This window comes from Dermacentor variabilis, chromosome 10 (assembly GCF_050947875.1).
Source record: "Dermacentor variabilis isolate Ectoservices chromosome 10, ASM5094787v1, whole genome shotgun sequence".
Classification (NCBI taxonomy): domain Eukaryota; kingdom Metazoa; phylum Arthropoda; class Arachnida; order Ixodida; family Ixodidae; genus Dermacentor; species Dermacentor variabilis.
This window is the reverse complement of record NC_134577.1, coordinates 11,882,152-11,985,171: the sequence shown is the minus strand read 5'-3', so window position 1 is coordinate 11,985,171 and position 103,020 is coordinate 11,882,152. Positions and strand designations below refer to the sequence as shown.

At 47.6% G+C, this 103,020-nt stretch overlaps 3 protein-coding genes across 4 annotated transcripts; 2 read left to right on the top strand and 1 right to left on the bottom strand.

The window, feature by feature from the left end:
* The first annotated feature begins 13,897 nt into the window (after positions 1-13,897).
* LOC142559885 (excitatory amino acid transporter 1-like) lies at positions 13,898-18,531 on the top strand. The gene is made up of 3 exons (XM_075671571.1): positions 13,898-14,071; positions 17,063-17,197; positions 18,217-18,531. Exons 1-3 carry the CDS (start codon positions 13,898-13,900, stop codon positions 18,529-18,531), a joined length of 624 nt encoding a protein of 207 aa, XP_075527686.1.
* Positions 18,532-27,188: 8,657 nt separating this feature from the next.
* LOC142559881 (excitatory amino acid transporter 2-like) lies at positions 27,189-33,846 on the top strand. The gene is made up of 3 exons (XM_075671568.1): positions 27,189-27,609; positions 29,806-30,130; positions 31,630-33,846. The coding sequence occupies exons 1-3, from the start codon at positions 27,337-27,339 to the stop codon at positions 31,947-31,949; spliced, it is 918 nt and encodes a 305-aa protein (XP_075527683.1). The 5' UTR covers positions 27,189-27,336; the 3' UTR covers positions 31,950-33,846.
* A 5,109-nt stretch (positions 33,847-38,955) lies between these two features.
* On the bottom strand, positions 38,956-101,605 carry LOC142559880 (osmotic avoidance abnormal protein 3-like). 2 transcript variants are annotated; one of them, XM_075671567.1, is made up of 16 exons: positions 101,298-101,605; positions 61,915-61,996; positions 59,105-59,260; positions 56,769-57,054; positions 54,622-54,849; positions 52,898-53,311; positions 51,770-51,813; positions 51,538-51,696; positions 50,912-51,033; positions 50,523-50,567; positions 47,904-48,019; positions 47,641-47,750; positions 46,913-47,177; positions 46,031-46,119; positions 45,204-45,273; positions 38,956-44,236 (listed from the first exon to the last, which is right to left on the bottom strand). In XM_075671567.1, the coding sequence occupies exons 2-16, from the start codon at positions 61,987-61,989 to the stop codon at positions 43,929-43,931; spliced, it is 2,487 nt and encodes an 828-aa protein (XP_075527682.1). In that variant the 5' UTR covers positions 61,990-61,996; positions 101,298-101,605; the 3' UTR covers positions 38,956-43,928. The 2 variants fall into 2 exon arrangements, with proteins under 2 accessions (XP_075527682.1, XP_075527681.1); XM_075671566.1 differs by lacking the exon at positions 101,298-101,605 and adding an exon at positions 83,553-83,818.
* Between the last annotated feature and the right edge of the window lie 1,415 nt (positions 101,606-103,020).

Here is a 103,020-nt window from a genome sequence, read left to right as displayed (position 1 = left end):
GGAACATCCTATCAGCTTCAAGTCAATAGTATACAAGCAGTAATGACAGCTTTACAAGAACATAAGCATCTGAATGTTTACTTCCACACACTATACACCTAAGCAAAAAAGATGAAACTATGCAAATGACGAAACCATAAAGACAGCTAGTACATACACCAAAGTCGAAATTATTAAACCGAAACAATATAAACTATATAAACTTAGAAGTGTATGTGTGCGCGCGTGCGCGCGTGTTTGTGTTGTAAAAGCTTTGCACAGGTATCCATTTCTTTAATAATCTCGCCGGAGGGTTGAACACGACGGTCAGGGCCGATTCATGGGGTGCACCTGCGAAAGTAGCGAGGGCAGGCGCATGCGCGCGGAGCATCCTCCTGTCCCAGAATCGTCTGCTGTGCTATTCCATCAAGCTCGACAAGGCCCCTACTACTTATACGCTTACAACGGAAGGAGAAATGCGCACATGCGCCTTTAAGCACGCTCCATGGAACTCCCACCTGTTGCGGTTGACCATCGTCTCCCGTGGCTCATGTCGGCACACAATTGTTAACTCGGCGGTCGCAATAGACAGACGAACTGATACACAGCATGGGGGTTATGTCTGGCTGAATGGAGTACCATATCAGTACCTGGCAGACGATGTTCGGACAGGAGGACGCTCAGCGCGCGTACACGTACCCTCGTTGCTTTCGCAGCTGCGCTTCGTGCAATGACGCTGACACGGCACTGACTGTTGTGTCTGTCAACGCTTCCGTGAGCTGTATATGGTTGCTGCCATGTAAAGGAGCAACTATGCCGCCGATCTCGCTCTGATCTCAGCACCATTTTGAGGAGGAGGATGGTGCTAGCTAAGGACGCATCCACGGGTCAGCATATTCACTCACAAGTACCCCGACTCATAGTTGCTCCACAGTGATTTCACAAAGCTAGGATAGAGTGCGAGTGAGTGACAAAAGGTCTGAGTGGACGCGGACGGGATCAAAGTACCGATGAATCTGAGTGGACGTGCAGTCTGAAGAGTCAGTGCCGGTTAGCGGCGACTTTCAACCAACGTAAGTGTCACTGGTCAGTGTGAGTGGATATGAGCAAAAATCTGCTCTACTGCAGTCAACGGACTGGAACGCGATTCCAGTCCACAAGTCTGGCGATGACAGACTTATTAGTTTTCTGAAGTCTAATAGCCCACAGAAGCATGCTTTTCGTAAACATTATTCTTGTGAGACTCGAACCTAACTTTTACTATTGATGTTTCACCCGATTTAGTTCGATCTTCAGTGACTGAATGCATCTTCCTTGACTTAGCGAAAGCTTTTGACACCGCCTCACATCGACTACTATTATTGAAACTGAATGCACTCAATCTTGATTGTAGCTTGCTTAAATGGTTTGAATCTTTCTTACAGAATAGGACGCTGCATGCGTCTGTTAATTATCATGACTCTAAATCATGTTGTGTAACATCGAGTGTTCCTCAGGGGTCAGTCCTTGGGCGTCTTCTTTTTCTTATATACACGAATGGCCTGCCTGATTCTAGGCTCTTAACAGACGACTGCGTTCTGTACCGGGTAATTTCTAATCTGTATGGCATCTCCTTCCTTCAATCTGACCTCAATAAAACTTCCTTTTAGTGGGATATATGGTTTATAAAACTAAACATTAACAAATGTAAAACAATGCGGGTGTCTCGGAAAACTGACCAGTTAACACCTCAGGGCTATGATCTAAACGGTTGCCCTCTTCAATTCGTCGACAGTATCTAGGCGTCCATATCACTAACCTGTGGTGCCAGAAGTATGTACGTCATGTTATTAACAAGTATTTGACTGTGATTGTATGTCTATGCTCCTTTCTTTCTTTATCTCCACTCTGCTACCACTTCAGCTCCTCCTCCCCCCGCTCCCCAGCGTAGGATAGCAAACCGGATCTATCCATCTGGTTAACCTCCCTGCATTTCCCTTCTTCTGTCTCTCTCTCTCTCTCTCTCTAACAGTACCCTTGGTTTTCTTCGCCAGAATTTCCGTCTTGGTTCCCTTCCATTCTGCTATACAAAACACTCTCACCTTCTGAATTCGAGTACGCTTCAGCCATATTGGACCCGTGTACTGGCTCGATGACATAGTCCTTAGAATCACTTCAAAACCAATCCGCTAAATTTATCCTAACTACTAGCGAGCGTTTCTCGCAGGAAGCAAAAACTTGACGTGCCGATCCTTTATACCAGACATCGTATTTTCCGCTTATGCCTGTTTCGTCAAATATATTACACTAATAATGAGCTGAGAGTGACATCTTTTTTTTTCGCCTCCAAGTCACTCGTCATCCCGCGTTTATCATCGTATGAAAGTTGGGGTACAGGGTACTACTTGGGGTAGCTGGGTGCAAGAGCAACTTCGAAGCCTTCATTCCGAAAGCTAAGACTGGCATCGCCTTCCCACCTCCATCGTCACCAAGACGTGTTCAAGTAGGCTCTCTGTGATCATGTATTGTCTCATTAGCCATTTTTATTAATTATTATTGCCACTCTTCCCTGTGGTGTCTGTACGGCCCCGAAAGTAAATAAATGAAATTAAATGAAGGAGTGAGTGCCCAGAAGTGCGAATGAAAGTGAGTATGAGCGCGAGTGAGCGTTGGCGAGTATGCGTGGGCGCGAGTACGTGTGTCGATGTGTAGACGCGCATACAGCCCGAAATAGGTATTGGCTGATGTTTGAGCGTCCACTTGTGCCGACCCAGGGGCGGATATAACCTTGAAAAGATATGCCGTCATCTTGTGGCTGCTCCTTCTTCGCCCCGAGAGAACGAACTCTACAATTTTATGGGAAAATTCTCACTATTGAATCCCTAATCGTCGCCTTTTCTCTCAAATATACCCCATTTCCAAATGAAGTCGCTCCTTCTTGAACAGTTCCTTCCACTTTGCTACGGTCACCAACTTCGTCCTCGATATCGCCTTCTATTAGCTTCTTAGGCTGAACTCATTTCCTTTCTCTAACAGTGAGTCGGAAGTTCATTTACAATTATGAGCAATAAAAAAATGATATCGCAAAATAAACGTAAATTGTTTGAGTTGAGCGAGTTGGAAAGTATTCGTAATGATCAGCGCGCAGGAAGGTCTTCTATTTTCAGTTTTTATTTCCTTGCTTTCATCTTCCTTCTTCCTGATCTTCATCAAGCAAGATATTTATCGACGTTGGGAAATCGTTCTTTCAACTCAAAAGAGCTTGTGAACCTGGACTCGCCCAAAAAAAGGCTCAAAACTCAAACCGCGGAAGAACCAAAGGGAGCATCGGCGTTCGCAGATCGACCGAAGGCGCGGTAAAAGAATTGTCAGCACTGTGAAACATTATGCGCAAGAAGGGTAATGGTGACCACCTAAACGCATGAGACAGGAACAGTGCTAGCGTCCATAGCAGCTGTACACGGCTATTACATCCGCGAGACAAACACTCAAGCGGCAGAAAAAAACATGTTAATTAATTTATTTATTCAAGTACCTACATATCGCCCTGGTGGGCATTACAGAAGGGTAGACGAGGCAAAGTAAAGGAACACTTGACAGCACCAAAGTTGCCAATTAAATAAATACAGGCTTAAAATACAGCGTCCTGATTGGCATTGCAGTAAAGGGTGTGGTGAGGTAGAAAAACACTTCATTTTACCAAAGTAATAAATAAACACAAGCAACAAACACGGCCAATCAATCACTGGACAAAAAAAATGAACAAGCTACACATAGTGACTAAGCATATCGGAAAACCATGCACGATCAGCAGCAGTTTCAATAATGTCAGGACGCAGCCGGTTCTACGCACTGATGGTGCGCGGAAAAAACGAGTTCTTATAAACAGCCGTGTGGGCAAAACTTTCTTTAATCTGTAAACTGTAATCTCGTCGTTCAGGCATGTAACTCGGTGCCTGTAAATCTCTACTTTTAACTAACGGTGTTTCATTGTACAGTACGTCCCGCAAAAATACGAGGCGGAATCGTTCACGGCGCAAGGAAAGGTCCACCCAGTTAATTGGACGTTTATTATTGGAGATGCTGCTGGGAAATTGATAACAACTAGTTACAAAGCGAACGGCGCGGTTCTGGATAGCTTCTAAGCTATTCATGAGAAGCTGCGTGCGAGGGTCCCACACAACGCAGGCATATTCAAGGATAGGTCCGATATTGGTTACACATAGTGTTTCCCTAACAGTTTGCGGGACATGCTTGAAATTTATTTTAATGAAGTTAAGAACGCGACCTGCCTTCTGAGTTATACCAGGACTCTGGTTATACATTGAACGTGGCGATTCCATGACAAACTTGAAGAAAAGGTAACTACTAGGTATTTTTAAATTTAGCTTCGTTAACTGTGGCGAGGGGCTGACCATTAATGTGATAATTTGATTGCATGGGGTTACGCTTTCTGGTGAAACGGATAAAGCAGCACTTGGATACATTTAAACACATAAGCCAGTTTTGACACCAACGGGATATACTATGGAGATCTGTCTGCAAAGCTAATCGGTCTGAATCATTTTTAATTTCCTTGTATAAAACACAGTTATCAGTGTACAGCCGGATTTTTTATGTTATTCCAGCACCAATATCATTAACATAAATTAGAAAAATAAAGAGGCCCTAGAACAGAGCCCTGTGGTACTCCGGATGACACAGGAGGGGTATTAGATTCAGCTTCATTTATAATTATTTTCTGTGAACGGTCAGTTAGATAATTTTGCAGCAATAGAAGAATATCTCGGGGTAAACCGAGAGCGGACAGTTTATGAGAGAGAAGAGCGTGACAAACTTTGTCAAATGCCTTCTGAAAATCAAGAAGAATGCAGTCAGTTTGAAAACCATTATCGAATGAGGTAAATATGTCTTCGGAAAAATTAATTTAGGCGTGTAACACAAGACCTCCCTTATATAAACCCATGCTGATAATCTACAAAGAAATTATTATTACTAAGATGGGAACAAATGTTCGTGTAAATTACGTGTTCAAGTGTCTTACAAGGAACGCTGTCCCTCCGTCCTTTCTTATGAATAGGCACTACATTTCCTATTTTCCATTCGGTATTCGGTATTCCGTCAGGGCCAGGAGCAGAATTACGTTTTAGACTACGAAGAAGATTAAGAATACCAGACCTAGTGATTGTAATGTCAGACATGACCTCAGAAGTGGCACCCACGGTAACTGGGGTAAGCCGTGGTGCCGAGTCCGAAAAAACAGAGGCGATATATTGGTTAAAGCAGGTTGCCTTGTCTTCATCACTGATAAGGATGTTACCTTCATCTGTTATCGGTGAGATCCTGACCTCATCTTTATTATTAGCCTTAACTAATTTCCACAATTTTTTTGGATTACTTGCGATTCGTGGTGCAAGTAATAGTTTTAACACTATTAACATGCAAAACGAACTAGCCCACCAGTCTGTTTTGTTGAACAAAAAAAGAACACTTCATTGTTGTAAGTGCGCGACGAGACAAATCTCGATGATGATGAGGATTATTATTTCTAATGGTATCCCCTTTGGAACGGGGTGGCGACATGTAGTCACCTAGACTGCATGGGTTAATCAGGTTTTACTACATCTATTGCAGTCTAGCACGTTGCCTGTATCTACTTTACCTCGCACTGCTTCTATTCCTGTCACAAGCACCGCCCCGTCTCTTCCCCGTATTTTTTCCCGCCAATACTCTAAACGCCCCTTGCTTGACCAGCTCGCTGACCAGGTGACAATGACATCAGCTTTGAACCAAAACGCATAGTGGTACGTGTGCCCGCGGTTTTGGCTGGGTGAGTATTGTTACTTCAAGAAAACACATATAGTCTAATTATATACAGGGTGCATTTACACTGAGATGCAAGGCTCTAACCAAATTAGCGGACAGCTCGCATACAGGGTGACATCGTCCTCTTCGTCGTCTTTTTCCAGCGACGGCTCTTTCCTTTCGCTTTCAGTATAGACGCGTAGCAATATTAGTGCGAAAGCATTGTACTCGTACGTCCCATGAGGCAGAAAAACCAGCGTTGCCCGCAACAAGTGGTACCAAAAATCAGTGTGACGCCATCAGCGTCTTGTATGACGTCAGTAGCGATACAGAAGATAGTAAATGGTATAAAAACGTTAATTGCTAGTAATTATGGGTAATTAATGGCAATTAAGGTGAATAGAGAGCAGTGAATTAAAGTTAAAAGAAGAAGCTAGAGAAGGGGACTTAAGATGGAGTAAAGTGAATTATGGTGAAGTCATCGAAGGTGAAAGAAAGTGGATTAAAATGGATTAAGGAGGACTGAGGTGATTAAAGTTGACTGAGGTGGATTAAGGTTGGTACAAATTAGAGCAAAGTGGATTAAGATAGAGTTGTGAAGGACACGTGACAATGTATGACGTCACGTATCATGAACTAACCAGTTAATTAAGAAGTCGCAATGGTTTTGCATTCAAATAACGTAAGGATACTTCGGCGATTCAATTTTTGGGAGATTCCATTACAATGTGCCGAGTCGTCTCTTGACTTTTGCTGCAGCAGCCGACAGTCCTGTTGAGAATATTTGCTCGGCCCAATACTTTCGCAGCGCGCGTCGCCAAGCAGCAGGATACAACAACACATCAAGAACCGAAATCATCACTCACTCGCAGTTCTGCTGGTGTGGTAAACCTGAGCTGCGTCGCCGCTGGGACCACGCGGCTATGCCGGAGCCAAAACAACAGCCCCAGCGGCGTGCATTCGCGCTCCTTTTGCGTACAAAGTCCATCGTAAGCGACAGCACCTACGAAACGACGTCATGCAACTGCGTCCCTCAATGATGTATAGCGGGACCTTAAACTGCATCGCTCCTGCGCGCCACCTCGGCAATTGACGATGCCGCCGCTCGGACGTCACCTCGGTCTGTTCCACGTGTTGATCGCGTCGGACATGCGCAGTCCGCTCCTCTCCGCGCTTCCTTGCTGGATGCGTCGTTGGAAGAAGTAAATCAACTTGGATGGAGCCTGACGTCACGCAGCCAGCATTCACAAGCCGCGAAGCCATGCATCCTCTTCGCTTTCTCTCTCTCAGAAAATCGCCCCAACACGTTGCGCTGCGCTGGCGGGCGTTTTTTCGTAGGCGCCACCATATGCGCACGTGGTGGCGCCATCTATCGGTAGTCGGCATGCTGTCTTGTGCGAGCGCTCCGTCTTGTATGTCAGGTATACGCTCAGCGCTGGTTTCAAGCGGAAACCATCGTGCACACACGATAGCTCAAGGTCACTGCAACCGGGCACTAAAAAAGACGCAAGAGTACCCCAGTCCACAAGAAATACACACTTACTACAAAATAGTGCAGCACTACTGCTTTTCGAGAACATCGATGCCGCCACCCCACCAATCTGTCACCAGAGCTGAAGCCACGGCATGGGCGTTTTCCTCCATGCCGTGACGTCTTCTGCGTGGAAAACAGTTCTGCGAGACGTACTGAGGTGCATAAAGTCGGCACGGCCGGACTTTCCGATGGCGTTGAGGCGGACGGAGCACGCACTGCGATGTGTGCGCGCGTGTTTGAGCCTGCAATCATCCACGGATATCAATTGTGTACTTCTGAAAATTCCATTCACTGATGTTAACTTATATCGGTATTCTTTAGTTATAAACAGCGGTTTAGGAGCAATGAAACATACACGACTATCGTAACAGCGTGGGTATAATAAAAAGTATAATAGCTCAACTTCTTCCGTAGCAGAACGGTATACCGTTCTGCTACGGAAGAAGTTGAGCTATCATACTTTGACAAGCGTTCAACACACACGCACGCACGCACACACACGCACACACACACACACACACACACACACACACACACACACACACACACACACACACACACACACACACACACACACACACACACACACGCACACGCACACACACTGATTTCGGCTGATGATGGGCGTCACATGTTTGCGCCCCCAAGAGATATTTCCGCATATTGTGGTTACCGATGCACCGAAACGCTATAGACTGGTTCTGCTGGTTCCCCAAAGGTCGCGTAAATTTCCCAAAGTACGAGCGAAAACATCTCCCAATCGTTCCGCAGCACGCGACAGCAATACTTTCAAGCAGCGCCGCGCCGAATAGCACAAGCCAGAGAGGAGGAAAGGCTCGCCGCGCGCCCTTTCCCTCCCCGGTAGGTTGTAACTTTAGAACTACAGAAAGCTGAGCTAGTTGGTAAGGGTTCAGTATGCAAAAAAGGTGAGGCGTGCATACAGGACACAAGAGTAGATGTTGTGTCTACTCTTGTGTTCTGTCTGCACGCCTCCTCTTTCTTGCATACGTTGTAATTGACGTGCGCTTCTGTGGGAGTGATATGCCAACCACTCTGTGCTCATTTTATCCCCATTGGCTAGTATACTTTCGGTCGTTTATTGCAACGTATACGTGTATCGTCTTCTTTGCAAGCTGCGAATGCGTCGGCTGCGCGTTGCTGTCGCGGCCGGGGTCGTTTCGGAAGAGCGTACACGCTGGGCGCGGGTATAGCGCCTCGACGGAAGACGCTCAAATTTATCGCGACATGATCACGTGTTCAGGGGCGCTATAACTTTAAAACTATTCCAAACTTTTCTTTTCCAATTCTGTCATCAGCCCTCCGCGATTGGCCAAAAACTATCGGCACCACCCCCACTTCACCTGTCTGTCACGCGACGTCAGGAAAACCGCGATACCTCCCAATCTGATATGACGTGTACACACTGATTATGCATGAGTTGACCCAAAAAAGAAAAATAGTTATTTCGGATTCGACGCCTCTTCGCGAGTCGCCGCCAGCTATTGGTCAAAAGCTTTCGGGCAGCACCCACTTCACCTTCCTGTCACAAAACCGCAAAAACCGCAAAAACTCACCGCGTCAAAGTGACGTGTACGCATTAAAGATGCATTAATATGCCGAACAAAACTGAATTTTCTTCTGAATAGCCGCAGGCTGCCCCTTTCCGAAAGGAATAAACGATGGCTGCCGCCGATCGCTCACGCGCTGGCTACTCGCACCTGCCGGAGAGCATGGGTTTATTTGCATATAATAAATCTTTTTGCGTGGCCGTGTAACGTTTTCGAGCACTTTCGGCGCGCTTACGACCTCGTTCTGCCAACTCTTCTTTGCTGAGGAACCATTTTAGCGTCATTCTTAAGCTTCTGTTGCATGCCGCCGCGATTTTCGACCAGCCACCGCGAGTTAAATAAGGGAAAGCGGACTAATCGCAGATGCCCGCACCACTCTCTTCATCCGGTTATCGATATTCAGTGAAGTGGCTCGGCCCCATCGAATCCCTCTCCACCTGAGCATACTCCTCGCCTCTTGTGAGCCAATTATATAAGACAAGCCGCTCAGTGCAGGCAATGTTATTCTTTTTTGAAGAAAACAAAAGTGATCTCCTATGAAAGAGGGGAGCATTTGATTGGTTTGTTCAGACAACCCTGCAGGTGACCGCCCGATGCTTGCGTCGGCGGTTACGCAAATTTGACGTCAGGAGATCGGAATAAAAACATATTGGCATAGTTTTACCTTATACGGCCCTAGGTTGGGATAATACCTGCAAACGCCAGCCATACATCGCCGCTATAACAGCCACTATAAATATACCCAAGACTGAATATATTACACACGGTTAACCCTTGCCGCCAGGAAATTAGGAAGTAATAAGAAGGGAAGAGAAGACAGGACAGATGAAAAGGCGAGAGAGAAAGACAAAGATTGGAGAGAAGGACAGGAAAAGGCGACTGCCGATTTCCTCCAGGTGGGCCAGTCTGGAGGTGCCATCTATTTGAAGCAGAGGCCAAAGAGGTGTGTTGCCTCCGCCGGGGGCCCTTCAAGGTCCGAGCGCACGGCATCGGCTCAACCCCCAGGATCCCCCTTTCCCCAGACACGGCTAAGCCGCGCACGGCTACACGCAGGAGGGTCCAACCCTCATGTGCTCGAGCACGTGGTGTCGCAACACACCAAACGCCTGCTGACGCAGACGCTCCTGCGGAGAAACGTTCCCGTGGCTGTATCTTAGCACCGATGCTTTGGTCCAACCCTCATGTGCTCGGGTACGTGGTGTCGCAACACACCAAACGCCTGCTGACGCAGACGCCCCTGCGGGGAACGTTCCCGTGGCTGCATCTTAGCACCGATGCTTTGGTCCAACCCTCATGTGCTCGGGTACGTGGTGTCGCAACACACCAAACGCCTGCTGACGCAGACGCCCCTGCGGACGCAGACGCCCCTGCGGGGAAACGTTCCCGTGGCTGCATTTTAGCACCGATGCTTTGGTCCAACCCTCATGTGCTCGGGTAGGTGGTGTCGAAACACACCAAACACCTGCTGACGCAGACGCCCCTGCGGGAAAACGTTCCCATGGCTGTATCTTAGCACCGATGCTTTGGTCCAACCCTCATGTGCTCGGGTAGGTGGTGTCGAAACACACCAAACACCTGCTGACGGTGACGACCCTGCGGGAAGACGTTCCCGTGGCTGCATCTTAGCACCGATGCTTTGGTCCAACCCTCATGTGCTCGGGTACGTGGTGTCGCAACACACCAAACGCCTGCTGACGCAGACGCCCCTGCGGGGAAGCGTTCCCGTGGCTGCATATTAGCACCGATGCTTCGGTCCAACCCTCATGTGCTCGGGTACGTGGTGTCGCAACACACCAAACGCCTGCTGACGCAGACGCCCCTGCGGGGAAGCGTTCCCGTGGCTGCATATTAGCACCGATGCTTCGGTCCAACCCTCATGTGCTCGGGTACGTGGTGTCGCAACACACCAAACGCCTGCTGACGCAGACGCCCCTGCGGGGAAACGTTCTCGTGGTTGTATCTTAGCACCGATGTTTTGGTGCAACCGTCATGTGCTCGAGTACGTAGTGTAGTAACACACCAAACGCCTGCTGACGCAGACACCCCTGCGGGGAAACGTTCCCGTGGCTATATAGTTCATTGCAGACGTAGCATATGGAGATACCACCAGAACAGATCTGTGAAAGATAAAGATTAAACGGTTGAATACAACGCAACCATGTCAATGAAACTCTAAATGGAAGGATGATAGGAGATAGGAAAGAGCTGTTTCTTTTTAGACTTGACTTATCTTCCCAACTCAACCAATTCTTGCCTAGTACCTCATAGTGGGTATGAGCTAAATACAGCAGCAAACCTATCAACCAACCAACCGTCTTCGATCGGGCGTCTCATAAGCGTATGACCTATACCGGGACTTCCTTTAGGAGAGGCGATGAATATAGACTCAACAAAAGGAACGACCGCGACCAAGGTACCCTTTTTATCACATATATGTGCTTTAAGATTATTGCTATGCTGGCGCTAATCTTCAAGTCAATCACATACCTCTTGGTGCCCGTAATCGGCACGGTACTTAATATGAAAGGTTCTAATGCAATTGTGACTCGAATTGGCAGAAATGCCTTGGGCAGTGAAAAGGCAAACTGTAGGATCCGTTGTCCAGTGCAGAAAAACAGGACATAGCAGGATAGCGTACAAAAGACAGCACCGACACTGGACAAATTCTTGCTTTGGAAAAGCGAGTGCACTATGGGCAAGCAATCATCATCATCATGGCGAGATTTGTGCATTCGCGGGAATAATTCATGTCGTGGGAATCACCAACTGACAATCTCGGAGCGTTAGTGTCGTGTCGATAGCCTTTTTTAAAAAGGAATATCGCTGCCTGGAACTATATTTAAATAAGGAGGTCGAAGGAAGCAGTAACGAATTGTCTTCTGTTCCTTTTTTTTTCTCTTGTCTGCTGTTTTTCCTTCTCTCATCCGCAGATCCTTATCGCTTCCTCGTAGTAAAGTAAGCAGCACGTAGTGAGAACATGGCAAATATGTTCGGCGAAAGCCCGCAATGCGGACGAAGGTGATTATTTTTCTTTTCTTGAACATTCCTCCGCCTTGCAGGGCTCCGCAGAACTGATCTGCCATATACAGTGTCCTTGTGCTTGGAGTTGTCGATTAATTCGCCCTCGTTCTGCGATCTGCTAGCCTCCTGCTTAGCTCAAATAGCAGAGCGATCGCCCCGGTATGGCGACGGTCGTGGGTTCGATCCCTCGACCAGGGCGAATCTTTCTTGAACTGCGAAATTTTCTGACAAACCCATATAGGTTTCGTTTTTATCTTCGTGCTACAGTCGGGTGGATTAGGATTTTTCCTCATAGTTTTCCGCACACATTCTGAAAGTGATGTAATTTCACTGGTGCCGCTTTTTACAGAGAGCGCTGTGGTGCCTGTGTAATGACATAACAGGCCCCACACGGCGCGTTAAAGCTTTCAAGAGTGCCGGAAATCTTGACGCACCCGCGCATGCCTCATCCGCGTGTAGTCGCACCCGCGTGTAGTTTGAACACCGCCCCAGGAGTCCGAGCGCAACGCTAAACTTTGCTATCGCTGTCAGTGCAAGTGAAACTGCTAATTTCTTAATTTGATTTCGCTACTAAAACTCCTACTGAAGCTACTATTGTTAAAGTTGCGGCTCCCTTAACTTAATGTTCCCCGAACGTCAGGGGAGCACACACCATGGCGACTGCGATGATCGACAGGGATGAGGAAAGAGGGCGCTGACGAGTGACAATGCCCGGATACTCAAGCTCAACGCACTTACGCGAACGCTTGATTCTGGCCAAGTGGCGTTCCAACGAACTTAACGCTGGCCTTGAAGTTACGCTATAAGTAGCGTACCTTGTATCTGAAGGCGCGAAATGTGCGATGATAAGAACTCACAAGTGCGGCGGTTGTCACTTACAGGATGCAGCGCCGACGGCCTGCCAGGATCAGGTGGGCTCTGCGCCCAAGCGACTGGAGCGGGGTAGCCTCAGGGCGGCCAGCAAGTTCCCGGTGCGTTGCAACGAGCACATGCGGCGCTTCCAAGCTGCCCGCCACTACTGCGCAGGGAGATGAGTGGTAACTTTAGGCGAACAATATCGATATAATGAAGATAAAATACAACTACGCGTATGAACATGAAAGATGTCGAGGATTCTTCTAAAGGCGCGCGAGCAGTGCGACGTCAGCAGCGGCCGTCGACGCTCTACCGCGACTCAGTCATTTGGATAAGTTCTAGAACTGGCTAGTTGTGCAACTTTGCTCCTCACGCGCCACGCTTGCCGCTTATGGTGCACGGCGCGATCTTAACGCACAGGAATAATTCCGAAAACACAACTAAGCGGCGAGTGTACACTCTTTGCATACGGAGCCACGCGGGCGAAAGGAACGCGGCAGCAATCACTGCACAAGTGTCGCTGAACTCAACAGCCGGCACGCTTCCATCACCGTAACTTTTTATCGTGTTTCCTCCGCTCCCTAGCGGTCTCTGGCCCGCACTAGTCGCGTTTACACGAATGCGAGAAGTGGCGCATCGCATCGCATTTCTAGTATATCGCATCCACGTAAACTGCGCTAATACGCAAGGAAAGCGAATTTATGCGCCAGGAGAGGGTAGTTAAGACTGGGCACGACGTCTCGAGCGGTGAGCGTAAACGTTGGCACATCACATTAAGGGACAGAGGGAAAAAAATGAGATAGCCATCCATAACCGTGTTCTCTCCTCCGCTCACCGGAGCTAGGAACGATAATCGTCGGAAACTGGTGCCGCCTTGGTTTGCACGAAGGATGATTCGCCATATGATGCGCTAACAAACATGACACGCTCCTGTGGCATCCATGTAAACGCGGGGACTACCTCCCAGTTCCACTCGGATGGCTTCGGAGGCTAAAATATCTGTTCAGAGCGCTGAATGGCAAAGAAGCCAACGTACTCGCGTGCTCTCTTTGCATGTACAATGCGTTGGCACGCTGATTCGCTCGCAAACATGCAGCCCGTACATAGCGGCGGTAGTGTGGAACAAGCTTAACGCCGAAGAAAGTATAGCGGCGCAATGCGTGCGGCGCAGTCTAGCGGCAGGCGTTCCCAGCGGCTGCAGTCCGTGTGTGGTCCGACGAGCGGACGCCTCAGGCGCACCGACGCCGGCTCCACCACGTCCAGGGAGAGCATCGTCGCCGACAGAACGCGCAAGGGAAGCGTGCGTAGCCGCGACGGGCACAGCTCGCAGGTGAGTAGGGAGCTTCCTGAAGAGATAAAGAGCAACTTGGTAATACATATGTCTACAAAAGATGTCAGTAAAGTTTTCAAACGAGCAGTGCGAGACAAAGGACGGTCACGCATCACGTAATCCGCGGTATATCAAAGCTTGGACTAGAAGACTCCGGACAATGACAAGAGTGCGGCGAGGCCATGGAGTGTCCGCCACAATGGCTTGACTAGCACTGGTCATAAGTCCTGCATGACGCACTTCTCACAGCTATATGGATTATGTGCGCAGGTGCACAAATATCCGAGAAAGTAGGACGGAGGGACAAAACTGATCGGCAGAATAAGCGGATATACAAAAATATTGCAGAGTGAGTATACTCACTCAGCAGTGTTTTTGTAGGTGTGTTCACTCACGTGCGTTCCCGCATGTGCACTCGCTAACGTTCTCTGCTCACTCGCATTCGTAGTCGATTTTGTTCACACTGTACCGGCACCCACTTACGTTCACGCTCGACTCCATTCCGGCTCACCGGCGCACACTAACGTTCTCGTTCATGCAGATTCGCAGACCCCTGTTGATACTCACGTCCAATGAAAAAGAACTTTCATTCGCACTCGCGTTAACTGGCACTCACTGCCGTTCATACTCACGTCTGTCACACCCTGATACACTCACCAATACACGCCCATGAAACGAGTGTGCAGCGAGTCACTGCACTACGGACTACAGTTCAACTATAGAAACCGAACGCGTCCCGCGCAGGGTGTGCGTTCGGCTACGAGCGGCACAAAGGTTGTTTCTTTAATTACCGTTTCCTATTGTTGAAATTATAATGTTTCGCGCAACTTTAAACCTTCATGTATAATTAATTCGACAGCTTAAGGATAAGTTAATTTCCCCATATGTTTTCCTCGGCATCGTACAATGTGGGCTCCATTTACACGTCCCTTGAAATCGAGCCCCGGCTCGATTCCCCCAATTCATCCAGTTTGCTCCCAGAATTAGATATTTATGAGAACCAAATTTCCTCAGTGTTCTCACAGATCTATTCATCACCGCTTTCCCTTAAGCACCCAGCCTCCTCCTGCTCACCTTTATTTCTTGCATATTTAAGTCCAATGCTCCTTAGACCTACGCGCTTGCCTCGATCACTGGAAGCTAAAAGATTACACTGTGACTAAATATTTGAATTTGAATTTATTTGCAGCAAACACGAACGAAGGCAATGCTGCTGAGAACCAGCAAAAAAATGCACAGCTTGAGGAGACCTGGCCACCAGAACGCTGAGCAGCATACGGAGGATTGGTGAAGAGTGCAACACAATACGACAACACACAATGCAATGCAACAACAGCCTTTCATCTGGCAGGTTCTAGAAATTATATATGTGCTTAAAAATAGAGAGCAAAGTAAAAAAAACCAACTTCAAAAAAGACATCAGATCGCAACACAGTCAGTCAGTGCAATATCATAGAATACTTTAAAAAGTTCAACGCACACAAAACAGAATTGTATCACAGGCTAACAGGAATTCGCTGTCAGTGGGCTCCTATTTATAAGTATGCTTCTCAGTTCGCTTAATGATGTATTAGTCAAGTCAAAGTGTTTCTTATTGTGCATGGTGTTCAGTATCGTGGGCAATAAGAACTGCAGCTTTATTTACCATAATTTTTGCGGCATTCTAAAAAGTTCAGCTGTTCCGGTTTCCATGTAATACATGTGGTTACGTTTTCTACTAGCTTGGCTAACTTCACCAATCATCATTATTTGCCATTGCGAGTTTATACTGTCGGCATAGTTTATAACTGCGTAATGAATGAACCGCAATAAGATTATGCTTCTGAAAATGTCCGCTGTGTGCGTAAGGAAACAAGCTTTGGATATTAGGCGGATTATTCTTTTTATAAACGTGTAATTCTATTCAGGTTTTCGCCTGTTGTAGATCCCCAGACGAGAAGTCCATAGTAAAATTGGGGTAGGAAGGGTGCGTTGTACAGCATTATGTTGACTGACATGGGAAAATTAAGAGCGGCGACCCAGCATGCCTACAATTCTAGACAATTCACCGACAAGTCATGTGTTCCCCAAAGAACACTCCCAGCGTATTTACAGACGGAACTAGAACTATCTCACTGTCATTTAGCTTAAGAGGAGGGAGCTGTTGCGTGGACGGAACAGGATTGCTTTGGCTTTATTAACATTAACCTTTTAGGTAATTATGAATTGCCCAGACATTTATTTAAGTGAGTGCATTATTAGCTCTCAATGCTGAGTCAGCACCTGATTTGGCGGCAATAAACAACCTCGATCGTGTCGTCCGCGTATATTATGCATCTAGCAGCCGTATATACGTTAGTTATTTCATTTATATAAAGTGTAAAAAGAAATGGTCACAGGATGCTACCCTGAGCAACGCCCGACGTTACTGGCCTTTTTTTTTTCTGAACATTCACCTGAAATTTTTACAAATTATGACCTAATTTGAAAGTAAGAATAAATAATTTGCGGCTCCCGTGATACCATAGTATTCAAGTTATTTTTTATATATATAAAACGCCATGGTCAATGAGGTCAAATGCCTTCGTATAAAGTCCAGGAACACTGACTAAATATTGCTTACATACAGCAACGGCAAATATCTACATTGTCAATCTCTTGCCTGCTGTATTTCGTCCTGGAGCACTCAGCCATATAGTTCTAAAAAGCAAAGAGCAAACTCCCTCGAGGATTTTTCAAAACATATTCCATTGGTAATAGCTTCTTCGGACGTCTTGCAAAGCTCTATTTATTGTTTATATCGCATATTCCAAGTACATGGCTCCACGACCGGAGGCTTTTATTATTACTTTTCTTTTTCTTCGTGTTGCGAAGCCTGCCCACTCTGTTAATTGTATTCGTCCATGTTTCCCTGTTGCTCCGCTTCCGATATAACCCGTGTATACATGCTCAGGCGCATCGCTGACGCTTGTCGCATTAAGCAGACTGCATCGCCTCCTCCCCACAACACAGCAAGACCTCGAGCAACGTGCCGACATCTTGGAAGTGGTGATGGGCAACCCGGTGATCTTCTTTGTCCTGCTGGCGGTGGTGCTTGGCTTCGCACTGGGGGCTGTTCTGAATCCACTGAACCTCAGCGAGCTGCAGGCCAGTGTCCACATCGGCAGATACAACCGACCTCAGCTGCGCTGCAGAGTGTATAGTTTAACCGTCGCGTCTTCGGCGGCCGGGATGGGATGTCGAATGAGCCAGATTTTAGCCCTGTCGGCGCCCTCCTCCCGGTTCCGCTGCTGACGCGACACGAGATGCGCACGTGGTGCTTCCGGAAACATGCGTTCCGAAAGCACCGCGTGCGCTATGGTTTAGCTTATAGCCCATTTTCCTTCCAATAAGTCTGTTTTATATTAATAAACGAAATACCACGATTTAATTGAACAGGGAGTTGGGCTAATTGGTATGCTTACATCCTGAAACCGGAGCGCAACACAATACGACGGATGAGTGACGAACAATCTACAAAACGTGTGCTTACCATCAATGAAACATGAATCAATGAAAAAAAAGTTTAAGAAGTGCGGCTTTCTCCTAATAAACTTTTTTTTCTAACGTTGGTATAAACAGCGTGTTTCTCTTAAAAGGAAATGTTCATTTGGATAGACAGCGCTTGCATTGCGTTCTTTTCTCGTTGATCGATTTGCACATATGTGCAGTCCTGTGTTTACAAGATGGCACAAAGTTTGGATAGCAAGTTGGGCGAGTAGCGAGTTGGGCGAAGATACGACGTTCAAGCATGCGGAAAAAGTGCGGAAAGAAAGTAGGAGTGCGATTAAAGGGAAGAAACGCAGACAAAAGCACTTACTGACAATTTTATTGGTTAATGAAGTTACGCTACAGAACGTAGAAGGCGTCTGGATTATGCGTGTATTGTCGATGTGGCCACGTGCCTGCGATATATAGTGTCCGTAAACTCACTGGCCCTCTGCGACCGTATGGTTACTTTCTTTGACCAATAAAATCAAATCGATAGTCCACGCTTTTGTGTCTGTCTTTCTTCCCTTTACCCGCACTACTATATTCTCGCTGCCCTTAAATGCTTTGCGCACCTCTTGCGTCACCACCCTACTCTCGCGCTCTTTGCCAACGTCCCTCGCCACTTGCGCTCGCAGAGGAGAATGTTGCGTCTTCCCGGCGAGCTGTTCGTGCGGGTGCTGCAGTGCCTGGCCATCCCGCTGTACATCACCAGCGTGGTAAGCGCGGTGGGCGGCCAACCAACGGCGCAGGGGGCTCGCCTCGCCCTGCGCACGCTCGCCTACTCCTCGCTGACCACGCTGTGGTCCGCGACAAGCGGCATGGTCATCGCGCTGCTCTTGCGCCCCGGCGTCGGGGCGAGGAAGCTGCCACCCCACTGGCGATACAATGTCACCATGAGTGCCGACTCGCTACTCGACATATTCAGGCACGTAGGCAGTACTGCTCGCTAACACGCCATAGTGTACGATATTCCATCAGAACTCTTTGTTGGGCTAGTTGGTGCATGTTACTGAAGTACTAAAGCGCCAAACAGACGACAAAAGAAGCGCTCGTCCGTGTCTCTTCTTGTGTCGTCTGTTTGGCGCTTTAGTACTTCAGTAAAAGTATAGGATGACGAAAACATGTGCGAAAGCAGATTCTAAAGAGAAAGATAAAATCAATATATTGTTGCGCCAAAAAGGAAAATAAAGACTTAGGAGGGAGAGCATGAAACGACAGATCGAGCGCTCGATCTGTCGTTTCATACTCTCCCTCCTAAGTCTTTATTTTCCTTTTTGGCGCAACAATGTATTCATTAGATCCCAACCAACTCGCCAAGCAACAAGTTCTACTCAAATATAAGATGCGCCTGTGTTAGTAAATTCCTCTTACAATACAAAAATGGCGTTCATACCGTAATGGGAAGCACGGTACGCCGGAAAAGACGCAAAAACGATTTAAGACGGGTGGCGGCGCCACCTTGGTGTTCTGGCACCCGCTAGCCATGACGTCATGAATTTTGACGGCATCCACTCGGGTCTAGTTAATTAACTATCTGTAAGGATTGAGTACATCAATGTATTCTAAACGAGCCAAAGGCTTGAAATTAGCGAGTTTCGAGTACGTTTATTACGCTGCAACGGCCCAAATACGAGAGAATACTTTGAAATCCTCGACGTCACACTGACGTACCGGCGCTGGTCTTCTGGCACGCAGTTTGGCCTTTACTTTCTCCTCTGGTACTCAACCACTCACAGCAAAATTAACGAAATTCGAGTTTCGGAAGATTATCAGTATAAAGTGGTTAGTATTTCCCTCTAGCGTCCTAATGTTGTCGGTGTAAGCTGTTAGCCCGGTTTTACGCGTCCAGAGTCGAGCGGGTATACCGCGCATGAGACCTCGAGTGAGCGGAATGCGAAACATGTAAATCGAGAAAATAGGCAGCTTTAGGTTAGGGGACGCAAGCCGCAACCAAGCGTTGGGTGTCGCAAACTCCACTGTGGGCCTTTCGCGGTCTTTTGTACTCGCTTTTGGTTTGGGTTCTTTTGTATGCCCCGGCACTTACCATCTCCAAACTCCTGGGTACGGCTGGCTGCCCTAACCTAAAACTCTCTAATAAAGCATTGTTGGGACACTGCATGGCCGTGCGCGCGTCGCGAGTTGAATGCTGACGATGATTGCAGCACAACCGAAATTTCGGTGCGTTTTGTCAAGAAACTTATACAAGTGCTAAACGAAGTTGAGTTACGCATCCGATGCACTTACTCCTTGATATACTTCTTGATTTTAGCCCACCTAGATCGTGAGATGGAAAACAATAGGACAGGCTTAGAAAAATTTGTTGTTGGGATAGTCGGTAACTCATGGCGGTAAAACAAATTAGAGCCCCCCCCCCCGCCAGAAAGAAAGAAAGAAAGAAAGAAAGAAAGAAAGAGAAAAAGAAAGAACAACACCCGCATACACGCACAATCGCTCCTAGGAAGTCTTAAGAAATGTGTGCGTGGGCGAGTGCGTGGGCGCGTGTATTTGCATTTGCGTTTGCACTCTAATTTATTTTACCATAATGATGACAAGCGCCATGAATGAAGCGCCGGAATACCACTGTGCACTTTTTTTTTACAAATTAAAGGTTAAATTCCTATAATAAACTTTGAAACAAGGAGAAGGGACACATGGGGGCTCGATTTTTGTTAATCGCGACCATATAAAACCCGCAGGCAATGAAGCCAAGGAAAACATAGCGGTAATCAGCCGTGGTTGAAATTGAAAACGCAGAAAGTAATTAAGGAAAGGCGGAAGTGAAGGTGGACGAAAAGATAACTTCTCGCCGGTGGGAACCAAACCCATGTAATGCGAAGGTTGTGTGTTATAGACCTATTACACGGTTCGTGGGTGTGGGGTTGTGAGTCAATCTAGTTATAACCTTATTCACATTTGGTGGTGTAAATTATTTCACAGCGTACTCTAGTTCCTACATGTCTACATCCGATTCCCCTTGGTCTACGTTGCGCTAAGCTTATCTTTAGTTGCGTGATATATTTTTCAAGAATGTGAAGCGAGGACCGAGTTACTTAGTATTTATGTATCTCGTCGAGTTCTATACTCATTACACAGGCATGCAATATTGTCCTCGACCGCATGTTCACAAAAAAAATAACGCAAGCAGGGTGTCTACCAAGTTGACATTTCCAATTTCCCTGAGTTTTCCAGGTTTTCCCTGAGTGCCGTTGCATACTTCCCTGAGTGACGCAGAACTATGTTTCATGTCAAGACGGGCTGAAACCATATCGCCTGATGCTGTCACTCTCTAGTAAGCACATGAAGAAAATAAAAAAGCGACTTAATCCAATTTGAATACTAAGGAGTAGTGTTTATGTTATTCAAAAAGAGAATAGAAGGTAGGGGTTAGTAAAATGCACAGCAAATAAAGTGTCTTCGAAAAAAATTGCAAATGAAGTCGGACATTCACAAATACGAATAAAAAGGAGAAGCACATAGAAGCAAATATATTCGAATATGAGCTATTTCTATCAACTGATAGCAAGCTCATGCAGTGGTAAGAGGCCCGAACTCTGTCACAATTGAGATTCTCTCTCAACAGCTCGTAAGTCAACCTCAACTGTCCTGACACACTCTCAGCCCGCGCACGACGCCCGAGTGTTGTGTTTCACTGCTTTAAAGAGTTTATTTTGGTTTGGATGAGGGACACGGGCACCTCGGCATCAGCCAAAATTTTGTTTTTGTAAACGTCTTCAAAACGGCGGCAGCAAGCTTCCTTTCCCGTTTATTCCTCAATGCATACATCATTTCTGTTCTTGTCCTCCTTCTGCCGCTCGTTCACCCCAAGGACTATTTCAAGCATCTTGGCCAGTTGCACAGTCCACGACCGATTTTTAGAACTCCCTAGGGGTCGGGAAAACGTTCGAAAAATCGGCCAGCTGGAAAAAAATAAATGCGTGTCATTTACTGCCCTTAGGGGCTCAAACCGCGACAGGCACGTTCGAAAACGCTCTGAAGGCCTGTCGGTACACATATTAGGCATATCGGCGCTCGTACTGTGACAGGAAATACAGGGTGCACGCGTGTATAATTAAGGAATGCGTACTGTGTTCCGTGCCAATAGCCCCTTCCCACGCTTGTTATGCTTCACTGCAATACTTCTGCGTATGCTTCACCATGTAACACTTCTGTACAGAGGCGAAGCTGACTTTCGGGAACCGGCATTATGCAACGCACCGTGTTTTCCACGTTTCTAAGCCAATCGCGAGGACCACAAAGGTGGAGTTCGTGCCATTGCTGACAGCAGCTAATTCTTTCAATAAAAAACTCGGCATCCACCGGCAAGAAGCTTCATAGCGAACGTCGAAGCAGCTAGGCCTAGCGTTGCCGCAGTGGTGGCAACGGCTGCCAGCGGATCGACGAGCGAGAGTGCCGGTTCGAGGTGGCGAAGTAATCAAAACGACAGCAGTGGTACCTTTGATTATTGTCGTTTCGGACCCACGGTCACGGCAAAACGTCCGGAAAATCGGACGGCGAAGAGCTCTTGCGTCCGAAATTTCACACGTTCTGATACGTTGACTCTATGGGTTACGTGGCGGTGCCGCGAAGCCGTCCGAATTATCGGGAATCCAGAAAGTCGGTCGTTGACTGCACACTGGCAACTCCTCCAGCCGACGACAGCACGTCAAAGACGATTTATTACGATTCCTGTCTGTTGCTCGAGCCAGCATTACCGCGACTTTCGACCCTTTCAATAAAATTGGCGCTAATTTTCCCTGAGAGAGGCCCAAATTCCCTGAGTTTTCCCTGACCTTTTCCAGACTACTCAAAATCCCTGAGAATTCCCGGTTTTCCCGGTTTTCCCGGTTGGTAGACACCCTGGCAAGTACAAGCGCCTCACTGTTTCATTGGCTAGTGCGGGCTCTACTACAGCCTCATTTGTACTACTGTGCACAATTATGTTTAGTGTCTTGTACGATCCAAATGCGATTGATCTAAACCACTATGCCGAAGACATTGTATCCTCCCAGTTAGTATGGCAGAGCTCACCACGCGTGAATGAATAGCAGAAAACGTTTGTTTGTTACAGGAATGTAATTCCGGAGAACTTCGTGGAAGCATTCGTCTTCATGGTGAGTCCAATATCGGGTTCATGTAAATGAACAAGTCCACTCAAAAATGTCGGAAAAGATATCGCACCGGTGCTTGCGCCGTACTCGATGGTTACATCGAGATAAGCACAATAAGTTTTCGCGAAAGTCCTATTCGTGTAGTTCTGGCGGGAAAGGGGAGTGTGTGTGTGTGTGTGGGGGGGGGGGGGGTGATATCACACTATCGAAAAGCGGTACGCTGTGAATTTTGCATGGACTTTAAGATATGGAGTAGGTGCAAGCTGCTCCTATTTTACATTTGCCCCTGCCGTCGACTGTCTTGTTGCTGGGAACGTAGTCGGACTGCACACTGTGATCGCAAAGTAAAAATGAATAAATAAAGTAGGAAAAGGTCAAAACATGTCTGTGTTCAACGAGTATTCAGGGTGGAAGAAAGGAAAGCCAATGTTCGCAGTTTTTAAAGTGGTTATTTCTCCGCCCACATAGCTATAGCTCAGGAATGTAAATTATAGTCAGTTCAATAGTCCACTCACTATTAGGAATTCCAAAGGCGTTAGCTTATCTCGTCGTATTGATGAATGCAGACAACTATCACTTTGCGAAGCATGTGCATTGTCGGTGGCTAGCCCTATGGCAATCTCCAGTTTGAACGACGATCTTAATACCACCACGTGTGGGCCTGTGCAACGACGATAAAAATAACCGTATACGCAAAACGTTGCCCCTGCTGGTGGGCTCGGCTGTGAATCGCTATGAATTAGCTATGAATAAACATTTTGCCACGCACAACGTGTGCAGCAACTGCAGTATAGCACGCTAAATCCACTACCGCTACGCGCGACATAAGTTTTATAAAGCTTAACGCTTGAATTAGTGGTAGTCAGCCCGCAAATAACGCTGAAAGGCGCAAAGGGACAACGCAGTCGTTTCTCAACTCCCGCAGACGCAGACGACTGTGGTGGAAAACCATAACGCGAGTGACATCGTGCACGTCAGTGACGATCATCCGGCTGCAGCGGGGAATCTTGGCAAGTTGCGTTTTCTGTTTTTCATACCCGACACGTTTTGTTGGTTTCTGGCTATTGAAACCACTGAGATATTAACAAAACTACAGATAACATAAGTACTGTCATCAAGAGGTGTAAAGGAAGTTTTGCAGTAATAACAGCAGTCGCAAGAATATCGAACCAGTTTTGTGCGGGGCTGTGCGACAGCCAATGCTCCAGGCGCGTCATTTGCCCAATTAAGTTTCACGCCGCCAAGGCGTCTCACAGCGAGAAAAGGGCGGAGAGCGAGGCGATGCGAGTCGCACCGCGAGTTTGCGCACGGCTAGAATCGCATCCCGCAGCGACTGCACCGAGCTTACAGCCTGCGGCCACCTAAATAGCTTTACGACTCTTGTGTGCCCCGTGTGCTTAGATTTAGGTGCACGTTAAAGAACCCCAGGTGGTCAAAATTTCCGGAGTCCTCCACTACGGCGTGCCTCATAATCAGAAAGTGGTTTTGGCACGTAAAACCCCAAATATTATTATTATTATTACTCTTGTGTAACGACGTTTGTCGCATCCCATGCCGCAACGTGTTTACTTCTGCCGTGGGCGCCACTATCCCACATGTGCCGCGCTTGATGGAAACTTTGGCGCGTGTCTTATGCTGTTACAACATGCACGTAGTTCGCGTTCTTTTGTGTAAGTTACAGTAGCTCAACAAAGAAAAAAAGAAAAGAAAAACTTTCGAGGGGTGGTGTAAGGCACTCTCTGGCACGAACTTTAGATACGCGTGCGTACATCTGCGAATCCAGAAATTTCTAAATGCACCTCAAGAAGTGCTTAAAAGACTTGGAAAAAAACGAAACTCCTTCCAAATCCCTTCGCCGAACACGATAAAATGACGAAGCACGAGGTTGACTGAGGCTGCAGTCTTCTGTTATCGCCAGGAAACGGAACATAATGCCACGGCAACATTTTGAACCCCTAAAAATAGAGGCAACAATGGAAGGCGAAGTCTGAACGACGGCAATCTCACACATGATTGAACAAGACGCCAGGAAAAATTACTGAACCACACTTAAGCTTGATGCTTCGCGGCAGTTTTTTTCAGTAAACAAAGCTTCCGCGTCGTCCTGATGTACTTTCTTCTAGCTAGGTAATCTACGCTGGGGAACTACAGGTATATCCCATTCAGGCGCTAATTAACCATGGTCCATTGTCATCTGTCCATCGAAAATTTAGTTTCACCTCGTTTTCTTGCGTCTTCAGAACCATGAAATGCGTACAGCTGCAAAACGCATTCAGAATTTTTTAAATCTTCAGCGAGTTTTGTCAAGCCTACAGAATGTGTAGTTCATGCCAAGACTCTCTATGGGAACGTCAGATATCATAATATGAAGTGTATACACACTTGTAAAGCACCTATCTAGTCAGTCGAAAAATATGTCTGATATAAAACATCATGAAAGAATAACGAAAGCAGTGATCCCGCTACATGACGGCATTCTGACACTGAGAGTAAACGCCTAACCGTCTACCATCTAGCTCGTTTAATACACATTACACATATTAGTGAACGATGCAACATACGTTCAACTAGAAGTGTTTCAAGATATATGTGATGTTGTAAATATGATTCTCCTCAGTGTTTTTTTTTTTTTTTTGAACGATACTGTCATGCCAAATTACGCACACAGTCACTCAAGGTGACAACTTATGGTGAGCGAATAGTGATTTTTGAGGCCTAATCTTATACGAATCGAATATTGAATAGTTTTCGAATAATACATAGCTGCTATCACAATTAATATAAAAGGATGTTCACATCCCAGTACTTTTAAAGTTAGCAAGTTTCTGTCATTACATTACGTAGTGAAGCGGTGTTTATTAAAAGTACAAATGAAGCATTAGGAGCAAGCAAGTATAGTTTCTTCACATGCACAGGGCTCTTCAGAGAGGGCGAATGATCGCTGTACGTACAGCCTTTAAACTATGGCTACCTGAGTGACGTAGCCTGCTCCATTAAGCAAGTTCTCATGTTTTGTGTGTCTATACTATGCCCGCGGGGATGAAAATTTACCGTACTCTTGCTTGCTCCAAATTTATTGTTATTCGGGCGCAGTTGACGTTCCGAAATATTCGAAAAGTATTCGAAAAATATTCGCGCTTACAAATAGTGACTATTCGATTCGAAGAGCGAATCCAATAGGATGCCATTCGATACGTTATTCGAAAGTTTCGAATATTCGCACAACCCTAGAGATAAATCTTCCAAGAAAAGCAGCTGTCGCCCTGAGGAGGACAAGTCGTCTTGTCGAAACGTTGGGCGAGGGCTGAGGCGTCCCTTGTTCAACCTCTCTTCGACTGCCTGCAGCTTTACCTGCATAGTGGTGGCCTGACCACATCCCGTGCTTCAGACCGGCAATATCCTGCCCTTCTCGCTTTGCGTATAGAACACCGCAAAGCGAGAGCACGGGGCATAGAAACGCTAAAGCATTTGAAAGGCAAACAAGTCCGCCACGCGCCGTTGCAAAGATGTCATAATACGTAGAACGACCGCGAAGGCTCCAGTGGCCACCGTGGGAGCACGGAATTTAGCGTGAGTGCTGATGGGAAGAGCGATGGAGCGAGGTGTTGCTGCACATTTAGGATTACTTATAGCGCGAACGCTCTCCATAGAACAGTTCCGAGTGGCCGTGTTCGACTGGTTATTTCACGGCGATCCGACAGCTCCTTGAGATCGTGTAAAGCGGCAACGCGAGCATAAGCTGTAAATAGTGGCAATAATGAAACTCAGTTACCGCTCTTAGAGACCCCTCAGGTTATTGTTCAAGCATCAATGCTGTTTTACACGACCTATCGCAGCTAGTCGAGACCGCCCTGAAATTACCAGTGGAAATTTCCACTACAATAGTAAAGTTAACTGTTTCAAGAGCTGTATATTACTCCTGTTCCAGAACTTTACAAGAAAATGCTTCTTAACCGGCGCTACTAGAGTATTAGACCGCACGGCTCGTTTTCCAGCAGTCATTTGCACCATAAGACAAGCGCCCATAACACGCACAGCATCGATGATTGGTTCAGCCCTAAAATAAGAAATAAATATGGTCGTCAAATATGAACGTTCAACCTGCCACCCCTTTAAACGATGCTGTGGATTTTAAGCAGCAGCGACCGCAATACCTGTAAATCCATTTCTAGTGCTAAGTATGATTGCGAGTTACTTGTGCATCCTTAGTGTGTGTTGTGTTCTTCAATATGTACGTGAACCAAAGAATAATGACTTGCTTTTCGGTTATTTCTAGGGCATTGTTTGCGTAATGTTACGTTGATCTAATCCAATTTATGCGCCGTTCTAGCCGTTGCTATTTCATTGATGCATAATACAAATGGCGTTTCTGTAAACGGCGCATACCTTAAAACCATCCACGGGCGTTTGCATGCTGCCCTAACATCCCTGAAATGCTGAATAAACTTTGAAATTGAAATAAAAAATCTTCGACTCGACGTACCTGTCCTTACTGCGGTGCTTCCCGGCGGCGACACGGTTGCAGACGTCGGCGACGAGGGCTACCCGGAGAAACTAGCTCACACAAACTTCGTCGGCCTGCTGGGCTTCTCCCTCCTCCTCGGCTTCGCCCTGTCGCACTCACAGCCTCCGCCGCTGTGCTCCGCGATGAACGACTTCGGCGGCGTCGAGACTCCCCCCGCGGGCAGCTCGCACTTCGTCCTGCGGCTGGCTCGCGTGCTCGGATCCAAGTTCCTGCGCATGGCCGAGAAGACGTTGTGCTTCTCGCCGGTGGCCGTGAGCACGCTCATCGCTGCAGACGCGTCGCGCGTCTCGGATCTGTCGAAGGTCGTGTGGCACCTGGGCCTGTACTCATTCACCGTGCTGCTGGGGCTCGGGGTTCACGCGTTCCTCTTCCTACCTGCACTCTACATGACCAAGGTAAGCGGAACATCCTCCCTAAACACCTTCCGCAGGCAGAGATTGCTTCGTTACTTTACCGATTTTAATGCAGCACAAATTCTGCGTTGATTCACCGCGATCGCTCAGCATTTGCGTCGTACTGTTTCTCTTCTTGGGTCACGTTGGTGAGTTGTTGCCGGGTCTGAGCACGGATGCATTTGTCCATGCAGTTACTCCGCTCCATGCACTAAGCTCTTCCACTTACACAGGCCTTCTACTCAGTCTTCATGTGGGCCATTGCAATTCTTTAGCTTGCACGACTCCTGCTAACGGTGGTTTCGGGAACCCACCTCACTGACGCCACTGGATCCACTGCAAGTTAATGCGCATAACATGCGTTGGTAGTCAGAACAGACAGAAAATTATGGCGCTCTTTCCCGTCTCCGAATGCGCAGAGATGTAAAGAAACAACGACCTTAAGGGCGCCTCTCGGGTTGCAGAATCACACTAGCTGTGCAAGTTCCGCATACATGTCGAGCGACATTAGGCGGCTGCCGACAGCAGCGGGTTTAATGACATCAAGAGAATCCCGGCACTAACATGATTACCGTGCGTTCCAGGATTTTGCGTTGCTATTTATTATTAGATAGGACGAATGCTGTCCTGTCTGGTCTCCTCCAGTTCTTGTCGCGCTGATATTTTTTATATTTTATTTATTTATTTACTTTATTTTATTTTATTTTTCATGGCACCGTACCAACAAAGTCCAGGTTCGGACACTTTTAAAGTATAGCCCTCGGTATTTGCTCTATACAAATCATGAAAAAATCAGCTCTGTTCATCATGACTGTAGGTACCCTATGTAACCGTATCGTTTGCGCCAGCAGGCGTTGCTCAAGAACAGCCGTTGCACCAGCGACCCATTTCGACACCAATCAAAGAGAGAGAGAGAGAGAGAGAGACATGACACGCGCAATCTGCACTTTTGAGTTTGTATCCGCTATTTTATCCCAACCCGTGGCGCTCATATACCGTACAATTCATATATGCGGATGCCTTCGATTGCGGCGCGAATAAACTCTCTGCGAAATCTTGCCTTTCCTCATTTGTGACACAAACCCAACACACAAACCCAACACACAAACCCAGGTCTGGCTTCGCACTGACCCTGACTATCACGGAGCGATGGAGGGTTTACAGAAGAAATAACAAATCTGTCAACGCTGGGCCGAGGAGAGAGACAACCGAGGAGCCATGCATATCCCGTCCACTAGGCCACACAGAAGGAACCAAACCGAACATAAACCCAAAAAATTATAATTTTAACCCTGTCCTACGAGACTTGCTTTTTTTTACCTCCCGTGTACATTTCCCAATCCATCGACCACCGCTACGAAGTTAGTGTACCTCATTGACGTAACAATTTCTATTTTAACTAATTTTTTCCCGCCACAAGCTCCGACCGGAACGACATTCCCACCGCCATTACTTCAATAACAGATACAAATGCCTTAAAAACTGCCATCATAAGAATGATTGTAGAATTTTATTATCTCATTTTGTTTGTTTTGTATGTTTTACCCACTCCTCTCGATAATGTCTTCAGATTGAGAGTAAATAAATAAACATCAAACGCCTGCTTAGGGGTCGTCCCGCCGTTCAAGATACCAAAGATTACCGGAGCATGCGGTGCCACCAGCTACAAAGAGTGGATTTCCCCACGGCCTAATCTCTCCTTGGGGACGCAGAAACGTCGTCTAACGTCATGATGGAAATTCCTCACAGACCGACCTCAACCTGACTGGACCTCGGCTACTTTAGTGCGACTACTTCAATAAACCCATCCAACAAGCCCCATAACCCTACTCAGGCCATAGAGACATCCTTTCTCTAAACTAAACCATTAATTCATTCATTCATATTGAGCAGAGTTGAAGGCGTACTAACCATAAAAATTAAGAACGTTTTACTAAAAGATCTGCGCTTATTCAGTCGACGTTTGTAATCGTTTGCTGTCAGGATGATTTGAAGCGATAAAATCGAGTATATATAACGGTGTGTCATCTGGAATAATCATGGCGAAACGGCGTAAGCACGTCAACCACGGTAAAAAAAATAAAATGAAATGATAAACTTCACCCTTCGGACCCCACTCGGGGACTGAACATTAACCTCGGCGGGCGACACAGCTTCGTCGGAGACGTGAGCGGCCACGTGCCGACCCCCTCGCCACAGGTGCGCCGGGACGCGGGACGCTTCTTCCTGAACCTGCTGCACCCGCTGGCCATCGCGTTCGGCTCCCGCTCGAGCATGGTGGGCGGCCCGGCCGCCATGGCGATCCTGGAGAAGAAGGTCGGCCTGCACCAGGACTCGGTGCGCCTGATCGTGCCCCTGAGCGTGGTGATCAACCACGACGGCACCGCCCTGTACACCATGGTGTCCGTGCTGTTCGCGGCGCAGCTGCAGGGCGAGAGCCTCGGCGTCAGCTCGCTGGTCATGCTCCTTGCCTCGTGCTGCATCGCCACCATGGGCGAGTACGGGCTGATGCCGACCTACCGCGGTGAGCGCACACAGCGCCGCAGGTTGGAGGGACGGCGAAAAAAGCAGCCTGCTGAGAAATTCTGTACGCACTGGTGTGTTTTCCTTGACAGTATCGGCAATAGATATACACCAGACGTCCGGCCAAAAGGGGACGGAATGAGTTTTCATCCGCTTAGAGTTTGTCCGAGCCCGGATACGCTCCTCAAGTTTACGACTTGCTTTGGGCTTGCTGGGAGGGGGGGGGGGGCGTCTTGGGGAGAGAGGGCCCGCAGTAAGCGGAGAGCGAGGACAGGACGACTTGCAGGAGCTGGCATGCAAGCACACTGTTACGGCCGCTCTGACGAGGTATGGACATGTTCAAAGAAGTGCTCTTATTTCTATCACTGTGAACAAAAAAAAATAGATTACGCATGTCAATCAGCCATGCCCTGCTCAACAGCAACATTACAAGTCGCAAAACTTCCCGGACACAACAGCTCACAGCCAGACCTAGCATAAAGACCAAGCTGCGATAGCAGCCTCAGTGCTGATCTAGTAACGCAGTATGTAGACCCGTCGAGCGGCAAGGCCAAAATTTAGATCAAAGCCAGCTAGCCTGGCCCTGCCACCCGTCTTTGTACTACCAGTAGGGCAGTGAGCGTTGGCCAGGAAATTTTTTTAACTAGAAAACGCGTTGAGCGTCCTATGCGGCGCTTAGATAACAAGGCGGTCCAGGAACGGGAGTATTATCGCTATTGGCATTCTTTTAGAACTGATGCTAATTTGCAGCACGTATTTATGTATTTATGTATCTATGCCTGGGCGTAATATCTTTACGCCAACTTGCGTCGCACTAGGTAGTCCATGGTCAGATGGGTAGAGAACCACGGGCTGCTGGGCTGGGTGAACCGCGTTCGAAGTAACCGTCGGACCATCTCGGGTCTGCCTTGGAGCTGGCTCACAGCTACCCTTTGTCCAGAATCAGCAGTACTTTTGCAGACTGAGTGGTTAAGCCGCCTCGGCTTAACCAGGTCCGACCAACGTCATCTGCTTATACACAGGGGCGTCGCCACTTAGAGGAGTGCGCCCATTCGGCGTTCGAGTCAGCCCCACCACATGCAAACACGTGCGAGCGTAATAAACTCATTGCATTACAGAAACGGTGACATCATAACTCGAGAGTAATTCATTAAATTCGGGGGTTTTACGTGCTAAAACCACAATATGGTTATGAGGTACGCTGTAGTGGGGGAATTCGGATCAATTTTGTTCACCTAGGGGTTCTTTATACCGCGCCTTCAACGCAAGTTTGCATTTCGCCCCCATCGAAATGGGTCCGCCGTGGCCGGCACTTTGATCCCGCGATCTCGTGCTTAGCAGCGCGCCACCATAGCCGCTAGGTCACCACGGCGGGTGAGCGGGGAGTTTACGTGGCCTCCTTATTCCTTGCTAGTCGTATACAATGTTGCGCGAAAGTCCGCACCTCTCCATGACGTAATAGCCGGTGGTCACCACGCTCGTCCACTGCTTTTCGTATAGGCCCCGCGCGCGCTGCCCTCCTGCTGACGGTGGTGGGCCTCTCGGCAGACAACGTCGGCTACATGGCCGTCGTGCACTGGCTGCTGGAGCGCGCCGCGAGCACGGTGAACCTGCTGAGCGACTGCGTGGGCGCCGCCATCCTGCAGCCGGACATGCTGCAGCCCGGCCGTCCGGGGTTGACCCGCTCGTTCAGCGTCAGGCTCGGGCCCGGCTCCATCGGCAGTCTGTCCACCAGGGACCTCCCGTCGGCGGGCCTGCTGGGCACACACGCCGGCTCCACCACAGGCCTCCCCAAGCCACACACTAAGCTCGACCACTGAGACGCCGAAGCACGGCTTGAACGAAGCACGAGCTGGTGCTGACGAGTTTCATGCATAACTACTTCCTTGTACGCGATGCCATTCTGAATTTGATTGCTACATTATGTTCCATAATGCTATTCGTGCTTTTCTTCCTTTTCCTGTTTTTCTTGTGCTGCTTGACTTGCTTTTTGTCATTTCTCGGGACTTCTTTGTCCTCTTTTATTTGCTTGTTCATGGCGAAAGTTTCCATACAACACCCATGAGCTTATATAGCGGCAGGGCCAAGGCACGGCTCCCTCGTGTTTTATCAGACTAAATCAGCCTTCGGCTGTTGGTCAGAAAACTGTGTTTTGTGCGTATACAGTGATAACAAAAATTCAAAGATGTACAAGATTTATATTTATACACCGAGACAGTTGTTCCTTGTGTTGAGCGTCGTTATACTGAATTCGTCTCATTTTTAAAGATAAAATTCGTAGTTAAATGACTGCGCCTTTATCATATATACCGGCATGTTCTGACGATCGCAACTGCCCACTACGACGTCTCTAGTTTTCGATTGGCATATTTGCCGCCCAAAACTATATTACGAAGTTACGAGATAAAGCAAACAGCAAAGAACTATAGCATTCGCAAGCGAAAACGTAAAACCGTTACGCAAGTAAAGAAACGGCATTTTCTTCATTGCGCATGCTCGCGACTTGCATGCGCTCTGCTTTCGTATACGTACGAAGTATTTACGTACGCTAAAGAAAACTATGTGGCGCCAAGTATGCCGTCCGCATCAATACCGCAGTTACTGATGTCACGATTCGACCATAAGACGCACGTCTTCCTTCCTGTGTCCGAAAAAGAAATACCACTATGTTCAAAGTTGGAAGCACAATTGCACTCGTGATAGTTCAACGAATACTAAGACGGTGTTCAACGACCATTGGTGCTCGTTCAGTCTCTGAGAGAGAGTCAAATTATACCTCGAGAGGTTAGCCTAGCGACAGGACTGATATGCGACTCCCGTTGAGATGGTGAGAGATGAAAGAAAGGAAGCGAGATCAAAACAAAGCGCACACACGCAGCTAAAGCACATTCACGCGCGCAAAGTGCACATAGTTAACGGCTTGTCTAAGCTACATAAAAGCAACCGCAACTATAACGAACTTTAATAAGCTAAGCCGATGCGGAATTCTACTATTAAACTCGCGGACAACTTTCTGTGGCTCTGAGGGGAAAGCTACGGATCCAAAGCGCGCACAAGTGAGAGCGCGTCTGAAAGGAGTACCGCGTTTTCGTCCACGTTAGTTTAAGCTGGGGAAGGAAAAACAAACACCTTATTAGCAACAATCAAATAAGGCAAAACACACCACTGAACGTAAAAGTTCACTTATTTTGCGGCCTTTCCCTTGCGAGTCTAGGCAAACGCGAAACCATCGCACGTGGAAGCTGCGCCGATTCAACGTCTCTTCCGCTGGCGGACTACTTGGCGCGGTAACGCATGTGCAGAAGCTCCGCCCCCGTAGGTTTCCCTTCACAGGCACAGAAAGTTGTCTTAGTAAAGTACGTACTGCATAACGACTGTTATTTAAATAAGCCTGTACAGTCTTTCTTCGTGAAGGAGCTGCATAAATGGTACATGGAACTCGCACGCCGTAATAAGCTGTTTGTAACCTGCGAGATGGTTTATCCGTATCCCGGCACCTCAAACTCAATTTCCCCTTGTTGCCTTTGAAGGCTGCCCTTTTGTATAGATGCGCCGACAAGTGTCACTTGCTAGAAAAGAAAATGTGTTTCATCTAAATTGCCTTCCCACCCCAGTATAAATGCAATAAAAGTTTTTGATATCACCCTTTCCGCTGATCCTGCTACCTCGTCTTAGACTGTCTGCTTTTGATATCTGTACCTGTGGTGGTGGTAGTGGCGGTGACGATGACATAAACACCGCCATTTAGTGGGGAAATGGTACATCGTAGTGCACTTCTTTTAAACATCTTCATACATTATTCACAGTAGAAAGCTCACTACATTGTGTTATCCCTAAACAGGCGGAAGTTAGCGCTTTGCGTCATCTCGTGTACCTTCTGTGTCCACGTCATTCTTCCCGGGTTACAACAGATTAGCAGACAACTTACCATATAGCCACCGTCATCGAAACGTTCAGAGTGCAAACGAGCACAGCTAATCGCCATGAGGCGCACTCGCCGAGCGCGACACGTTTCTACATTGTTCCCTTCACCTGAATTTATGGGATAGCAATTCTCACAAACGCTGCGGCGTTCCTGTCGCCCTAGCCTAATAGCGTCTCCGATTTATGGTCGTGCCTGTGCATTCCCACTACTGTGGTATTTCAACATCACAAGCTGCAAAGGCCGGTTAGAACAAGAATCTAACAAACATTCCTTCAGGGTACCGCTGAAAACAAGAAGACAACTGCTACTGCACTAACTCACGTATACCGAAGAGGCCTAAAAAAAATCAGCCTCTTTTTTAAAGGAAGATTGTTGAACGCGAAGCTTTCCCCCAATGCAAAGTGAATTAAAGTCGAAGTCCAAAGCCAACAACTACGCGACGAACCCAAGGAATACTGAGCGAACCGATGCTATGCATAGTGATTTGATTGCTTGTTTAGGAATGTGTCTTTTTAACGTTGAAGTTACATGAAGACACATTTCGTTAAGTTGCATAGCCTCTATTTTAGATCATGTAACCGTTGATTACACGCGCACGCTCGCACTTTCACGGACTGTACACTTGCACAGTATTGCCTTGTGATCGCTGTGGTAGACGGTCAGAGGCTCTGCCATCGTAACATGACACAGCCTGCTTGCAAACGCGAGATCAATGCAGGAACGGTGTTAATAATAATATTTGGGGTTTTACGTGCCAAAACCACTTTCTGATTATGAGGCACGCCGTAGTGGAGGACTCCGGAAATTTTGACCACCTGGGGTTCTTTAACGTGCACCTAAATCTAAGCACACGGGTGTTTTCGCATTTCGCCCCCATCGAAATGCGGCCGCCGTGGCCGGGATTCGATCCCGCGACCTCGTGCTCAGCAGCCCAACACCATAGCCACTCAGCAACCACGGCGGGTAGGAACGGTGTTGCGTCGTGGGTCTCTGTAGCGTAATCAGTTTCAACGAGTAACGATCAAGCATGAATATCTCGATCCCAGTGCCATGCTCTTTCGCCACATTTATGTTAAATTCACCGCACACGAGGATCGGCGTACTATGTGGCTTCAAGATCTACATCGTTTCTGCCAGGAACGTTTCCGCGTCACAACGAGACGTGTTTGGTCTGATGTACGCGCTGACGATCACAAGACCAGTAGGCATCTCGACGGCACAAGCGTCTCCGACATGGCTTCTGCATGCTGTTGCCGATACACGGGATCGGCCTTACGGGCACGATTGCGCTCGCGCTTACGTTCTCGTACGGCAGCCTCCTCTTCTGCCGTGCGCTGCACCCGCGGCCTGCCCATGGTGACGGCCGGTAGTGCATTGCTTGATGCGCGTAATGCAATGTATATATAGACAGTTCGTCTAAGTAGCGTGGCGTTCAACCATCTTTCTTTAAGAAAGGGGCTTCGATATTCTTTTTCCAGGTCCTCAGGCGAGCCCGCACTTGCTGTCTCCGATAAGCAGGAAAGCTCAGTTAATCGCGACAGCGGTGGGTGGCATCATGCCTAGTATACGCAACTTGCGCTTCCAGTGAACTTTGTGTGCATGCACTACTCTTGCTGACCTCGTCGCTTGGAGCCGTTATCAGGCACTGACCGGCGGGTATTACGAACTATAGTGTTCTACGCAGATGTGCAAGTTGGCTTTCCTGCAGTGCGTTTTCGGCGCTCACGGACGAATTATTGAGACATAGAAAGCTTCGCTTTAAAAAATTCAGTGCTCTTCCACTATGAAGGATGGCCAGCGAAGCTGTGATGTGGGCCGCTTACTGGCGAACTGCACCTCCGCAGCGGATCGCTCCGGTATTGTACAAGCTTCGGGATCGGCCCACGTATGGCGAGTGCAAATGCCTGCTTCACCTCCGCCGCGGATCGGCGCGGCAATGCACTATCTTCGGTAACGGCCAACGTATGGGGAGTGCTTAACGCCTGATTCACCTGTGCCGCGGGTCGGCCCTGTGCACTATCTTCGGGATCGGCCCACGTATGAAAAATAGTTGGTTTATGTCCACGGAGACTAGATCCGCCAGAACCTAGCCATAAACAGCCTCGCTGTACAGGCACGGTGAAACAAACTTCAGTACCTACGAAAGCACAGCTGACAGAGGGGCTTGCGATCCTAAGACGGCATGGATGCTTTCACCTCCTCAGAGGTGAGCAACGCTGCAAAAAATTGCCGTGGTTGAACGCGGTTAAACCAAGTTTGTCGAGCGACAGCACTGTTTTGCTTGCTTTGGGAAAGGACACAGCCGCTGCTCGGCGCCGTCAGCAACTACCGCATCTACAATTGCACCACAACACGAAAGCTGCTCGGCGCTGCAGCAGCGGCGAGCGAATTGACCGTGCCGAGTCTCGCTTCAGCGCGAACTAAGCGTCGAAAGCACATCTCATACGAAGCTACCATGCACTCTGCGCACTTTGTACACATCGCAGATCGCTTTAAGATGAGGCCCGCACGACCACGCACTTTGTTCACATTGAAGATCGCTTTCAAGGTATGGGCACCCACGCGGCGTACGCAGCAGCCGCCGGTAGTGGCAGGCCAAGTCCCAGTTTGACCTTAGCTGAGCTTTAATGTCATATTTACAGAACCAGGCGCTTTCTGGGTTTACACCTGGAGTAGCAGAGTTATCGCAATAAAATCCACGAAAGGTCTACGGTAATCCTGGCCTTTCCCTAACCGAAATGGAAGCAGGAATCGCAAGCCAGCGTCAAGTCTATGGAGACGCGCATTGTCCTATTGTCGCGCCATAGAGGTTTTGACGGAGTCGCGGTGATGTTTCGTATAAAGTCCCTGGGCGTCATCGTCGCACGTCATCACAGTGCACGAGTGAAAGCGTGCATTGTTGGCTCAATCTCGCGCGCGCAAGGGAGGAAAGCGGCGGCGAGTAGCGCGCAGTCTTCCGGTCTTTCGTCGCGCGCAAGGCACAGGAGCCGGGGAGGGAGCGAGGTTCTACAATGGCGGCAGCTGCGTACGGCGCAACTTCGCGTCACTCTTGAACAATCTGCGATGGGGACACAGTGCGCCGAGTGCCGATTGCTTCGTGTGAGCCTTGTTCTTGTCGCTGTGCTTAGTTCAAGCGACAGGCAGTACAAAAACTAATTCGCTAGCTGCTGCTGCCGCGCTTCCTCACTCCAGCATATTGACAGCGAGCGCACACGGTCATCGCGTTAGATGTGTTTGCTTGTGCACGTGTGGCACGACACTTGATTTGGTTAGTAAGCGAATGTCTGCAAGTTGATACGCCCGATATAACTACTTTCCTTACTTCGTATAGCTGTCTATTATTTTGCTGTCGCAATCAATGCTGTCTCTTTTGGGCGAAACTGCGAATTTCTTTTTCTTTAAGCGCTGCCGATCTACCATTTTACTACTACAACATGTGTGAACTTGACCAATTATGCATTTATTTTGCAGATATAAGGCGTCACTGGACTGACAGATTTTCCTGGGGTATAACCAAAGAATGCGTACATTAAAAATCGATGTCCACATACCGCCCCCGTTTGTGCACGTCACACATTTACCACTAAACATCGTCATAAACCCTGCTTTTTGAACTGTTGTGTCGCGCATATGCTGTTGCGCTCATATTGCACTCGGGAAGGCACCTTAGCGCTTACGATAGTCCAGCAGGTTTTATAACGATGTCCTGAATGGTATCGTTGGAAGTCAAAATGTTTCGCTAAATATCGTATCGGACGTGAAATAAATATGCGTGTTGCTGTACTTTTTTAAAACGTGTTTCGGGCGTTAAAGTATAAGCGCTCTCGTCATATTCCCAGTTCCATATGGATAACATTGCTGAAGTGTGTAGGCCAAAACTCCTTGGAAAAACCGATTCAGTGGACTGCGTCATTGGTCGTCGGTGGTGCGTTGTTCCATTCGAGATTTTTAAGCATGAAAAGATTTTTAGGCGGCCTTCAAGTGGCCTTGAATTAGGAACAGCGCCAACCAAGACGACCACGAGAGGGAGAACGACACAGGACAAGCGCTTGTCCTGTGTCGTTCTCCCTCTCGTGGTCGTCTTGGTTGGCGCTGTTCCTTCCTAATTCAAGTATGCACCATGTAGCCCAAATGAACCTTGTTCTGATTCAAATGACCTTGAGGCAAAAAGCCTGAACCGGCTCAAACGAGCACAACCGTGCAAGTTGCGAGAGCAATACGAGGTTATTCGGGCAACCAGTCAAAACTACAAAAAAAAGCGGTCTCTAGCCGCCGACCCTTTGTACAGGACCGCATTACATACGTACGCTAGTTACTGCCCGAACAAGTTGCAAATAATATTGCCTCCTAGTTCTTCCTAATATTTCTTCGAAATATCATTCAAGCTGCAACTTCTAGTACGTTGAAGTTTTGTCATTTCCGATAGTTTCGTTCAAAGGCAGAAACCAATCTGCTTTCCCAGTTGCCATTTCATGCACCTACTCTCGATTACGGCAGAGCCAGCAATTTTTTCCTTAGCCACTTGCCGAATTCAATGCTGAATGATACTCGATATATTGGCGGGAGTTATTTACCTGAAATTAAAAATGAACCACCGCGAAGCTTAGTGTGCACGAAGGCTCGTTATAGCGTTAGTGTACGGCCACCATACAATATTCACTTTGTGGCACACTCGGCATCGCGCGTCAGTATTAGCGATGCGTCGCACAAAACAAGAGAAACGTAGGTTGTTCAAAACAGGTAGCACGCGTGGGCTGAACTTTTGTCACGTCACCTAAACCTCGCGTATGTCTCACCTTTATTCTTTAGACACACCATGCGCAGCACCTATGCAGCCGGTCACGTAGCTCTGGTCATCCAAGCTGTGCGTATGTGCGCGCAAATGCAAGCCGAAAAGAATGTCGCAGAGAACTATTTATTCTCTTGTCAATAAAGAAGCATTTTGCACACATTCATGCTTTTTCAAACAACATGTGACATATGTCTCAAAGACTACACATTGTGATTTGGCACGTAGGTACTTCAGAGGCGCGGTGTTACGCCTGCAATATAGGAGGCTATGTAATAAACCATCTTCTGAGAGCTCACAAGCAACTTCGACATCTTTCATCCTAAGAAATGTTTATAAGTCGATATACGCGGATCAGTTTTGTCCACGATACAAGCTGTAATGAGATGCACCAACTGTCAACAAGAGTACAATATTGAGCGCACGTGCAAACAGACACTGGCGGGTACAGCTTTCGAAATAGCGAGACAGTATAATCGGGTAGTAATGCCGACATTTCAAACAAGTGCCTGAAACCTCTTTTATATATAACTAGTGCTTACGTAACGAACAAAACGTAGTCTCTGAAGTGTTCAACAGGCACATCAACACAATGTGCCATTATGTAGACATTTGTGCTCTTACACCGCAAACCACAAGTGAATCACCATGCTGGTCGTTTCAACGACGCTCTTCGAGCACAAACTGCGCGTCGCAAGTGTTGCACGCAGCGAGCTTAAAGGACGAAATGAACGACAGCGGCTGCCGTCATGCAGAGCACGTCGCATCCGTATTAAATGTTCGAAGGCCAATGCACCAACAAAGCCGGGATATAACCGCTTATCGGTCCCTATTTGCAATACTTCCACGGTAACACGTAGTCCCCGCTGCATATGCGATGGGCACTGAGCACGAACGCCATGTTTCTCAACGATGCATGTTACAGGAAAACATGTAGTAACACCGGTGGGGTCCACGAAATTATTACTGAAGACGGTACCAATTATGTCAGCTGTTAAATACTCATCTGAGCTATATATATATGTATATATATTAAGACCCTCTCAGGGAGCGAAAATCACACTCGTTTAAACACTGAAATAAATGTACATTTAGGCATACTCCCCATCTTTTGTCTTTTTCCACGGCAGATCCGTTTCTTTCGCGGTTTCTAGAATGTTTAGAAAATAACATGACTCAGCAAAATTAACTTTCGAACATGAAGATGAGAAACGTAGCGCTTGCTTCAACCAAAAAAAAAATGCTGCGGGCGAATTTTCACCAGTTTTGTGGATCAAACAAATCACTAAAATTTAGGCATTTTGGCGCTATAATTAGAATCAACTCGAAAAACGCAAGAAATCCAAATGTACTGTTATTGGGCAAAAAGTAGCAGGAGAGATCACGTAATGCGCGCGAAGGAAAGCCGGTGATCCGTTAAACTAACATAACGGATGCCAAACGAATGAGTCATGGCATCAAAAATTAGACTGGGAGACATCAAGCTTTAAAAACATCTCTAACGCTTCGAAAGCCATCCCATCATCAATTTGTTGTTGTTGTTGTTGCAAAATTATACATTCAAAACTAACATCCGTCACATGCTATAATGGCACAAGGCAGGAGAAACCGGCAGCCTTGCCAATGCGATGGAACATTTGAAGATCTGTGACCTAGAAATGTGCTGGCATACATTTTTTTTTTCACTGCGTCCGCGGCAGCTCGTTAAGCACAACAATGCGCACTGAAAATGACGTCACTGAAATCGGCCCGAGGTGAGCGCTGGCAACTTAGACGCGGGCGCCGCTGCTGGAGCCACGAGCGCTGTGGCCTGCGACCTTTTCAGACGGATGGTGCCTGGCGAGACTTCGGCGTTTACCAGACCGTGCAGGCCTGACACAAATACGGTGAAGTTACTTCCACGCGAAAAAGAAAAAAAAAAGAGCGTCACACGCACGCCACGCAAACTGCATTGGGACAACAGCCAGCTCGAACAGTTCTTGTCGGGCTGCCGCTTCTAGCCGTAACATCGGTGGCCACTTCGCTCGTTCCAGTTACCAGCCTCGATGAGCCACACAGGCATAAATATACACTGAATAAAACCTGAATGCACAACTGAGCTTGCGAGGCAGCACAAGGGGTCTAACAGTATACTTAGGTTACGTGACCACACAGTCATAAGCTCTGTAGCAGAGAAAACGTCATTTCTTTGATCTTAACGAAAAAGTACGCGAAAAAGACGTAGACGAGAAGAAACAACACGGGCGCTTTTCGCGCACTTTTTTGTTAGCATGGAAACACACCAACTCGCCCAGCTCTCAGTTTTGATGAATTCATTTCTTTGAATTTGTTTCCCTTTAAGGCTGTCTTGTATCGGCAGTTTTTTTTTTTTCCCTCTTGTGTAAAAAAAAAAAACTGATTTCATCTGCTCAAATTTCTCCGTTGCTCGTAACACGTCTTCAACGTCAACTGCTAGGTTTTCTGTCAACTAGTGGATTATATCTATGCCATGTTCAACTCCAAATTCGGTTTTGCACAAGAAAGAACGACACTTCTGCATCCTAAGTGTCTCGCATGCCAGGGGGCACCGAACGTATTCAGTTCAACTATGAGACAAATTCTGCCACTCAGCCACAGTAGTTACAACTTGCCTCTGTAGGCGCGGCATGCCTATAGGGACAGACAATAGTTAACGGCAAGCAGTGCGTAGTGATGCCGAGTTCTACGGCAGTACGGTCACTGCTACAACCAGAACATGTCGAGCACAGAGAAAGCCGTGTTAGAAAGCACGCATATACTAAGCTATTTGTTTCCTTCAGGAGCTACCAGCATTCAAGTGGGCGGCTACGCACTAGCAGCACATTCAATTGGCTTATGACTTCGGCTTACAAGTCGAAGAAGGCACTGCTCGCGAAAGTCTCTCAATATCGCACTTTACCTAATGATAGTATCACTACCGCAAACATGGGTGATGGAAATGACGTTATGTGTAAAGCACTTCAAGAAAACGAGAAATCTGATTGAACAGTAAATACCTGAGACTGCCATCTTCCAACAGCAATCGCCAAAAACCAGCAATCAAGCAAATACACAACTTGGGCTATAGACACAAACATTGTAGGCGCTTTGTTCGAGAGAACAGGGCCTCTTTGTTTACTTAGTCAGCATTGTCATTCAATTCCTGGGGCGTAAACCAATGAACGAAAAAACCCCGCATCAAGAGACCACGAAGAAGTAGATAAAATATGAGGCTAATTTGCACTCTGCCTCGCGCACAGCCCAGGCAAAGCAACAATCAACAAAGCTGACGACATTCTAGAGTGAACTATAGCTTGAATGCTGAAACGTTTGCATATGACTGATCAAAACGACGACGACTCGAGTACTTGACCATGCACTTCTGAACAAAACTAACATATGAACAAAAAATTTCAGCTGCACGAGCTCTGTGGGCCTCGAACTAGCAGTTCAGGCTCTCCGAACAAACGGCCAAGAAATAAGCTACTGCTACGCATCTGTCGGCAAGATGCCAAAAGATAATATCCTTGTTATACGCTAAACACGGCAACAAGGCACTCGCACATGTAATATTGGTCAGAATTTCCCACCGATTGTCAGTCGCATATTCTCCAGCAGACCAAAACAATTCGAGTTCAAATGCATTGTAAGCCCCTTCAGCGGCCACTCGAAACTCTCAAACGTTCTCGGCCGCATTTCCTAGAAGCTTCGTTTCCATTCAGCAGGGCTACTGCGAGTAAAAAAAGGCGCAGAAAAGTTTAACCTAAAGGTAACAGCTCTGTAACAGCTCTGTAACAGCTTGGCTCAGCAAACAAAGAACTTGCCGTGAAGTAGACCGTCAAAAATAAAAAAAAGCAGCCGCCGACCGTATGCAGTTACGGCAGCATATATGCATGCACAGAGCTTACAATTAATCACGTGTACAGCCTCCGTCAAAGCTTACCCAAACACCTCTTAAGCATCCTTCTGTTTTTGCGGATCCTGATGATTTCTGGTTGGGGTGCCTTGCAGTTAGCTTTACGCACTTCCTTCCGAGGCCTTCAATGTTTGATCCTTAGAGCCATCGATTTTCAGACTTAGGCCGCTAGAGATACGACACGATTGTTTCGGGTCACGTCTGACGGAGGCTGTACCACGACGGCGCTCGGTAGAATAAAACCAGGCATGACTTGCAAGTCTGCGCATCTGTGCCACCATAATGTCTGCACAAAGGAGCACGGGAATCAGTGCTGCGTCGCTTCTGTAGCGGGACACCAACAGATCGTCGTAACACATGTGTCCGCAGCAGATGGATGGCAGACTGCCGTTTATACAGAAGCGTCTCACTCGCGTGCTCCTGGTGCGGCCCTCCGTTGTCCCACATTCCAAAAAACAAACCACTTCTTCATTCCTGCAAGCTGCGTGCTCGCGCTTATCAAACTAATCATTCAGCCTAGTAGCAACCATTCAGGAAGAGTACCAGCACTCTTTTGGGAACTAGTAGCTAATCCGACGCCGGACTAAACCCCCTTACTCAGTTGCATTATTTTCTTTTCATTTGAACGAACGTGGTCACATGGCAGCAGGCATATTTCACTCAAACATATGGAAGGTGTCTTACGCGTCAACTTAATCATAAAACACAAGTTACGTGTTTTAAGCTCATTCTTGTTATAGTGTCCCATGTAGAAGCTCTTTGGGCACTAGTCACCTTGCACCCCTGCAAGCGCAGGTGTACATTGCGTCGTCTTCCGTGCTCCTTGCCTCCTAAAATTAAACGTCAAAAGCTTCACAGCGCCGGAAGACAGAAGCTAAGAGTACAACAGGCTACACAGGGCGCAGAAAATTTCTACTCTTCGTCCTTCCGTTTAGGCGCTCGTAACTTTCTCAAGGCGCTTTGTTAACCATAACCTAGCCCCGGCATTCTCGTTAACAAACATGTTGACTTCCCCGCTTTTCCCTTCTCGAATCGCTGTCATCGACTCAGAGTTAGGTTTCAACTTTAGATTCTGACACTTATTCGACGCCGACTTCATCGGCCGCCCCAATGGGCGGCAGCCGCGCTAACGGTCGCTCCCGCGGTGGTGGCGGCGGCGGGCTGCGCCACTGTCATGTGGGCCACTCGAGCAGCTCGGCGGCCGCCAGTCTGTCCGCCGTGCGCGGCTGCCGGCGCAGGTTATCGAGGTCGAGAGACTCCAGCTGGAGCGGCCGGCGCTGGAGAGCGCCCTCCCCGTTCTCGCTGCCCGTCGTACCCCAGGCATACTGTTTGCCGACACCCGTCGTGGGCAGTGAACGGGAGGCGCGAATCTCGGCGGCTGCACCCCGGTGAAGCCTCGCGGCCAGCTGACCGGCGCGCACCAGGCCGCCGAACGCCGCCGCTGCCCGGACGCCGTTGCTCGGCGCCTCTGGCACGCCGTCTGTTAGAACCAGAGGCGTTCGCGGCTATATTACGCGGCTGAAGCGTGTCAGCCGGAGAAGTACACGAGATGCATCGACGCACTTCGAAGTGACTACGCAAAAGTAAGCAAGAAATCTAAGATACAAATTAAAGAGGAAGCGAAGCGTTGGGATAATTAAATACACGTGTAAAACAAGGCTTCTAGGCCTTGCTAAAACACAACGGTGGAATGGCACATTTAAATCATGTCAGATATGCTTATGGCCACCAGACGTCATGAGCAAAGGCGCATAACTCGAATGTATTATTCCGTCGCTCATTCGTGTCACCATAAACATATCCTGTTCTATCTATATATCCACTTTCGCAGGGTCGGGATGGCGAGTCAATTTTTGTTCAGAGCTCGATGTTTTGTGTGCGACTTTCCAACCGCCTTTCAGCATGTGGATAATTAGACACCTACGATTACAAACGTCAGAGCAGTTAACAACCGATGAAAAGCCTATCCGGTTATGAAGAAGAACAAGTCTGAAAAAAAGAAACGAAGCTCAGTTAGTGCACGCACGAACAGCAGGAGCCGCCCGGGTTCCCGAAGACCACCGGACTCCCTTATAGTCTAGCGCGGATGTAAAGGCATAAAGTAAGCACAAAAGACTAAGCTCAAACGCATCGAAAGGTGGAATAAACACTGTTGTCCAACGACACGCACTACCACTTGCGAATGTCCCTGTCTATACACGTTCAGCCCAATTTCCTTTCAATATTCAGTCTCTATATACCCCTTCCTCCGAGGAGCATACAACGAACCGGAATTACCGCTGACTAATCTCCCAGTGTTTTCTATCTCTGCTTTTTTAGTCTTTCACAATAATCACGTCAATTTGTCACGTGTTGCAAGTGGCTTGCTGCAATACAGGTAATTTTGTTGCTTTGCCACGTTTAGCCTACCTGGGCCGAAAAATTGCCTAACGTAGCATAATACGCACTGAGCAATTCTTCCTGTCGATGTGGCTTCTTCAAGATGCTGTTCACGAAGTCACTCCCAAAGCTCGGCCTCTGAAAAGACAAATTACCGCAAATTCAACGTTTCCAATAGCTGCAGAGCAGTGAACGATAAGTTTACTAAAACTAAGTTGAAAGCGCCATCTTAGATGATGACGGCTCCCACGGCCGCTCGACGCAGGCACGCTAGCGCCCGTGATGTCACTGTTCAACTCTGTGCATGAAGACGCTAGCCAGCAAAACGTAGAGCGAGCTGCCCACTCAGAACCGGATAGGCGTTCCAGAAATACAATCGCCCGCAAAAGTTAAGCACGAAATCGAGAAAAGCATGAAGACCGAGAAGAGTGTCTCAACCGGCTTCAACAGCATCGCAGAATTCTGCATACAACGCTTCCACACAGCCGCCATGACAGCGCAAATGACTCATAAAAGGTCATGTGCTTTAAATGCGCATATTGCGTTCTGCACTCGCAATCAGCGTCACGGACCCGCCTTCCGCCTCACTCCATGTTTTTCAATGGCTGGTCACGACAAACGCGCTCACCCTCGGCGCTGGACCCTTATTTAATCACTGTGCAAATAACGTTATTATTTCACAAATATCCTTTTTGTTACTTATTTTGAAGACAAAAAAAAAAAAGAAGTCCGAGGATCTGTGCGATGAAAATATTTGAACTTCGCGCTACTGAAGGGATGGCGGTTGTCTGTTTTCAAAGGCATCCTTTAAGAAGCTCAGACTGCGAATTGTGTCCTTATGCGCCTTATTGTTCTGTTCCATTAGCGGTGAAGATACGCTTCACGGAGCACTTACATTCCTCTGGGAGCTGGCATCGAACGTGCTGGCGGTAAGGCTCGGCGCGTCACCGGTATTCTGGGTCACCCTGGCTCCTGGCTGGATTCCTTCGAAGAACAACAAAGATGTCGACTTTTCCTGACATTGCGTGCCGTATCTTCGAAGTCGCATTTATCTCAGGATTGCAAATACAACAGCAACGGCTAGGACCCCTACAAAAGAATATCGTAAGGGCTGTCCGAAGTCTGTGCGTTTTTTTTTTTTTGTTAATATCAGGAAGCCGAATGAAATAAATATGAGTCAACTTCAAATAAAACTGCAAATTTAGTAAATAAAAAGAAACACTAATAATCACACAGCAAGCATATATAGTCACCTGAGATTCACTGTTCGACAGTCTCGGGAAATTTTCATACAACCCTGTCATATGTGGTTAGTTACAATGCTTATTGAAACTCCGAGCGCAATCAACATTGGTTCATTCTGCAAAATCGTTGCGAACGCTCAGTAAAAGTTTGTCCCGGTAAATCGGGTGAGCGTTACGTGTGACTTACAAAACACTTTATATACAAGTCCGAGTCCTTCATACTTTGAAGGACTCTGGTAAAGCTAAAAAGGAAGCTTTTAAATACACAGTATTTTCTTAGTGACCGCGATTATTTACTATAGGCACAGCGTAAGCCACTCTTCTTATGTCATTCTTGTTGGTTGCAGCTCAGTCCTTACTATAAAAATAGCAGTAATTTTATGCGATTCACAGATGTAATGAAATTGAGCAGCTCTTTAGGATTATTTTGGCAGGTCGGTACTCAAGAAGTCCACGCGAGTACCAAGGAGCAGCAACAACACGGGGTGGCGAAGATCGCTTTCGGCGTCGTCTGACACGCGCCGCACACGTACCGGCCGCGGGCGGCAGTTTCGTCTGCTGCACGGTGAGCTCGGGCAGCCTCCAGCGCTGCGCGTCCTGGTCCCAGACGCTCTGCGCCTTGACGGCCTCCAGGTCGGCGTAGTTGGAGTCTCGGCGGATGCACGGCTGCACCTTGTCCAGTATTTGCGAGAGGAGCCGCAGCTGCTGGTCCTGCCGCCGGATGGTCTCCAGGTAGTCGGTGCGCTCGGTCTCGAACTCCCGCTGGAGGTCGCGCACCTCCTGCTCCAGTGTTTGGATCTGCGAAACGACACGCGCGACCGAATCATCACCGATATAACGAGTGATTGACGGACTGATCAACTGAAGGGTGGCTAAGGAAGTGAGCCAGCGAGTCAGTGAGTATAACGTGCTAAAGCAAAACAAGTATGCGGGAGTTGTACAAGGGGAATAGCAAGGGCACCAAGAAAGCAACGACGATAGCAAAATAGAGATGTTGCGAACATCGGCAACGGAGACCGTTCGTGCTCTCTTAATATCCTACAGCAACTTCATTTAGTTATTTGTCATTATTTTATGTATGCGCAATGTAAAACTGGTGCTTGATCTTCAGAAAATAAAGCTCCGTACGTGTCCCTCCTCGGTATGTGCATTGATTCTATGAGCTAACCGCGTACGTCCCTGTTTCGACTCATTGAAGCGCTCAAATTTAGAAATAAGTGCGGCATAGACGACACAATCGCACGCATCACAGCGCGCTCACCTTTCGCTTCGCCTTTCGGATCATCGAGGACTTGACCTTGAGCTCCGCGTTGATGTCGTCGTAATCTGGCAGCAAGGTGCGCTCTTCATCGTCGACCTTGGCCAAGGCCTCTGTGAAAAGAGCATGCAGACACGCTCCTAGTAATACCTATTCCTCCGCAGCCAACAGCTTTTAACATTCTATTCTCACCACGCAAGCACCCGAGTCACCGAGGTGAATTCTGGCTAGCTATTCACCGAAGCAACGAGACGCAGCCACCGCACCTGCCAATGCGCGGATCCTCTTCTCGGCGATGCTTTTCCGCTTGGCGCGCCTCGCCTTCAGCTCCACGTCGTGCTTCTTCTCGCCGCCCAGCATCCTCCCTTGCAATTCGCGCAGCCTGCGCGAAAATCGGCAAGCGAGCCACTTGGCACGCGTCTTGGAGACGCGACCAGTTTCTTCAGCGCGCCCGGAAAACTTCGGAAGCATGGCAAAGGGAAACGGAGAGGGCTCCGGACCTTCTACCAGATTTCTCTTTTCTGCTCTCGACCAGCTGCCTCTCGCAGATCTACCGCACCTCTCGCGGAGTTGTCCCGCACTGCGCTCACCAATGCGCCAGTATACCAGCTAAAAGCTGGACTACATCCAAGCGGCCCACCTGACTCTCATCCGTCCATTTACTTTATTTGACAGGAAAAGATTTTAAGGAGGGGTGGTCGGAGCCCCTCAGTCCAAAGCCCCACTGGCCTCTGCCGCCTGCCTGACCTGGCTAATTAAGGACTTTTGTAATGCCAAGTCAAAACGGGCGAGCTGTGCCTCCCACTGTTCCATTGTGCTATTGCTATTAGGCTTATGAGGGCTCTTAATGAACTCCCGGGTTACATGCGTTAAGGTAGGTATGCCACCGCACCAAGGGCAGTTTGCCCTATGGCGAGTGGGATACATGACCTTTAGCACTTTTAGATGGGGGGAATACCCCAGTCTGTACATTGCGCCAATCGGCGGCCTCTTCCCCGCTAAGTTGCGGGTGAGGTGGTGGGTATTTTCTGCGGACTCCGCGATGATGAGCAAGGATATTTTTTCATTTAAATAGATGGAATTTCGCAGTATCCCGAACCAAAAGGCAAGAATATATCAGCACAACATCGCAAATTAAGGCAAGTATCACAATATCTTCATTGCAGAAGCAATTTTGCGGCGCTACCGCTAATGAACCCTCGAGAAACCTATGCTTTCGTTGAGGAACACTGTGCTCAGCACGTACTATCCACATCTAACCTCACAGGCTCCTCCGTTCTACAAGATCTTGCTAGGACGCTGTGTCACTCGCGTTGGACTAACAAGTAGTCTTCTCACAATTTGGGCGAGATTTTGGGAACATCTCTACTATCAGGATTGTAGGGCCTCGTGGTACAATTTAATCAGCTCGTGAATGTTTTCTATTTGTATTGCAATTATTTAGATCACTCTACAAGCGCAAGATTTAAGCAGCTGTCCCTATATTAAGGTGCCTTTATCGTCTTTTGTTATTCTCCTTTTGGTCAGAGCATTACAAAATGAAAATACAAGATAAGCACGAAAAAACATTAAAATTCAAGATGCCAGAAAACCCATCAGCAAGCGAGAGGCGTCTGCAACCAGGCAAAACTTCTAAGTTAGGTATGTAGGCTGAAAGAGTTGCAGGCGAGGACATCCAGACAAGAAACAGTTCAAATGCAGGGAACAAATACATGGAAGGATCGAAAAATCTAATCACAACATAATCACAATCAATCTAACCACAGAGATAACGAAATACATCATAATGAGAGGCACCCGACGCGACACGGCTTAGAAAGGAACATCGGTGCTACAATGCTAGTGACTACGTGGTTTGCATGCCATATCTTCCCACTGCCTGCCCACAGCACGAAGCTGGGAACAGAAGCACCGCAAGCATGCGTACAAACATTACACTATTTATTGGGTGCCACGAAGTTGCGCGCGTGTTGTGCGTGGTGTGGCAAAAGGGGCTGTTCGAATGAAGAAGGTTCAACAGTACGGAAAGCAACAGTTATCAAGTGCATACACTTTGGCTTGCTTGTGTGACATTACGCTTGGTTAAACATAGGCAACGATTTTTAAAATTATTCAGGCCATTGCACCTGTCTTATTATACACGAATGTTCTATTTTGGCATTATTACTCGCGTGTACGTACTTGACGTTTTTTCGCATTGAAAGACAGCGCTTTCGACTTCAGCGTTGCCATGTTGTACGGAATTCACAAAACTAAATTATGGGGTTTTATGTGCCAAAACCACGATATGATTATGAGGCACGCCGTAGTGGGGGACGCCGAAAATTGGGCCACCTGAGGTTCTTTGACGTGCACCTAAAACTACGCACACGGGTGTTTTCGCCCCCATCGAAACGCGGCCGCCGCGGTCAGGATTCGATCCCGCGACTTCGCGCTTAGCAGCCCAACACCATAGCCACTAAGCAACTACGGCGGGTGGCGGAATGGAATTCACAGTCGACAATATGACAGCGTGCGCGCATGATCAGTGAGACGTGGCTACAGTTGCGCATGAGCGGAACAATCCCGCAATGCCAGTGGTTACTGCACTACCAAACTTCATACATCGAACTCCAAACGCTCAATCATTATCACTAACAGTCGTACAAGAAAACCACTTTCCACATGGGCGTTGGCTGCTCGCCTTGGCAGCCGCGGTACATGTACTCACGATGCTAAACGTTTAAGCACTTTGCGATTCATCAAATGTTCGGCTGTGTGCAATGTGCACTAAGACCTAGCAGCAGCCACATTGCATAAAGTGCAGCAGCCTGCATAAAGGGCGCCTCGGAGTCGCTGCTTGTGTTTCAGCAGAGTACAAAGTTCTAGGAATGCTGGGAACATGCCTTTCTAGAGCCTTTGCTTGCATCTGGGCCATGATAGCTGGATCCCTGCATGAAGTGAAAACGAATAGTCACCATTATACTAACGGTGCAGAATTGCGAGAAAACTATACAGGTGCAGTGGAGTTACACTACACACGGCCTACCAAATAAATATGTCCGAGAAGCGACATTACGATGTTTCGTTGTAACAAAGTCAATTTGACGATGAAAAGCGTCCACTCAAACGGGGACTTGACCGATAAAGGCAACATCTCACAGTACGCCTCGGCATTAATAAAAGTTTGAACAAACTTGAACGAATAAACTTCTTTCGCAGTGAAACTTCACCACAACCAGGCACAAGCCTAGCTGCCTAGGCTACCATTCTTGAGATGAGGGAGGGGTTTTACTCTTGGTTTCCAAAGCAGGGCGACGCGTTGGGCGCGCGAATCTCGGGCTTCTCGGGAGTTGCAACTGGCTCGGCCCAGCGATCCGTCTCCTGCTCGTCAACCTTCAGATGGTTGTTGTTCACCTGCGCACAAACAAAAGGCTTCTCTAAGACTGCAAGGTATTAACTAGACAGCGTAACGAGGTAGGTACAGCCGGCCCAATCTTAAGCTCACTCGCACGAGCACCCACTTGCTGTACGCCAGCACCTTAACAGTAGGAAAAACCTAACAAATTCCCATACTATCTTCACGAGTTTTAATGAGCATGAGTCAACCTCGATTGTTTCGCAAGTTCTTTCCATTGTAACACGCTGGAAAGCAAAAGAAAAACGGCATTTACATAAGCTAGCTAAATATTTGACAGGCTGTACCTCTCAAAATAGAAGAAACTTAAGGTGGGACAACGTTAGTCGCGATCAATCAAATTTTACCTCTGGTCCGTGTTTCCGTGTGCTACAAAACAGCAAAAACACTAAGGTTCGGTTAAGTCGTTGCTCTGCAATGTTCTCAACGAGAAAGCCGCACAGGAAAGACTGCGAAACGGAGAAAGACAATCGTTCACAAAGAAGGCGTTGTTTCCAACTCGCCTCTTGTGATACGTCCTTCTCCCTCTGGTTCTGCTCGACCTGCTGCATCTGCATCTTGAACTGGCTGCGCATCTTCTCAACGTCCATCATAAGCTTGGCGCGGCTCTCCTGTTCCTCGCGGTACTTGTTACGCAGCTCTGTCATCTGGGCCTCGTAGTCCTGCATCGCCCGTCACGGAAACGCCAATTTCACGCCTGTGTTCGCAAAAGACTACCCTTCCTGGAAAACTCACGTTTTTAAGCTGGTTTACCACTTCGCTGTTGCTGTCCGGCAGTTCTGTAGGGGCGTGAAAAAAGAATACGGTTTTTAAGAGGCACCTCAGAAATCTTGGTCATCGTATCCACAGATATCATGCCACTGTCTCAGCCATGAATAAAGGCCAGGAGATGCGGCCTTGTGGTAGAATGTCACTCGAAACGACTTCCAGCACAATGAACAGGGCACAGCATTAACTTGAGCTGTTTAATATCAACTCCTATACGGTACTAACATCAACGGAGATTTATATTCGAAAATAGCTCGACATCCGTGGTCCGCTAGATCCCAGGAACTGACACAGAGAAGGGCACGAAGATGCCTAATCTCATTCGGTAGAAACACAGCGCGCATATATCCTATAGGGCCGCGAAATGACAGCACCGGTACCTGTCAGCTTTTCATCTACCCCTCTGGTAACGTTTGTGCAGTCTTTTACGAGAAAAATAACCACAACAAATTTCGACGAAGCAGACACCATCAGTTCATATAGCGACAATGAAATATTGGAGTTTGATCCAATCGAGACTGTAGAGGAAACGCGAACGATAAGAGACTAGATTTACTTTTATCTGACTGTTTGCAGTGTCTACGTATGCTCATGTACTTCGACGTTCAGCCTTCTTTTGTTCCACGCATTTCGTCCCCATTCTCGTAAATGTCAGATCGCTTTAACTGATTCGTTAACGCAGCACCAGCTTCCCACCAGCACCAGCAGGCTGCACTTACTGTACCCAACCCCTGGCCATGGTCTCAAACATTTTGCTGTGCTTCATCACTCCTAGTTTCCTGGGAAAACATTTGAAGCGTTTTTCCTTTCATCTTTTAAAAACACGCCCCCCTTGACCACGGTTTTCTGTTCGTATCTCAGGGAAGGCGAACCTAACAAATATTTAGAGGTTATAGGTATAGTGGTTCGCTTGTTTTGTTTTTTGCTTCTTTTTAGTCATCGTTGCTGACTTCCTTATCGCTCTTTCTTCTTCACGCGCCCGGACCTGTCACGCCACTCCATGTCCACACCCCACCGCAGCAGGTTATACAATGCTCCCGAGGACTCGCTTCCCTGCACAACTGCCATGGTGTGGATGGAAGTGTCAAGGCTCACCTTCGGGAGTCGCGGAAGAGGCTGCCTCGGCCGGCGTGGCGTCGGATGGCGTCGCCATGAACGACCCCCCGGAGAGCAGCTGCTTGAGTCGCTCCAGCTCCTGACGGTACTCGCGCAGCAGCGCGTCCTTGGGGTCCTCGTTGACGCACGGCCGGTTCTGGATGTTCTTGGCGCGGCTGGCGTAGCGTAGCGTGCTCAGCGTCTCGTCGTAGTTGACATCGGCCGGCGAGATGCAGGCGAGCATCAGGGTGCGCGTGTTGCCGCCCAGGGAGTCCTGCAGCAGCCGCGTGAGCTTCGAGTCCCGGTAAGGGATGTGCTTGCTGCGGCCGTCCACCAGCGCCGAGATGACGTTGCCCAGCGCCGACAGCGACAGGTTGATCTTGGTCGCCTCGCGCAGGCGCTCCCCGCTCGCCCCTGGTGGGAACAGGGTTCATTCGTGGGACGGAACCAACGCCCAAAATTACGACGCCGTACCTCGCCACCCTTCCATTCCTCCGCGCACGGAGCATCCAATCCGAAAATGGAAATGTATCAATCCCTAAATGTATTTGTATATATATGTGTCCTACTTCTCCATGCACACACATCTCATCCCCAGTTTTCCATCTACAGACACAATACAGTGCCTTAGTGAAACTGATCTGTGGAAGTCTCAAAGTGTGCATCCGCCTAGCTTGCCGTTTGCATTTCGGCACTACGTGTGAACGGGGTAATGCATTAATATAAACATTGCACGAACTTACATGGTGTATAGGACAAAAATAAACATAGTTGTAAGTACTGCATTTATATTCGTATATCATTTAACTAACTGCTTCAATAAAGATTGGACTCACATAGAATCCAACGTGTACGTTGGATCCGCATTTTTTACTTCATTGCCTCTACCCACGGCACCAACTGCCGCAGTTCGCATCATCGGATCACATGTTAAGATAGTATTCGACATGTTCCCAAGTTACGAGTTTTATTTGTTTTGTTTTCTTATCCCTGCCGGTGCGCATTCCTATCTTATAACGTCTCGACGCGCAATTGGTCCCATTACCACCCCGCATTAACACGCTTACTCGACCCTTTGCTACTATCGTATGGCTGAATGCGTCGTCAACTCGACGCTTCCAACTTTTTTATGAACGTTCGCTGTGCTACATGAGACTCGTCAGAAAATTTCTGCTTGATGTAAAAAATAGCGGCCCGTGGAGAGCCGCTTCCTGATGCAATTTGTCAGCTGCTATTGTGCCTGTTTCACGATCATCGCCGACGAGTTAGTGCATTGCTCTTGGGACAAAAGTCGGCCAATAAACGTTGAATTCTTTATTCATTCCTTGTGGTAGTGTTTCTGCTTATTTACGATAATTGCATTGTGGCACTATACCGATGAGCCATAAATATGTTGCGAACCTGTATTGAGCTGTACGAAGTTATACGTGTTAAGTTTATTGAAAGCGAGTTTTCAATAACGTCTTCTAAAAACGTAGTTTGAAATCTTCCGACAGGGAACAGAAATAAAATAATCTTTTTTTTTCTCTCTCTCTGTTGAACATAAATTGTTGAGCGTTATGCGCATAAATTACACGTTGTAAGACCGACTGAAGCACTACACTGGTGCCCGGGCGGAGCAAATTCCGGCGGAACGTACCCTCAAACAAAACAACAACGCCTTCGTGACACATGTGCCCGTCACATGGGAACCACTGTCCTCTCACAACGGGGTACGCGCTCACCAGTCTTCGTCTGTCGCTCGCTGCCAGCCAGATCGACGAGATTGAGCTTCCCTGTCCGTATGTTGTTGCGGGCGTTGAGCTCCATCTGCTCCAGATGGATGGTGAAGATGGAGTGGCTACGCGACGAGTCTGCGTTCATTAGCGTCGCTCCCACCGAGCGGTTGCGCCAGCCACGCTCCATCACCGACTCGCACGATGCCACGTCGTGCACCGGCACGAGAGACAGGCCTGCACGCCCAGCGCACGCGGAGACGCGCTGAATGTGGCGCTACACATTTCAATCTCCGTATGGACACGAAACTTTTGAATTTCCCGACATTCCGCGCGTTCTGAAGCGTCGGGAGAGGCGACACTTCACACACAAGGGATTGGCGATGCTACCAGCGGATGCCCAGAGTTCTATATATCCAACGCCCAGTTTGTTATGAGCGAGTTAATTTAAGCAAGTATCACTCAGTAAGTTTCGCGCGTTCGATTACAAAGAATTCATGACTAAGTTTCGTTGTACACTGTTCGACTGTAGTGTCACCTAGATAAAAATATTGAACCTAACGCTCAACGTAAACGTGACCCTCTGCTCACAAAGAAAAAAAAAAGAAACTAAAGTCGCTTCAGTACGGACAGTAATGCAAAACGACAGCATTTTAGGAGCGGCACTACTAAGTTTGACGAGAAGATCGATGTGTTGTTCTGTACCCCTGTTGTCAGTGTTCTTTCTTGCATCAGAAGGCACTTCACTCAACAATCAAGTGCAACTAATTGTAACAAGTACTTCAGCTTGTTTCAATATATAGCACATCACTTATAAGCTGTCAATGTCTGTAATCAACTTATTTTTAAATTATGACAATTATCTCGATATGACATATATATTGACACGTACATTGGTTGCTTTGTTTCTTGCTTTTTTTTTTTTGGGGGGGGGGGGGCTTACCATTTTTCACCGGCTAACAACCATTACACAGTTGAAAACGTGACAACATTTGTGCTAATGTCCAAATATTTTCTACAGATTTGGCACCAATTTGGCGCCATATTTCCAGCAAATATATCAATTTGGATGGCTTATGAACACTAGGACACAATTTGTGACTGAAAAGGCTACACTTCAAGAGACTGCAAGCATTGTAATAACGGCTCACGAAATAAGTTTGCCAATTTTACACACAAAAGGCTTTTCAAAAGTTCGTCGATACTTTTAGCATTGCAGGTCTCGACATCTATGAAGACTGTGTGACTGCACATTACGTAAACATGTGGAAATTATACATTCAACCTTCGTAAGGTACGTACAGAAAGCTTATAGAGAAAGCATGAGCCACGAGTAGTGTACAGAATGTCTACAAAGAGTTCCTAAATTATTGTGATAAATGTGTCTTCATTGAGGTTTGATTATGAATGTGTTCCTTCGTGACTCTTCTCATCGAACGGTAAATTGTTAGGTTAAATTCCGGTGTCAGGGTCTCGTCAAGCATACCTCGTGTTCTGTTCGGAGTTCTGTCTGCTGCCTGTAATTCTTTATGGACGATAGTTGCAACAAACCATAAAAAAACTTTTTTCTTGGTGAGTTTTGGTTTTGAACTCTGAGTTCTCGGCTATATGTCCTCGGCCAATACTGAATGATGGGTAACAGGCGCCATTTGTTGGATTAGAACAGGCACATAAGACGACAAACAAGTTTGGTGCGCAACGCGCTTTCTTTTATATAATACCAGATTCGAGGCTGCTCCCCCACAGTGGGTATCAGCCACGAGTTCAGAACACAACAACATGATCAGAGAAATACCGATGCAAAATCCACGGCTGCGCACTGGCACACTACGTGGTCCACGGCTGCAGTGCGCCAAACAAATAATGTAGAGAAAATGCGGTGTACTCCAGCTTGATACACTTTACGAAAACTGTTTGTACAAGTTATAGAAGAATCTATGGGTAACTTGAGGCGAAGCTCGCTTTCTGTGTTCTGTCTGGTGTTTCCCAAAAGCTAACAAACCTATTGCTGACAAAGTTCCCGAAAAACAATCTTTCCCTTTTCCCCTTTAATTAAATTTCCTTACACTCGATGTATTTCGCACATTTCGACAAAAAAAGAAAAGGATCAACAGTTTTTTCGGCTATCTGACGATGTGGCGTCGCGGAGCACTTACCGGGCACGTAGACGCCCTTGTCCGGATGTTCCTTGAGGTCCAGCCTTCTGCGCGTGTCCTCGGCCAGCAGGTCCCGTACGTCCTCGTTGTAAATCTCGAGGTAGGAGGCGTGCACCAGGTACTTGGACGAGTCAGCCGCCGCGATGGCCTCGAACACGTGTTCGAAGGAACGCGGGATGATGCCCTTCTGCTGAGGCACCCGCGGCGTGCCTTGCATGGAGAACGACTTGCCGCATCCCGTTTGGCCGTACGCGAACACGGTGCCGTTGTAGCCCTCGCTCACGCTCTGCGACGCATCAAGGGGATCACTCGTAGCGCCTCGAATGCGATACAGTGACGCTCAGTACGTTGCACTGGTCGAGTACACAAGCGACGGAAACAAAGGGACACAGGAGTAGCACTATATGTTTATGCAAACACGGATTTTACAATGTGCAAAGGTTTTATAATATGAAAAAGAGGCACCTACACAAGAAAATTATAAGGCTAGTCATTAGTTGTGTGTATCACCACCAAGGCAGTAATACGAGATAGTTGGTCTGTCATACTGGGAAGCTGAGCAGCGCCACGTGTGTTGTGGTTCTTATGTCTGTTATGTCTGTCAATGGCCTTTAAAGCCACTCTGTTTCGCTTCGCATCGAACTCAGGGTACTGCCAAATAATCCTGGAAATCGCATTTTGCCAAAAAACACGACATCGGCGGATGGTCGACGAGCGCCTGCATCGTCGCACAGCAGGCAAAAATAGATAAATTACAACACCCTACAACATCCTCGCTCGGCCAGCTGCTGAGCCCAATGCACTGGCGCGACTGATGCGCCGGCTGTGTACGCAGCTGTCTGCGCAGCGGCCATGGAAGGCAGCTGACAGGCATGTTGGTTCTTTCTAGCTTTACACGTAGAGGTTAAACCGTGCTCTCACTTTCTAGCCGAAACATGCTCGTGAGCATTTCGTAGGCACATTTAAGGACCCCGTCGTACGTTTCGTCGGGCGTGCCCCGGAATTACGTCATTAGCGGACACGAAGCTGCGTTAAGAATAGCTTAAACTCGTAGGGCACGTAAACTAGGTCTGCAACGTACGAAAACATCAACGAACTAAACGGAGCATCGCCTCGCTAAATGAAGCCACTTACGTCTAAACTTGATTCGCTTAGCAATTACTATAGCAGTAACGCACGGGAACACAGCCATGTCGTCACTAGAATTGCAGGCATAGTGTTTAGATGGTGCGTTCACCGTGGCTCGAAAGAAGTCCCAGCGTGCGCGCAGATTCCTCGAAAGTTTGCTTCTACAAGTAGCGGCCTGCACTAGTCGACTGCGATGTCGATGAATGACAGAAGTGGGCTCCTCCTCATACTGCCTGTTATTGCAGAGATGCCAACTTTGTGCAAGTACGTTGCGGGTGTTTGCGACGTTTGCGGGCACATTCAAGACTGCGTTAATTCAGCATGTACAGGCTAAGCCTGCATATTACGTATAAAAACTCTGCCCATTTTTACGCTGTATAATATCTTAACTCTGCTTTTTCTTAGAAAATTTATGTTCTGCCACCTAACAGCCCTGTCATGCAAACCTATCGGACGTCCGACCGCCAGAGATTTCAAATGCTCGTGCAAATATGCGCATTATTTCCTCTTTCACACAAATCGCCAATACGTGGAACCATATTCATGCGAACGTCATCACAGCAATCCCACACTTCAAGACCGCCAATTCATAACACACACACACACACACACACACACACACACACACACACACACACATATATATATATATATATATATATATATATATATATATATATATATATATATATATATATATATATATTGTTTTTGATATGCTCGCGAGATTGTGCATGGGTACCGGTGAAAATTTTCTGCGTGTCAAAGAGAAAGTATCCATCCATATGCACTATATCAGTTCAATTACCACTTTGACCTCTCCACCTTTCCAACAATAAAGCTTTCTCTCATATCACGAAGTTTACAAGAGAGGCCTTGACAAAACGGTGTTTTTTCAATAATGGCTGACACTCGGAGAGCCGGGCGTATCACTACGCATATCGTTGTTCTCGTTCAAGCGGCCGGCGGCCAAAGGTGCCAGCCTATCTCGCGTCAAACAAAAACCGATTCTAACTGCCGTTATCAACATAGATGCACAAAAAGTATTTTATTGATAGCAGGTCAACTGCGAAATATTTTTTCTTCAACTTTTTCGCAGCGTTTTTCGCAGCAGGCGTCTGTCATTCGTGCCGTGCATACGTCAGGCACTGAACGCTGTTGCGCATGCGTAATCGAGCCATCACGCAGATCACAAGCTGGCCACTTGCCTCGACGATGGGGTAGACGATGTCGTCGTAGATCTGCTCGGTGGTCGAGCTGGGATCGTAGGCCCCATCGAAGCAGAAGGTCTTGGCCGGGGCCGACCGGTCCGCCGGGTTCGTCAGCGTACACTGGCCGGCCACGCAGTCGATCCGAACCACGTTCTGCGTGATGTCACAGGTTAGCTCCATGTGTCGCGGAGGCCATTCATACACTCATGCACAGCGTGATGCTCTCCAGTTTGGATTTGATTCATGCGTACCAAGATTGATGCCACGTTCTTTGTCACGTGAATCAAGCGAAAGACGTTCCGCAATTGTTCACGTGCACACGAATAAATACTCAAAGCTTTGTTGCACATCGATCGAGTGCACCAAGCACCTTGCATGAACGCAGTTTCGCGACGCAAAAGAGTATGCCAAATGCGCTGTAGGATTTCTCGCCGAGTTTCTTCTTATGCATATGTCGAAAAGAATTTGGAACTCAGGTCAAATGCCTGTTCGACGAGAAGAGCAAGAGCTACCTGGGTGAAATGAATGTGGACGTGAAATGCAGCCATGCAGCTAAGAAGGAAGAGCGACCTACGATGGTACCCCTGTAGCTGCGCAGAGTGTTTTATAATATGCGTCCGAGATTCTTTAGACATACAGAAAGAGCGATAATTAAGCGATTTTGTTAGAATCTTTTGCTACAGCAGCATACAATTAAAATTATTTAGAGGTAGTAATTATAAAAATTAGAGCAAATCTTTAACCGAAAGAGTCAGACGGCTGATCGTAATGCAAAACCTAAAGCCCGCTATAGGAGTAGTACAAACTCTAAGACATGCAAAAAGCTGACGCTGCCAATTTTTGCAGTGTAATAAGTTACAGTCAACTTCACAAAGAAAACAGAAGCTGAACTGGGAAATAGCGCAACTGTCACGCCCTTAGCGGACTCCCATGAGTGCCGTGATTATTTACGCCTCACCGTCGAGGGAACATGAAGCGCGAGTGAGTTAAAAATAAAGATGTGTGTGCGTGCGTGGGGGGGGGGGGGGAAGAGCTCTTAGTGAGACAGTGGACAATACATTGATGAGCCGTCGGTACTCAATAGTGGCGTTGCGCGCAAGGAACACCGAGTAAAGCAAAATGAATTAAAAGAGCGCAAAAAAAAGAGACGGACAAGACAGAACAGCACAGGTACTCAAGGTAATATTCTGTCTTTGCTGTCTTGCCGGTGACAATGTTCTCGTACAATTTTTTCTTATTTTATATAGGAACAAACTCACCCAATAACACCCCTATTATGAACGAAGTAATATCTGCAGAAGTGCAAATAGCTTGCGATTTCGCGTATTATACTTGTATGGACATGACCTTAACGACATTCAAGGGAACATGTACAGTGCGAGCAAGACATGACGTAGAGGTGCAGACGCACACAGGGCTGACATTACTTTTACAGCAGAACTGTATATACGTCTACCCTCCCATACATTTTTCAATGTCCGTGCCTCAAAACAACCACGGCGTCTGTGAGGAGGCAAAGCAAACCAGTAAGGCATGTACCGACATCTGGCGTAGCAAGAGGAATGCTAAAAACCACCCAATACATAAGTTCATCTCGAGGGAACTCTGGCGCCAGTAGGGCTACTTTTTACCTACACTGGCTACACGAGTGTAGCTAGTGCAGTGACTGCCGGCACTGATATAGCGGCGATAGTGGATATTCGCTGCAAAGACTGTTTTTAAGTGCTGGCATGACCATGTGTCACAGAGGAAGGTGAGCTAATCTTCCAAGAAAGACAGAATTATCTTACGGATGGTGCTTGCTGTTTCAGACTCCGCGCTGTATTGCAGGCATTGAGAAGTTATCTTCGTGCACTGCGCATTCGCGATGTGCTTCGCTGCAGTTAGTCTAGATTTGTCGATGAAATGAAGCTCGTACATTGGCGTTTAATGTCAGGCAAAGGCGTATACGCAGCCAGTAAGTGCGAAGTCAGGCAAAGTCCGGAGTCGGGCGCTTTTTACCTGCTGATGCAGAAGACGACGCGCTGTCTGCTCCGACCATCTACAGCCCAGCGAGCCAAGTGCAGCACACGACGTCATATTCTCTGCCCTGCACTACACTCATCTACACGAGCCTACACCAAGTGTAGGTAAAAAGAAACAGAAAATAGCCCTACTGTCTACGGGATCTGCAATCGGGGCGGTTCATCCAGCATGGTAATTATGGGAAGTACATTGATTTGCCTAAACTTCGTGCTTTAAACGTCTCTTCGGCTTTGTAAATTCGTCATTTTCAAGTAAGTACCGTGTCATAAATAATTAAACATTACTAAAATTATCCACGGCAGGACTCGAGCACAGGACCTCTAGCACAGAAGCCCGACATAGAAACCATTACGCCACGGACGTCTATTTTTCTTTCTTTACGCCACGGACGCACGCATCGACAAGCGGCATAGAATGCCCTTACGAATCTCTTGCGGGCAAGCCAGCGTCTCGAGACGCTTGGCGCGTTTAAATTTGGACACCTCGCCAGGCTGAGCCGCTAATAGCAGCGATTGTGCGTATTCGCAGAGTAGTCTACAGACGCGGAAGTGAAAATCCCCCAAAAATGTAAACTTTTACGCGCAGTGGTGAGCTTTGGTAGGCCGCTGGCAGGTCACATTCACCGAGTGGTATGGCTGCGATTTTTTTTAAGTAAGAAAATTTGTTGAAAGTCAGCGCTGCGTGCGTCTACTCCTAGCTTTCCCTCCGCAAACACAGCTGCATTGATAAAACGGCGCAAGGGAGCACGGACTCGGCAGCATGAGCGGAGTACGGCCACTCACCTGACACTTCTGCTCCCGTTCCTTGGCATTCATCGGCCTGCACCGAACCACGACCTTCACGCTTTCCTGCGTCATGGCTGCCCTGAAAGCAGAGCGACGGGTCAGATGAGGGTCGCGGGCACGACGGTGCTCGCTGGTTGCATGGAAAATTTGAGCCCGACCCTGGCTCTGGAGATGCCTAAAGCGACAACAAATACAAAATATAAGTCGAGCTAAACTTAGGTTACACCTGCAATAGCGTTACGGGAAAAAAGCTGAGTTACTATGCGAGGGAGCCAGGTTGTAGCGGAAAATAAGTGCCGATTTAAGCTTCGAGTTCTCGAGACAGGTCCGCAGGAACAATCGAACAAATGTATTTCATCATTCATTGCTAGTAAAAAAAAAACGGGGGGGGGGGGGCACAGCATGCATGCAAGTTGCACAGAACCTTAGAGAAAATGGACTTTTCGTACAGAAAATGGACACAAGAATCTAAAAAGTAAGACCTACGAAATGTTAGTGCTACGTGAATCTCAGCGCTCCCACTGTTCGAGCGCGGGAGAAGCTGAGAAACGGACGCTCAGCCTTCAGCTGCAAAATCTTCGCTAAGCGTCACCTTTCTTTTGTGCCAAACAAGCGCCGAGAGAGACCGAAAAGGGTAATCTATATATATGCTGGCGAATTTCATTGGTCGATCTAAAATTATTTTCTTTTCTATCGCTTCGTAACAGAGACATTGTCACAGATCGATTCGAAACGAGCTCGTGTTTTCTACTGGCCGTTGGATCAACCAGCAATTCATTTTCCCTTGCTCTGCCGTCGAAACACACATTCAGTGGAACACCAAAAGGCGACGTCGCGTCACATACACCCGCTTAGCAGTAGGATGTGGTGCTGCATAGGAACACGCAGCTCTGCAGTACACTGAGCAATGTCTCCGCAGTACGTTTGAGATTACTGCATACATGCTTGCAGCGACGCCTATATATTAATCCAACTGCCACTGCCACTGTCCATTATGGTACAATTAAGCTAAACATGACGCCACGCGAGCGCCCCGTCACACTTTTTTTCGCAACAGCAGAAGACATGGAAAGTACACCGCAATGTACATGTGCAGTCTCAAAGCATCACACACAATTCTAATGTTCAACCTGGCCTACAAGAAATGATCCTCGAGTCTTCTACCACATAATACAGTTCGATTTAAAGCTACAAAATCGGGGAAGTTAACCCCAGGAATGCCTTGTTCCTGAAGAAAGGCAAAATAACGATAGTAGATGCACATATTACTTCTTGTTCAATCTGAAGATAACGAGAAAGAGAAAAAGGACATCAAAGAAATTTCCCTTTTACGATTCTTTTTTTTTTCAGAGACTATAGCGCAGCTTAAAGGCGTGAGACAAGCTCATCCCGAAAAACGGAGCAGCACTCGCGCTCATTGTTCAAGTTTACAATTCATGACAGATCTGCCAGACTTTGTTCGTTGTTTTCGCCTCAGAGAAGGCCGCAGTAATGAGTCGTAAAGTGCAGCTAACGTTTCCTGGCAACATCTTTTTTCAGGCAAGTAACTTTCTTTCATTCCCCTCGGAGGCACGGTTTGTGACCAGGCATTGTCCTGTGCCAAACAATGGCAGTCATTCGATAGATTGCAGCCGTCTGCCCATTGCACTAATAAACGGCGGAAGCTACCGCTTCAGTGCGATTACCATTCCAGCGCGAATTTCAAAGTTGACCAGAGCATCTACTTAGCTAGCGTGATTTTGAGTCTTTTAGAAAAATGAAAACAAGCACAAAACAACACAGTATAATAGCATACATGCCAGCGGAAGCAGGACGCTTCTCTGCCTACAGTGTCTATTTTCTGGGTTGTCCATTGTCCCTTCACCCGTACCTAAGTGTTGTCAACGTCCGCACTTTTCATGCGCTGTTCTGTCTCGGAGAGGGGCCCACCATGGCGCGACCTTTAGTTTTCCGCTGGTCCTTGCAGAGGCCCCTGTTTCGTGCCTTAATTTACGTCACTCCAAAACCGTGCAGCGCCATCCAACAGTGGACGGACTTAACGAAGTGGTTCGCCTGTAACGTTTGCTCGCGAAATCATCTGTCGCGTGCTTACCTACCACTATCGCTAGACAAATGATATGTGACACTCTCGGCGATCGCGACCCCTTCCTGCACGCCAGCAGTTTAACCACTTTATTCCCTCGCAGTTTAGGATCGCCAGAGGTTTCGAAACGCCGCACGGCTTTAGTGCGGGGCGGTCACCGCCGGCTCGCAGCTGTCCCTTCAATGCGTTCCCGAGACACGCAACAAAGAAGCGGTTCGCAATGAAAAAGAGTCCGGGACGAAGGGAGAGAATGGCCCCCCGAGAAGCCAATAAATAGCGGACTGACAGGTCTAGCGGCGATTGTCATCGCCTGTCCCCCTTCTGCTCTCCGCCGTGACCGCGGTGACGCGTTTCTCGGGCTGGCCTTGGCACGCGTTTCCAGGACGACCACGACCACAGGTGGCGGCCGCGTGCGCCGCATGAATAACGGGTACGCGCAGCTCCCAAGGAGCCGTGCCGGCATCGATCACAGCCCGAGGACCCCCCGTCGAGGAGGAGCCACGCAGCGTGCGTCGGGCTGCTGGCGTGCGCGATCCGATGCGGCCGCCCCCTCACGCGAGCCGAAGAAGCGGCCGGCCCACTGGGGTCACTGGCGCTCCGATTCTCTCAAGGTGCTAAATATACGGCGGCGGCATTGTGAGCGGCGAAGGTTCACTTAATGGTGTGCCGTTAAAAAAAGTAACGTCGACGGTGAGGGCCAAGTCGGCACATTTATATTCGGCGGAAGCGCGAAAACTGCGGTGCAAGAGGTGCGCGAAGTGAGAGAAGCAAGAAAAATGGCACGTTTAATAATTTGAAAGTTTTTTGCTAGATGGCGCTGTGCCACTGAGCCCAAAGCCAACTCTTCGGCAGACTTAATTTGAGTCTTTGGTAGTTATTAAACTTTGCGCGCATACAGTGATGTCAGCTACAATACACATTTCCGTATTCGATCGTTTGAAACCAGGAAACTTCTAGACGCAAAACCCATCTTACATTAAAAACGTAGCTGATTTAACACGCTGCCGACTGGAAGTGCAAATTGCAGCATCGCTGACGATCCGAGTACAGTATTCCCGATCAGCACCTCCCAACATCGGCTTTGCAAGCTTCATAACATGTTTCAGTGCATCGAATGGACCTCGCGTAGTTCACATGGATGGATGGAAACACATTTATTGAAAATCCGGCAGAGTTTAAGGACCCGGGCTCAGGTCCTCGAGGCCTGAGCCTCGACGCGTCTCGGGCCCGCTGTACTTACTGCGCACGCGTGCATCTTGAGGGCGCAGCCGCGCAGAGCGGTGCCCCCCCACCCCCTTCCCCACTTCGACGCAAGATCCTCCGAACCTACTGCCATTTTAGCTGCAATAACAGGACACTCCCACAACATGTGCGAGAGCGTCGCTCTAGTTGCCTGACATAAATTGAAAACAGCACTCAGGTATTGCGCGGGGAAAATTTGCCGCAAACGCACTGAACTGGGGAAGGTGTGTGTCTGCAATTGTCGCCAGACGACTGCCTGACGACGTTTCAGTTTGGCATGAGGTGGGAACAATATCCGCCTGTCTAGCTGGTAGTGCTTGGTGATGCCACTGTATCTGACTAAGCGTTCTCGCGTGTTTCGCACCAGGAGGTCCGAACTCACATCAGTTCACAGGCTGATCGCACGCAAGCTTATGCTTGCGTGCTTGCTTGCGAAAAATTGCCACGCGACTGGCCACTTGAGGCACTTAGAAGAAGACGACGAACCTGCTGCTAGCCTGTCTGAGTAGCTCTGCCTACCATTTATCGTTATTTTCTAGTAATATTACTGCTCAGAACGATTCAAGACGTCTGTCGACTCGAAAAGGTACCTTCCGTATCGGAGACCGACGGGTGCTGCGCCACCCGCCGCCTCACAAGGTGCTAGAAGGAACCAAGCTGGCACCGACGAGCACCCCGCCATGACCTCCCAAGGGCTGACACCGGGTCAGAAACGCCAGCTGGTTTGTACAAGCCAGCCTGACTGCAAGCGACAAGACACTGGTGAATCTGAAGACGAGTCCACTATCATCGAGGACAACAACGTGGCGAACCATTCAGACCTAGACATGGACTAGGGTGGTTTCCGAATTGTGCGCCATCGTAAAGACAGGGCGGAGGGCATTCCAGTGTTAATCCCTGCAACATCCGAACGAGATGATTTAAGGCAAGTAAACCCTATTGTCCTGTATTCTGAGCTTGAAACGATTCTCGGTGGAGCACCAGTGAAGAGCCACTTCACAGCACAGGAAGCATTGCTCTTAGATATAGAGACAGAAGGACAAGCCAACGTCCTTCTAGAGACAAAGATTATCGGCGGCATAGTCATATCTGCCCGTGTCCCACACAGTCATACGAAAAACACGTGCATTGTTAGAGGAGTCCCTAAATGGTACTCGGATGAAGAGCTGCTCACCTACCTGAGACCTCAGGGAGTATTCCACGCAAGAAGAATCATCCGTCGGGCCCAAACATCGTCATCTGAATGGGAGTCAAGGCGCACTAACTCGGTGGTTCTCACATTTGCTCCAAATTCTGAACGCCCGGAGAAGATCAACCTTGGTTTCACCAGACACGAGCTTGTCGACTACGTGGAGACACCACCACGCTGTTTTAAGTGTCAGCGCTTCGGACATATCGCTAAGTACTGTCGTGGGGAACAGAGGTGCAAGCGCTGTGGGGGACCTCATGACTTTTAAGACGTGTGCAAGTAAACACAACTTTGTGTGTGCAAATTGCGGCGGTGACCATCCTGCTAGCTACGGTCGATGTCCTGCGCGGACAGCTGCTCAGCGAAGAAATAAGTTGTTTGTTCTGGGTCCAAAGAGTGCAAGCGCACCATCGAACACGAAGAAGACGTCCAGAGCGCCACAACTAACTGGTTTGGAAACAGAGTACGCATCACATTTCTCGCGTCTCACACCGGTAAACGAAGTTATTGAGCCAACGCAAACGGTCACAGCGGCTGAGAAACCTGTTCGAAAAGAGTCCGAAAAACGCACCTATGCGGCTGCAGTAAACCGACCTCAAGTACCACTTGGCAACAGTCAGCAGGAAAACTGCCAGCATGTGATACGCGCTTTGTTCACGGCACTACGTTCCCACGTCGCGACGATGCCTGATAGTTCAACGAAGGATATGCTGGAAGCAGTGCTGGCTCTTGAGTCAGTAATACTGTGATCTACTTCCACATACACTCAGTAGCATAATGGCAATGTCTCGCCCACTTGGTCCATTCCGTCGTCCAAAAGTGCCCTTAATAATGCAATGGAACTGCGCCGGTATTCTACAGCGTCTTTCTGAACTCAGCCTTTTTCTTCGAGACATACCTATACCAATTCTAGCCCTCTCGGAGGCCGGTCTCCCAAATGGAAGGACGATCCCAGGGTACATCAGACATGGAAATCCGAGTATACCATCATTTGCAAATGGAAGTGCGATGATAGACATCAGGCGAGAAATACCTCACGTCACCTCACCAGTGCAAGACCTTTGTTCTACCTTCTTGGAAGTCGCCGCTGTGCAAGTGTGCCTAGGAAAACGAAAACTCAGTGTGGTGTCGGTGTACATAAGTCCGCGCAGGAAGGTCTCCATGGAGGCGTTCATAAAGGACCTTTGCATTCGTTGCCCCTCTCCTATAATAATCTGTGGCGACTTTAACGCACATCATTCGCTTTGGGGAGATAAGACTGCAGATTCCCGAGGCAAGGAACTAGTCACAGCAGCGGAAGCTGCTGACTTGTGTATCGCGAACGATGGCAAACCGACTTTCTTCAGACCACCAGATTCATGGAGTGCCATAGACCTCGTGATCCAGTCTACAGACCTTGTCGTATCGTCAACAACGGCACCAGACAGGATGGGCAGTGATCACTTTCCGATCTTCACCAACATCACCGGATTTCACACTGTTGGGCGACAATTCTGTGCTGTGACCCGCTGGGACACATACAGAGAAGCGTTGGACGAATCCCCTGGTGAGCTGTTCGCAGATATGCTGCGGAGCAAAAGAGTGGCTACCTCAATTTTGAAACTGCCAGATCATTTCCCTACTCCTGATTTGAAACTAAAGAACCTCTGCGCAGCGCGTAGGAGAGCGGAGCGAAAACTAATGAGAAAAACGGGAAATCCATCTGCGAAAACTGAATACAACAGGATAAACGCTGTCATCCGTCGTCACACAATAAGGTTAAGACGAGTGCAATGGGCTGCTTTCTGTGAGAGTTCATCGGCGTTTACTCCCATGACAAGGATATGGGGAGTAATGCATAGCCTATCCGGAAAGATTCGCCTACACAGGCCATTCGAAGCACTTGCTTTAAAGCAAGGAAAAGATTTGCAAACCCTTGCAGAAGATTTTGCAGACGTATACACATCTGGCAGATCAGCAGGAGTATCGAACCCTCTCTTGTCTGAAGCATTCCATACCATGGATACGCCGTTCACCTTTCGTGAGTTGGATTTGGCGCTTAGCAAATTAAGAAGACGCTGTGCTGTGGGTCCCGATTCGATCAGCAATCAGATGCTGACAAATCTGCCATATGAACGAAAACGAGCACTTCCGGACATATTTAATCACGTCTGGAGCACAGGAGAGATCCCAGAAGCGTGGAAGACAGCATGGGTGGTGCCAGTGCTCAAGTCCGGAAAGGATCCTGCAAACCTCACCTCATATCGGCCAGTATCGCTAACATCATGCGTATCAAAGTTGATGGAAAGACTAATATGTACGAGGTTAACATGGTATCTTGAGCAAGGAAATAGACTGCCATCATGTAGGACCGGATTTCGTCCACGGTTGAGTGCCCAGGACAGTGTCTTGGATCTAAGCCATATCGAGCACCATCGCGTAGACGGCCTTTCCACACTCGCCATATTTATGGACGTTGCCAAGGCATACGGCTGTGTGCTTCATACAGGCATCATCAACGGACTCCGAGCCATGGACGTCTCTGGAAATGCTCTACGATTCGTCCATGAATTTCTCAGTGATCGATGTGTACAAGTTAAGCTGGGAAGTATAATGAGTGTCAAGCGACGAATTTCCCTCGGCGTCCCACAAGGAAGTGTCCTATCCCCCTTGCTTTTTAACGTTGCCATGGCTAGCCTTCCAGATGCCCTGAAAGTAGGTCGGACGGCAGTTAAAATGTCCATCTACGCAGATGACATCTGCATTTCGATCTCGGGGTACCAACACAAACGTTTTGCCCGGATAGCCCAGGCCGCAATCTCCACTATCGATCGCCACTTATCGACGCTTGGCCTATCTTTATCAGCAGAAAAATCTGCCTTCATGCTTTTCCCGGGAGTGAGACGCAAGTCAACAAGTCTGACTCTGAATATCAGAGGGCATTCAATACTTCGTGCAACTAATGTTCGATTCCTGGGCGTCACCATCGACAACAAGCTACTATGGCGTGGTGCGGTCGAAAGTGTTGTGGCTGCATCAGTGCAAAGAATCAACGCACTTCGTCGATTGGCAGGTGTATGTTCGGGAAACAATCCTATATCCATGCTTAAACTGAACGCTGCACTGATAACAAGCCGCATTCTCTATCAGCTCCCTCTGATATCACCGTCATCGAGTCAATTCGAGCGCTTGGAGGCAGTGCACAGAAAGGGACTTCGCTTGGCGATGGGAGTTCCAGCGGCGGCTTCAAACAAGAAAGTCACTAATGAGGCAGAGTCTCTTCCACTCCGCCTCTTGGCATCTCAGGCCTTGCTGACGCAGCTATTAAGGCTGGGCGAGTCACGCGCAGGCACGGCGCTTCTCCGGCGGCTAAGAGCAAGAACTCGCTCACATTTCCATGCGGCGCTGAACACCTTCCGATTTTTAGGATTGGAATGGCCTAAACGAAGTCGCCTTGACCCGCCATGGTCTTTTCCGGACGTTGCCTGCAGCCTCAATGTACCCCGCCTACCGACGAAACGCACCATTTCAACTGCCGAAGCCAAGTTTATTGTGCTGGACCACTTGAGCACTGTGTTTCAAAGCCATCTACAAGTGTACACAGACGGTTCGGTGTGCGCACAAACAGATAGCTGTGCAGCGGCATTCTGCATACCATTCCTTGATGTGTCATGGTCTGGCCGACTGGATCGCGTAGTTTCCTCTACAACAGTAGAAAGCGCCGCAATCACCGCGGCTTTGCGGAAACTACGGGCCTTTTCTGCACGAGATGTCGTGGTGCTGACGGACTCCAAGTCAGCATTACAGAGATTACATCGGGGCCTACCTCTAGAGAAATTTACAAGGCAGTCTCTGGCACTGATCGATGACCTAACGAGCAAAGGATTTAACATAAGGTTTCAGTGGATTCCATCACACGTAGGAATTGATGGAAACGAGGAAGCTGACGCCCTTGCACGCCTAGCGCTGACATGTGCCCTAAAAGTAAAAGCTCCAAAAGCTTTTCGAAACCCTAAGGGTGCAATCCAACTTCACTTTAGACAGATGCACAAGAATCCACACGAATCCTGTGTGACTCATGGATTTACAAGCGAACAAGCGACGCTTTTATACCGCATCAGGACCGACTCCGCATACACCCCAGCTTGGTTATTCAAGACTGGGCTTCGCGCTTCCCCACTCTGTTTTCTGTGGTGACATTGGCGACATCGAACATTTCATTTGGCTATGCCCGCAGTTTGACACAGAAAGAAAGCGATGGTTCAACATCCCCCTGCTTCAACATCACCACCACCGCCACCACCACCACCACCACCACCACCGCCACCACCTGTATTTGCAGGCTTCTCTTATGCTTCGAAAGACACCTTTACATTATAAAAACTGTTGTAGTGAGCCACAGAAAGCAGCACCGGGAGTTTTTCACGTTGCTCTACAATTTCTCTCATTTACACTTTCATCTAATTATAATATTGGAAGAGTTAAGACTAATAATGCAACTGGGCGGTATGCAAAAAATAATCTCAGTATCTCCAAGCGTCGGCAAGCAACAGTACATTGGTTCTGTCCAGCTACGTGGCATTTGCATATGTTTTAAAGTTTGGCTCAATTCACGTGGAACACCCGGTATATATCTTCATCAATAAAGTTGTTGGAAATCAGCGCTGTGTGCGTCTTTCTTCGTTTGTCCCCGTCTCTCGTGCTGTTATTATTGTGATAGCAATTACATGAACACTCCAGGCGCATTTCTACCGTCTGACGTCGCCGTGATGTTCCCTATAAAGTCCAAGGGTGACAAGATCGTCCCCGCGCGCCGTATGGTGCATGTGCGAGTGAAAGCGTACGAGGGTGAACTGACGATGGCGGCTTAATATCGCGCGCGCAAGGAAGGAAAGCGGGAAGGAAGCACGCCATCTTCCATCGCACGCCAGGCACCGGGAGGACGTGACGTGACAAAATTTAGGAAATTAAACTTAGGTTATTTTATTCTAATAACTGATTTATTTATAGAAACACGAAAAGATATTTGTGGAGGCATGGATTCATTAATATATAACTCTTTTACCATGACATTAACCCCAATAGCATTCTGAAAGAAGTCTAAACTGATGCAGCGTCACACTTTAGTGTCTATTTGACAAAGGCACAGCATCATGCGCTTCGTTGTGGACAAGCCCTCTGCATGCGGGTTGAGAATAACCACGAACGCAAAGAAATGCCTACGTGTTCACCTATCTAAAAGTTTGCTAAATAGCGATACTGGTTTTAATGAATACAGTACTCTTTAACGACTCGGTTCTGCATTTATTTTGCGGGAAAATGATGGTTATACTAGCGAAGAAAATGAAAACACGAAGCGTGTTAATTACACCCTTCGTGTCACGGGCTCATGAATGCCTTACATGCCGATTACTTTACCCGAACTGATTTTAGGCTAATTGCGATTTTTTTTTCTTCTTAGCAATGCGCAGGCATTGATGGGCCGTGCTTTCTGAGAAAGACTATAATGCTGCCCCCTTTCGAGGCAAACGGAGACAACCTCCTGTAAGTGAATTTTATGTCTCCGGCCATTTTGCTTTATCAACCTGATTCTTGGCTAGTACCTCCATAGTGTTTATGAGCGACGACATGAAATCATAGCAACAGCAAGTAAGCAAAACGCCGTTTCATCGACGCAGTATAAACTTGTCAAAGGTATACTAACCAGCCGCCGAACATTTGCATCAGTTTACGCCAAGTCATTATATTTAATTAATCGCACATCCTCTCCGTCTGTTCATGTGGCCATTACGACAAAGGCATGTACTAACTATTCCTCCAGTCTCGCAAACACAGAAGCACACTACAAATAGCGACTAGAGCTCGGCTTGATATCACACGTCGATCTTGTTCGACCATTTACTCGCAATAATGAGTCGTACGTAGTGCTTTCACTGGTTCGTGAAGCATCTTGTATGAAGCCTCTCCCGTGTAATATGTCTAACCACACAAAATTTTACTTGCCACGGCAAGTTATATTGTTTTCACTGGTTCATGTCATCTTTTTGGAAGCATCTTGTGTGTCAAGTGTATAATCACGTGAAGAAAAAAAAAGTGGGAAAAGGCGCAACGGTATGAATCGAAATCTCGGAGGCCACACCGGTCATTCGGCGATGGCATGCTAGATGACGCTAGAATACCACGCCTAATCAACCACAAATGCTTTATCAAGGTTGCACCTTCCTAGCACTGAGTTCAACGTGCGCATGATCAGCGGTTGATATGCAAGAGTGCGTATACGACACGTCAGCGGAACCATGTGCAAGATGAAGCTGAGCTTACAAACGCAATTCCTTTCATACGTGGTTTTCTGCGGAGAGCTTTTAGTTTTCGCTTGCCTAGGTGTTACGTCACTCGCCATCAAAACCAGCACATCCCAAGTAGCTCTACTTGAACGCACCTTTGAGATAAGCGACATGCTTATGTGTACAGATTCCACAGCTACTTATGTTATCGTATACGTATATTATAGGTTTGTATGAAACATGCTGGTGGAACTACCGCTTTCCGTTTTCCACTAGCTGTTTCGAAATCGAACCTAACTTTTCGCCGAAGGCTTGAGACTTTGTCCCGTCGTGTTGGTTTTGCACTTTGCGCAGTCCTTCATTGTTTCTTTTTTTCCTTTATTATTCTCTTTATTAATTCAGTGCAAATAAGTAGGCATGGCCACCTCACAGTGACAAAGTTATTTATTTTCATCCCAATAAAATACCCTTTACTGTGGAATGGGTTGATAAAAATGTTCTCACGTGCATACGAAGCCACCTCCTTACGGATGTAATTAGCGGTTCTGGGACCATTTCTTTCTTTACTCTAGCGCAGCTCTCTTTTGTAGGGAAAGGTGACACACATCCATCGTGCCTTACCGATGAAAGCTACTTGAGTAGCGCTTTTTACGTGAATGGTCATTTCGCATGACAGGAAGAACCACATATCCTCGTTTGATGGCGCCTATACAGGTGCCTATTTCCTTTCGAGTGCCATTCTGTGTTTAATTTAATACGGGCACCATTTTCTGGTCATAACACTTCAAGACTCAATGAGCAAAACGGAGCTCGCCTGTCGCAGTGACCATATCTCAGAAGTCAAGCACGCCAGGCGGTCGTTACTGGAATGACCAACATACATTTCGCTCACCTAAACGAAGCCTGGGTTATTAGGCGAACATAAAGCGTATATAAAAAGTAAAGGCTTTCACTGTGCGTAGAAAAACGCTATATACACATAGTAGAGCTGGGAGGGGGGGGGGAGGAGGTATTTTTCCAGTTACCGTGTACCGAGCGTGAGCTGGGACCGGCTCGCGGCATGCAGGGGTACGTGTTTGCCTCGCATGAGTAATGTACGCGCCTTCGTTGAGAATCAGGTCGATAAGAAGTTCCACGAATATACAGTTCCACCGTCGATTACTATGGCGGCAAATGATGACTGCACAGCACCTGTTCTTACAGTGCACGGCCGAAGAGAATACCACGCCACTGTGTGGGCTTAGGCTGGCGGGCAGAATATACCTCCCTGAAACCGGGTAGACCTTTTAAAAGCTAAAGCTATATGTGTCACCTGAAATGGAAGGTCGAAACCCTAAAGCTTCGTGCGCTTAGCAGCGCTTTATTTGCTGGCGCCCGCACACAGCGACAAACCGCGATGTCTAACGACAAGGCGAAAAAGGCGCGATCCGATTAGGAACTGGTATTACGTGTACAGATAGCTTTGTAGCCCTCCAGGCTGCCTCCACCTGCTATAAACAAGCACACTCGCGCAGAAACATGCGCGCGTACACGCACATTGACAAGTCTGACATCCTGCCATCGGCGGCATCATATCTCACGCTGACGGCAGAAACGTTACGTGCGCAAAACATCGATCCCAATACCGGTAAAAACATCGACCCTTCCACGTGCGGCCGTATACCAACCGGCGTATCGATCAGCTTTCATTCCTTATTATAATTTTATTTCACTCTGCAGCCACACAACGTGGTCTAATTGTGCTTTCGGTTCATCGACCGGCTTTGTTTTCTAATCTAGGTCGCAACTCATGGGGCGAGTTGCCTGGCCTTCACATGCACAGCATGCATGCCGTTCACACGTCGATACATCCAGATGGGAGCATCTGTGCGTATCACAGCCACGCATAGTGCACGCAGAAGTAAAAGTAAACGTGCAAATACAAGCACGCGAGCAATCTGCCACAACTATGTGGCACATCGCGACTTTTCAGTACAGATCCAGGACTCACGAGCCTATGTCTCCTTGCGCAGTTCCAGCATGCAATATTTACAGCTATATATCAATTAGCGCTGGATTTGGTTGAGAGGAGCCCTGAATGTGCTTGATGTGGACCATCGCCACCGGCCACGCGATCGGGTAGAGCCCGCGAAGTGCCGCGTTTCATTTTTCCTACCAGTAGGGAAACGAGACGAGTGCTGCAAAAGGATAGAAAGTTGGGCGAGTTGGTACGGTAACCTATTCCTGGTTTTAGCACGCGTCCTGTCTTCTAGTCTGTGTGTCTGTGTCGCACTACAAGCCAAGAATATCATACGAGTACGTGGGCGTGGCAAAGTGCGTATCGGATTGGAGCACGCGTCGCGCATTTGACGTCCAGTGTGTTCTCCATAGGGAGACATACTGCCAGGGTGGTGACATGGGCGAGCTTGTTATGCATAATGAAATTGATTTAGCGCTGCCCGACGAGGACACAATAAGGAGCACAGGACAGCTGAAGCGCTGCTTTCAAACGTTCAACTCATTCATTTCGAGATAGACTACAGGACCAGGCATTCGCACTTTCAGAACGCTAACTTTCCCAGGTAATCGATTTCCTCATTTCCAGCCATCAGACTTTACCTGAGCGGCGAAGACAGATATCTAGAGGCTTTTAAGTTTAATAAACGGGGCTGTGAGAGCAAAACGTTGCGTGCTTTGGGAGAAAAAAATGCATTAAGCTATAGCACATTCAAGGCCATCCCCACCATGTTGAAATCACGTAACACTTTGAAGTAAAAAGAGATAGGTTCGGCTAAAGTATGACGGAGTCTGGACATCACTGTGTGGCATGCCAGCGCCTAATTCCAGCTCGGTGTAGAGCACGTGCCTGTCCCGAGCGACCGCATCGACGTCCTCCGCAGTGTGGCACTGTTTTCTGCGTCCAACCACCGTCAATCGCTGTGTTGCTGAATGGGGGAAAATGTATATATCGCTGCATTTCGCCCAGTTCACCGTTGTCGGGGCTCCCGATACTAGGAAACGCCCTGGGTGCTTCGCAACCAGCGCGCTTCTCGATGAGCATATATGATAACCGCCCACTTTCTTTGCATGACAAAACGCGCACGTACGACCGTTTGTGGACTAGCCGTAAGCTATCCGCATAAAAATGCAGTGCTTATAGGTACGAACACTATAACACGGTGACATCTCATCACTTCTGATGAAATATCTTCCTTTTTTTTTTTGACTATGAGCAAAGCGAGAACGAGGTAAAAACAGGAGCCGACGTTTCGACAATGGACTTGTCTTTTTCAAAGCGACATATGCTTTCCTCGGCTATTCAACGTCGGTCGAGGAATGTGAGGTAGCTTCGTGCGTCAGCCGGTAGACGTGTCACTGTAGGTTCCTTTTCTTTTCTTTCGTTTCTGACTTTCCTGTTCAATGCTTCCACTCCGCTGTAATTCAAAGCGCAATTCAGCTCGAAGCTCGCCTGACGCGAAAATAATCGTTTAACTCCGACGACTTAGCAGCACCAAAGTGTCGGTTTGCGCTAGAAGCATAATTTACTACAATATCTCTTGGAGAGGATCAGTACACTCGTTACTTGTAGAAGAGCCGAAGTTCTATGCCAGTGGCAAAATTTCAACGGCGCGATATCTCGCGTCGAGCAAGCAGTTTCAAGTTTTATTGCAGACTCAAAAATCTGTGGATTTCAGTACTTGCGTCGTTTCATAATGTCAGAAAGCAGCGCATCGTTGCAAAAAATATTACAAAAGAACCCAAAAACATATTGTTACAGATGATCGATGTTTATAGATGATGACCGGGATGGATGAGAGGCCGCCACGATGTCGCCACCGGAATGTTGCCCTGTCTGCCACTCAGCTCGTCGTCGTACTCTTCCTCTATCTACTCCTCTTCGCCACGTTGAAATATCAACAAGTCGCACATATTGCTCTTGTGTAGTGATTGATATGTAGTGTTGACTTTCGCCTATGAGATACTTACTATCCCCAAAATAGCCCTCTTATGAGCTTTTGTTTATCAAGTTATCAAATTTCTGCAGTTTCTTTTTATTCTCACGTAACTGAATTTTTTTTTACAGGATTAAAGCGGGAGAGGTCAACACTAATAACGCCACCAAAGAAAGCGGAACACCCGGCTCTCCACAGCACCGGTAAGTGAAAATCAGGCCCAGAATGGCTGTTCATTGCAGTGCGTAAAGATCATATGCTCATGATGAAGCACACAAAGACAAAGCTGATATTTTGCCAGCACAAAAGTGGGACGGGCCACAAAAAGAGACAAGTGTTTGCAATAATGCTCGCATGTAGATGGCATTGAAGCAGTTGCACGCGCCGTACTATCATTACAGTTAGACATACATTCAAGAGCCCTCATTTCTGCGCGCATTTCTGCTGATTTCACAAGAGTGGGATGTCAGTGAGTTAGTTTAGGCGAATGTAAATCAACGCAAGTGCAGCTGAATGCAAGTAAGTGTAAGGGACATAAATGAGTGCCCTGAGTGCCAGCTGACAATATGGGACAATGCGGGCCAATTAGTTATTACCTGCAAGTGTGAAGAAATATGACTGAAATAAACCATAAGCCCAAGCACATTGAGTTGATTTCAAAGAGAACAAGTATATGTGAAATGTGCTTGTGCAGAATGTGGAGAACGCAAATGAGCATATTTTGCTCGCTTTAGATGCTCGCTCAGAGCATGGTATGGGCTCGTCTACTGTCATGGTTTGAACAGTTTGCTTACACTACGTATCCGCTCATTGTATTCAGATTAGGTAGGGACGGACTTTGGTGCTAATAATGCCAGTGAAATTTCAAATACAGTGCTGTAACTAGAAAGGTCGGACACATTCGCAAGTCATTTACAATCTCTTATCAGTTATGCACATGTGAAGTGATCTGATGTGAAAGGCGTGAAAACAATGGACAAAGAGAGAAGCACACACAGAGCACCTTATTTACTTCCTGCAATGTTCAACCAGGAAGAAAACGCTATTTTATACAAGGAGCACTATCACAATTCGCCTGTGCACATTTGCATTTAGGTAAAGCAGTTCTTATTGCGATAACAAGATTGATGCAACATTCACGCACCTATCAACTAACTGCCTCAATGATCCTTTTGGCCTCAATTACTAATCTAACCCATTTGCTACGGCTTCTGACAGGCGTGAAAATTTGGCTTACATTTGCAATCTCTACAGTGATATTCCAGGTGGCCCTCTCTCCCACTTCTGACATTGTATTGATGTTGCCACGGCCTATCATTCAGGCATTGCTCGGTTCGGCCCACAAACTTTCTATCACATGACAAAGAAATTTTGTAAACGACTCCTGCCTCAGGATCGCCGCATTTATTTTCGCGATTTGTGACACAGGCCGGTGCCTTGCTAAAAAAAAAAGGTGGATCATTCTGCAGATATTTGAAAGCTTGCACGGGGCAGAAAGCGCCAGCTTTACGCTAGCTCGCTTGGCAGCCTTCTTCAAATTATGCGACATGCGGAGTGTACAGTATGACGGCTACCGTTTCCTTTTCGCGAGGTGGCTCCTGGGCCAGTTGGCGGGTTCGCGACTTAAAATTTTTTTCTGCTTCGAAAACTAGCACAAGTTGTGGGTAGCCCGTCTCTATTACTCGTTCAGTCTGCTTAAGGAAACTCTCCTCAGCTCGATGCGGGCAAGACTTCTTGAAAACGTTGAGCAGGCACATGTTAGCCACGTTGCGTTTGACTAGATTGACTAGGCTAGCTTGACTAGATTATGCGTGGTCTTCTTCGCGCCTTTCATATCAGATCAGCTTTATAATGCTGACACGTGATTTCGGAGGAAGGAGGAAAAAAAAAGATAGGAAGACAGGCAGGTTAGCCAGTGTAAATACAAGCGACTTACTCTGTGTGACAGAGAGGGTGGAATGAAAAGAAACAGGAGAGACAATATATAAAACAAAAAGCAAAAGAATGTGTGCACGTCAATGTGATGCAGCGTACAATGGCAACAGCCCGCACGTCAAGTATAGCAGGGCAACGCAAGGGTGTTGAGCACAGTCTGGACAATAATTCTCTCCCCCCAAGGTGCACTTAAGCAGCAGTCGAGATTGGTTTTTTAGCCACACCAGAATGAGGGCAGTCACATAAAAGACCTCGGATCGTTATCTCGCAGCATCAGAAGTTCACGGTTAATGTTGAGACCTGTTTCGTGCAACATCACTAATATATTGGCCTTGAAAAATTATTAAAGAAAACCCTAACAGCGCCAAGGTGAAACAGTTCCTGGAATTGTCTAACACTGAGTGCATGCATTTTTTTTCCTTCCAGATACGACGATCGACTAGAGGTCCAGGAGTCATCAGGAGAAATAATTCTGAAAACATACGAAGGATATGTGATGTGTTTGTGATGACAAAACAATTACGTAAAAATGAAACACATATTTGAAAAGGTTTTCTCTTTTTTCTTTTTTGGCCTGATTGACCAATGTATACATAAAAAACTTCACTTGCACATCTTTGCGTTCAGAGAAACACTGCGACATGTATACGGAGTGTGCTCTGCAGGACAAAAATATTTTTTTATGTTGCTTGGCTCCCAGAAGAGTTCAATTCAAATACGTACATTTTCTTGCAGCACTTTCATTCTTTGTTTTTTCATGCCAGTCATGGATTTCTGGGTCTTTTCATTAGCTGCGAGCACTTTGCTGCTAAAGTTTCTCATTAGATAAGCTAACTATAAAAAGTTTGACCATACACTAAGTTTCGGACGTATGTGTGCTCTATTTCTGATATTGTACTTGTCTGCTATTTTACATGATTTTTGTTATAAACAGAACTTTTTTTTAATGAACGAGGAAGCAACGCACTGAGAGGCCCAACTTACGTTGGTCACAGCCACATGAAGTTCACACAAGTTAATGCGTTATGCTTGTTTCACATTTTAAAAGCTGCAGGCGCGAACACTGCCTATCTGCTTTTGCACTGTCAGAGCTTGGTATATAAGTTCTCATGCTGTGTTAACAACCTAAAGTGAAACTATGCTGCGCACTTTCTGTATTGTAAATGAAGTATTATCCTTCGAAAAATGTGTCTAAGTATGCATGAACATGTCTGCATGAATGTGTAACATGCTTTCAGATTGCGCACACAGATGAAGTGGACATTCCGCTAAAGCATACTTCATGTGGTAAGAGAAAAAAAAGAAAGTAGGCAGATCCCACGCCCTGTGGGGAATCGATGTTAAGCGAAGCAGTGAGCAGGGAGCCCACTAAGTTGACGAAACAACCATGAGAGCACCCAAGACGTAGACAGCCGTTTCATGATCTACATGGCATGTATGTCATAACATTCATGTCATGACCTATGATTTATGTTCACCATACACTCTTGTCATACTATGCCAATTTTGGTACATACCAAGACAGGCGGCTGTTTCATGACCTACATGACACGCATGACGTGACATTCATGTCATGGCCTATCACTTATGTTCGCCATACACTCTTGTACTATGCCAATTTTGGTACTTGCCAAATTAACGAAACGACCATGAGAGCACCAAGATGTACGCAGCTGTTTCATGGCCTACATGACACACGTCATGATATTCGTGTCATAATCGATAATTTACGCTCATCATATACTCTTGTCATACTATGCCAATTTTGGTAGATACCAAGACATAGGCGGCTATTTCATGACCTAGATGACACGCATGTCTTGAACTATTATTTATGTTTGTCATACACTCTTGTCATACAATGTCAATTTTGGTACATACCAAATTAACGAAACGACCATGAGAGCACCAAGATGTAGGCGGCTAGATACTGTCAAACTGGTAAATTTATTTATTTATTTATTTATTTATTTATTTATTTCAGAAAACTGCAGGCCATTGTTTGGCCTAAGCAGGAATGAATTGACATTGTTACATAACCAAGAGAATACAATTTATACAATATTAGCAGCACACGGATACGAAACATACATATTATAGGTAAGTAGACGATGTAACGCATCAGAAAAATGTTGTGAGGAAGAAACAGATGCCGGTAACGAATTCCAATCTTGCACTGTTTTAGGGAAAAAGCGTATTTATGACAGTTTTGGCGAAAAGGGGAGCAAGTGAATGCTCATGAACGCTCCGAGTCCTTCTCACTAGAGGACCCTTAATGCACTCTGGAAGCTTGAGCTTATTTTTTTTTTCTGTTAAACTATTAAACAAGAATATCAATCTATTAATCTTTCTGCTGCTTTCTAGTGTGTGAATGTTACCTGAGATCATTAACTGCGAAGGAGAGTCTTCCCTTTTGTATTTTCCGTATATAAACCTAACCGCTTTCCTATTGACTTTTTCAAGGATTATTATATCTTTTTTCGTGTATGGGTCCCACAGTACTGAAGCGTATTCAAGTAAAGACAGCACACAAGTTTCGTAAGGCAATTTTTTTTTTTATGAGTGCAGGGGCAATTTTTAACTTTCTTCGTAAAACCCATAGCTTTCGTAAAACCCACAGCTTTCGGTTGCGTTTACCACTTGACTTCGTTAAGTCCTGACGCCATACGGCACGAAATGAGAGAGAGAGAGAAGAGAGAGAGAGAGAGGGAGAGTACGGAGTAAGAGAAATTTGCATGTTCAAGAAATGCTTCGCATTAAAAAAAAACTAAACTGACAGCACGCCGGTGTGGGAGTCGAACCAGTAGGCAGTACCATTAGGGGACTAAAGTGGCTGTGGCGGTGGTCACTCGCTGGTCAACGGCCAGCGGGTGACCACTGAGTCCCGTGTCAGATCAATGATCAGATTCTCCATTCAGGCGTCCCAAATATTTTGGGCTTTCCGGCGTTCCTGCACCTCTATACAGTACGTGGTTTTCTCTCATATCGCAGGTGTAGTTTCAGCTCACTCTTGCGTACCGCGAGATTTTTTACTGCCTTAAAGGTTAGGACGTTGGTCATATGGGACAAACGGAGCAAACTGCAAATTTCTCTTACTACGTACCTCTCTCTCTCTCTCTCTCTCTCTCTCTCTCTCTCTCTCTCTCTCTCTCTCTCTCTCATATCGTGCTGTATGGCGTCAGCACTTAACGAAGTCAAATGGTAAACACAACCCGCACCACTCCAAGCGAAGCCACAATCCCCCAACGAGATTTCGTGACGCGTTTTAAAACACGCGAACTCTATATGATAGGGGGTCATCGAACAACTCGTGTAAGCGCGTGAAGTGGTCCGCGATGTCAGAAAATCTTCAGAACCACATTCTAAGCAGTAGACGTTTTGAACTCAAGTTTGTACTACCGAAATAGCTTTCCACAGAGGTATCGGTGAAGCTTGATGCTGTCGGGTAAATTCGACGCTTTAACTTGCGTCACTGAAAATGAACATAAACTTTTCACGCAATTGTTCGTTGCCAGCATACTTAAGTATGGCGAAAATCAATCAAACGGCACTTCAGAGGACCTGGCACAAATGAACGTTGAAAGCCAGTAATATTCATGTAATACTAGCACCGAGAATCGGCGCTTATATGCATCTCCAACCACGAATAAAGCTCCCTTGGCTAAGTTTTTTCTCTATTTTCGGTGATTTCGCGTTAAGGGATTTGTTTTCAGTTACGATCTATGGGCAGGCAGGCTGTTTGATAACCAAACTTCCCGTTTTGTCCTAGTTTATAAACTAAAGTCTGCTTACCGCGAGCACAGACCCGACAACCTTAAGATACTAAATATATTACACTCAAAGGGAAAAAAAGACCAAGATTTGTGGGGAAATAACCACAATTATTTCATTGCTCAAGAAGTTTATTGTCAATTTAATTATAGCATATAACGGTCTCGTAGGAATGCTGCAAACAGGCACTCTACTGTCTCTAAATTCGTAGCTCGAATTATCCGCGCCGCATGGAAACGAAAGTAGTCACAATTTATAAAGATAATATTCATACATGCAGCTGAAAAATCGGTCGGCACTATTGTTTAAATCAGCTTTGCCCTATACTGGACGCAAATAAAGAATAATATAAATATAGGCGTAGTTACTACAATCATAAACAAGCTGTAAACATCGCGCATTTAACGACATTCTTAAAGTTAGCAGGTATGCCGATACATTGACCGATTATGAAGTATATGCTTGAGAGTTAAATACTGCGAAACATAAATGCTGCAAAATAAACTTTACGCGACATGTTTATGGAAGTAGTACGCTATTAGCGAAACGCGACATTGCACAAATTTTCTGCAGGTTTTATTTGCTTTCACTTGCTAGCAATTAGCCCACTTAGGGGAACGCGGAGCTTGTAAAAATCCCAAACCAACGTTTACACCTCTAACAGGCAACGTACTTCCGTCACCTGTATACGAAGTAAAAAAATGAAAAATAAAAAGAAAGGAACGCCACTTCTAAAGACATTGTAATACTGTTGTGCTTGTCTGTGAACAGGCTGAAAGACGAACAGTTATAGCACCCGTCATACCAAACTACCGAGCATGCTGTTCAATAAATAAATAAATAAATAAATAAATAAATAAATAAATAAATAAATAAATAAATAAATACAAGCGAAAGAGGACACGAACAGCGGCTGCCTCTCGAAGAGCAAGCTATCTCTAAAAGCTTCCGTTGTCAGCTCTCACAACAAACCCTCCTTTCGCAACAAAGCCGAAAAACATCAGTCAGCTCATTTAAATTCTGCCTTCTTGTTTGAGCCCCGGAGTGCTGCCGGCCGAGCGCTCCGAGCAATTCGTTAGAAGATCAGGCTTTTCTGCTGTTTGCCCCTATCCCTGTCCCCGCCAAACAAGATAACTGCACTAGAAATCATTTCCGAGTGACAAATGCCCGCACGAACGGCGACCGCCAACAGAGCAACGGTTTTTCGTCGGCAGACTCACCATTTTATCTGCTCTGCAGACGACCACTGGGCTTTGACATTGTCCACAAGGAGCGCGGGAAACTGTTACACACCAATGCGCCATCCGCCGAGGAACGCAGGCATAGAGCCACTCACGCGTTACCGAAAACAAACGTCGTGCCAAGGAGACGGAGCCCGCCATTTCTCGCTCTTCCCGCCAAAAATCAGCTTGGCGGGAAGCGCGAAACTGTCGATGCGCCCGAGCACACACCCCTCCGCATCAATGGTGCTCCACGGACTGCTCGATTATCCCTACCTATCCTAACTGTATATCGTCTGCTGGGGAATCACCCGCGCCTAGTGACGCAATTCAACCAATTAGAGTACGCATGTGCGCACGGCACTCGAAGCAGCCAAGCGGCCGGGCCAATGGCCGTACGCAGCGCGCTCCCTGGTCACAGGGACGTGGCGACGGGGCCGGGGCTTGCCAGCACCGTTGGGTCCGCAGTGGCGCTAACACGGCTAACACCACGACCAGAAATTCCCTATATAAATGGCTTCGTTATGGGTGTTCTGTGACGTTATTCTGCGGTCGTGTATACGGTGAATATTTCGATAAGCTTGCTTTGTGTTCTTCGGCCGATTAAATACTGTTTTGTCGCTGTTCGCAGTGTTCCTTCCGGTGTCATCGGGAGCCGTTCCGCGCCTACCTGCCGCGAGTTTAGTCTATACAGAAGGAAGAAATTAGATGATTGTTTCGAGCTGGTCTGTCTCGTAGCCGTTTCTGTGTCTGCCTTGGGGAGGGAGGACGCCATGTTGACCATGTATCGTGTCCACATCGAGGGGCTGGCCATACCGAGCGCGGGCTGTTGATGTTCGTGGAGTTTTTAGCAGGCGGAAGGTGCGAGCTTTTGACTTGATAGACGGCATATATTTATGAAACTGCCGGAGGTATACGCGCCTGGTTCGTACATTTAATACGCGTGTTTACGAGCGTGTCAGCGGCAGCACTTGCCTTGGACCTGAATGCACTCGTTCGCTTTCAATGAAAACGCGTTGGCACTGTCGGATGTCGCATTTCACTGCGGCTATTGATTCGCTTAGATGTAAAGGTTGTGGAAAATTTCATTTCTGCGTGCCAAAGCTTCGCGAGCCATATGTCACTCGTAACATTCGATGCTGTACAGGAAAGCCACCGCTTCCTACTGTGTGTAATTATTTCGTGTGTGTGTGTGTGTGTGTGTGTGTGTGTGTGTGTGTGTGTGTGTGTGTGTGTGTGTGTGTGTGTGTGTGTGTGTGTGTGTGTGTGTGTGTGTGTGTGTGTGTGTGTGTGTGTGTGTGTGTGTGTGTGTGTGCGTGTGTGCGCGCGTTTCGTATAGGTATGCCATAATGTGTGTCTTAGAATTATGGCATACCCAATTGTTTTAGGGTATGTTCACGTGCTAATAAGTCAACGCACGTGATTTACGACGCAAGCGCAGAGTAACTGCAAAGCGTCGACTGGTGTGGGATGCTCTCCCGTGTGAGACATTATGGTACGCAGCTCCAGACAACCTTCTAAATCACCCCATCAGCATGTTCATTAAATTCCGTGTATATGATGTGCGAATAGCTGACACCAAAAGTATCGACAGCTGGGCAAATTGGTACGGTGGCATTCTTTACAGGCTGGACGATGTAAGACGACAGGCAGGGAGTCTGTCGGCGACTCTGCGCTCGTCATTCATACGTCGTTAGCAGCACAGTTTTCAAGAATAGCTTGCAGTCATCGCCGCGATTTTAATCAAAATGCCGCAATGACGGCAATCAGATAATTAAGCAGGACACCTTCGCTGCAATTTTTAAGACGTGCAAGTCGATAAAGGTCTGTGCAGTGGAACATGATGGTGATAACTTAGAAATAATGATGGTGATAACTTAGATATAATGATGGTGATAACAAAGACTAACGCCACAGGAGAAAGCAGCTTTAACAGCTTCCTCTGTTAAATGGTGTATAACAATGACAATTATTAAAGGGAAAATCAGACATCCACCCGTTCGTAGCAGTTCCTACAAAGGAAACGCATACGGGTTCCTCGAAATAAAAGCCTCGCAATTGAAGAAAAATTTGTCTTGGTCCGGGACTCGAACCCGGGATCACCGCCTTTTGGGGGCAACCGCTCTACCATTTGAACTAGGCGGCTAGCAGATGGTAGGGCGAAGTCGAATTCGTCAACAACTCAAAGCAAAGGCAAGAGTTTGACGGAATAGTTCTGCGGAAACCCACAAGGTGGAGAGAATTAATTAATAAATGGAAAATCAGACATCCACCCGTTCGTAGCAGTTGCTACAAAGCCTTTGCTTCGAGTTGTTGACAAATTCGACTTCGCCCTACCATCTGCTAGCCGCCTAGTTAGTTCAAATGGTAGAGCGACTGCCCCCAAAAGGCGGTGGTCCCGGGTTCGAGTCCCGGACCAGGAAGAATTTTTCTTCAATTGCGAGGCTTTTATTTCGAGGAACCCGTATGCGTTTCCTTTGTAGCAACTGCTACGAACGGGTGGACGTCTTATTTTCTCTTTACTAATTACTTTTCTCCACCTTTCGGGTTTCCGCAGAACTATTACATCAAACATTGAGAATGTGCAAATTGGACACAGCTGACAGTCAGCGAAGATTCGCGGAAATCACTCCGAAATGTCCCACAAAAATCGTTTCGTCGTTTGCGCTGCCGTGCAGGAGGAGGTCGCGCGTTCAACTCCCGGTCTCGGCGGCCGTAAAACGAGGTGGCGGAATCAAAAGCTCTCGTAAACCACGATTTGGGTCCGCGGTGGTAATTCTGAACTTACACTACGGCGTCCCTTATAATCCCTGTATTGCTTTCGAACGTTGCACCCAGTCACTCAACCAATCAATCAATCAGTCAGTCAATCAAACAGTCGACAAATTACAGCCAGGTTGCGGCTCTGCACCTAAAGCTGCATAATCTTTCTAACGTATCTCCGGTGAGAAGAAACTGAAGCAGTGAGAAGAAACTGACGCGATAAACTGAGAAACGCGATGCGCATTCGTAATAGCGATATACAGTTTCGCAAAACTTGTTAATTACATCACCCCAGATAATTTTCTGCCGTCATCGACTGCGTTTCCCTTTCATCGGCACTAATTCTGTAACACTAATGGTCCACCGGTTATCTGCCCAACGCATAAAATGGCTTGTCCAGCCTGTTTAGAGCGCAGCTCGTCTACGTCAGCGTAATCGAGCGAACAAGCATGGCGAAGAATAAAACAGCCAACGCAGAGCGCAGCGGCGGAAGACGGCGATAGCGAAAAGAGCGCGAGGAGAAAAGCGGAGGAGCAGGGTGCAGCGGAACCATGAAGCGGAAAGCGGAGGAGTGTATGGCGAAAGCGTGAGATAAAAATTAGAGGACGCTTAAGCTTCCCCTTCAAGAGTTGAACGCGATAGCATTATCGCGCCCCGTTCGCACCGCCCACTCATTCGCTCGGCATGCTCTTGAGTCACACAAACTTATTAAACGCAAGGATATTGGGGCATCCTCGCACCGGTCCCCGCACGACCCCAATGCGCTCAAACGAGACGAAGGGGAGAAGCGGGCGAGTGGCGCGCCACCTGTCGGGGCAGCGCCGTACATTGCGGGGGAGGGGTCTTCTGTGTTTGCCGCAAGATGGCTTTGCGTGTGCTCCAAGCGCAGAAGAAATGTAGCGGAAACGTACTTCGCTACTCGTTTAACTGCGACTTGTCATTTACATGCTCATAATTACCGATATACACCGCAGTATAACTTTCTACGGCACGTTTCTAAGGCAACACCGCACACACTAGAGGCGTTTTTGTCGCGCTTAGAACCCTCGAACTCATGGCTGAGTGGTAGCGTCTCCGTCTCACACTACGGAGGCCCTAGTTCGATTCCCACCCAGCCTAGCTTGCAAGTTGTTTGTTGATTTATGAATTGCCTTCCGATATTTTTCGCTCACGGCCAACGCCGCCGACTTTTCTGCGCCACGAACTCCTTAACGCTATCGCGTTAAAAAGCGTAGTGCGGAGACGATAGCTACGAGATGGTGCCAGAGTAGCGCGCGTCGTCTGGGAGGCCTCTCTGCGGCGGCTGCTGTGAATCGCGTCCACGCGTCACCCATATGCTGCCTCTCGCGATCTCAAGATTAGCGAGACAGTCGCGTAATGCTTCGCTGCGCTTGCAACATGCCGAGCGATACAGATTGTCCGCGCCAGCCATTATATATCGCAAAATCAAAAGGCGTGTAGAGCTCCGCAAAAATTTCGCATTAGGAAGTATCGTAATCGTCGGTGAATGGTTTTCGTTTCAAATTCATTAATTTTTTTATAGTGATTTGTCTTACGTGGCAGATAGACCGACGGATCTCCTCGTTGGGTAGGCATAGAAATACTTACGCATTTAAAATTCGAGGAAACTCACCGTAGTGGCTTTGGCGTTATGCTGCTGAACCCGAAAGCGCGGGATCAAATCCCAACCGCGGCGGCCGCATTTTGATGGGGGCGAAATGCTAGAATGCCCGTGTACCGTCCATTGGGAGCACGCTAAAGAACACCAGGTGGTCAAAATTATTCCGGTGTCCCTCACTACGGCGCGCCTCAAGATCACATCGTGATTTTGGCATGTAAAACCCCAGACTCTAATTTTTCCTTTTTAATTCATGGACACGTCTTCTGCTTGCGCCGTTCGTCATCACCTGGAGAGAACGCGATTGTTTGACTGCGTGTGGGGCTCTCTGCGATGTGGTCTTCGAGATGCAAACAAGGCGCAAAAGCACAACCGTAAAACCCTGGCAGTTTTTCGGCCACAGAGCTGAGGCCACGAATTCCAAGAAGTCGTTTGCATGCCAGCGTGATCCCCGACTTCCAAGAGGTTTCCATAGGCCGCATTGTCGTAATTATAATTCCATAATTTGCGGTATTTATGCTCCTCGCCAGAGACTCTAAGAGCTTGCGGAGTCAGACGAGTGAACGTCTAAAATACCTGAGCGTTCGAGTGATTTTCGCGAGGAAGAACCATTTAGGGCGTTGATTAGCACAAACGCTCGTAAAAACGAGCATGCGCGGGCGAGCCATCAGCGATATCGTTTAGGAGTCTGATTTTAATTTTTTTTTCGCACGTGAAACAGCTCGCGCTTTACTTTTTAACACGAACGTGTTTATTTTATTGGAAGAGGTTACATAACATATTAGAACCACGCGATGATTTCGAGCAAGCGCGGCGTTTGTGTTAGTAAAGGGGTTTGGGTTCGAGTTTCCGCGTAACAGAATTTTTTCTCGTATATTCAAATTACAATCCGACGCTATCATGTCTGTAGGCTGTGTGTAAGTCATACATTAAATTTTTTCTGACGCATTTTACTCTGAGAAATTCAATTCAGAACTTCATTGCGCAACGCGGAGGGCCCGCGTGGTTTGTGGTTCGGGATGACTCTTACCGAAACGACGGTCGGCGCTGGAAGGCGGACGCCTATGCCGGACTTCCTGCGAAACGGGGCTCTTAACGCTATCGCGTTAAGGAAGGAAGGAAGGAAATCAACTTTATTCGAGGTCCTGCAGGCCACGAGAGCTTTGGGCTCTCATGGAGTGGGCGTCTCCCACGACGGAACCGGGAGGTTGTTTCCTGGCGGCGTCGTGGACCTGCTGGATGGCGCAGAGTTGGGGAGCGAGTTCTTCGCTCCGGATTAGTTCTTCAAACTTGCGCTTGTCCTGTTCGTAGATTATGTGAGCTTGCGAGCACGGCCAGAGTAAATGATATACGTTAAGGTATCTGTTGCAATTGGTGCAATAAGACTTGTCGTAGAGCTCAGGCATGCAATGGCGTAGTCTGTTTTGCGTGGAGTATGTGTCTGTCTGTAGCATTCTTAGTGTAACCGCTTGAGCTCGAGTGAGCTTGCGGTGTGGCGTGCTATACTATTTACGTTGTAGGTAGTAGTGTTTAGTGATTTCATTGTATGTAGTGGGGGCGTCCTTGTTCTCCGTGTGGTCGGGTGAAGCAGCGCGGTCTTTTAAGCGCGCGCGCAGCCTCGTGTGCCGCCTCGTTAAGGTTGGGGACGTCGCCGATCTTTGGTCTGCTCTGCGCAACATCTGCACACACACACAGACGCCCTGGCACAAGAAAAGAAATTGCGCTTCTAGTGGCCCAAGGTGGCAAAGGAATTTTTACCTTAGAAACTTCGCCGCACTACATTTGCGTGTTTATTCCCTGCTACTTGCGAGCAACGTGAGAGGGAACACCAGTGTTCCTAGCGATTACTCGTGATGTGGTGCATTAAAACCTGTCATTTGAGAATGTACCCAGCAGCTGTCGGTTCAACATTCACCCGCGCGAAATAAGTTCAGGATTGCCATCATACAGTTAGCTGAAAGTGCAAAACGCGATGCGTGACAGCGCGAAGCGCCAACAACGAGGCATCATTTACACGCAGCGAGGCAAACGGGGCAGATTCGTTCGCGTGAGGGAACAGAACTTAAAGCGCGCGCGGTACGCAGCTGTGCCTCGCGCAGAGTCGGGCAGCTGGGCGGCGCACTTATTGACCGCCTCGCCCGCTCTTTTTTGTGCCACTCGCTATCGACACACAGTTGGCACGAGATCCTCTTATAAGCGAACTATGGATATGGCGCGCGTGTGTAGGCCAATAACACAACAAACGAAAACACGTAGACGACCTCTTTTAGCCGTGCGTCGACGAAGAATAAAAAAGGGGCTACGACGTCGCGCAGAGCGTGAATGCATCGACCCTGCCTGGTCGATAGCGTTTGACAGTGCGTTAAGTTCTGGCTGCCTGCTAGTGCAGGAAACTAGGACACGCGTTCTGAGACACGCCGCTAGGCGCCTTGCCCCCCTTTTTCGTCGAACGCGAAGGCGACGAAGGTTCTGACTGCGACGCGTGACACAAAAGCCATGACGCGAAGTACCGCGTCCGTCTAAGCGGGGAAGACCACAAAAACCTTAGTACTGCACCCCCGTTTCGCAGCTAGCAATAACTATGTCAGGGGTTGTCTTCATCTCTACTACCGTACTCTTCAGTTGAGCTCCACAAGCTCTGCATAGGTCGCAAGCAGATGACCGGCCAACCAGCACTTCAGCACCACCTTCAATACAACCTTATCAATAATAACGACCGCGTCGAAGCTAGATTGATTGATTGATTGATTGATTGATTGATTGATTGATTGATTGATTGATTGATTGATTGATTGATTGATTGATTGACTTATTTATTTATTTGACGTTCTGGTACAATACGGGCCGGGGCCGCGGAAGGTAACCTAGTGTTGCGATCTGGATTAATTTTGACTACCTGGTGTTCTGAAGCGTACGCACCTAAATCTAAGCACTGTTACGATCGGCCTACAGGCGTAGTGACCTTCGAACCTCTCCCAGCCCGCTGCGACGAGTCGCTTTCTAAAGCCAACAATGCGCCTCCTTCGGACAGCCCAACGGCGCCAGCAAGGCTAGCCACGTTTGGCGGACCGAGTATTGTTAGTTTGTTTCGCTGTTGCCTTCACGGTGTTCTCGGAGCAAGAGAACTCCTGGAAAAGGGTGTTTTGCGGTGCTTTCTCACGGGCCCCAGTAATCGCCACAGTCGTTTGACGAACGCGGCGGCTAACTGCGGAGTCAGCTCTGGAATCAAGAGGCGCCAGCTTGAGTCAAGCGTGACAACCCCTGTATACGGGGACCCTCTGCGCTCGGTGTGTTCAGTGAAACAAAAGCGCGGGAATGAGTGTGTGATCTCTCGCCTTCAAAGGTGGGTCGACTACGACTACGACGGCTTTGGACGCTCCGATTGGAAGAAGGTTGGACGGCTGTTTTCCCTCACCTAGGATCTATAGGAGGACAGAGGGTTTTCAACCAGCCGTTTACGGCTGCTAGGTGTGCTTCGTGCTTCGTTCTCAGTCATGCTAGACTGATGAAATGTAACGTTCTCCTGTCTTCATGTAGATATTGTAAATAAATCCCGTACTCCTAGTTCTCGATGAGAGCAACTTCTTCCCGTCAACCATGTCCCAAGCGTGGGTGAGTTGGACGACGGCATGGGCCCGCTACCAGATTTCTACACGCCCGACTCCAAATCGTGCAGCACACGACCGTTTTGCATTCCGTTGCACAGCAGTGCTATTGCCGCGGCGGGGTATCGAAGCGGGGACACTGCGCTCGGCAGCGGCGGGCGCATGGCTCTGTTCTTCGGATGATGCCCGTACCACAAATGGCCAATGACCATGAACAACCTAACGATGGCGTGCACATTACAAAATGTTTAAGGTGGAATTATTAGTGCACACTTTACGGCGCCGGCGACAAAGTAGCGGTGAACGTTTCCAACTGCACATTTAAATATGTCGTGTATATAAATGCGAACATCCCATTGGCTTGCAGGAAACGGAAAAAAAAGAAGAAAGCAGATGGAGGAATGTTGTACTTACGTATAGCGGATTCGTTTTTAAAAGAAGAAAGCGCTGTAGACGCCGGTCGTTTCCTCGTTAGTAAGTGATCACTAACTTGTTTCTACGCATGCTTGATTGCACTGTATCACCAAAGTCGAAGAAACGTTAGTGAGAAAAGCAACGTTCAGTAATTCGAACACTATGCCCGGTATCTCAACTCCGTTACCAAACGTCCTGCGGATTCTTGTCAAACATGACGATGCGGTGTTACCACAAAAGTATATGTACCGCTGATATTTAGAAGATATTCTGTAACCTTCAAGAATAAATTTTCTGCACACACATTCTCCTCGAGAAAACGCCCATCTGTCCGCACGTTCACTTTTTGAAACTTGTTCCTTCTGGAGGTGAAGATAATTTATTTTTATTCGAACAATGAGGATGAATTTCAATATTCCTCAATGTTTCTCCTTCTGAAGACACCGTCTCAAACTACGGGTTCGACCATGCTTAGTGTGCACAATTTTGACTGTTCTCATCGTCGTAACCCTCTTATCTCCGAATAACTAAAATTCATTCATTCATTCATTCACTTAGTGTTTGCACTGTTTAAAGCGAAAAGGTATAAATTCAGCACAGTGACAGAAACTGTTTTGTTTACACCTTAGAACCCCTCTAACATATATACAAAAATAAAGAAGAAAAAATAAAGAAATAAAAAAGAACGTCCCTGCTGCTGTGTATCCGGAACAGTCCCGACGAGGCCCGACACGCGCGTCGATGACGTTTGAGAGACAAACGCCAGCGCACGCAAACGGCGCGTGCGTAGCCCCGAATTTCTGCAAACGGCGAGAGCGCGTCGCAGTGGCAGTGTCGTCATTTCGGCGGCGGAAGTGTGCAACCCGCCAGCATCGATTGACGCCGGCAGCTGACCTTCACTTGTCGGACATTTTCGGCCTGCATGTTAATGCAACACGAGGGCTGAGCACGACGAGAACAAGAGTGAAAGCGCTGCTGCGCACGGAGGGACGATTCGACGAACGCTGATCTCGCAGCGATGGCATATAACGACACCGGCCGCGGTGTACTCACCTTCCGCCTGCATAATTAACAACGCGAGGCATAAATTTACCGTCCGACCTCCTGTCCAATTTTACCAAGCTGGGTTCACCGAGTATCTTCCTTTGACAAATCAATTCTGCGGAAACCCGAAATACGGGAAAGGGCTTATGAAAGGGGAAGAAAGAAGTCATCCATCCGATTCTATCTACAAGTTCGTGCCACATTCGTATGGATTACAATTTTTCCCCTTCATGTATCTTTCTCTTTTTGAACGTTGTTACGTCAATTTTCTGAGCGGTACAGAGAAAAGCAAATATTTTGAGATAACGGCGAAGCCGAGGAGTGCGTCGGGGAGTTGTGGGCGCTTTATTTGCAGGGCAGTATTAATAATGTCGTTTTACTTCTCGTTTGTGGTGAAGGTAGTGAAAGTAGAAGGAAAGACAGCGGCACCACCAGCGAGATCTTGGTCCTTACTCACTTCGCGTCGAGAAAGATGTGATTATTTTTTTTTTCATTGTACGAAGGCACGAATTTCACGTTTCCTGCTTGTAGTTATGACAACAGAAAGAAAGGGGGGGGGAGGGGATGGACACAAAGAAAGACCGCACGCCAACGTGTTCAGTAACGGCACTCCCTAAAACATTCAACGCTGCGTACACGAGCACGCATGACACACTTCAGAGAACGGAAGGTGGGGCAGTCACCGCAAGCGACGTGCAGACGTTGAAGGCTCGGATCCCACTAGTCGCGTGTAGTCTTCTTTCACATTACTTTCGATTTATGGTGATATGAAAGAATTCGTAAAATCAATGGTGCCGTATAAGGTTTAAAATCAGTTCTATTCCCCGATGCTTGACTACTGACATGCTTTTGTAGTTACTCCATGTGTTTCTGTTACTTGTTTAAATTGAACGTATATTGGCTTCTCGAGCATTATTTCTCCTTTGCGGTTGTACCTAATCTGCAATGTATATCGGTGTACCCTTGTCTGCCATGGCACGTTAAAGGCACTCCAGGACAGCCCGAATATACCACTGGTATACTATATAACGGACACAAGCATCAAAATGTAAGGCTTGCTACTGTTGTTTGTATTAGTAATCACACATTGTTGGATCTGGAGGACAATCACAATTGCTGTCCCCCAGATTTTGGACCTTGCCGTTGGGTGCGGGAGTTGGCCGAGGTTGAGGAGGACTTTGAGATGAAAGAACTGGAGGTTTATTTACATTATTTACAGTGAGAGTACAAAGAAATTAACAGCCATAAAGTCATTACGGGCCGGCAGCAACTCGGACGCTGCGGCCCGTGGCAAGAAGCTCGAAAGAGATGAATGAAGGAATGCTCTTCTGCTGCTCCCGGTCTCTGGATTTTAACCCCTTCGGTGTCTCGAAGTCACGTCCCGTTCGGCCAATCGGCGAGCCCGCTCAGGTGACGTCATTTTCGGCCAATCGGCGAGTCCGCTCAGGTGTCGTCATTTTCGGAATGGTAGGCGCCCGTGCCAGTGTACGTCACATTCGGCTCAGAGGGTCACTCCTTGGGCTCCAATTCTCCGAGGGATTACTTGTCTGCGGTATTGCTTTCCTGGTCTGCAACTGCCGTCACAAAGGCGGACGGGGGGGGGGGGATTGCTGCCAGGGCTTCACGGTGAATTGCAGCCGTCTTGCCTCGCGGCTTGCAAGCGCTCAGAGGGGCCAGGCGGTTTGTTCTCGAGCGACCTTTCAGAGCCGCAAAGCAGCTTTGCTCGGGACCTACGTTACCTGGAACCGTGCCAGGCTCCCGCTACACTTTCGGGAAGAGTCAAGCAGTGAATAGCTCCACATGCGGCGCACAAGGTGGGGGACGCCAACTTGTTTGGACGTGCTGCGCCTCGGGAACGTGGTAGATGTGCTTCTGCGTTCCTTACTTAGGTGTGGCGCGATTCGATGTGGTCTGGTGAACTCGAAGTAGGCTCAGGAAAAGGTCCCGTATCTAACAACATGCATGTGCATGACCGGAATAATTTAACAACTTTATTTCAATGCTATTAATTTTATCGCTTAGTCAATCATCTTATAGCGGTGCAACATCTCCTATGCGCTATCATCAGGATCGGCCAGCCGTGCAGGATGGATGGTAAGAATCGAGCAAAAGGTCTTTTTACATCATACCGGCCCATATATAAACGCTCAATAGTAAACACATAGAGGAATTCGTAGGCAGGCAATTTCCTCCCTCGTAATCAACGTCAGCCCAATTGAGTCCACTGCAAAATAAAAGCTTACCCTAAATTCAGCGATGACGTCTGTTTTACACGAAAAATATTTGTCAAATGTTGAATGATATCGCGCCCCACGGAAGGTATCACCACCACAGTCATAACTATCACCACATTAATTAAGTTCACAACAAAATAAAGCCTCTAAACGCACCAACCTCGCTCGAATTAGAGTTTCACTACGCTTATCACTCAACCATTTATAATGCTTTGTTTTGCCTTCGTATTTAGTAAGTTGAACAAACTATACTGGATATATGTTCTACACATTTCTACCACATTAAAACCGACTGGTAACGCCAACAAAGTACATTCGTGCTCACACAAAACAACCTCCCTTGCGGCGGCTGCAAATCATGCAGACACCGGAAGAACTGTCGGCGCCGTAAATTGCGAGTGTACGTACGAAACATTCTTCATGGGAATTTCTATTTCGATGTAAGCGCTTGTCAAAAATAACGTTGCAGTAAATCGGCTGGCTTCCATATAGGCACAAAATTTTTCTGCGATAACATCGGATCGGCATCGCAGGTAAACGTCGTTGAAAGCCCAATTTCTACTCATTTCCCTTTAGATTGTACTTTGTGTTAATATTTCTTTCTCACTGTTCTTGCCTATATATAGTGCTGCAAGGAGATGAGAGATGTTTAAAGGTTATTTGCAATGATTGTGCGGCACAAATGAGTGCGGGCAAAATCCGCGCGAATCAATCTGCGTCTTCGGCACTGTCCTTTGTTTCTTATTTGGCAGTTTAACGCATCCTGTGACAATATACTATATCTATGCGAAATTAGTTCGATATATATCGTTGTTGTCCGTCCTTTAAACCCTTAATTTCTGAGAAATATTGAAAAAGTACCGGCCTAAGGACGTCGTTCGAGGACTGACTCCGGCTACGCGGGCTAACGTCAGAGAGACACCGAAATCACAGTGAAGCTTCCACATATTGCGAGTACCAGGTAACGTTAGCCAGGCTGTTAAACGAGAAAAAAAAATGATTGAAAGCACGGTGCAAGATGCGATTTTAAGACCTACAGTGTTCCGTCGTCACAACGCTGACAACCGAACACCGTAGGTCTTATAATTGTATCTCTCAACGTGATCTCTCTCTCTCTCTCTCTCTCGCAGTGGTTCATGTCTAATATTAAAATTTGCGTTCGCAGAGACGCTTTGATCGAGGAGAGCAAGAATCTCCTCCGTGGACTGTACGTAGGAACGCGCGCGGCAGCTTTTGCAATTTTGCGCGGGTGTTCACGCCCAATTAACACAGCCCAGGTGGCATTATGGCGAAGCCCAGGCCGTTCTCGGTGAAAGATCAATAATATTGAACATACTTGCGTGCGTAGGACAGTCGCGCTATTACGCGCGGCCATCGAACATTATCTTGGGATTTCTCGTATAGTTCGTTGCATTGTCCCAAGCATAAACCAAGCTGTAAGTGTTTGGTTTTTTTTCAGTGTCTCCTTCTTGTATATTTATGTTTTCGCATTTGAACAACGTGTCTCTCTCTCTCTCTCTCTCTCTCTTCTTAATCTCGGCATTCCTCCTCCTTTCGTCACAGAGACAGTCATTTTTACGGGTCGCAGTAGCAGCGGTGCACCTTCTCATTCTTCCTTGGCATGCCACCGCACCGTTGATTTAGCACCGCGGGCCTGTTCAATTAATGCCCTCAGTAGTTTGTCGGCGCTGCAGCTGCGTTACTCGCCAGTGCGCACGGGATTAATGTTCCGTAAGGCTCATACTCTTTGCGAGTAGCCTCGCAAGCTGACCGAAGGTCCGCGCCGTGTATCATGCCATGACCTGCGGGACGTTATCCGTGCCTTTATGAAAATACCACCTAGTCCGCGCTGTTGCTGCAAGGGAAAATAGACTTCACGAGACGTTGAAAACACACCAGCGCTCGTCAATTGCAGGTTGTGCTCCCTCTGCGATGTCGCCTTGCGTATCACCATCCTCCATCTGCAGCAGCGTGCGGCCAGTAGTCGAACACCTAGAGCTTCTTCTACTAGCATACCGCGCTACTTTCTCGCCAAGCTTGTTAAGCTACGCACGCGTTCCCGACAAAGAAAGTAGTCTCTCGGCTCGCTCACTCAATGCTGCGGCCAGAGTCACCACGGTGCGCGTGCGTTGTTCCCGCCGTCTTCCGGCCGTCTGCCGTGTCCTCCCACGGAGCGAACTCTGCGCTTCCCGACAGACCGACGACGCCGGGTCTAAACCGCACGAAGGCGTGCGGCCCTAACGGGAACGACGCATCGCGCTGGCATGCCGGAGCGCTGAACTGCGCCCGCCTCGCACCGCTGACTTCGTGCTGGCGGCGTCGACGCACGTGCCGCCCATGCCGACGAGCCGAGCGCCGGAAGACGCGGTCGGCTTCCCCGCCGTGCCCGCCTATTCGTCCAGCGCGGTGCTCTACGAACCGACTGCGAACGCAACACATGGGCCCCCGAGTTAGCTATAGTTATATGCTTCTGGTTGACTGCGGATGTAGCTGTTGCTGTATTCTCATAACTATCACGTCATGTTGCATGTGTGTAGAAGTCTGGAAATGTGCACGGTACGTTTCTTACAAGGCTGAGCGTCGACTATAATTCTTACTGAGTTGGACCCGAACTCGCAAACCTTTTATCTGTAAGTGATCTTCGCCTCCGTCGCTAATATGTGCAGCATGATGATTCTATAATTCTTTTTGACGAGCAGTTCTAGCGTCAGATATGTTCGTAAATCCCCTTGGTTATTGACAGTCGCTGTCGAAGCGATATACACGCATAACGCCCTGGCGAAGGATTAAAACCAAATATTTTGTTAGAACGGATGATTTGGCGAGCCGGTTAAGGGCAGTTAAACTGGGATGCTTGTGTTTCTTCCCATTGTCGTTCGCCGATTGCGCGTTCACGTTCACCGTACATAAATTGCCTACAATCTTTTAGCGCTGTCGTGTACTGTGAAAGTGAAATCCATATTGCGTCCGATCTTGTCACCTTGATTTTTTTTTGTCTAGCACTTCACGCTAACGCTTTCTATCACTACGTTCTCTAACCGTGCGACAACCCTGAGAGTTCTGAAGATGATAGGCACTCGAACACAGAAACTATATCTCTGGGCACACGCATGCAAAATATTGAAGCTGAATTGGTTCAGCTCACCTGGTTCACTATCGTAGTGACTTGTACTAGTAACCTACGCTGGACTACGGCTCACATGTCTCTAACCGGTCGAAAGAGTCAAAACATTAATCGCGATTCAAGTAAAGGCTGAGTAAACCGGAAATAAACAGATCTATCTTCAAGGTCTACATTGTGTCGACTTGCACGTGTCACTGCCGCTTTGAAATCACACCGAGAGAAATCAGCACGCGATATTCAGATCATATTCGTTAAAGTCACCACGTTAAAGTCACCACGTTAAAGTTATTCGTTAAAACTTCGTTAAAGCTAGAGCCCTCTTCATCCGTCGAGATAAGCCAAATTCTCGAAGCTGCTTACATGAGTACATATCTGTGAACTTCGACCTTAATTCACGCCTATTCTAAACAGCATGCCGCACCGCCACAGGGAGTATAATTTTGCTTTGCACGAGGCAACATATAGGCAACATCTGCAAAAAGGCTTTATCAACCATTAACCCTACCATAAAGCAATATTTTTCGTTAAAGCAGTCATAGGACTTCCTTATTCAGAAACCGCATTAACCCTTTCTCTGAATATCGACTCTATGTATTTCGAGAATTGTACATCAACAGTTCAGAATAATCTTGCTTTAGTTGAACCTGACGTACGTGAAATGCGGGTTTTTTTGCTAAATGTATGCAGAAGTACGTTTAGCTCCAGCATCTAGACTATAATTATGGCAGGATTTACATTGGGCTGTGCGGGTCTAAAAATAATAAATTAACCAAAGCACGGCTGGCGCCACCGAAGTATAAAGATAAATCATCATGTGCTAGTTCACTGACGTCCTCAGTCGTCACTATCGTGATTGGATTTGTTCAACATATGTTCAGCAATGTAACTACGGTAACTAGACCATTCAAGTTATAATATACTTCAACAATCATAACCATAACAAACAACATTAGTGAAAAACCATGCGAGGAATTTATCAATACATTTAATACGTAAGACAAAAGAACTTATCCTTTGTTTTAAATACCAGTTCTTTCTCTACTTTTTTTTTCTTTTCTTCTAGTTCTCGTATACACACCTTCGGGTGCGCGTTGAACCACTACAGGTTGACAAAAGTAATCCGGACACTACTCTATATAGCACTCAGTGCGTTGTCTTACCCGAATAATTGGTCCCATGAGGTACCAGTTCCGCATCATACAATTTTCTTGTTGCCGTATGCCAATCATTTGCATGTATCTGCGTCTTGTCTATGTTACGTCGTCAGCAAGGAACACGCAATTTATTTTGCGCTGCACCTCAGACACCCTTGGGCTGCTATTTCGTAGCTTTCCACTCGGCGTTCACTGTGTTATATCGGAAAGAATTTACCCTTTCGTTCTTTCTTATTTTGATCGCCACCTGAATCAAGAGCAATCCTACTCCAAACCTCTCTGGAACGCACCCTATCTACCCTACCTGAAGTACCCATGCCCTTTTGTTTTCATAATCCTTATGAATGGCATTTGCGAACACCGATACCTCAAGTAAGTGCAAGAGTACGCGAAATACTTCTTTAAGGATCTTGTTTCGGAAAGGATCCGAAAAAGTGTGCGACACACTCTACGTCCCAAGTCGGCCAAAACAGAAGAATCACGTCAAGCGGCCAGCAGTCACGCAGCGGCCAAACGTGTGGTTCTTTCTTGGATAGCCCAGGTTCACCCGCAGCCTTCACAAACCTCTACAGAACTACCAAGGCCTGAGTGAGCAGAGCGTAGCTGCCAGATGTACGAGGAGCTCAGCGGCGAGTACGGAGTTGGTCGCGATGTTGACGGCACCTGTTTACGGACAGCGTTCCAACGAACCTGTGTGCTCCGAAGAAGCGAAAGACAGTTTTGCAACATTATTAATCTCGTTGAGTTCAGACGCCAAGTGCGAAGAAGTGACTGGCATCTGCCACGGCTTACGCTAACGTTCGGGCCATGTAATCCAAGTACCGCGCGTCCATGGACGTCGTGGTTCGCAGGATCCTCCACGGCAGTATATAGGCGGTGCTTTATGAGGTATTTGCGTGCTCAATGGCACCTGCATGGCCCCCTCAAGACGACCGGAGAAGAAGATCCGACTTCCTAGACGCCTACGCTTCAAAGCTGCACTGACAGAGCACTTGAACCTGATAAGTCTTGACTCCCTGGTTGAACTAAATCAACACGCACCCAGCAAAGAAAAAGAGAAAGAAAAACGCGCCAGCGACATTAAGCGCTTTAAGGCTGGCGAGAAACTTAACGTAACACTGTCCGAAATTCGCACAGACTGTGTTGGCGTCCTACTCTGACCCCTAACACCAGCCACAAATCCAGCCGTCGATTGATCAGCCGAATCACGTCACCCTATTTTCCCCACCTAATACAAGGCCCAAGGGAGTTATACCATTTCAACGAACTGCCACATTGCATTAGCATCCTACACTCGCGATCAAAGGCACTCGTTAACAGGCAGCGTGGGGGCGAAGTTTTCAGCTATCCGCCGCGTTTACGCAAAAGTCCTCAGCGACATTGTCCTTCAGTCGCCTCATTCCCAGATCCTCCTGCGATGCTTTTGGCCAGCCTGTGTACTTCCAGCATTGTCATTTACGAGCCCTATCTGTATCATTATTACTGTACGCAACCCTACGCGTGATGTCCCTGAACTACCAGACGATATATGTTTCTGGAGACTCGCGACATGCCAATACGCCCTAGCGAATAGCACTGCACTCCGTAGTTCGCGAAGCTTCGTATGTACTGCAATCTATCACGTAAATTTCAGCTGCCCGATGCTACTTCATGATAAGCAGTGGCGACATCAAACGCATGTGACGTTGTCACGCAGGGAATCGCACATGACAGGCCTGCCTCCTTACAAGTTGGTTAAAGCAGTGAACAAAGAACGAGTGCCAACAGCTGTAACGGCATGCCCACCTACTTTCGTGCGTCCTGCGGCAGTCAAACCGAGGTGGCTCGCAGGCGGTAAGCCACAGATATCAGCGCTCTTCCTTCCACGTCAGAAGCACCAGTAGCGGCAGTAGTCCACTGCACCACGCACACGAGAGTTCAGTCGGCCCACCACTGGCCGTGGGCGCGCGCTCAGGTGACTCGGGCCACCCCGACGCCAGCGGGCAGCCGTGGATACGAGTCAACAAGCACGGGGTTGCTACGGCAGCGGCTCGGCGCGGAAACGCGCCACCTTCGAACGCTGCAGTTTCACCGAGGGGAGGCCTGCAAGGCATCTGCGTATTTACCCTATCGGTAATGGTGCACACACTTGGGTATACGCTACCCATTTATGCTAGTTCTGTCCCAGTGATGGGAAAGGAAGCGGCGCGTAAACTGAATCCCCGCATACTCAGTGTGGCCCCGTTTTTCTTCACGGTGCATATACATACGGCCACTTTACTGAAGCCACGTCAGAAGGAATGCCTGACGTGCCTTGGTCCGCCAGCAAGTATCGTTTCTTTCTTTCGCCCAATACATACAGAAAAGCAAACACGTCGAGCGACACCGCTTCATTCAAGGTGCCGCCACTTGTGCGAGAATATAGGGTGCAATATCGTGAGCCGCTCTCATTCTCAGCCACTAAGAACTACTTTGACATCAACGCTGTGTCTCTTGATGACCGCCCCTTCATTGTGGAAAAGGTGTTAACGTCGTGGAACAATCCACAGCGCGAGGATAAGTGACTGTCGGAAGTAGAGACTCGAATGTTTTCACAACCGTTCTAAATAACCATAGTGTCATATATTAGAGTCAGAATTAATCAACCAGTCCAAACTAAAGTATCGGATATAAAGAGAGAAAGATAAAGGGGGAAGAATGATAAGGGCAAGCAGTGGGCCTTTCAGACATCTGCCGACCAAATGCAAACGTACTATCAGCCTCAAATGAAACGTGAACAGCGGAGCGCGTGGCCCAAGCATAAGTGAAGCTATAGTGCGCGCCGTCTAGTCATCACCAGTGACAGGCGTTCAAGTCCGATTTGGCCGCACGGCGATCGTTTGGAAGTCAGGCGGCCAAACGAGCTCGGCAAGCCCAGGCCGGCTACCAGCAATACCGCGCTGCACAAGTTGACCGATTGAACGAGTGAATGTAGCGCACACGCGTCAAACACACATGAGCGAATCTATCTCTGATGCTGACGGGGCAAACTGCACAACGCGCACCGTTGTTCGCGCCGATAAAACTTATGGTTTCGGCGAATTGTGCGACAATACTTCTTTCTTTCAAATATAAGAACCAGAACAGAAGCGAAAATATCTCACCATAGGGGGATCGCGCGATGCGGCCAAAGCGGATGTGCGCGCCTGTCAATGGTGATGACTGGACGGCGTGCACTATAGCTTCACTTAGAACTCTTATTTGGAAGTTTGAAACACGCGCCCTTGTCTGTATTTAAGCAGCTAACTTTTCTCACGGTTGTGTTTTCGTTCATAAGTGCACGTGATCACTCATTACTGTACTGCTCGCCGCCCTTCGAAACAGGTTTCTCCTTAATAAGACGATTATTGTTGAGAAGCCAGCTTTTCACAAAGCTAAACTGCAGCTATTTTTTAGAACTGCGTGAGCGTTCGCTCGCGCAGTATATCGACTGAAAAATCGGCATAAGAAAAAACACAACCGCTTTAGTTCTTGCTTATATTATCTCGTACCTT

Excerpts from the sequence above, each read along its gene's own strand:
- LOC142559885 (XM_075671571.1), top strand. The coding sequence starts at position 13,898 with ATGCGTGCGGCGCAGTCTAGCGGCAGGCGTTCCCAGCGGCTGCAGTCC. Across the intron at positions 14,072-17,062 it reads GCGACGGGCACAGCTCGCAG|CAAGACCTCGAGCAACGTGC; the intron begins GTGAGTAGGGAG and ends CCCACAACACAG. Across the intron at positions 17,198-18,216 it reads TGAACCTCAGCGAGCTGCAG|AGGAGAATGTTGCGTCTTCC; the intron begins GCCAGTGTCCAC and ends TTGCGCTCGCAG.
- LOC142559881 (XM_075671568.1), top strand. The coding sequence starts at position 27,337 with ATGAACGACTTCGGCGGCGTCGAGACTCCCCCCGCGGGCAGCTCGCAC. Across the intron at positions 27,610-29,805 it reads CTGCACTCTACATGACCAAG|GTGCGCCGGGACGCGGGACG; the intron begins GTAAGCGGAACA and ends CCCTCGCCACAG. Across the intron at positions 30,131-31,629 it reads GCTGATGCCGACCTACCGCG|GCCCCGCGCGCGCTGCCCTC; the intron begins GTGAGCGCACAC and ends CTTTTCGTATAG.
- LOC142559880 (XM_075671567.1), bottom strand. The coding sequence starts at position 61,989 with ATGACGCAGGAAAGCGTGAAGGTCGTGGTTCGGTGCAGGCCGATGAAT. Across the intron at positions 57,055-59,104 it reads TCGTCTACCCCATCGTCGAG|AGCGTGAGCGAGGGCTACAA; the intron begins GCAAGTGGCCAG and ends GATGCGTCGCAG. Across the intron at positions 47,751-47,903 it reads GAGGATCCGCGCATTGGCAG|AGGCCTTGGCCAAGGTCGAC; the intron begins GTGCGGTGGCTG and ends CTCTTTTCACAG.